We start from the raw sequence: 144179 nt of genomic DNA, 5'->3' as shown, positions 1-144179 counted from the left end.
TATTGGATTGAGATCTGGTGACTGTGGAGGCCATTGGAGTACAGTGAACTCATTGTCATGTTCATTGATTGGGCCTGCCAGATCTGCACGTTTCCAACTTAGAGGGTCAGTGTTGAATGCAGAATGTGCCTCTGCCCAAAAGGGAGGCCGTATCTTGGAGATACAGGGGATTGAACCCTGGACCTCATACATGCAAAGCATGCACTCTACCACTGAGCTACATCCCCAATGGGCAAGTGCAGGGATTTTTGGAACACAGAGCGACAGCATGGTAGAGGACGTTGTTGACCGTCATGGCTGTGCTGAGTCAGGACACTTGGAAGACTGTCTAGACAAGGACACCTCATCACAGATGCAGGGCAACAGTCTCTCCCTGGTGGTCTAGTGGTTAGGATTCGGCGCTCTCACCGCCGCGGCCCGGGTTCGATTCCCGGTCAGGGAACGAATTTTGTGGAGACACAACCCTCGTCCGCTGGAGTCCTTGAACGACACCTTGTTAAAACTCACAAAAAAGAAGGAAAAAAAAAGGCTCCTCCTTCGAGCCGGATTTGAACCAGCGACCTAAGGATTACTGCTATAGAACCTACAGTCCTCCGCTCTACCAACTGAGCTATCGAAGGGTGCCAACGGGACCGCCACATCTGCACGTTTCCAAGTTAGAAGGTCTTTTTGTGCTACATACTTAGCTAACAACTACGTTTCACTACCTTTGGACTGCTTTGCTTGAATTAGAGCTGCAAGAAATAAGTAGCTCTCTCCGTCGGGGAAATGAACCCCGGTTTCCCGCGTGACAGGCAGGGATACTGACCACTATACTAACGAGGAGGTGGTATGGGAGGCCTGGGTTCGATTACCAACATGGGCAGAGGAGGTGGTTTGGAAGGCCTGGGTTCGATTCCCAGCCTGTGCACAAACACTTTTTGCCTAAATCCTTTGCTCACCTGGTGTTTCAAGCCGAACTAGCTACGTTTTGTGAACTGGTTATTGACAGTTTTCATTTTACACAATTATCTCACTACAATAATGTTACGGCTACAGAGAGAAAGCGCCATGGTCCTGGAATGGTGAGAATAAACGTGTTTCCGCCCGGTTTCGAACCGGGGACCTTTCGCGTGTGAGGCGAACGTGATGACCACTACACTACGGAAACTACACACCCTTCGATGATCAACTTTTCTTTTGGTTGAAAGACATACAACCAAGTTTTAATTGATCAGTTGGGGAATTGAACCACGGTCTCGCGCTAAAGTTAAGTCTTAAACTCACTCAAAATTCCCCGTTCATTTTCTATCTTTGCTGACATCTACGCATTGGTGGTTCAGTGGTAGAATTCTCGCCTGCCACGCGGGAGGCCCGGGTTCGATTCCCGGCCAATGCATGAACACTTCTTTACGACCGTTGGAAACCACCGATATATGTAAATATCCGTTCTTCAAGGCCAAATTCGGCTGACGTGTAAGCATTGGTGGTTCAGTGATAGAATTCTCGCCTGCCATGCGGCAGATCTGGGTTCAATTCATGAAAAGGACAATTACATGAACACTTCATGAGGACCTTTGATAATTGTAAACCACAGTTATACACTCACTGGCCACTTTATTAGGTACACCTTGCTAGTACTGGGTTGGACCCCCTTTTGCCTTCAGAACTGCCTCAATTCTTTGTGCCATAGATTCATCAAGGTGCTGGAAACATCCCTCCGTTGACATGATAGCATCACGCAGTTGCTGCAGATTTGTCGGCTGCACATCCATGATGCGATTCTCCCGTTCCACCACATCCCAAAGGTGCTCTATTGGACTGAGATCTGGTGACTGTGGAGGCCATTGGAGTACAGTGAACTCATTGTCATGTTCATTGATTGGGCCTGCCAGATCTGCACGTTTCCAACTTAGAGGGTCAGTGTTGAATGCAGAATGTGCCTCTGCCCAAAAGGGAGGCCGTATCTTGGAGATGCAGGGGATTGAACCCTGGACCTCATACATGCAAAGCATGCGCTCTACCACTGAGCTACATCCCCAATGGGCAAGTGCAGGGATTTTTGGAACACAGAGCGACAGCATGGTAGAGGACGTTGTTGACCGTCATGGCTGTGCTGAGTCAGGACACTTGGAAGACTGTCTAGACAAGGACACCTCATCACAGATGCAGGGCAACAGTCTCTCCCTGGTGGTCTAGTGGTTAGGATTCGGCGCTCTCACCGCCGCGGCCCGGGTTCGATTCCCGGTCAGGGAATGAATTTTGTGGAGACACAACCCTCGTCCGCTGGAGTCCTTGAACGACACCTTGTTAAAACTCACAAAAAAGAAGGAAAAAAAAGGCTCCTCCTTCTAGCCGGATTTGAACCAGCGACCTAAGGATTACTGCTATAGAACCTACAGTCCTCCGCTCTACCAACTGAGCTATCGAAGGGTGCCAACAGGACCGCCACATCTGCACGTTTCCAAGTTAGAAGGTCTTTTTGTGCTACATACTTAGCTAACAACTACGTTTCACTACCTTTGGACTGCTTTGCTTGAATTAGAGCTGCAAGAAATAAGTAGCTCTCTCCGTCGGGGAAATGAACCCCGGTTTCCCGCGTGACAGGCAGGGATACTGACCACTATACTAACGAGGAGGTGGTATGGGAGGCCTGGGTTCGATTACCAACATGGGCAGAGGAGGTGGTTTGGAAGGCCTGGGTTCGGTTCCCAGCCTGTGCACAAACACTTTTTGCCTAAATCCTTTGCTCACCTGGTGTTTCAAGCCGAACTAGCTACGTTTTGTGAACTGGTTATTGACAGTTTTCATTTTACACAATTATCTCACTACAATAATGTTACGGCTACAGAGAGAAAGCGCCATGGTCCTGGAATGGTGAGAATAAACGTGTTTCCGCCCGGTTTCGAACCGGGGACCTTTCGCCTGTGAGGCGAACGTGATGACCACTACACTACGGAAACTACACACCCTTCGATGATCAACTGTTCTTTTGGTTGAAAGACATACAACCAAGTTTTAATTGATCAGTTGGGGAATTGAACCACGGTCTCGCGCTAAAGTTAAGTCTTAAACTCACTCAAAATTCCCCGTTCATTTTCTATCTTTGCTGACATCTACGCATTGGTGGTTCAGTGGTAGAATTCTCGCCTGCCACGCGGGAGGCCCGGGTTCGATTCCCGGCCAATGCATGAACACTTCTTTACGACCGTTGGAAACCACCGATATATGTAAATATCCGTTCTTCAAGGCCAAATTCGGCTGACGTGTAAGCATTGGTGGTTCAGTGATAGAATTCTCGGCTGCCATGCGGGAGGCCTGGGTTCAATTCATGAAAAGGACAATTACATGAACACTTCATGAGGACCTTTGATAATTGTAAACCACAGTTATACACTCACTGGCCACTTTATTAGGTACACCTTGCTAGTACTGGGTTGGACCCCCTTTTGCCTTCAGAACTGCCTCAATTCTTTGTGCCATAGATTCATCAAGGTGCTGGAAACATCCCTCCGTTGACATGATAGCATCACGCAGTTGCTGCAGATTTGTCGGCTGCACATCCATGATGCGATTCTCCCGTTCCACCACATCCCAAAGGTGCTCTATTGGACTGAGATCTGGTGACTGTGGAGGCCATTGGAGTACAGTGAACTCATTGTCATGTTCATTGATTGGGCCTGCCAGATCTGCACGTTTCCAACTTAGAGGGTCAGTGTTGAATGCAGAATGTGCCTCTGCCCAAAAGGGAGGCCGTATCTTGGAGATGCAGGGGATTGAACCCTGGACCTCATACATGCAAAGCATGCGCTCTACCACTGAGCTACATCCCCAATGGGCAAGTGCAGGGATTTTTGGAACACAGAGCGACAGCATGGTAGAGGACGTTGTTGACCGTCATGGCTGTGCTGAGTCAGGACACTTGGAAGACTGTCTAGACAAGGACACCTCATCACAGATGCAGGGCAACAGTCTCTCCCTGGTGGTCTAGTGGTTAGGATTCGGCGCTCTCACCGCCGCGGCCCGGGTTCGATTCCCGGTCAGGGAACGAATTTTGTGGAGACACAACCCTCGTCCGCTGGAGTCCTTGAACGACACCTTGTTAAAACTCACAAAAAAGAAGGAAAAAAAAAGGCTCCTCCTTCGAGCCGGATTTGAACCAGCGACCTAAGGATTACTGCTATAGAACCTACAGTCCTCCGCTCTACCAACTGAGCTATCGAAGGGTGCCAACTGGACCGCCACATCTGCACGTTTCCAAGTTAGAAGGTCTTTTTGTGCTACATACTTAGCTAACAACTACGTATCACTACCTTTGGACTGCTTTGCTTGAATTAGAGCTGCAAGAAATAAGTAGCTCTCTCCGTCGGGGAAATGAACCCCGGTTTCCCGCGTGACAGGCAGGGATACTGACCACTATACTAACGAGGAGGTGGTATGGGAGGCCTGGGTTCGATTACCAACATGGGCAGAGGAGGTGGTTTGGAAGGCCTGGGTTCGATTCCCAGCCTGTGCACAAACACTTTTTGCCTAAATCCTTTGCTCACCTGGTGTTTCAAGCCGAACTAGCTACGTTTTGTGAACTGGTTATTGACAGTTTTCATTTTACACAATTATCTCACTACAATAATGTTACGGCTACAGAGAGAAAGCGCCATGGTCCTGGAATGGTGAGAATAAACGTGTTTCCGCCCGGTTTCGAACCGGGGACCTTTCGCGTGTGAGGCGAACGTGATGACCACTACACTACGGAAACTACACACCCTTCGATGATCAACTTTTCTTTTGGTTGAAAGACATACAACCAAGTTTTAATTGATCAGTTGGGGAATTGAACCACGGTCTCGCGCTAAAGTTAAGTCTTAAACTCACTCAAAATTCCCCGTTCATTTTCTATCTTTGCTGACATCTACGCATTGGTGGTTCAGTGGTAGAATTCTCGCCTGCCACGCGGGAGGCCCGGGTTCGATTCCCGGCCAATGCATGAACACTCCTTTACGACCGTTGGAAACCACCGATATATGTAAATATCCGTTCTTCAAGGCCAAATTCGGCTGACGTGTAAGCATTGGTGGTTCAGTGATAGAATTCTCGCCTGCCATGCGGGAGGCCTGGGTTCAATTCATGAAAAGGACAATTACATGAACACTTCATGAGGACCTTTGATAATTGTAAACCACAGTTATACACTCACTGGCCACTTTATTAGGTACACCTTGCTAGTACTGGGTTGGACCCCCTTTTGCCTTCAGAACTGCCTCAATTCTTTGTGCCATAGATTCATCAAGGTGCTGGAAACATCCCTCCGTTGACATGATAGCATCACGCAGTTGCTGCAGATTTGTCGGCTGCACATCCATGATGCGATTCTCCCGTTCCACCACATCCCAAAGGTGCTCTATTGGACTGAGATCTGGTGACTGTGGAGGCCATTGGAGTACAGTGAACTCATTGTCATGTTCATTGATTGGGCCTGCCAGATCTGCACGTTTCCAACTTAGAGGGTCAGTGTTGAATGCAGAATGTGCCTCTGCCCAAAAGGGAGGCCGTATCTTGGAGATGCAGGGGATTGAACCCTGGACCTCATACATGCAAAGCATGCGCTCTACCACTGAGCTACATCCCCAATGGGCAAGTGCAGGGATTTTTGGAACACAGAGCGACAGCATGGTAGAGGACGTTGTTGACCGTCATGGCTGTGCTGAGTCAGGACACTTGGAAGACTGTCTAGACAAGGACACCTCATCACAGATGCAGGGCAACAGTCTCTCCCTGGTGGTCTAGTGGTTAGGATTCGGCGCTCTCACCGCCGCGGCCCGGGTTCGATTCCCGGTCAGGGAACGAATTTTGTGGAGACACAACCCTCGTCCGCTGGAGTCCTTGAACGACACCTTGTTAAAACTCACAAAAAAGAAGGAAAAAAAAAGGCTCCTCCTTCGAGCCGGATTTGAACCAGCGACCTAAGGATTACTGCTATAGAACCTACAGTCCTCCGCTCTACCAACTGAGCTATCGAAGGGTGCCAACGGGACCGCCACATCTGCACGTTTCCAAGTTAGAAGGTCTTTTTGTGCTACATACTTAGCTAACAACTACGTTTCACTACCTTTGGACTGCTTTGCTTGAATTAGAGCTGCAAGAAATAAGTAGCTCTCTCCGTCGGGGAAATGAACCCCGGTTTCCCGCGTGACAGGCAGGGATACTGACCACTATACTAACGAGGAGGTGGTATGGGAGGCCTGGGTTCGATTACCAACATGGGCAGAGGAGGTGGTTTGGAAGGCCTGGGTTCGATTCCCAGCCTGTGCACAAACACTTTTTGCCTAAATCCTTTGCTCACCTGGTGTTTCAAGCCGAACTAGCTACGTTTTGTGAACTGGTTATTGACAGTTTTCATTTTACACAATTATCTCACTACAATAATGTTACGGCTACAGAGAGAAAGCGCCATGGTCCTGGAATGGTGAGAATAAACGTGTTTCCGCCCGGTTTCGAACCGGGGACCTTTCGCGTGTGAGGCGAACGTGATGACCACTACACTACGGAAACTACACACCCTTCGATGATCAACTTTTCTTTTGGTTGAAAGACATACAACCAAGTTTTAATTGATCAGTTGGGGAATTGAACCACGGTCTCGCGCTAAAGTTAAGTCTTAAACTCACTCAAAATTCCCCGTTCATTTTCTATCTTTGCTGACATCTACGCATTGGTGGTTCAGTGGTAGAATTCTCGCCTGCCATGCGGGAGGCCCGGGTTCGATTCCCGGCCAATGCATGAACACTTCTTTACGACCGTTGGAAACCACCGATATATGTAAATATCCGTTCTTCAAGGCCAAATTCGGCTGACGTGTAAGCATTGGTGGTTCAGTGATAGAATTCTCGCCTGCCATGCGGGAGGCCTGGGTTCAATTCATGAAAAGGACAATTACATGAACACTTCATGAGGACCTTTGATAATTGTAAACCACAGTTATACACTCACTGGCCACTTTATTAGGTACACCTTGCTAGTACTGGGTTGGACCCCCTTTTGCCTTCAGAACTGCCTCAATTCTTTGTGCCATAGATTCATCAAGGTGCTGGAAACATCCCTCCGTTGACATGATAGCATCACGCAGTTGCTGCAGATTTGTCGGCTGCACATCCATGATGCGATTCTCCCGTTCCGCCACATCCCAAAGGTGCTCTATTGGACTGAGATCTGGTGACTGTGGAGGCCATTGGAGTACAGTGAACTCATTGTCATGTTCATTGATTGGGCCTGCCAGATCTGCACGTTTCCAACTTAGAGGGTCAGTGTTGAATGCAGAATGTGCCTCTGCCCAAAAGGGAGGCCGTATCTTGGAGATGCAGGGGATTGAACCCTGGACCTCATACATGCAAAGCATGCGCTCTACCACTGAGCTACATCCCCAATGGGCAAGTGCAGGGATTTTTGGAACACAGAGCGACAGCATGGTAGAGGACGTTGTTGACCGTCATGGCTGTGCTGAGTCAGGACACTTGGAAGACTGTCTAGACAAGGACACCTCATCACAGATGCAGGGCAACAGTCTCTCCCTGGTGGTCTAGTGGTTAGGATTCGGCGCTCTCACTGCCGCGGCCCGGGTTCGATTCCCGGTCAGGGAACGAATTTTGTGGAGACACAACCCTCGTCCGCTGGAGTCCTTGAACGACACCTTGTTAAAACTCACAAAAAAGAAGGAAAAAAAAAGGCTCCTCCTTTGAGCCGGATTTGAACCAGCGACCTAAGGATTACTGCTATAGAACCTACAGTCCTCCGCTCTACCAACTGAGCTATCGAAGGGTGCCAACGGGACCGCCACATCTGCACGTTTCCAAGTTAGAAGGTCTTTTTGTGCTACATACTTAGCTAACAACTACGTTTCACTACCTTTGGACTGCTTTGCTTGAATTAGAGCTGCAAGAAATAAGTAGCTCTCTCCGTCGGGGAAATGAACCCCGGTTTCCCGCGTGACAGGCAGGGATACTGACCACTATACTAACGAGGAGGTGGTATGGGAGGCCTGGGTTCGATTACCAACATGGGCAGAGGAGGTGGTTTGGAAGGCCTGGGTTCGATTCCCAGCCTGTGCACAAACACTTTTTGCCTAAATCCTTTGCTCACCTGGTGTTTCAAGCCGAACTAGCTACGTTTTGTGAACTGGTTATTGACAGTTTTCATTTTACACAATTATCTCACTACAATAATGTTACGGCTACAGAGAGAAAGCGCCATGGTCCTGGAATGGTGAGAATAAACGTGTTTCCGCCCGGTTTCGAACCGGGGACCTTTCGCGTGTGAGGCGAACGTGATGACCACTACACTACGGAAACTACACACCCTTCGATGATCAACTTTTCTTTTGGTTGAAAGACATACAACCAAGTTTTAATTGATCAGTTGGGGAATTGAACCACGGTCTCGCGCTAAAGTTAAGTCTTAAACTCACTCAAAATTCCCCGTTCATTTTCTATCTTTGCTGACATCTACGCATTGGTGGTTCAGTGGTAGAATTCTCGCCTGCCATGCGGGAGGCCCGGGTTCGATTCCCGGCCAATGCATGAACACTTCTTTACGACCGTTGGAAACCACCGATATATGTAAATATCCGTTCTTCAAGGCCAAATTCGGCTGACGTGTAAGCATTGGTGGTTCAGTGATAGAATTCTCGCCTGCCATGCGGGAGGCCTGGGTTCAATTCATGAAAAGGACAATTACATGAACACTTCATGAGGACCTTTGATAATTGTAAACCACAGTTATACACTCACTGGCCACTTTATTAGGTACACCTTGCTAGTACTGGGTTGGACCCCCTTTTGCCTTCAGAACTGCCTCAATTCTTTGTGCCATAGATTCATCAAGGTGCTGGAAACATCCCTCCGTTGACATGATAGCATCACGCAGTTGCTGCAGATTTGTCGGCTGCACATCCATGATGCGATTCTCCCGTTCCGCCACATCCCAAAGGTGCTCTATTGGATTGAGATCTGGTGACTGTGGAGGCCATTGGAGTACAGTGAACTCATTGTCATGTTCATTGATTGGGCCTGCCAGATCTGCACGTTTCCAACTTAGAGGGTCAGTGTTGAATGCAGAATGTGCCTCTGCCCAAAAGGGAGGCCGTATCTTGGAGATGCAGGGGATTGAACCCTGGACCTCATACATGCAAAGCATGCGCTCTACCACTGAGCTACATCCCCAATGGGCAAGTGCAGGGATTTTTGGAACACAGAGCGACAGCATGGTAGAGGACGTTGTTGACCGTCATGGCTGTGCTGAGTCAGGACACTTGGAAGACTGTCTAGACAAGGACACCTCATCACAGATGCAGGGCAACAGTCTCTCCCTGGTGGTCTAGTGGTTAGGATTCGGCGCTCTCACCGCCGCGGCCCGGGTTCGATTCCCGGTCAGGGAACGAATTTTGTGGAGACACAACCCTCGTCCGCTGGAGTCCTTGAACGACACCTTGTTAAAACTCACAAAAAAGAAGGAAAAAAAAGGCTCCTCCTTCGAGCCGGATTTGAACCAGCGACCTAAGGATTACTGCTATAGAACCTACAGTCCTCCGCTCGACCAACTGAGCTATCGAAGGGTGCCAACAGGACCGCCACATCTGCACGTTTCCAAGTTAGAAGGTCTTTTTGTGCTACATACTTAGCTAACAACTACGTTTCACTACCTTTGGACTGCTTTGCTTGAATTAGAGCTGCAAGAAATAAGTAGCTCTCTCCGTCGGGGAAATGAACCCCGGTTTCCCGCGTGACAGGCAGGGATACTGACCACTATACTAACGAGGAGGTGGTATGGGAGGCCTGGGTTCGATTAGCAACATGGGCAGAGGAGGTGGTTTGGAAGGCCTGGGTTCGATTCCCAGCCTGTGCACAAACACTTTTTGCCTAAATCCTTTGCTCACCTGGTGTTTCAAGCCGAACTAGCTACGTTTTGTGAACTGGTTATTGACAGTTTTCATTTTACACAATTATCTCACTACAATAATGTTACGGCTACAGAGAGAAAGCGCCATGGTCCTGGAATGGTGAGAATAAACGTGTTTCCGCCCGGTTTCGAACCGGGGACCTTTCGCGTGTGAGGCGAACGTGATGACCACTACACTACGGAAACTACACACCCTTCGATGATCAACTTTTCTTTTGGTTGAAAGACATACAACCAAGTTTTAATTGATCAGTTGGGGAATTGAACCACGGTCTCGCGCTAAAGTTAAGTCTTAAACTCACTCAAAATTCCCCGTTCATTTTCTATCTTTGCTGACATCTACGCATTGGTGGTTCAGTGGTAGAATTCTCGCCTGCCACGCGGGAGGCCCGGGTTCGATTCCCGGCCAATGCATGAACACTTCTTTACGACCGTTGGAAACCACCGATATATGTAAATATCCGTTCTTCAAGGCCAAATTCGGCTGACGTGTAAGCATTGGTGGTTCAGTGATAGAATTCTCGCCTGCCATGCGGGAGGCCTGGGTTCAATTCATGAAAAGGACAATTACATGAACACTTCATGAGGACCTTTGATAATTGTAAACCACAGTTATACACTCACTGGCCACTTTATTAGGTACACCTTGCTAGTACTGGGTTGGACCCCCTTTTGCCTTCAGAACTGCCTCAATTCTTTGTGCCATAGATTCATCAAGGTGCTGGAAACATCCCTCCGTTGACATGATAGCATCACGCAGTTGCTGCAGATTTGTCGGCTGCACATCCATGATGCGATTCTCCCGTTCCACCACATCCCAAAGGTGCTCTATTGGATTGAGATCTGGTGACTGTGGAGGCCATTGGAGTACAGTGAACTCATTGTCATGTTCATTGATTGGGCCTGCCAGATCTGCACGTTTCCAACTTAGAGGGTCAGTGTTGAATGCAGAATGTGCCTCTGCCCAAAAGGGAGGCCGTATCTTGGAGATGCAGGGGATTGAACCCTGGACCTCATACATGCAAAGCATGCGCTCTACCACTGAGCTACATCCCCAATGGGCAAGTGCAGGGATTTTTGGAACACAGAGCGACAGCATGGTAGAGGACGTTGTTGACCGTCATGGCTGTGCTGAGTCAGGACACTTGGAAGACTGTCTAGACAAGGACACCTCATCACAGATGCAGGGCAACAGTCTCTCCCTGGTGGTCTAGTGGTTAGGATTCGGCGCTCTCACCGCCGCGGCCCGGGTTCGATTCCCGGTCAGGGAACGAATTTTGTGGAGACACAACCCTCGTCCGCTGGAGTCCTTGAACGACACCTTGTTAAAACTCACAAAAAAGAAGGAAAAAAAAGGCTCCTCCTTCGAGCCGGATTTGAACCAGCGACCTAAGGATTACTGCTATAGAACCTACAGTCCTCCGCTCGACCAACTGAGCTATCGAAGGGTGCCAACAGGACCGCCACATCTGCACGTTTCCAAGTTAGAAGGTCTTTTTGTGCTACATACTTAGCTAACAACTACGTTTCACTACCTTTGGACTGCTTTGCTTGAATTAGAGCTGCAAGAAATAAGTAGCTCTCTCCGTCGGGGAAATGAACCCCGGTTTCCCGCGTGACAGGCAGGGATACTGACCACTATACTAACGAGGAGGTGGTATGGGAGGCCTGGGTTCGATTAGCAACATGGGCAGAGGAGGTGGTTTGGAAGGCCTGGGTTCGATTCCCAGCCTGTGCACAAACACTTTTTGCCTAAATCCTTTGCTCACCTGGTGTTTCAAGCCGAACTAGCTACGTTTTGTGAACTGGTTATTGACAGTTTTCATTTTACACAATTATCTCACTACAATAATGTTACGGCTACAGAGAGAAAGCGCCATGGTCCTGGAATGGTGAGAATAAACGTGTTTCCGCCCGGTTTCGAACCGGGGACCTTTCGCGTGTGAGGCGAACGTGATGACCACTACACTACGGAATCTACACACCCTTCGATGATCAACTTTTCTTTTGGTTGAAAGACATACAACCAAGTTTTAATTGATCAGTTGGGGAATTGAACCACGGTCTCGCGCTAAAGTTAAGTCTTAAACTCACTCAAAATTCCCCGTTCATTTTCTATCTTTGCTGACATCTATGCATTGGTGGTTCAGTGGTAGAATTCTCGCCTGCCACGCGGGAGGCCCGGGTTCGATTCCCGGCCAATGCATGAACACTTCTTTACGACCGTTGGAAACCACCGATATATGTAAATATCCGTTCTTCAAGGCCAAATTCGGCTGACGTGTAAGCATTGGTGATTCAGTGATAGAATTCTCGCCTGCCACGCGGGAGGCCCGGGTTCGATTCCCGGCCAATGCATGAACACTTCTTTACGACCGTTGGAAACCACCGATATATGTAAATATCCGTTCTTCAAGGCCAAATTCGGCTGACGTGTAAGCATTGGTGGTTCAGTGATAGAATTCTCGCCTGCCATGCGGGAGGCCTGGGTTCAATTCATGAAAAGGACAATTACATGAACACTTCATGAGGACCTTTGATAATTGTAAACCACAGTTATACACTCACTGGCCACTTTATTAGGTACACCTTGCTAGTACTGGGTTGGACCCCCTTTTGCCTTCAGAACTGCCTCAATTCTTTGTGCCATAGATTCATCAAGGTGCTGGAAACATCCCTCCGTTGACATGATAGCATCACGCAGTTGCTGCAGATTTGTCGGCTGCACATCCATGATGCGATTCTCCCGTTCCACCACATCCCAAAGGTGCTCTATTGGATTGAGATCTGGTGACTGTGGAGGTCATTGGAGTACAGTGAACTCATTGTCATGTTCATTGATTGGGCCTGCCAGATCTGCACGTTTCCAACTTAGAGGGTCAGTGTTGAATGCAGAATGTGCCTCTGCCCAAAAGGGAGGCCGTATCTTGGAGATGCAGGGGATTGAACCCTGGACCTCATACATGCAAAGCATGCGCTCTACCACTGAGCTACATCCCCAATGGGCAAGTGCAGGGATTTTTGGAACACAGAGCGACAGCATGGTAGAGGACGTTGTTGACCGTCATGGCTGTGCTGAGTCAGGACACTTGGAAGACTGTCTAGACAAGGACACCTCATCACAGATGCAGGGCAACAGTCTCTCCCTGGTGGTCTAGTGGTTAGGATTCGGCGCTCTCACCGCCGCGGCCCGGGTTCGATTCCCGGTCAGGGAACGAATTTTGTGGAGACACAACCCTCGTCCGCTGGAGTCCTTGAACGACACCTTGTTAAAACTCACAAAAAAGAAGGAAAAAAAAAGGCTCCTCCTTCGAGCCGGATTTGAACCAGCGACCTAAGGATTACTGCTATAGAACCTACAGTCCTCCGCTCTACCAACTGAGCTATCGAAGGGTGCCAACGGGACCGCCACATCTGCACGTTTCCAAGTTAGAAGGTCTTTTTGTGCTACATACTTAGCTAACAACTACGTTTCACTACTTTTGGACTGCTTTGCTTGAATTAGAGCTGCAAGAAATAAGTAGCTCTCTCCGTCGGGGAAATGAACCCCGGTTTCCCGCGTGACAGGCAGGGATACTGACCACTATACTAACGAGGAGGTGGTATGGGAGGCCTGGGTTCGATTACCAACATGGGCAGAGGAGGTGGTTTGGAAGGCCTGGGTTCGATTCCCAGCCTGTGCACAAACACTTTTTTCCTAAATCCTTTGCTCACCTGGTGTTTCAAGCCGAACTAGCTACGTTTTGTGAACTGGTTATTGACAGTTTTCATTTTACACAATTATCTCACTACAATAATGTTACGGCTACAGAGAGAAAGCGCCATGGTCCTGGAATGGTGAGAATAAACGTGTTTCCGCCCGGTTTCGAACCGGGGACCTTTCGCGTGTGAGGCGAACGTGATGACCACTACACTACGGAAACTACACACCCTTCGATGATCAACTTTTCTTTTGGTTGAAAGACATACAACCAAGTTTTAATTGATCAGTTGGGGAATTGAACCACGGTCTCGCGCTAAAGTTAAGTCTTAAACTCACTCAAAATTCCCCGTTCATTTTCTATCTTTGCTGACATCTACGCATTGGTGGTTCAGTGGTAGAATTCTCGCCTGCCATGCGGGAGGCCCGGGTTCGATTCCCGGCCAATGCATGAACACTTCTTTACGACCGTTGGAAACCACCGATATATGTAAATATCCGTTCTTCAAGGCCAAATTCGGCTGACGTGTAAGCATTGGTGGTTCAGTGATAGAATTCTCGCCTGCCATGCGGGAGGCCTGGGTTCAATTCATGAAAAGGACAATTACATGAACACTTCATGAGGACCTTTGATAATTGTAAACCACAGTTATACACTCACTGGCCACTTTATTAGGTACACCTTGCTAGTACTGGGTTGGACCCCCTTTTGCCTTCAGAACTGCCTCAATTCTTTGTGCCATAGATTCATCAAGGTGCTGGAAACATCCCTCCGTTGACATGATAGCATCACGCAGTTGCTGCAGATTTGTCGGCTGCACATCCATGATGCGATTCTCCCGTTCCACCACATCCCAAAGGTGCTCTATTGGATTGAGATCTGGTGACTGTGGAGGCCATTGGAGTACAGTGAACTCATTGTCATGTTCATTGATTGGGCCTGCCAGATCTGCACGTTTCCAACTTAGAGGGTCAGTGTTGAATGCAGAATGTGCCTCTGCCCAAAAGGGAGGCCGTATCTTGGAGATGCAGGGGATTGAACCCTGGACCTCATACATGCAAAGCATGCGCTCTACCACTGAGCTACATCCCCAATGGGCAAGTGCAGGGATTTTTGGAACACAGAGCGACAGCATGGTAGAGGACGTTGTTGACCGTCATGGCTGTGCTGAGTCAGGACACTTGGAAGACTGTCTAGACAAGGACACCTCATCACAGATGCAGGGCAACAGTCTCTCCCTGGTGGTCTAGTGGTTAGGATTCGGCGCTCTCACCGCCGCGGCCCGGGTTCGATTCCCGGTCAGGGAACGCATTTTGTGGAGACACAACCCTCGTCCGCTGGAGTCCTTGAACGACACCTTGTTAAAACTCACAAAAAAGAAGGAAAAAAAAGGCTCCTCCTTCGAGCCGGATTTGAACCAGCGACCTAAGGATTACTGCTATAGAACCTACAGTCCTCCGCTCTACCAACTGAGCTATCGAAGGGTGCCAACGGGACCGCCACATCTGCACGTTTCCAAGTTAGAAGGTCTTTTTGTGCTACATACTTAGCTAACAACTACGTTTCACTACCTTTGGACTGCTTTGCTTGAATTAGAGCTGCAAGAAATAAGTAGCTCTCTCCGTCGGGGAAATGAACCCCGGTTTCCCGCGTGACAGGCAGGGATACTGACCACTATACTAACGAGGAGGTGGTATGGGAGGCCTGGGTTCGATTACCAACATGGGCAGAGGAGGTGGTTTGGAAGGCCTGGGTTCGATTCCCAGCCTGTGCACAAACACTTTTTGCCTAAATCCTTTGCTCACCTGGTGTTTCAAGCCGAACAAGCTACGTTTTGTGAACTGGTTATTGACAGTTTTCATTTTACACAATTATCTCACTACAATAATGTTACGGCTACAGAGAGAAAGCGCCATGGTCCTGGAATGGTGAGAATAAACGTGTTTCCGCCCGGTTTCGAACCGGGGACCTTTCGCGTGTGAGGCGAACGTGATGACCACTACACTACGGAAACTACACACCCTTCGATGATCAACTTTTCTTTTGGTTGAAAGACATACAACCAAGTTTTAATTGATCAGTTGGGGAATTGAACCACGGTCTCGCGCTAAAGTTAAGTCTTAAACTCACTCAAAATTCCCCGTTCATTTTCTATCTTTGCTGACATCTACGCATTGGTGGTTCAGTGGTAGAATTCTCGCCTGCCACGCGGGAGGCCAGGGTTCGATTCCCGGCCAATGCATGAACACTTCTTTACGACCGTTGGAAACCACCGATATATGTAAATATCCGTTCTTCAAGGCCAAATTCGGCTGACGTGTAAGCATTGGTGATTCAGTGATAGAATTCTCGCCTGCCACGCGGGAGGCCCGGGTTCGATTCCCGGCCAATGCATGAACACTTCTTTACGACCGTTGGAAACCACCGATATATGTAAATATCCGTTCTTCAAGGCCAAATTCGGCTGACGTGTAAGCATTGGTGGTTCAGTGATAGAATTCTCGCCTGCCATGCGGGAGGCCTGGGTTCAATTCATGAAAAGGACAATTACATGAACACTTCATGAGGACCTTTGATAATTGTAAACCACAGTTATACACTCACTGGCCACTTTATTAGGTACACCTTGCTAGTACTGGGTTGGACCCCCTTTTGCCTTCAGAACTGCCTCAATTCTTTGTGCCATAGATTCATCAAGGTGCTGGAAACATCCCTCCGTTGACATGATAGCATCACGCAGTTGCTGCAGATTTGTCGGCTGCACATCCATGATGCGATTCTCCCGTTCCGCCACATCCCAAAGGTGCTCTATTGGATTGAGATCTGGTGACTGTGGAGGCCATTGGAGTACAGTGAACTCATTGTCATGTTCATTGATTGGGCCTGCCAGATCTGCACGTTTCCAACTTAGAGGGTCAGTGTTGAATGCAGAATGTGCCTCTGCCCAAAAGGGAGGCCGTATCTTGGAGATGCAGGGGATTGAACCCTGGACCTCATACATGCAAAGCATGCTCTCTACCACTGAGCTACATCCCCAATGGGCAAGTGCAGGGATTTTTGGAACACAGAGCGACAGCATGGTAGAGGACGTTGTTGACCGTCATGGCTGTGCTGAGTCAGGACACTTGGAAGACTGTCTAGACAAGGACACCTCATCACAGATGCAGGGCAACAGTCTCTCCCTGGTGGTCTAGTGGTTAGGATTCGGCGCTCTCACCGCCGCGGCCCGGGTTCGATTCCCGGTCAGGGAACGAATTTTGTGGAGACACAACCCTCGTCCGCTGGAGTCCTTGAACGACACCTTGTTAAAACTCACAAAAAAGAAGGAAAAAAAAGGCTCCTCCTTCGAGCCGGATTTGAACCAGCGACCTAAGGATTACTGCTATAGAACCTACAGTCCTCCGCTCGACCAACTGAGCTATCGAAGGGTGCCAACAGGACCGCCACATCTGCACGTTTCCAAGTTAGAAGGTCTTTTTGTGCTACATACTTAGCTAACAACTACGTTTCACTACCTTTGGACTGCTTTGCTTGAATTAGAGCTGCAAGAAATAAGTAGCTCTCTCCGTCGGGGAAATGAACCCCGGTTTCCCGCGTGACAGGCAGGGATACTGACCACTATACTAACGAGGAGGTGGTATGGGAGGCCTGGGTTCGATTAGCAACATGGGCAGAGGAGGTGGTTTGGAAGGCCTGGGTTCGATTCCCAGCCTGTGCACAAACACTTTTTGCCTAAATCCTTTGCTCACCTGCTGTTTCAAGCCGAACTAGCTACGTTTTGTGAACTGGTTATTGACAGTTTTCATTTTACACAATTATCTCACTACAATAATGTTACGGCTACAGAGAGAAAGCGCCATGGTCCTGGAATGGTGAGAATAAACGTGTTTCCGCCCGGTTTCGAACCGGGGACCTTTCGCGTGTGAGGCGAACGTGATGACCACTACACTACGGAATCTACACACCCTTCGATGATCAACTTTTCTTTTGGTTGAAAGACATACAACCAAGTTTTAATTGATCAGTTGGGGAATTGAACCACGGTCTCGCGCTAAAGTTAAGTCTTAAACTCACTCAAAATTCCCCGTTCATTTTCTATCTTTGCTGACATCTATGCATTGGTGGTTCAGTGGTAGAATTCTCGCCTGCCACGCGGGAGGCCCGGGTTCGATTCCCGGCCAATGCATGAACACTTCTTTACGACCGTTGGAAACCACCGATATATGTAAATATCCGTTCTTCAAGGCCAAATTCGGCTGACGTGTAAGCATTGGTGGTTCAGTGATAGAATTCTCGCCTGCCATGCGGGAGGCCTGGGTTCAATTCATGAAAAGGACAATTACATGAACACTTCATGAGGACCTTTGATAATTGTAAACCACAGTTATACACTCACTGGCCACTTTATTAGGTACACCTTGCTAGTACTGGGTTGGACCCCCTTTTGCCTTCAGAACTGCCTCAATTCTTTGTGCCATAGATTCATCAAGGTGCTGGAAACATCCCTCCGTTGACATGATAGCATCACGCAGTTGCTGCAGATTTGTCGGCTGCACATCCATGATGCGATTCTCCCGTTCCACCACATCCCAAAGGTGCTCTATTGGATTGAGATCTGGTGACTGTGGAGGCCATTGGAGTACAGTGAACTCATTGTCATGTTCATTGATTGGGCCTGCCAGATCTGCACGTTTCCAACTTAGAGGGTCAGTGTTGAATGCAGAATGTGCCTCTGCCCAAAAGGGAGGCCGTATCTTGGAGATGCAGGGGATTGAACCCTGGACCTCATACATGCAAAGCATGCGCTCTACCACTGAGCTACATCCCCAATGGGCAAGTGCAGGGATTTTTGGAACACAGAGCGACAGCATGGTAGAGGACGTTGTTGACCGTCATGGCTGTGCTGAGTCAGGACACTTGGAAGACTGTCTAGACAAGGACACCTCATCACAGATGCAGGGCAACAGTCTCTCCCTGGTGGTCTAGTGGTTAGGATTCGGCGCTCTCACCGCCGCGGCCCGGGTTCGATTCCCGGTCAGGGAACGAATTTTGTGGAGACACAACCCTCGTCCGCTGGAGTCCTTGAACGACACCTTGTTAAAACTCACAAAAAAGAAGGAAAAAAAAGGCTCCTCCTTCGAGCCGGATTTGAACCAGCGACCTAAGGATTACTGCTATAGAACCTACAGTCCTCCGCTCTACCAACTGAGCTATCGAAGGGTGCCAACGGGACCGCCACATCTGCACGTTTCCAAGTTAGAAGGTCTTTTTGTGCTACATACTTAGCTAACAACTACGTTTCACTACCTTTGGACTGCTTTGCTTGAATTAGAGCTGCAAGAAATAAGTAGCTCTCTCCGTCGGGGAAATGAACCCCGGTTTCCCGCGTGACAGGCAGGGATACTGACCACTATACTAACGAGGAGGTGGTATGGGAGGCCTGGGTTCGATTACCAACATGGGCAGAGGAGGTGGTTTGGAAGGCCTGGGTTCGATTCCCAGCCTGTGCACAAACACTTTTTGCCTAAATCCTTTGCTCACCTGGTGTTTCAAGCCGAACAAGCTACGTTTTGTGAACTGGTTATTGACAGTTTTCATTTTACACAATTATCTCACTACAATAATGTTACGGCTACAGAGAGAAAGCGCCATGGTCCTGGAATGGTGAGAATAAACGTGTTTCCGCCCGGTTTCGAACCGGGGACCTTTCGCGTGTGAGGCGAACGTGATGACCACTACACTACGGAAACTACACACCCTTCGATGATCAACTTTTCTTTTGGTTGAAAGACATACAACCAAGTTTTAATTGATCAGTTGGGGAATTGAACCACGGTCTCGCGCTAAAGTTAAGTCTTAAACTCACTCAAAATTCCCCGTTCATTTTCTATCTTTGCTGACATCTACGCATTGGTGGTTCAGTGGTAGAATTCTCGCCTGCCACGCGGGAGGCCCGGGTTCGATTCCCGGCCAATGCATGAACACTTCTTTACGACCGTTGGAAACCACCGATATATGTAAATATCCGTTCTTCAAGGCCAAATTCGGCTGACGTGTAAGCATTGGTGATTCAGTGATAGAATTCTCGCCTGCCACGCGGGAGGCCCGGGTTCGATTCCCGGCCAATGCATGAACACTTCTTTACGACCGTTGGAAACCACCGATATATGTAAATATCCGTTCTTCAAGGCCAAATTCGGCTGACGTGTAAGCATTGGTGGTTCAGTGATAGAATTCTCGCCTGCCATGCGGGAGGCCTGGGTTCAATTCATGAAAAGGACAATTACATGAACACTTCATGAGGACCTTTGATAATTGTAAACCACAGTTATACACTCACTGGCCACTTTATTAGGTACACCTTGCTAGTACTGGGTTGGACCCCCTTTTGCCTTCAGAACTGCCTCAATTCTTTGTGCCATAGATTCATCAAGGTGCTGGAAACATCCCTCCGTTGACATGATAGCATCACGCAGTTGCTGCAGATTTGTCGGCTGCACATCCATGATGCGATTCTCCCGTTCCACCACATCCCAAAGGTGCTCTATTGGATTGAGATCTGGTGACTGTGGAGGCCATTGGAGTACAGTGAACTCATTGTCATGTTCATTGATTGGGCCTGCCAGATCTGCACGTTTCCAACTTAGAGGGTCAGTGTTGAATGCAGAATGTGCCTCTGCCCAAAAGGGAGGCCGTATCTTGGAGATGCAGGGGATTGAACCCTGGACCTCATACATGCAAAGCATGCGCTCTACCACTGAGCTACATCCCCAATGGGCAAGTGCAGGGATTTTTGGAACACAGAGCGACAGCATGGTAGAGGACGTTGTTGACCGTCATGGCTGTGCTGAGTCAGGACACTTGGAAGACTGTCTAGACAAGGACACCTCATCACAGATGCAGGGCAACAGTCTCTCCCTGGTGGTCTAGTGGTTAGGATTCGGCGCTCTCACCGCCGCGGCCCGGGTTCGATTCCCGGTCAGGGAACGAATTTTGTGGAGACACAACCCTCGTCCGCTGGAGTCCTTGAACGACACCTTGTTAAAACTCACAAAAAAGAAGGAAAAAAAAGGCTCCTCCTTCGAGCCGGATTTGAACCAGCGACCTAAGGATTACTGCTATAGAACCTACAGTCCTCCGCTCTACCAACTGAGCTATCGAAGGGTGCCAACGGGACCGCCACATCTGCAAGTTTCCAAGTTAGAAGGTCTTTTTGTGCTACATACTTAGCTAACAACTACGTTTCACTACCTTTGGACTGCTTTGCTTGAATTAGAGCTGCAAGAAATAAGTAGCTCTCTCCATCGGGGAAATGAACCCCGGTTTCCCGCGTGACAGGCAGGGATACTGACCACTATACTAACGAGGAGGTGGTATGGGAGGCCTGGGTTCGATTACCAACATGGGCAGAGGAGGTGGTTTGGAAGGCCTGGGTTCGATTCCCAGCCTGTGCACAAACACTTTTTGCCTAAATCCTTTGCTCACCTGGTGTTTCAAGCCGAACTAGCTACGTTTTGTGAACTGGTTATTGACAGTTTTCATTTTACACAATTATCTCACTACAATAATGTTACGGCTACAGAGAGAAAGCGCCATGGTCCTGGAATGGTGAGAATAAACGTGTTTCCGCCCGGTTTCGAACCGGGGACCTTTCGCGTGTGAGGCGAACGTGATGACCACTACACTACGGAAACTACACACCCTTCGATGATCAACTTTTCTTTTGGTTGAAAGACATACAACCAAGTTTTAATTGATCAGTTGGGGAATTGAACCACGGTCTCGCGCTAAAGTTAAGTCTTAAACTCACTCAAAATTCCCCGTTCATTTTCTATCTTTGCTGACATCTACGCATTGGTGGTTCAGTGGTAGAATTCTCGCCTGCCACGCGGGAGGCCCGGGTTCGATTCCCGGCCAATGCATGAACACTTCTTTACGACCGTTGGAAACCACCGATATATGTAAATATCCGTTCTTCAAGGCCAAATTCGGCTGACGTGTAAGCATTGGTGGTTCAGTGATAGAATTCTCGCCTGCCATGCGGGAGGCCTGGGTTCAATTCATGAAAAGGACAATTACATGAACACTTCATGAGGACCTTTGATAATTGTAAACCACAGTTATACACTCACTGGCCACTTTATTAGGTACACCTTGCTAGTACTGGGTTGGACCCCCTTTTGCCTTCAGAACTGCCTCAATTCTTTGTGCCATAGATTCATCAAGGTGCTGGAAACATCCCTCCGTTGACATGATAGCATCACGCAGTTGCTGCAGATTTGTCGGCTGCACATCCATGATGCGATTCTCCCGTTCCACCACATCCCAAAGGTGCTCTATTGGATTGAGATCTGGTGACTGTGGAGGCCATTGGAGTACAGTGAACTCATTGTCATGTTCATTGATTGGGCCTGCCAGATCTGCACGTTTCCAACTTAGAGGGTCAGTGTTGAATGCAGAATGTGCCTCTGCCCAAAAGGGAGGCCGTATCTTGGAGATTCAGGGGATTGAACCCTGGACCTCATACATGCAAAGCATGCGCTCTACCACTGAGCTACATCCCCAATGGGCAAGTGCAGGGATTTTTGGAACACAGAGCGACAGCATGGTAGAGGACGTTGTTGACCGTCATGGCTGTGCTGAGTCAGGACACTTGGAAGACTGTCTAGACAAGGACACCTCATCACAGATGCAGGGCAACAGTCTCTCCCTGGTGGTCTAGTGGTTAGGATTCGGCGCTCTCACCGCCGCGGCCCGTTTTCGATTCCCGGTCAGGGAACGAATTTTGTGGAGACACAACCCTCGTCCGCTGGAGTCCTTGAACGACACCTTGTTAAAACTCACAAAAAAGAAGGAAAAAAAAGGCTCCTCCTTCGAGCCGGATTTGAACCAGCGACCTAAGGATTACTGCTATAGAACCTACAGTCCTCCGCTCTACCAACTGAGCTATCGAAGGGTGCCAACGGGACCGCCACATCTGCACGTTTCCAAGTTAGAAGGTCTTTTTGTGCTACATACTTAGCTAACAACTACGTTTCACTACCTTTGGACTGCTTTGCTTGAATTAGAGCTGCAAGAAATAAGTAGCTCTCTCCGTCGGGGGAAATGAACCCCGGTTTCCCGCGTGACAGGCAGGGATACTGACCACTATACTAACGAGGAGGTGGTATGGGAGGCCTGGGTTCGATTACCAACATGGGCAGAGGAGGTGGTTTGGAAGGCCTGGGTTCGATTCCCAGCCTGTGCACAAACACTTTTTGCCTAAATCCTTTGCTCACCTGGTGTTTCAAGCCGAACTAGCTACGTTTTGTGAACTGGTTATTGACAGTTTTCATTTTACACAATTATCTCACTACAATAATGTTACGGCTACAGAGAGAAAGCGCCATGGTCCTGGAATGGTGAGAATAAACGTGTTTCCGCCCGGTTTCGAACCGGGGACCTTTCGCGTGTGAGGCGAACGTGATGACCACTACACTACGGAAACTACACACCCTTCGATGATCAACTTTTCTTTTGGTTGAAAGACATACAACCAAGTTTTAATTGATCAGTTGGGGAATTGAACCACGGTCTCGCGCTAAAGTTAAGTCTTAAACTCACTCAAAATTCCCCGTTCATTTTCTATCTTTGCTGACATCTACGCATTGGTGGTTCAGTGGTAGAATTCTCGCCTGCCACGCGGGAGGCCCGGGTTCGATTCCCGGCCAATGCATGAACACTTCTTTACGACCGTTGGAAACCACCGATATATGTAAATATCCGTTCTTCAAGGCCAAATTCGGCTGACGTGTAAGCATTGGTGGTTCAGTGATAGAATTCTCGCCTGCCATGCGGGAGGCCTGGGTTCAATTCATGAAAAGGACAATTACATGAACACTTCATGAGGACCTTTGATAATTGTAAACCACAGTTATACACTCACTGGCCACTTTATTAGGTACACCTTGCTAGTACTGGGTTGGACCCCCTTTTGCCTTCAGAACTGCCTCAATTCTTTGTGCCATAGATTCATCAAGGTGCTGGAAACATCCCTCCGTTGACATGATAGCATCACGCAGTTGCTGCAGATTTGTCGGCTGCACATCCATGATGCGATTCTCCCGTTCCACCACATCCCAAAGGTGCTCTATTGGATTGAGATCTGGTGACTGTGGAGGCCATTGGAGTACAGTGAACTCATTGTCATGTTCATTGATTGGGCCTGCCAGATCTGCACGTTTCCAACTTAGAGGGTCAGTGTTGAATGCAGAATGTGCCTCTGCCCAAAAGGGAGGCCGTATCTTGGAGATGCAGGGGATTGAACCCTGGACCTCATACATGCAAAGCATGCGCTCTACCACTGAGCTACATCCCCAATGGGCAAGTGCAGGGATTTTTGGAACACAGAGCGACAGCATGGTAGAGGACGTTGTTGACCGTCATGGCTGTGCTGAGTCAGGACACTTGGAAGACTGTCTAGACAAGGACACCTCATCACAGATGCAGGGCAACAGTCTCTCCCTGGTGGTCTAGTGGTTAGGATTCGGCGCTCTCACCGCCGCGGCCCGGGTTCGATTCCCGGTCAGGGAACGCATTTTGTGGAGACACAACCCTCGTCCGCTGGAGTCCTTGAACGACACCTTGTTAAAACTCACAAAAAAGAAGGAAAAAAAAGGCTCCTCCTTCGAGCCGGATTTGAACCAGCGACCTAAGGATTACTGCTATAGAACCTACAGTCCTCCGCTCTACCAACTGAGCTATCGAAGGGTGCCAACGGGACCGCCACATCTGCACGTTTCCAAGTTAGAAGGTCTTTTTGTGCTACATACTTAGCTAACAACTACGTTTCACTACCTTTGGACTGCTTTGCTTGAATTAGAGCTGCAAGAAATAAGTAGCTCTCTCCGTCGGGGGAAATGAACCCCGGTTTCCCGCGTGACAGGCAGGGATACTGACCACTATACTAACAAGGAGGTGGTATGGGAGGCCTGGGTTCGATTACCAACATGGGCAGAGGAGGTGGTTTGGAAGGCCTGGGTTCGATTCCCAGCCTGTGCACAAACACTTTTTGCCTAAATCCTTTGCTCACCTGGTGTTTCAAGCCGAACTAGCTACGTTTTGTGAACTGGTTATTGACAGTTTTCATTTTACACAATTATCTCACTACAATAATGTTACGGCTACAGAGAGAAAGCACCATGGTCCTGGAATGGTGAGAATAAACGTGTTTCCGCCCGGTTTCGAACCGGGGACCTTTCGCGTGTGAGGCGAACGTGATGAACACTACACTACGGAAACTACACACCCTTCGATGATCAACTTTTCTTTTGGTTGAAAGACATACAACCAAGTTTTAATTGATCAGTTGGGGAATTGAACCACGGTCTCGCGCTAAAGTTAAGTCTTAAACTCACTCAAAATTCCCCGTTCATTTTCTATCTTTGCTGACATCTACGCATTGGTGGTTCAGTGGTAGAATTCTCGCCTGCCACGCGGGAGGCCCGGGTTCGATTCCCGGCCAATGCATGAACACTTCCTTACGACCGTTGGAAACCACCGAAATATGTAAATATCCGTTCTTCAAGGCCAAATTCGGCTGACGTGTAAGCATTGGTGGTTCAGTGATAGAATTCTCGCCTGCCATGCGGGAGGCCTGGGTTCAATTCATGAAAAGGACAATTACATGAACACTTCATGAGGACCTTTGATAATTGTAAACCACAGTTATACACTCACTGGCCACTTTATTAGGTACACCTTGCTAGTACTGGGTTGGACCCCCTTTTGCCTTCAGAACTGCCTCAATTCTTTGTGCCATAGATTCATCAAGGTGCTGGAAACATCCCTCCGTTGACATGATAGCATCACGCAGTTGCTGCAGATTTGTCGGCTGCACATCCATGATGCGATTCTCCCGTTCCACCACATCCCAAAGGTGCTCTATTGGATTGAGATCTGGTGACTGTGGAGGCCATTGGAGTACAGTGAACTCATTGTCATGTTCATTGATTGGGCCTGCCAGATCTGCACGTTTCCAACTTAGAGGGTCAGTGTTGAATGCAGAATGTGCCTCTGCCCAAAAGGGAGGCCGTATCTTGGAGATGCAGGGGATTGAACCCTGGACCTCATACATGCAAAGCATGCGCTCTACCACTGAGCTACATCCCCAATGGGCAAGTGCAGGGATTTTTGGAACACAGAGCGACAGCATGGTAGAGGACGTTGTTGACCGTCATGGCTGTGCTGAGTCAGGACACTTGGAAGACTGTCTAGACAAGGACACCTCATCACAGATGCAGGGCAACAGTCTCTCCCTGGTGGTCTAGTGGTTAGGATTCGGCGCTCTCACAGCTGCGGCCCGGGTTCGATTCCCGGTCAGGGAACGCATTTTGTGGAGACACAACCCTCGTCCGCTGGAGTCCTTGAACGACACCTTGTTAAAACTCACAAAAAAGAAGGAAAAAAAAGGCTCCTCCTTCGAGCCGGATTTGAACCAGCGACCTAAGGATTACTGCTATAGAACCTACAGTCCTCCGCTCTACCAACTGAGCTATCGAAGGGTGCCAACGGGACCGCCACATCTGCACGTTTCCAAGTTAGAAGGTCTTTTTGTGCTACATACTTAGCTAACAACTACGTTTCACTACCTTTGGACTGCTTTGCTTGAATTAGAGCTGCAAGAAATAAGTAGCTCTCTCCGTCGGGGGAAATGAACCCCGGTTTCCCGCGTGACAGGCAGGGATACTGACCACTATACTAACGAGGAGGTGGTATGGGAGGCCTGGGTTCGATTACCAACATGGGCAGAGGAGGTGGTTTGGAAGGCCTGGGTTCGATTCCCAGCCTGTGCACAAACACTTTTTGCCTAAATCCTTTGCTCACCTGGTGTTTCAAGCCGAACTAGCTACGTTTTGTGAACTGGTTATTGACAGTTTTCATTTTACACAATTATCTCACTACAATAATGTTACGGCTACAAGGAGAAAGCGCCATGGTCCTGGAATGGTGAGAAAAAACGTGTTTCCACCCGGTTTCGAACCGGGGACCTTTCGCGTGTGAGGCGAACGTGATGACCACTACACTACGGAAACTACACACCCTTCGATGATCAACTTTTCTTTTGGTTGAAAGACATACAACCAAGTTTTAATTGATCAGTTGGGGAATTGAACCACGGTCTCGCGCTAAAGTTAAGTCTTAAACTCACTCAAAATTCCCCGTTCATTTTCTATCTTTGCTGACATCTACGCATTGGTGGTTCAGTGGTAGAATTCTCGCCTGCCACGCGGGAGGCCCGGGTTCGATTCCCGGCCAATGCATGAACACTTCTTTACGACCGTTGGAAACCACCGATATATGTAAATATCCGTTCTTCAAGGCCAAATTCGGCTGACGTGTAAGCATTGGTGGTTCAGTGATAGAATTCTCGCCTGCCATGCGGGAGGCCTGGGTTCAATTCATGAAAAGGACAATTACATGAACACTTCATGAGGACCTTTGATAATTGTAAACCACAGTTATACACTCACTGGCCACTTTATTAGGTACACCTTGCTAGTACTGGGTTGGACCCCCTTTTGCCTTCAGAACTGCCTCAATTCTTTGTGCCATAGATTCATCAAGGTGCTGGAAACATCCCTCCGTTGACATGATAGCATCACGCAGTTGCTGCAGATTTGTCGGCTGCACATCCATGATGCGATTCTCCCGTTCCACCACATCCCAAAGGTGCTCTATTGGATTGAGATCTGGTGACTGTGGAGGCCATTGGAGTACAGTGAACTCATTGTCATGTTCATTGATTGGGCCTGCCAGATCTGCACGTTTCCAACTTAGAGGGTCAGTGTTGAATGCAGAATGTGCCTCTGCCCAAAAGGGAGGCCGTATCTTGGAGATGCAGGGGATTGAACCCTGGACCTCATACATGCAAAGCATGCGCTCTACCACTGAGCTACATCCCCAATGGGCAAGTGCAGGGATTTTTGGAACACAGAGCGACAGCATGGTAGAGGACGTTGTTGACCGTCATGGCTGTGCTGAGTCAGGACACTTGGAAGACTGTCTAGACAAGGACACCTCATCACAGATGCAGGGCAACAGTCTCTCCCTGGTGGTCTAGTGGTTAGGATTCGGCGCTCTCACCGCCGCGGCCCGGGTTCGATTCCCGGTCAGGGAACGAATTTTGTGGAGACACAACCCTCGTCCGCTGGAGTCCTTGAACGACACCTTGTTAAAACTCACAAAAAAGAAGGAAAAAAAAGGCTCCTCCTTCGAGCCGGATTTGAACCAGCGACCTAAGGATTACTGCTATAGAACCTACAGTCCTCCGCTCTACCAACTGAGCTATCGAAGGGTGCCAACGGGACCGCCACATCTGCACGTTTCCAAGTTAGAAGGTCTTTTTGTGCTACATACTTAGCTAACAACTACGTTTCACTACCTTTGGACTGCTTTGCTTGAATTAGAGCTGCAAGAAATAAGTAGCTCTCTCCGTCGGGGAAATGAACCCCGGTTTCCCGCGTGACAGGCAGGGATACTGACCACTATACTAACGAGGAGGTGGTATGGGAGGCCTGGGTTCGATTACCAACATGGGCAGAGGAGGTGGTTTGGAAGGCCTGGGTTCGATTCCCAGCCTGTGCACAAACACTTTTTGCCTAAATCCTTTGCTCACCTGGTGTTTCAAGCCGAACTAGCTACGTTTTGTGAACTGGTTATTGACAGTTTTCATTTTACACAATTATCTCACTACAATAATGTTACGGCTACAGAGAGAAAGCGCCATGGTCCTGGAATGGTGAGAATAAACGTGTTTCCGCCCGGTTTCGAACCGGGGACCTTTCGCGTGTGAGGCGAACGTGATGACCACTACACTACTGAAACTACACACCCTTCGATGATCAACTTTTCTTTTGGTTGAAAGACATACAACCAAGTTTTAATTGATCAGTTGGGGAATTGAACCACGGTCTCGCGCTAAAGTTAAGTCTTAAACTCACTCAAAATTCCCCGTTCATTTTCTATCTTTGCTGACATCTACGCATTGGTGGTTCAGTGGTAGAATTCTCGCCTGCCACGCGGGAGGCCCGGGTTCGATTCCCGGCCAATGCATGAACACTTCTTTACGACCGTTGGAAACCACCGATATATGTAAATATCCGTTCTTCAAGGCCAAATTCGGCTGACGTGTAAGCATTGGTGGTTCAGTGATAGAATTCTCGCCTGCCATGCGGGAGGCCTGGGTTCAATTCATGAAAAGGACAATTACATGAACACTTCATGAGGACCTTTGATAATTGTAAACCACAGTTATACACTCACTGGCCACTTTATTAGGTACACCTTGCTAGTACTGGGTTGGACCCCCTTTTGCCTTCAGAACTGCCTCAATTCTTTGTGCCATAGATTCATCAAGGTGCTGGAAACATCCCTCCGTTGACATGATAGCATCACGCAGTTGCTGCAGATTTGTCGGCTGCACATCCATGATGCGATTCTCCCGTTCCACCACATCCCAAAGGTGCTCTATTGGATTGAGATCTGGTGACTGTGGAGGCCATTGGAGTACAGTGAACTCATTGTCATGTTCATTGATTGGGCCTGCCAGATCTGCACGTTTCCAACTTAGAGGGTCAGTGTTGAATGCAGAATGTGCCTCTGCCCAAAAGGGAGGCCGTATCTTGGAGATGCAGGGGATTGAACCCTGGACCTCATACATGCAAAGCATGCGCTCTACCACTGAGCTACATCCCCAATGGGCAAGTGCAGGGATTTTTGGAACACAGAGCGACAGCATGGTAGAGGACGTTGTTGACCGTCATGGCTGTGCTGAGTCAGGACACTTGGAAGACTGTCTAGACAAGGACACCTCATCACAGATGCAGGGCAACAGTCTCTCCCTGGTGGTCTAGTGGTTAGGATTCGGCGCTCTCACCGCCGCGGCCCGGGTTCGATTCCCGGTCAGGGAACGAATTTTGTGGAGACACAACCCTCGTCCGCTGGAGTCCTTGAACGACACCTTGTTAAAACTCACAAAAAAGAAGGAAAAAAAAAGGCTCCTCCTTCGAGCCGGATTTGAACCAGCGACCTAAGGATTACTGCTATAGAACCTACAGTCCTCCGCTCTACCAACTGAGCTATCGAAGGGTGCCAACGGGACCGCCACATCTGCACGTTTCCAAGTTAGAAGGTCTTTTTGTGCTACATACTTAGCTAACAACTACGTTTCACTACCTTTGGACTGCTTTGCTTGAATTAGAGCTGCAAGAAATAAGTAGCTCTCTCCGTCGGGGAAATGAACCCCGGTTTCCCGCGTGACAGGCAGGGATACTGACCACTATACTAACGAGGAGGTGGTATGGGAGGCCTGGGTTCGATTACCAACATGGGCAGAGGAGGTGGTTTGGAAGGCCTGGGTTCGATTCCCAGCCTGTGCACAAACACTTTTTGCCTAAATCCTTTGCTCACCTGGTGTTTCAAGCCGAACTAGCTACGTTTTGTGAACTGGTTATTGACAGTTTTCATTTTACACAATTATCTCACTACAATAATGTTACGGCTACAGAGAGAAAGCGCCATGGTCCTGGAATGGTGAGAATAAACGTGTTTCCGCCCGGTTTCGAACCGGGGACCTTTCGCGTGTGAGGCGAACGTGATGACCACTACACTACTGAAACTACACACCCTTCGATGATCAACTTTTCTTTTGGTTGAAAGACATACAACCAAGTTTTAATTGATCAGTTGGGGAATTGAACCACGGTCTCGCGCTAAAGTTAAGTCTTAAACTCACTCAAAATTCCCCGTTCATTTTCTATCTTTGCTGACATCTACGCATTGGTGGTTCAGTGGTAGAATTCTCGCCTGCCACGAGGGAGGCCCGGGTTCGATTCCCGGCCAATGCATGAACACTTCTTTACGACCGTTGGAAACCACCGATATATGTAAATATCCGTTCTTCAAGGCCAAATTCGGCTGACGTGTAAGCATTGGTGGTTCAGTGATAGAATTCTCGGCTGCCATGCGGGAGGCCTGGGTTCAATTCATGAAAAGGACAATTACATGAACACTTCATGAGGACCTTTGATAATTGTAAACCACAGTTATACACTCACTGGCCACTTTATTAGGTACACCTTGCTAGTACTGGGTTGGACCCCCTTTTGCCTTCAGAACTGCCTCAATTCTTTGTGCCATAGATTCATCAAGGTGCTGGAAACATCCCTCCGTTGACATGATAGCATCACGCAGTTGCTGCAGATTTGTCGGCTGCACATCCATGATGCGATTCTCCCGTTCCACCACATCCCAAAGGTGCTCTATTGGATTGAGATCTGGTGACTGTGGAGGCCATTGGAGTACAGTGAACTCATTGTCATGTTCATTGATTGGGCCTGCCAGATCTGCACGTTTCCAACTTAGAGGGTCAGTGTTGAATGCAGAATGTGCCTCTGCCCAAAAGGGAGGCCGTATCTTGGAGATGCAGGGGATTGAACCCTGGACCTCATACATGCAAAGCATGCGCTCTACCACTGAGCTACATCCCCAATGGGCAAGTGCAGGGATTTTTGGAACACAGAGCGACAGCATGGTAGAGGCGCATGTGAGGCGAACGTGATGAGACACATGGATTTTTGTGGCCCAGTGATGGGAAAAACGTTCTTCATAGCCATTGACATGAACTACAGTACATAGTCCCCTGCCCCATCGGCCTGGTAAAACGCGCAGTGCACATCTTCAACAAGTAAATGGGGGATGGCAGTGTGGACACGGAGGCGGCACGTGTTCTTCTGAAATACAAAACGACCCTCAGACCACCACAGGAGCCACACCAGCTGAACTGCTCATGAACCGTCAGAACACAGTCGGACCTGGTGCTCCCCTCCCTGGTGGACAAGATCAGACAGAATCAGCCACAGCAGAAAGGAGCAACAACTCACACAGACAGCTCCGGTGTACGTGAGGTAGGCCCACAAGGCAGGCCCCAAATGGATTCCGGGAATCCTGACAGAAAGAAATGAACCAGTCTCATAGAAAAGTGAGAACACTGGATGGGAAAATCGCGAGACGCAATCAGGATCAGATTTGTGTACGGCATGATTCATCTACGCCCCACCACAGTGGATGGAGGTACTGGAGGACTGTTAACCACAACAGGACCCTGCAGAGCCGCAGTTGGAACCCCCCAAAAATGAGAGACAAACTGGGCACTCTTGAGCCTTTTTTGGACAGAGACATGCTACCTTATGAGAAACCGGCCCTGTATCACCACCTAAATGTGAAAATAGTGACGTACGTCATTGATTGCTGGCATTTTTCCTATTGGTCATATTATAAAATGTTATTCTCATCGCTATTGATACAAAAGAAAGAATGCTTTGGTAGGTTGAAGGATGGGGGTGGTGGAGGGTCCATAACTAACTAATTATAACTTGCAACCCGTTCTAATCTGCATTTGGACAATTTTGACAAAAGTGCTTTTCGTGGTTTTGTTTGCTAATGTTTGCTAATACCTTCCTCTGACAAATTACACTGACCCTAAGCACTTTGAAGCTATTCCTAACCCTAACCCTAACCCCTCACAGTTAAAGAGATTGAATGTGATCTTTGTGAGTATGTCTGTATTTTTTTAAACCTCATGTCCTCCTAACCCTCCTAACCCTAAACTAACCCTTACCTTAACCACTCAAAGTTAATGCCTAATACTCCCTAACCGCCTTGTAAATCGTTGCTCACAGTTTTTAGTTTTTTTTTGTCTATATGTCTTTCTTCTATTTTAATGAAATAGGACTTTGCCTAAATGTAGTATAGGACGTTTTGCAAGATTCAAGATTCAAGATGGTTTTATTGTCATATGCACAACAATTACAGAGTAGTCGCTGGCAATGAAATTCTTAAGTCTTGGGCACCTCCAACAGTGCAATAAGAAGTGTAAATAATAAAAATAAAAATAAACAACAACAATAACAATAGTTACCTAAATACAAAACTAAATAAATGTAAATGTAAATGTAAAATGTAAAAAGTGAAATGTAAACAGACGTTTTTATCCAGATGTCGACTGGTATAAAGTGGCATTTTATAAAGTGGCATGTTATAAAGTGGCATAGTTAAAAAGTGTCATTGTGGTGAGCTAAGTAGCTCAGGAGTTCAACAGTCTTATTGCCTGTGGGATGAAACTGTCCCTGAGTCTGGTGGTGTGAGACCGGATGCTGCGGTAGCGTCTGCCAGACGGGAGCAGCTGAAACAGTTTGTTGCTGGGGTGATGAGGGTCTTTAATAATCCGGTTAGTCTTCTTCCTGCAGCGCTGAGTGTAGAGGTCCTCCATGGATGGCAGCTCCGTCCTGGTAATGTGCTGGGCAGCTTTCACCACCCTCTGTAATGTCTTACGGTTGAGGGCGGAGCAACTGCCGTACCAGGCGGTGATGCAGCCAGTCAGGATACTCTCTATGGTGCACCTGTAGAAGTTGCAGAGTATCCTGGAGTCCATGTTGAACCTCCGCAGCCTGCGGAGGAAGAAGAGCCGCTGTCTTGCCGTCTTTGTGATGGCGTCGGTGTGGTGAGTCCAGGTCAGGTCCTCGCAGATGTGGACCCCGAGGAACTTGAAGCTGCTGACTCTCTCTACTGCCGTCCCGTTGATGGTGATAGGGGCGTGCCCGGCTCCCTGCCGCTTCCTGTAGTCCACAATCAGCTCCTTAGTTTTGCTGAGGTTGAGCTGGAGGTTGTTGTCCTGGCACCAAGATGTCAGGGCTCTCACCTCCTCTCTGTACGCCATCTCGTCGCCGTCGGTGATCAGGCCGATGACGGTCGTGTCGTCAGCAAACTTGATGATGGTGTTGGAGCTGTGTGTGGCCACGCAGTCATGTGTGAACAGGGAGTAGAGGAGAGGGCTGAGCACGCAGCCCTGGGGTGCGCCGGTGTTGAGAGTCAGGGTGGATGATGTGGCGCCTCCTATCCGCACTGCCTGGGGTCTGCCCGTCAGGAAGCTCAGGATCCAGTCACAAAGTGTGGTGTTGAGCCCGAGGTCCCTGAGCTTCACAGCGAGCTTGGAGGGCACAATGGTATTGAATGCTGAACTGTAGTCAATGAACAGCATTCTCACATATGTGTTCTTCTGGTCCAGGTGGGAGAGGGCAGTGTGGAGGGCGAGGGTGATGGCGTCGTCTGTGGACCTGTTTGCCCTGTATGCAAACTGCATGGGGTCCAGTGAGTCAGGGAGGGAGGAGGTGATGAATGATTTGACTAACCGCTCAAAGCACTTCATGACGATGGAAGTGAGTGCTACTGGTCGGTAGTCGTTGAGGCAGGATGTTTTTGACTTCTTTGGGATGGGGATGATGGTGGACTTTTTGAGACATGTGGGGACCACCGACTGGAGCAGTGACAGGTTGAAAATGTCTGTAAACACACCTGCCAGCTGATCTGCACACACCCTGAGAGCCCGGCCAGGTATGCCATCCGGTCCAGGGGCCTTGTGTGGATTAATCCTTTTGAAGGATTTGCACACATCTGCCCTTGTTATTGCTAGTGTGCAGGGGTCCTGGTCCATCTGTACTTCCTCAGCCGGAGAGTAGCTCTCAAAACGTGCGAAGTAGATGTTAAGGTCATCTGGAAGAGATGGAGACACTTCCTCAGTCACACTCGTAGTCCCTTTAAAGTCTGTAATTGTTCTGAGTCCGGTCCACATGTGCCTTGAGTTGGAGCCCTCAAAGTTGGACTCCATTCTGTCCTTGTATTGTCTCTTAGCAATGTTAATAGCTTTCCTGAGTGCATACCTGGAATTGCTGTACTCCTCCAAATCACCTGAGTTGTAGGCGGCAGTCCGTGCCTTAAGTTTGGCTCGGACTTCTCCATTAACCCAGGGCTTCTGATTGGGAAATGTCTGTACAGTAATCCGCGGCACGACGTCATCAATGCATTTGCCAATGTAGCAAATCACCGAGTCCGTGTGTGTGTTTAAATTGTCGTCTTTAAACACATCCCACTCCGTAGTGCTGAAACAGTCCCGTAATGCAGAGTCTGATTGGTCAGACCAACGTTGAATGGTCCGCGTCACCGGCCTGTCACGTTTGAGTATCTGCCTGTAGGAAGGCAGAAGCAGTACTGAGCTGTGGTCTGATTTGCCGAATGGGGGTCGTAGGAGGGCCTTATATCCGTCGCGGAAGGGAGAGTAAACATGGTCGAGCGTGTTTGCGCCTCGCGTAGGAAAGCTGATGTGCTGGCGGTATCTCGGCAGGACTTTCCTCAAGTTGGCTTTATTAAAATCCCCAGCCACAATGAAAGCAGCCTTGGAGCCATTTTGGAGAGACAGGATGTCACCTGCCCATCTACAAGACTATGTTCAGCCAGGGGTCAGTAAGGGATCAATTCACTCTTCAAAGACTATTTCCCAGTCTGGATATTTTCCCTTAATGTTTATGGGGTTATGGTTTGTGGATAGTAGTAGTGTGGTACATCTGGAAATAATGGATCCAACAGCTAATATTATATCCAGTGCATTGTGGTATACAAGGAGACAAGGTTCTCAATAAAGGCCACAGTAAGTCAATGAGAAATGCACAGCAAATGGTCTTCCAAGGGACTTTTGTAAAGAAACAGCTCGACAACAACCTAATTTTCTTAATGATGTCATACAATACATTTGTTTTCTAACTAACGTGACATATATCAAGTTGTTTCAACCTTCCGTCAAGGAGAAACGTGAGGTTGAATGAGTGGATTGCAGTAGACAGTAAACAGACAGTAAGAAATTGCCAGGAAATGTAACAAGAGGGTTGCTAGTCAAAAGCAGATTCTGCTAGTGGCTGGCATTACACAATGCTCTATGGAAAATGGTATCAGTGCCCTCTCTATCCTACTTAATCTCTTTGGTTTGCTTGCTGTAGCTAATCTGTCATCATAAATGAACAGATATCGCTTGGAACTGGAATTAATCAAACACTTCACAGTGCCAGTTTGAATCCGGGTCTCCTGCGCCACCACAACACCACCTTAGCCCACCAACCTAAAGCCAGGCCATTTGCTCAGGGAACTAAAGCACTAAAGTGTTCAGGTCTTTGGCAAGGTTACTAATCACACAAGCCACCTACATTAAACTTGCTATTGGCCTCTTTCCAATGCCTCTAAGTTTGAATAAATAATAATGTTTTAAATATTTGATTTGGGTTATCCTGTCATATAAAACTACATTAATTGGTGTGACAGCAAGCTGTCTAACATAAACATTTTGTTTAACCGTAAAGCATAAAAAAAATGTATGGGGTCCTGCAGGGTGCTGTACAGCACCTCACAGGACCGGGATCTGAATCTGCAGATGGATGCCCCTCACCAGGGCCTTGGAACATAGATGACTCAGAAATTACTCTGACAAGGCCCTGTACATGGATTCTTATTGGAAGTTGACCCAACCATAATTGCTTTTTCCATAATGTGGTCGATGAGTCGGCTGCTTCATTCCTACCCTAGAAAAAGCATGACAGTTATTTTCCATTGCAAACTAGGCTACTGTTCGCTTTTTATACACCACTATATGCCTTAGTTTTCAGAGGAGTAGTTATGACTGTGAGCTGTAAATTGGTCCACAGTAGGCCAAATAACTCCTTATTTCCACAGAAATATACAGGTACAATTGCACAAAAATAACAGAACTTGTTTCAGAACTTGGGTGAATGTTGGTATACACGGTCATGCGGACACATTACATTGGGAGACTTACTTTGGGACATTGAGAGTCACTGTGAAAAGGGGGTGTTTGTTGGGGCACATTTAAAGGAAACTAAAGCTCAATGGGTATTTCATGAACAACAGTGCCTCCAGCAGGCAGAGAGAGGGGATGGATAGAGAGAGAGAGAGAGAGAGAGAGAGAGAGAGAGAGAGAGAGAGAGAGAGAGAGAGAGAGAGAGAGAGAGAGAAAGAGAGAGAGAGAGAGAGAGGGGGATTTCCACAGTTTTTTCACTGTTTGTCCTGTTGCAGTGGGATACACACACACACACACACACACACACATACACACACACACACACACACACACACACACACACAATTTGCCTACTCCAAAGATTTGAAATCAAACGATTACTTTGAGGTTAAAGTATAGATTGTCAGCTGTTATTTGACGGTATTGTACATGTCGGTTTCACCATTCAGAAATTACTGAAACACTTTGTATACATAGTCCCCCTATTTCAAGAACCAAAAGTAATGGGACAGATTCATATAATGTCCAAATTAAGCACTCATGTTTAGTATTTGGTTGACAGTCCTTTGTATGCAATAACTGCCTGAAGTCTGCGACCTATTGACCCCACCAGACGCTGGGTATCTTCTCTCTATACTGCAGCCATCTGCAGTTGTTTGTTTTGAGGTTTTTTTGCCTAACATCTTATCATCAGGAAATGAAATGCACATTCAATTGGATATAAATCTGAAGATTGACCTGGCCAGTCAACAACTTTACACTTTTTGGCCCTAAAAAACTCCCTAGTTGCTATGGCAGTATGTTTTGGGTCATTGTCTTACTTTATGATGAAACAACCATCCAATGAATTTGGAGGCATTTGCTTGTACTTCAGCAGACTGTACAGCAGACTGTACTATACATGCCCAAACCATAACAGCCCTTCCACCATGTTTCGCAGATGAAGTGTTAGGCTATAAATCATGTGTTGACCAATAGTAGACTTGAAAGGCAAGCACAAAGCCTAGAATCAAAACTAGACGTTGACAGCTCTCTTATGCCTGCACAAATTATGTGACGGAACACACCTGACTCACCAGAAACTTCTGTCAAGCCAATTGTCCCATTACTTTTGATGCCCTGAAATAGGGGAACTATGTATAAAAAGTGTTGTCATTTCTAAATGGTGAAACCAATACGTACAATAATTCCATCAAATAAGAGCTGAGAAGCTCAGAATTATCCTCATCGTAATTGTTTGATTTCAAATCCAAACTTTTGGAGTATAGAGCCAAAAGAAAAGACAATGTGCCATTACTTAAGCAGGGCAATGTATCTGTGTTGGTTTGAATCCCAACATTACTCAATAGGCTCTGGAACTTGATGATATTAATGTGTTCTGTATTTTCACTAAATCTGACAGACTGTCTTTTAGTCATATCAGACAATGGTGAAGTGTGCAGAGTCAGTTAGCCTCTTTCAGGGCTAATCTCATTAAAATGGGACTCCACTGGCTGATTTGGGCCTTGTTTAAAACAAAATACAACTGAGAAGGAGATTTGTTTCTTGGAGGTGTGGTTTGATGTACCATCCAAAGCCCAAGCTTCACATTTTTTAGGGAAAGGATCTATATATCGTCTCTATATATGTTGAATATGAATATAAGAATGGGACAGCATCAAATACATAAGGCCATACAAATGTAACGGTTTAATGGATGCCCCGATTCACTTTCTTCAACAAAAAATAAAATAAAATAATAATAATACAGAGAAAAAAAAAAAAGATGACAACATTATTATTAACACGGTTAATGGATAGTTTTCTGATTGGGCCAGCTCAAAGCATGGGTGAAGTAGGCAATCGCATACATTAAGGAATTCATAATCATATTATGATATATTTTGAAGGTAGGCTTTGGGATATTACATCATGCCAGGAAGTCACAGCAACTTTATTTCATTTTTGAAATATGTCTTATATTTTTCACCCTACGGCCTATGTTGTGAACAAATGTAAAACCACAGTCTTGAGATATGTCAAATTCTATTGTGGCAGAGGAGTAAAGCCATCACTCCTCCAATAGAAAAATGTGGACGGTTCACATTTTTGTATTCCCTTGTGTCTGTAGACCCACATAAGACTTGATGTGTAACCAAATCCTTAGTCTAATGCATGTTGAGGAAGTGACAGCAATTCTATTTTTAAGGACTATGGTAAAAGGAATAAATATGTGTATGAATTATGTTTTGTCATCTTTCTGTCAAATATGTGGCTGAATTATTCTGCAATTCTGTCAAATATGTGTCTGAGTTAAAAAAATAAATAAAGCTTTAAAAAAAAAAAAAAAAAGTCAAATCAGGATTATAAATATGTTTAGTCTATCCTGTGCCATTTCGGGACATTCAAAAATATTTTCAGATGCTTTGTTCTTTGAAGGCATTTTCATGGAGGGCAGCCTATTGCTTTGGAGTGAGGGAACTAGGCAAACTGGAAGGATGTCGGCCAAGTTTTAGCTGCCACGTATGAAGGGAGGAGCAAGTGAGAGTAGAAAAAAGTCCACCAACATCCTCTATTATTTGAATGGATCTTTAAACCGCTGGTCATGAACTAGGCATAGAAGTTTAACGTTGTCATAAAATTTGGCAATGAAAATATATCTAAACAAAATTTTATTTTGGAATTCCTATATGTTTTAAAGCTCTATGGTGGTGTTATCTTATAGGACTGACTGGGGCTTATATTAGAAACAGGGCTCTCAGTAGACCTGAACCTACACACACTAAACCAACTGTAGGCTACAAAAAGAAATAACAATTTATCAAGATATGAAGCACAAGTAGGGCCCGACTCCCAAACGTCCTCCCAACTATGCTATCCAAAGAGAGCATTAGGACTTGGATGTTTTTTGTTTGTTATGTAACATGCTTACAATTTCATTGCATAATTCCAAACGGGACATGTAAAGCCAACAGTGTTGCAGCCGTGGAAATTGGTTGTACAGAGAGAGAGAGAGAGAGAGAGAGAGAGACGCCCCCCTCTCGGCATACCTCCACCACACAGCCCCAGGACGGACACGACGCGCCCTCTGATACGCTGCTGGGTGTCCCACACTGGAAACATCTCTACATCTCCAGACCAGCGACCCTCCTCACTGTTTCAGACCTCACTGCTAGAAGTCCAGATCAGATATGACTGCTAAACACAGAAACAAGCAGAGTTCGAGCGAAAAGAATGTTTCATCTAACCAAGATGACGTGGCGAAGAAAACTCCTAAAGTTAGTAATGGGGTTGTCAGCCCGTCCACCCCAGGGTCAGGGTCGGGGAGCTGTGTCAAACTAGTAGCCGTTTTATGTTATATTGCTTTAGTTGCTGCCGCGGGCTTCGCCGCTTTTTATCTACAGCAAGTTCTTGAAGAAGTCCATCAGATCAGCAGCAGAAATGAAGAGAGTGTACGGAACACCGCCGACCTGGCGCGTCAACTAGAGACTGTTCTTCAACAGGTAGGTCGATCAATAGGACAAACAAGCCATGTCGCTTAATACGCTTTTAATGGCAAGGACGAGATAAGACAAGCAGATTAGGAGCTGAACAGGGTAGATAAGGATGGGGTGACATTGAGAACCACTTAAATGTGTCATTCTGAATGTTTTAATGAGAAAATGCTTAGGAGAGAGACCCCCCTCCCCTCCCCTCCCCTCCCCAGCTTGATGAGTTGGCACAAGGAACCTGCAACGTTGTTTTTTTCTGTTTTCTTTGTTTCTATAAAGTTCAGGGTTATATTGGTGTTGCTAGGTAAATGTCTTTCTGTTGCCTAACATTTGCTGTCTTGTTAAGATCATGCTATGTTTCAGCATTCATTCATTCATCATTCGTTCATTTGTTCATTTATTCATTCATACATTCGCCTTTTTTCAACCCATCATGTAGGCCTACCAACAGTTTCTGCACAGATGAATATCTTCCAGGCCAGTTTGAACTGGATGCTGCCGCACACCATTTTTTTTTTTACCATGTACACCACAGAGAAATGATAGCAACATTATGTAATGGAACAACACCTACTTTTCAAAACGTATTCTTAACTTCTCTGCATAGACAAACCCTTTAGGCAAAAGTTTGAAATCCCACATTCAAATGTAGTTCAATAATGTCTATATAAGCCATGAGCACACAGTCACAAGTGGAACACAGAACATGCATTGAATGTCTCATGTAAACTTGTTTATGTTGTTAAGCTGTATGAATAACCTGTAGCTTTCCATTTTAAAACTATAATCCTTATCAAAACAGACACACACACACACACACACTTTCTTTTTTGTCATGCAAATGTCTAGTCAGGGATTGGCTCTTTCATCCAGAACCCAATGTACAGTTTTGGAATGTACCTGTACTCAACAAGTACACCTTGCACACACGTTTTAAAACCATTTAAGTTGATACATACATATTTTTGAACCTGTGTGGTAAGCTACTATGTGCTTATTATTATCAATGATGGTAATACATTATATTATTATTATCATCATTAACATCATTCATTAATAATTGATTATTAACTTGTTATAATGCTATACAATATATACAGGCCCTGGACCCTCGTAGTACCTTGACCAGAGATCCAGTAGAGTTGCGGCCCTGACATGTATTGATGCCTCATGGTTTTCCCTCCCTGTCCAGGTGGATTCTGTGCGGGGATCAGTGGACGGGCTGGAGTCGGCCCTGGGCACCACGCGGGCCGAGCTGGAGGTGGCGAGCCGGGCGGTGCGGAGGGGCGAGGGGGAGACGAGGCGGGTGGAGGAGGCCCTCCAGAGGCTGCAGAATGAGCTGCTCCGCGACCTCTCAGAGGGCATCAGGGAGGTGAAGGAGGCTCGCGAGCGGGACTTCTCCTCCCTGGAGAGCACCGTGGAGGAGCGCTTGGCCGAGCTGAGTGGCTCCATCGCGGCCAGCGTGGCTGAGTTCACTGAGGCCCAGGGCGAGGCTCAGGGCCAGCTGACTGAAATCAAGGCCCGTCTGGACGACCAGGAGGACCCGGCGCTGCTCAAACGGGAGCTGTCCGCCATTGTCAACAACGTGGCGGAACTCAGCGCCGCCAAGAACGCCGCAGAGTCCTCCGCCGACTCTCTGAGAGACCAGATCAGCGCGGTGGGAGCCGAGCTCCAGACTCGCAACCAGGAAGTGGCCTCGCTGTCGCAGGAAGTGGAGACCATAAGGTCGCTTGTGCAGGAGACAGCCGGGAACCTGAGGCAGTCGTTGACTGGGGCGGAGGCCGGCGTCCAGGCCCTGATTGTGGAGACCCAGAGTCTGCAAGGGGGGTTGGATCAGGCCACCGATGCCATCCAGAGCCTGGAGAAAGAGCAGCAGGCGGAAGCCACCCGGGCCGAGAAGAGGGGCGACAACCTAGAGGTCCGAGTAAAGGCAGCGGAGGACAGCGGAGAGTCCCTGGTGGTGTCGCTGTCAGACCTCACCTCCAGAGTTGAGTCTCTGCTTGCTAAGTATGACTCTCATGAGAGCACACTCGCCGCCCAGGGGCAGGCTGCAGACAAGGCCAGGACTGGCCTGCAGGGGGAGCTAGAATTGCTGAGGAGCAGCCTGGGGGAGCTGCAGTCCAACGTGGCTGCTCTGGGCAGCTCTCAGTCCAAGTTGGCCTCCAAGGACTCCAGCCTGGGCCAGCAGGTAGAGGAGGTGGAGGAGAAGCTAGCTGCCCAGGAGAAAAGCATCAAGTCAGACAGCCAGGAATCCAGAAAGGATCTGGAGACACTCAAGAACACAGTGGATGGCTTGATGGACAAAGCCGCCAAACTTGAGAGCCACGATAAGGCTATCTCAACCATGCAGAGTGCACTGGAGAAGACCATGACCTTCCTGGAGGCCTTGTCCAAAGCACCAAAGGCCCCCGCTGTGGTTGAAAAGGTGGGAAAAAATGAGAATAAAAAGGTGTAGTTTTCAGGAGGGTGGTAAGGTAGATTTGGAGAAATGGACTGTGAATTAAATCAACACTCAACCTGCACTGTTTTTTTTTGTAATATTATTATTATTGTTTTATTTTTCATTTTGAATTTCTGTTACACCAGGGTTGTTTCACAAACCTATCTGCAATATAAGCTCTTTTGTCGAGCGTGTCATGGTTTACTGATTGTGTTTTGTTACAAAAAATAAAAACTGTATGACCACATCGCCGTTATGGCTCCTTATTATTCAATGCAATCATGTGAATTTCTACCAATCTGTCATCCCCACCTGGGTGATACATGGCTACGATGTTGCACCAGAACACTCACCACACATGCGTAATCACAAGAAGAAGATGATCATAGAATAGTATAAATGCCATTCAGCTTTTATCCAAAACAACTCACAGTACAGTGAGTGGAAACAAGTTTATGGTCCCAGCAGGGATCAAACCTACACCCAGGTGAGGCATCCTGATCCAAGAGGTTAAGCACCCACATCCACTCAAAGGCAGTGAGACAGCCCATTTCCTGTTTGAAGACGATTGGATAAAGACCATGGTAAGAGACTGCAAGGTGAAAACACTCTCTAGTTTATTTAAACACCCTCTCTGGCACTTCAGAGCATATAAGTGGACTTAAAGTGAGTGTGGTGCTTCATTAAAAACAAATTGGAATATTTCATTAGCAGACACTGCAGGAACAGCCAGTGAGGTGATTTATTGCCTTACTCTGAAAGTAATTACTTTCATCTGAAGTGAGAATAGAACTCATTGGCGTTGAAATTCCTTGAGGATGATTCAATCATTTCCTGAAAGGCTCCTCAAAACCAATTAGTTTTCCATTAATGGGTGTGCCACAGCTCAACAAGGCATGTAGATGCAAACATGCAGCTTAAATACTGTACACAAACTTAACACTGACAGCAGATCCCACATGTGGAGAACACTTTGTTTTTGTATCTCTCTGTGGCATCACTCTTATAATAGGATTGTGACAGTTCAAAGCATGACTGCAGTGAGTAGTGTAACCTGTACCACATGTGCCTACAGCAAAAACTTGGTGGTATGGTGTTAAACTGCTCTTTTGGCAAAGAATGTTAACTGTGCCATCTGTTTCCTATTGTCACGTTGTCATTGAAGAATGCCAGCTATGTGTAGGTTCACTACTTCCATTTAAATAAATGTTTGTCATTGTGAAAGATTTATTATTTATCAGGTTGAAATAGGTAGTGTTAGCCTTTGGTGATTGGACATGGGGTATTCAGAGGTGCATGTTCCTGTTTCAGTAGAGCACCTGGGGCTTCTTCAAGAGGGTGCAAGAGCAAAGCAACCAATGGGCACGTTCCAGGTAGACTAGCAAAGCGTGCAGCAACCAATGGTTGCATGCCACGTCATCGACTGCGCAGCCTGATATCAGATTGCTACATCATATAATGCAGCTAGCCAATATATTAAACAATTATCCAGGTGCTGTGAGATTTGACAAGCGACTACAATGTAGTCCACTTGAAACACACCCCGATAAAGCATTTTAAATATGTATTTCAAATATATTACGATTTATTATGTGACCAGACATCTACAGTGCCCTGCGTAAGTAATAGGACAGTGAAGCATTTTCTCTTATTTTGGCTCTATACTCCAAAAGTTAGAATTTGAATCAATTACTATGAGGTTAAAGTAGCGATTCTCAGCTTTTATTTGATGGTATTTGTGTACATATTGGTTTCATTATTCAGAAATTACAACACTTTTTATGCGTAGTCCCCCTATTTTAGGTTACCCAAAGGCAATGGGACAATTTGACAGGTGTTTCTGGTTAGTCAGGTATGTTCTGTCACATCATTTCTGCAGGCATCAGAGAGCAGTCAATGTACTCGGCTTAGCATTTGCCTTTGGAGTTTTCTATTGGTGTCTGTCAACATGAGGACCAAAAACACATCAATGAAAGTCAAGGAAGCCATTACTAGGCTGAAAAATCTGAAAAAAAACAAAGACAAAACCTTAGGCTTGCCAAAATCAACAGTTTTGTAACATAATTAAAATGAAAAAAGCTCTGATGAGCTCAACTATCGCAAACAGGCTGGTAGGCCAAGGCAGACTTCTACAGTGGATGACCGAAGAATGCTCACCATAAAACCCCAAAACAACTGTCCCACAGATCAGGAACACTCTCCAGGAGGTAGGCGTGAATGTGTCAGAGACTACTATCCATAGAATACTTCACCAGTAAAACTACAGACACTTCACTGCAAGGTGCAAACCACTAGTTAGTCAGGTTACAATTTGCTAAAAGGTACCTAAAGAACCTGCAGAGGTCTGGAAAAAGGTATTGTAGACTGATAATATGAATATTATCATGTACCAAATTTATTGCAAGAGGAAAGTTTGGAGAAAAAAGGATCTGCCCAAGATTTACAGCATACCACCTCTTCTGTGAAACATGGTGCAGAGGGTGTTAGTTTTGGGCATGTATCGCTGCCACTAGAACTGGCTCACATGTCTTTATTGATGATTGTAACTGCTGACAGCAGCACCAGAGTTAATTCTGAAGTGTATAGAAACAAATTGTCTGTGAGTACAAGCAAATACCTCCAAAGTCATTGGATGGTGCTTCATCATACAGTAAGACAATGACCCCAAACATCCTGCCATAGCAACTAGGGAGTTTTTCAGGGCCAAAAAGTGGAAAGTTATGAACTGGCCAAGTCAATCTTCAGATTAAAATCCACTTGAACATGTATTTCATTTCCCAATGATACGATTTTAGGCAAAAAGACATCAACAAACAAACAACAACTGAAGATGGCTGCAGTACAGGCCTGGCAGAGCATCACTAGAGAATATACCCAGTGTCTGGTGGGGTCAATGGGTCGCAGACTTCAAGCAGTTATTGCATGCAAAGGATTGTTGATCAAATACTAAATGAGTGTTTAATTTGACATTTCATAAATCTATCCCATTACTTTTGGGTACCCTGAAATAGGGGGATTATGCATAAAAAGTGTTTTCATTTCTGAATGGTGAAACCAATAGGCAATATCTCACATGGAATTCAGGAAGATAATGATCCAGTTGCCAACAGCCCCACCCATAGGGAATCTCAGGAACCACCTTTGATGGAGACATTCAATCTCTGCATTCTAACATTGCAACCCCCTGAAAGAGTGTAGCAGACAGGTAAGTAAGTAAGCACAGAAATTACTTTATTTGTCTTTATTAAATACATCTCTATAGAACACATTTATCTGCAACACTTTCACTCTCCTGGTCCCTTTTAACTCCTGGTGACACACAGGTTAACTGCTGTTACGACCTTAAGATTGGTCTGACTGACTGAGGGAGAAACTCAGCTCAAATTTTTTGTTCGCATTCCAAAACTATGAACCAAGATGTATTCTCAAGGTACCTCCCGGGATGGGAACATTTTAAGGCAATAATTTAAGAAGCAATACACACAACTACACACAGCACTGGAAGCAAGCCAGGCCCAGTTTCACTAACTAATCCTTGGTGCACTTTTTGCCACCCCACTAGCCACTTACTCAGAATCAGAATCAGAATTCTTTTATTTGGCCAAGTGTATTTGCACATACAGGAAATTGACTTGGTGAGGTTTGTGCACGGGACATAAAAACAACAATATATATATAAGCAACATATCAACAAAATAGCAAAAGAAAATTACAAAATAGAACAATAAAACAATAAATTATGTAGGGTCATTATCAAGCTTTCGGGAGAAATACTCCTCTAAAGCCCACAACAGCGTATTTGTGCCTTTTGAATGATGGAAGAGTGGCAAACAGGAAGTAATCGCTTACTGAGTTTCTAACAATTGAGAAGGGGCCTCAGTCCATATCTCTGTTAAATTGCATAACCTCACCTTGTGGTTGGCTAGGTAGTGTTGCATAACCTCGCCTTGTGGTTGGCTAGGTTTTGTTGCCACCACTTTGGTCCTGATGGTAGTTGGCCACAGATGTACAGTCGGCACACTAACCTATACACAGTGCTAGAGATTTCAAATTGGAACAGGGGCCATTTTGGCACCAACAGTTCCATTAAGATTCAAATTCCAATTAATAAAGACAATTGTATTATACTTACACATTGCTTTTCATGTATTTATAAAGGAACTTTTGGTGTCAACATCAACCATAGTTATCCAATCTGTATACCTACTGCTCATAAAAAGGACTCCTTCACTCTCCAGGCTGCTGACTTTGAGGTAGTGCCTTGCTCACATCTGCTTGTAAAAGCATCGCTCCAACATCTGACATCTCAGATATATGGCTATACTGTTTGGTCACAGAACTCAATTCCCCCTCAACAGCAGTCAAGTTATCAAATGTCCGTCTGAGCTCAGCGATATCCTCCTCCCTCTTCATCAGATCCTCGGCCAGTCTCCCTATCCGGAGGGTCAGGTCCGCCAGCTGAGGCTCCATCGCCCTAAAGTCCTGTTTGATGGCCGCCACCTTGGGCTTGAGGTCGCCTGCGAAGGTGACCGTGCGGATCACACGGGCGCGGTTGGCCTCCAGCTCTCTCAGGCGCTCAGAGAGCAGGTGGTCAGCGGTAGCCAGGTCTGGGAGGCGTCGGCGGAGCTGCTCCAATGTCTGACCGTTCCTGTCTGAGGCGGCGCGGAGGCCCTGGATGCGGTCGATGCTGCTGGCCAAAAGGTCACCGATGCGTTTGACCATGCTGCGCTCAGCCTGGGCTGTCTGGTCCTCCAGCTCACCCACGTGCTCCAGCAGAGAGTCCACCTCTGACTGCAGGCCGTCCATCCGCCGCACATCTGTTCTCACAGATGCCACCTAGAAGATAAGCACAGAAGAGAAAAGGGAGAGGAGGAGGAGAGGGAGATGAGCACAAATAGGACTTTCTGAGTCATTCTAAAACCCAGATATACTAATAAGTTCATGAGCTACTGTAGCTGTAGCAGGAAAACCCAAAATGAAACCACCACACAACGTAATGCATGAAGTAATCCACATCTAACATATATTTAATTAATGCTGTATAACCAATGACCAACAAAAAAAAAATCCATTTTTTTTAATAGTCAAACCTTGCTGGTGACGTCTTTGGTGATGGCAGAGGTGCGCTTCTCGATTTGTCCCATGGCATCAGTCAGTGCTGCCAGGCTGCCCTGAAGCTGCCCACGCTGCTCCGTCAGGCCAGACGCCCACTCCTTCAGCTGGGTCACATCCCTCTCCAGACCTTCAAAGTGGGGCAGGAGAGCCCCTGGCTGCCCTCCAAGGTGCTCCAACAAGGCATGGACACTCTCACACTGCAGCAAAACACACACAAAGAGGCAGAGCAGCCATTTTATACATGAGAGCAGTCATATAATGCAAGAAGTAGACAGGTTAATAACATTAACTTGGTATTGGTAGCATGTGTCCATGTGTAAGTTACAATCCTGATGGTAAGAGCAAAAGCCAAGAAAACGGCACACACATGTATTTAGGGCTTCTTGCCGGGAGGGGAAGCTATATTTGCATCACAATTCTAAACAGAACAGTCAAACATTTAAATGAGAGAAATAAGAGAGAAATTACAGGCTTGTGTGTGAATTTTATTAGAAAATAATATGTGGCACAATAATAGCCTTCTCACCATGTGAGATACACAACATTCATGTTTCATGAATATTCATGAACCATAATTAATGAATGAACATTCATGTGTGTGAGATTCACACACAACATGTGTGGCCAAAATGAAAAACCAAGTAATTTAAATATAACAAAACATGATGCAATACTTGAGTAACTGTAACACTTTTATTCAAACACTGAGGCAATAATAATATGACAAGGGAAGACTAAATAAGTAGTATAAGTGTGTACTATGTCTGGCAGGAGCGTGAATGACAGTACTCAATTCTTATTGGATTGCTTGAGTGGAGTGTGATCAAAAGAAGAATATTTGTAAAAACAAATGACAATGCTTTAACAACTTAAAGTGATATGCACATTGACAATATAACAAGTATAACACCCTTCCCCTTGTGGTTAGGGACCATGACATCACACACTGACTTCATCGTCCGTCCGGTTGGGATGGGTCATCCATCTTAAGGTCCTCTCCCCCCTCCCCCTCCCCCGTTCCAGTCCCCCCCTGGCTGGCCGATCTCTCCCTCCTCCCCTCCCCCTCCCCCTCCACAGTCCCAGTCTCCCCCCTCCCTGCCCTGCCCAACTGTTGGAGCCCCTCCTTGGTGACGGCCAGCTCCTCCTCCATCCTCAAGATGCTGTGGTGGGCCTGGAGGTTGTTCAGTGCCTGCCTGAGGTCCAGGATCTCCGTCAGGGCTTTGAGCATGCTGTCCTCTGTCCCAAACACCTGGAGGGTGACTTCCTCCAGCCTCCTCTGCGCCCCGCTCAGGTCCCCCCCTAGCCTCAGGATAGAGCGGATCGCATCCTCCACTGCTGGGAGCTGGGCCTGGCACTGCTGAGCTCGGGGGATGTGCTCCTGGAGTTGGGAGTCCAGCTCGCCGTCCACCCGGATCAGGTTCTTGACTTGATCCTGGAGGTTCAGGACCTGCTTGGTGTTCCAGTCTAGCTGGTCCTGGGCCCGCTGCGTGTCCTGCTCCTCGGTGCGCTCCAGGGCACGGGTGTTCCTCCGACTGCTGTCTTCCAGCTCCTCCAGCCTCTCGCCCAGCGACCGTGCCCTCTGCTCTGCCTCGTTCACCCGCTGCGTGGCCGTCCAGTGAGCCTCCCGCGTCTCCGTCTTCAGAGCGGTGAGGTCAGAGGTCACGGTGGTCAGCTGCACCTGCCAGGTGTCCGTGACATTGAGGAAGCGGGTGTTGATGGCCTGAAGGTCACGGGAGGCAGAGCCTTCGTCGACCTGCATCGCCATGACGGCTGCGTGGAGGGAGGAGACGTCTTGTTCAAGTCGGGTCGCCAGGGAAACGGTGGAGAGCGCCCCCTGTAGGTGGTCCTCAGAGGCGGTAAGCTGCACCCACAACACAAAACAGGGAGGGCCGTTTCTGTTCTGGGGGCCTCAACATTCACATTGATACACACACACACACACACACACACACACACAAACGCATACATGTGCACATGCACAAACGCATACATGTGCACATGCAAACACATACTCGACCGAACAAACGGGTGTTCATGATTTCTCAAGGAAAGGAATACCTTTAAATATGTAGTGCATACTAGAAAAAAGCGTGAGAAATACAAATGACACACACTGTTTATAAATCAAAAAGACACAGACTGTCTCTGCATTTGGTACTAGTCCCATCTCTGTGAACAATGGGAACAAGATGGAACAAGATGTATTGTTAGTTCCAATACAAATCAAACATACCTTTTTAGACACCTTGATGACTTCCTCCTCCATTTCAAGGAGACTTGCAGTCTTTCTATACAGTAGTTTGTACTTTTCCTCCATATCTGAAAACCTTGCATTCTGCTCCAATACAACCCTATGAGAGAGAGAGACAGATACACACATAAACACATTTAAGTAGCCAAATTTGCTGTCTTGCCTACTCTGATTCTAATAACAATTCTTACAGGTGATAAAGCTAGGCTGAAGGCATGCAGACTCACCACATCAGCCCTAAACAGACGACCAGGGACAGCAGACAAGTTAGCGTTGTCAGATCCAGGAAAGGAGAAGAAGCAATTTTACTTTTATCCGAACATGTTCCTTCTGTGGCTTTCACTTTCTTCACTTCATCTTCACAATTGTTCTTTGACGTTTCAGGCGTTTCGTCATTTTGTTTCTGTGCCGGGGTCTTCTTTCTTTGCTTTACCTCATTATTAGGCATTTTTGGACAATTAAACACTGTTTCAACTTGCAGCTTCTTCGCTAAGAAAGTCAGAAAAGTAGCAGCTGTGAGCGAGAATGGCCCGGCACTCTACAAGTTCCACAGCAAACTAAAGCAAAAACTTCCATTCGTAATCTCTAATTTATCAGTCGGTGAAATTAACAAGTAATGTGTGTGTATATGTGTTACAAAATACTTAAAGAAATGCACCGTATGAGGTAGCCTACTCATATATTAATACGGGCCAACATTGTCCGTGCAAAATCCACTTCTTTGCTGCTTGGAATTTGGGAAAACGAAATGCTTCTGCAGCCACGTAAGCGACCGACGTGTATCTGTGTTCTTTGGGCAGCAATAGTGAAACTCCGCCAACCTACTTCCGATGTATGCAAATCAGAATTTCTTCAAAATAAAAGCGCCCACGTTAAACTTGTTAAAGCATTTAGAAATACTAAAGGAACAACACATTATTTGTATATATGGGAAAAACATTTAGTCTTCACAATGTCCTCTTAACGGTTTGTAATTCTTCTAATATCCAAATTACCCTGATGAAAGACTGCTACACTGCATAGGAGCAGAGTGTTGTTGAGTACAATGGTAATACAAATAATGTTTAGCCTTGGAAAATATGTTGTGTACAGTCCATTATGTCTGTCCTACACAGTGCAGACAGGGCCCTTTGAGGTGTATGGTCAGAGTAAATAGCCAACAACATTTGCTAAGACATCTCTTTAGACTAAACTCATCTGATCCATATTCTAGAAGTGTTGCCGAGTAGAGTGGTACCAGAGATTAATTGAAATATTTGAAAAAATATTTCTGTACAGACCAGTTTATATAAATGTAATATGCATGTGTAAAATTACATGTAATTGCACCAATATGTAAATATTAAAGATCAAAATTACTTTATCAAAATTGTATATAGTTTCTGTTGAGTCATTTGTGTTAATTTCAGCAAAAACAAGAGAAAATAGTGATCCCATCACTTTTCATTCATGTTTTAACTTGCGCTTTTCTGCAACAGCGAAAAGCGAAACCAGAAGTCTTAATGGAGCTAAATGAAGCTTATTGGAGATCAGAGAACAAAGATGAAAATTCAAATGGGCAAACTTAGCTTCTTATTATTTCAATGTCCCAGTACACACTTCTGTTGGAAATTGACCTACGAAAATCTATTTACTAATTTTTTGCCTACTTGACAACACCAGTGTGCGTTGTTTCGGCCATGCTTGGTCAGAGAACATTGCCCAGAAAAAGCATTTTATTGGAACTACAGGAGCAACTGGCTTTACTGAATGTTTCACCTGGCTGTGAACAAAGTACACTTGAACAGGTTTAAGTAACAGTTTATTTGGCATGAGAGTAAATACGAATTCCCCAATGTACATATAGTATTAATGTACCCAAAATTGATGAAGAATTGTTTATTAATAACTTTCCAACATTGTCCTAATAGTGCAACAAATGCATAGAGTTTGTTTAGGTTGATATGCTTGTGTGGTTCAGTGTGTCTGCTTCTTTGAAGCATTGACAAATGATGATTGTCTAGTCCTGGACCCATACATCTGAATATTACCTTTACTAATTGTTTGGATCATTGCATGCTGTTTCATTTTGTGTCCGTCTGCGTGTGTGTGTGTGTCCAACAAATTTCCACAAAAGCTTTAGGCCATGCAAATTTTATATTACTACAAATACACACACATCTACATGATCCTAATTTAACGGATCTCATATCCATGACAGGTAAACAAATGGTTTCCATGGCAAAGCTACAGCAGCAATACAGTACATTCAGGCAAAAGAAAAAAGCTGCCACTTGCACATTCTAACAGATATACAAAAAGTAACTAGATCACGCCACTCTATTTGCGTTTAGGGCCTGTATGTAGGCCACATTTCTTTGGGCATACAGCAGAAAGTGATTAAACAAAAGCATGTTTGGTCACAAATAACATATTGCAAATCCAGATTCAAACAGGCAACATTAAAAACTGTGTGCAGGCTATTGTAATGTCTCAATTAGATATATTTAGTGTTAAATCTCAACTCTGAAATCAGTATGGATCCAAATAGCACAGACTTCTGAGAGAAATAAAGTGCGTAAATTGGGTAGGCCTAATGACTTTAGCAAATTCAAAAGCCATCCCAATAAATAGAACAAAACCATCCCACACTTGTACTCTATAAAATAAGACCCAAAAGCAATTATCAAAGCAGTTCTCTCTTGTACCTAGATACAGTCATCTAAAGTGTCACCAAATCACCAAATCACCAAATAACACAGCGACTCCCGTTAGCATGAAGCAAGACAAGGGTTAGTCACTTCAGCAGCCTTTTGGTCACATGACTGTCGTATGTTGACCTGCCGTGCTCGTGCGCTGACGGAATCACTAGCAAGTGAAACGCCTTGCTTGCGTGAATCAAATGAAACATCTCTAAAGTCATCCAACTTTCCGTGGTGACGCATATCAAAGAGTCTACCTTTCAAGCATTTTATAAAAAAAGAAAAAAAGAAAGTGCAACCGTCTTGACTCCAGTCAGGCCCTTTTATAGGGCAGACACTGGAATCATAGATCCCTTGAGGTGTCCATGACTCCTTTCCAAATCTAACAAGTTAATTTTGCCTGTCAAGTCTTTTCTTAGCAGGGTTCATGGAGGAAGCTATTCAAGAATATTGAGATATAGCAAGGTGTGTCTCAATATTCTAAAGTGATTTATTTTCCTGGCCTCCTTTTCCTTCATAAGAATGTTCAACTGAACTGATGATTGAGAGTAATATGGTGGAAACCTAAGGCTGGGCTTGTCTAGTCCAGTTCTTTTAGTTCGGTGCTGATATTTGACTACCAAGATGCAGACTGTTATCCATCTTTGGTCCCCTTAAAAGATCCTCTATAAAAGCAAAATTAAGGCAGGCCACATTGTGACATTTTGGTCTATTGGTCCTTTGGACTCTGTGTGAACAGACATAAGTGCACTTCAAGGACAATAAGGGCACTTTCAAACCAATGGTAAGAGGCATCAAAAACACTGCAAACTCATTGTTTATTCACTGAGACAAATGCATTGGTAGCAGACAAGTGAATGCAATGGATTGCATTACATTTACACTATGCTGTTTGAATGAAAAGTTGAGGAAAAGTAGAAATTTTGAAAACTCCTGGCAAGGGGTTTGTCAACCAGCTTTAAATGAGCAACAACATTTCACCTGCCTCAACTCCCTTCACACTAACCCTAACCCCATCCTCAAACTCACTCTGTGGAAAACCATCGGCACACACGTTCCATGCCTTCTGGTTTGAAAGCGCCCTAAAAACTAAGTGTCCTGGATGTCAGCATGTTTTAACATTAGACAGCAACACCACTGCTGGTTAATGTAGAAATAGATGGGCATCCAGGCCATTAGAGGGTCTTTTAATTGTAAATAGCTACTCAAAAAACAAGATGGCCGCTGTAGATTAAGACGTCACCAAATAACAAGATGAGCACAGCGAAAAAGAACCAAACCCCAAGCCACGCTTGATTATATAGCATATATAACACATACCATTATAATATATAATATAGGATATAGCAAAAGTTTGAATATCACCTGTATAAACATATTTCAAAATCTTAACTCAAAGCCTAGAAACAGATTAAATAAAAAGCTGCAGAAATGTGTATTCTTCATAACTCGGGCCCAGAGAAACAAAAAACTAAACATTTGAAATAGACTGTATATGCCAATTAATTCAAAAGAAGTTTGAAATTTTACAAATATACCGCTAGAGTTTTGCACTGTTCACTTTATATTCTCATACTAATCAGTACAGTGTGAAACTCATGTGTAAACACCAGTTTTGAGAAGGGGCTCTCTCGCCATATTGGTGCTGGGAGATGGAACTACAAGTCAAGAATTTCTTCGGGCCTTATTCATAACTGAATAAGAGCCTCCTTCAGATATCCATCTACCTCAGAGTATTTCATGACACACATCCATTGCAGATATACCTCATAATTAATTCAAATAGCTGCTGTACATAATATACATTTAGATAAAGCCTAATCATAGAAAACTCCTATGCTGATTTAACCTTCACAATGCTGCCCACACCTCTCTCTTCTCTCTCTTGCATGACAGGTGAGTCCAGCCCTCATCTGGATGTTCCCAAATGATCTCCCAGACCCACAGTCCACCACAGGACTCATGAGCCGTAGTGGTCCTGAAACACAGAACACCCACCAGGTAAACAAGCTACTTCACATGTTTTATTCAATCATACATTTTAGACACATCATTTGCTAAAATCTTGTGATCAAATGTTACTTGAGCAGCTTCATGTTAAAGTGTGTCCCGTGTGTGTGGCAGTGTAGGCTCCTCAGATTTTTTTTTATTGGTGAAACATTTTAAAAAGTTATCCTTTTTAGATAAAAACATTTCAGCCCGAACTCGACCTGACGGGTCAGGCCTGATTTTCGAACAATTGATTTGGGCCAGGCTCAGATTTGCAGCGACAGAGCCGTGTTTAATTTATTTGAGATATAATCTTGCATGACTGTGATAACTGGTGATACTGCTCTCTCTGTGATACTGCTCTCTCTCCACTTTAGCCATAGTATGCAGCGCAGCAGTACCTGTTGAATTAACTGTTTTTGTTGTTGTTATTTTCGTTTAGGCTACATACAGTGGGGGAAATAATTATTTGATCCCCTGCTGATTTTGTTAGTTTGCCCGATTACAAAGAAATGAGCGGTCTATAATTTTTTATGGTACTTTTATTTTAACAAATAGAGACAGAATATCAAGAAAGAAGTCCAGAAAAAACACATTATATAAAGTTATAAATTCATTTGCATTTGATCGAAGGAAATAAGTATTTGATCCCCTACAAACCAGCAAGAATTCTGGCTCATACAGACCGGTTATATGCCCATGAGGCACACAGATTAGTCCTGTCACTTTAGGAAAAGTACTCCTAATCTCTGCTTGTTATGGGTATAAAAGACACCTGTCAATAGAATCAATCTCTTCCATTCCAACCTCTCCACCACCATGGGCAAGACCAAAGAACATTCAAAGGACATCAGGGTAAGAGTTGTAGACCTGCACAAGGCTGGAATGGGCTACAAGACCATCAGCAAGAAGCTTGGTGAGAAGGAGACAACTGTTGGTGCAATTATTAGAAAAAGGAAATACAAAATAACCATCAATCGCCCTCGGCCTGGAGCTCCATGCAAGATCTCGCCTCGTGGGGTAAGGATGATCATGAGAAGGGTGAGGGATCAGCCCAGAACTACACGGCAGGAGCTTGGTAATGATCTCAAGGCAGCTGGGACCACAGTCACCAAGAAAACCATTGGTAACACACTACACCGTAACGGATTGAAATCCTGCAGTGCCCGCAAGGTCCCCCTGCTCAAGAAGGCACATGTACAGGCCCATCTGAAGTTTGCCAATGAACACGTAAATGATTTAGAGAAGGCTTGGGAGAAGGTGATGTGGTCAGATGAGACCAAAATTGAACTCTTTGGCATAAATTCGAGTCGTCGTGTTTGGAGGGAGAGAAATGCTGAATGCTACAATCCCAAGAACACCATCCCCACCGTCAAACACGGAGGTGGAAACATTATGCTTTGGGGTTGTTTCTCTGCTAAGGGTACAGGACGACTTCACTGCATTGAGGGGCCAATGGACGGGGCCATGTATCGTAAGATCTTGGACGAGAACCTCCTTCCCTCAGCCAGAGCACTGAGGATGGGTCGTGGATGGGTCTTCCAGCATGACAATGACCCAAAACATACGGCCAAGGCAACAAAGGAGTGGCTCAAGAAGAAGCACACTAAGGTCATGGAGTGGCCTAGCTAGTCTCCAGACCTTAATCCTATAGAAAATTTGTGGAGGGAGCTGAAGCTTCGAGTTGCCAAGCAAAAGCCTTGAAACCTTCAGGATTTGGAGAGGATCTGTAAAGAGGAGTGGACCAAAATCCCTCCTGAGATGTGTGCAAACCTGGTGACCAACTACAAGAAACGTCTGATTTCTGTGCTTGCCAACAAGGGTTTCTCCACCAAGTACTAAGTCATGTTTTGCTTGGGGATCAAATACTTATTTCCTTCGATCAAATGCAAATGAATTTATAACTTTATATAATGTGTTTTTTCTGGACTTCTTTGTTGATATTCTGTCTCTATTTGTTAAAATAAAAGTACCATAAAAATTATAGACCGCTCATTTATTTGTAATCGGGCAAACTAACAAAATCAGCAGGGGATCAAATAATTATTTCCCCCACTGTACATACAAATATATTATCTGCAGAAATAATGGAAATAATTTAGTTTGGTTTTTGAGCACTTTCTTATGTTCTCTTGCTGTTTCTGTCAGTACAAATTATTGATTGGTGTTTAAAGGCTGTGAAAAAAACTAAAAAAACTTTCCCAATTCGCTAATGTGCCTCTGCTCCATCATTCTGATCTACAAATCACAAATCACACATATTGTGTGATCAACATCAGCAAAGGCTTGTTTTTGCACTGGTTACTGCCCTTTATGAGCCCTCTCCAGGGGTGTGACTTCTGCTAAGGATGTTATGCAGAAAATTGCTATATGTTTGTGCACATGGAAGTCAGTGATTTATGTTTACTATGGGTTAATGAGGCAATACAAATATGATGTGACTAAAATGAAATTACATTAAGTCGACTAAAACGGCCCATAGGTTTCATCATTTACTTACAACTAGTCTAAAGCATTATTCCAATGACAAAATGATGACTTAAACATCAGGCCATCTTAGACTAGAATAAATCTAAATAAGGGTGCCAAAATATAACACTGGTTTAAGGTGGGCAAATTTGAGTATACCGGGCTGGGTATATAGTAAATAGCCTAAGCCTATCGATGTTATATTAGCTGGGTGAATGGAATATGAATGACAGTCAATCAGTATGCTGTAATAGTAATAAGGCCATACTCATAAAAACAAAAACTGCACCAGTTATTGAACTGCACCAGTCGCCACTGGTGTGTAGCCCATTGTGATTCAACCCACCTGGATAGATGAGACCACTCCACTGGCCATGACGGACAGCCTCCCTGCCACAGAGCGGACGCCCAGCTTCAGGCCGGACATGTCTGGGGCGCTGGGCAGCGCACTGGTAAGACGCTGGTAGGACCCCGCTGTAGACAGGAAGAGGAGGGCATTAACACTACGGTGGGACAGAACAGAGGTCAGATGAGATGAGCAGTACAAAGTTTACACTGAAGAGATCTAAATTAAAGTGTGAACTCAGGTGTGTGATATATGAATACTATACAGTGCTGCTTAAGTAATGGGACAGTGAAGCTTTTTTGTTTTTACTTCTTTTGGCTCTATACAGCTATTCAAATTAAACAATTACTAGGAGGTTGAAGTATAGATTCTCGGCTTTTATTTGATGGTACAGTATTTGTCTACATATTGGTTTCACCATTTAGAAATGATAACACTTTTTATACATAGTCCCCCCTATTATAAGTGATTTATAATAAAATAATCCTTTAAAAATAATACTTTAACCTCATAGTAATTGTTTGATTTCAAATCCAAACTTTTGGAGAATAGAGCCAAAAGAAGAATTAATGCTTGATTGTCCCATTACTTGCACAGGGCTTACACTTAAGTAAATGTAGTTCACTTGTTGGTTCCATACCAGTCTGTTTCTTCTGATCATCAAACAGGTCCGCTGAGCTGATACAGGCACTGCCAGAAAACCTCTCCAGTCGTGTCCTAGCGTCATACTGGAAGGAGCAAGAGCACAAAAATATTATATTTAAAAAAAAAGACTAGTAGTAAAGAGTAGTGTGACAAAGTGACACCATGTGCCCACCTCAGAGTCATCCTGCTTGCCAAAGTACATGTCAGAGGAGATGGCCTTCACGTCCCCAAACTTCCTCCGAGCTTCTCCTGAGTCGGAGCCGGGGACTGGGTCTGCTTTCCGGCGGGCTGTGGTCCTGGGGGGGTTACAGTGAGCAGTTGTTGAGATGAGGCCCAAGCCCGACATCAGACATTTTATGAGCCAGAGATTGAAAAAACCCTGAATTCTAGAAAACTCCTATATCCATTGCACACAACAGAAAAATTGCAGCACTGTAGAGTAAGAGTGGAGAGAGACTGGTGGAAAACCCACCTTAGTTACTACCAACAACTGTATTTACTGCACCTGCCTTCATAGAATACCTTATATATTCCCACAAATGAGCCAGATCTTGTTCTTGCATGTTGTGTGTTTGTAAGCATTGATGCCTATAGCGCTCCATAAGAGAAGGCTTCACGCAGAGGAGTTTGTTTTGCTTTCAATTGATCTGATACTCTTGGTCAGGTGCAGGCATAGCATGACAGTGCAGAGGCACATTGAGAATGTTGTGAATGATTTCAGTAATTTGGACTGACAGAAACAGCAAGAGAACATAAAAAAGTGCTCAAAAACCAAACTAAATTATTTGCATTATTTCTACAGATAATATTCTTTTAGATATACTGTATATAGACTAAATGAAAAAACAAAAACAAAAACAAAAAACATTTAATTGAACAGGTGCTGCTGCTGTGCATCTCTCACTGACTAGAGCAGAGGGAGAGAAAGAGAGCAGGAGACACACCTCCGTCGCGGCAAACCCGAGCCTGGCCCGAATCAATGATCTCTACCTCATACCTGTCATCCAATGAGGAGGTCATGGCGCTCAGGAAGAAGTCTGGCTCTGGCTGCTGCTTCCTGGTCTCCTTCCTCCTGTCTCCCTCATCGCCCCACAGGGACTCTAGCTGGTCGTCATACCGACAGGACATCCTGAGTAGGGAGACACAGGAGAGAGAGCTCAGTCACATCCTTCTCTCTACGACAGTCCTTTACCAGTCAAGTCAGGACAGTGAAAAGCCGTGACCGAGTAGTGCGGCTGCTGGCACCGCCGCCTCTACGTGGATGCAGCAGCCGTGCTACTCGGTCACGGCTTTTCACTGTCCTGGCAGCCCGCTGGTGGAATGAGCTTCCCACTGCTGTCATGACTGCAGAGTCACTACCTATCTTCCGCCGTAGATTGAAGACCCATCTCTTCAGGCTACATCTTAACTGTCCCTCCTAAAGACCTCTTCATCCCCACTACCCCCCTGTGCAAGTTTCTCTCCTGTAAGTAAATATATATATATATATATATATATATATATATATATATATATATATAGAGAGAGAGAGAGAGAGAGAGAGAGAGATATATAGATAAAGATATAAATATCTATATAAAAATCCTTCCTTTCTTCCAGCATTGTGACTGCCAATAGCCCCTGGTCCTAGCATAGATTACTTTTTCTTATGACTGATGGATAGATGATTCACTTACTTAGACAAATGTATTTGTTGTAAGTCGCTTTGGATAAAGGTGTCTGCTAAATGCCGTAAATGTAAGTCATGCAAGATCACATCAACACTGCAACCTCTCGCCAACCCTGCTACCACTCCTCCCAAACCCACTGTGCTACCCTCGGTCTCTGGTTTATCAGCTCTTTCCCCCTTCTACCCTGATGATATACTAAAACTTGTCACATCCAAGCGGGCAACCACCTGCCTCCTCGATCCTATCCCCTCACCCTTTTTCCAATCCATCTCCAAAGACCTCCTTCCATTCCTTACCACCATAATCAATTCCTCTCTGTCCACAGGATCTGTCCCAGCTGTCTTTAAGACAGCCAGAGTCAAGCATCTTCTCTGGAAGCCAACTCTTGACCCGTCTGCTGTCCATAACTACAGACCGGTATCCCTTCTCTCCTTCTTATCTAAAACCCTTGAACGTGCTGTCTCTAATCAACTGTCTCACTATATCCTTCAGAACATCCTCCTTGACCCTCACAAATCTGGCTTTAAGGCTGAGCACTACTGAGACTGCTCTCCTTGCTGTCACAGAGAGCCTCCACTCTGCTCGAGCTTCCTCCCTCTCCTCTGTTCTCATTCTTCTGGACCTGTCGGCTGCAGTAACCCACCAGATCCTTCTCTCCACCCTCTCAGAGCTGGGCATCTCTGGCTCTGCATCCTACCTGGCCGATCGCTCTTACCAGGTGACGTGGAGAGGGTCGCTGTCGTCTTCATGCACCCTCACCACTGGGGATCAGTCCTAGGGCCCTTAACTGTTCTCCCTTTATACCAAATCTCTTGGCTCTGTAATTTCCTCACATGGTTTCTCCTACCACTGCTATGCTGATGACTCTCAACTCTTTCTCTCTCCCCTCCCCCCCCCCGACATACAGGTAGCGACACGTGTCTCTGCATGTCTTGCAGACATCTCTGCTTGGATGTCAGCTCACCACCTCAAGCTCAACCTTAACAAGACTTTCCTCCCTGGGAAAGCCTGCCCTCTCCAAGACTTCTGCATCACAGTCGAGAACTCCACTGTGACCTCCTCCCAGACAGCCAAGAATCTTGGGGTGATCCTTGACAACCACTTGTCCTGCACGGCGAATATCACAGCGACAGCGCGCTCCTTTAGATTCTTCCTCTACCGAATGATACGTCCATTCCTCACAAGAGAAGCAGCACAACTTGCTGTTCAGTCACAGCTTTTCACTATCTTGGCACCCCAATGGTAGAACGAGCTTCCCACTGCTGTCAGGACTGCAGAGTCACTACCTATCTTCCGCTGTAGACTGAAGACCCATCTCGTCAGGCTATATAGACTGTCCCTCCTAAAGACCTCTTCACCCCCCACTACCCCTCTGTACAGTTCCTCTACTGTTAATAATACATTTAAAAAAAACCTGGTGGTGAAGGAGCCTTCCTCGCTGTCCTGTTCCTCTGTGAACCTCCGGCCCTTGGTGCTCTTCGCCCCCATAGGGCTCTCCTGCTGAATGGTGTGCATGTCCGACAGCACTGAGTGAGACACACCACTAGAGGGAGGTAGAGAGGGACAATTATGATGTTCATATCACTACAATCATAATTCCAACAATATCCACAGTAACATTTATTGCCTCCATCTTTTTTAACCTACAGTTAAAATATGGAAGAAGTACTAATCCACCTTGACAGCAAAGGATGCAAACAGTATCATACAGTATTTGATAATAATTGAGATGAAGAACATCCTCCTCAGGGCATCTAATGTTTTTGTTTAGTTTAGACAACTGTTGCTAATAATAACAACACTTTTTGGACATCAATGCCAAAATATGCCGTACTCCTCATGACAGGCACCCATCTCACTTCAGGTTTTTGTTTTAACGCCATCTTCGTTGGCAGCTTGATGCAGTTGTTTAACTGCTGGCTGTGAATCCATGCCAAAATCACGTTGCGTATTGCAAGATAATATTCTTATCAGATGACAAATACGTAGACTGACATGAAAACGTACAGTGATATGGCATATCTATTCTTCCTTGTCCCTGTCCTCTGGTGGAATCTCACAATATCTCAATAATTAGCAACCAACTACATTCAACTACTCATAATTAGGCTGTAAATATGCCCTCTTCAAAAAAGCAGATCAAAGCGCAAAGCAAAATCTATATGACCATTCTGTACACATTTGTACACATTTAGTATGTTTCAAACTCCTGGCTTCCTACAGCTGACTGATATCAGTACAGTACTCAAACTGCAATTTCTTCATGACGATCACCTTTACTGCTATATAGCCTACACATTCATTTTCTTTTAGCACACTTGGAAGAAGAAATATTGGTATAAATAATTGGTCTCATTATAAGTAAATAGTTTTGACACCTGACATGTTCATATTGTGTCAGGTGCAGGGCATACAACAGCAAGTGTCCCTCTGGCTATCAGAACAACCTGATGGGCTGATTGTCACTGTGGGTAAAACGATAGCATGGAAAATTGATTATTTGAGACATTGTGTGGGTGATATAGTAGAGAAAAACACTGATCACAATACATAATACACAATACACATTAAAACACTATGTTGTAGTGAGTGAAATACTGGGGTGAGAGGATATATTTTCCCTTCATCTTGCCGACGTGGGAACGTCGGGTCCCTGACCGCAATTTGAGAAATATTGTTTATCTGTATAGATTATGCTCGACAGACACATTTAATTGCTCGTCATCATCATCAACACCACCATACCTCCTGCTGCCCATGCCCATGCCCAGTCTCTCTGCCTGCTCCTTCCTCTTCCCCTCCATTCCCTTCATCTTCTCATCCTCCCTTTTACGCTGGTCCTCCAGGTCCTTGTAGGCCAGTCGCATGGAGGAAGCTCTGGGGGAGAGAGAGGGAGAAACAGTCCAAGAGGAAAGAGCAGAGACAGTAAGGGAGAATTTAAAACAATACATGCCACCAACATAACAACAACAAAAAAAAACATCCCTGTAAGGAAAGGAAGCAAACATGTCAGCAGTACCAGCAGAGAGAGAGAGAGCCTTTCTTACATAGGTTCGTCTGGTTTGGGGGTCTTCTTGGCAGCAGTGTCATCTCTCTCATTGAGCTTGTCTACAGCTTGCGCCCTCTTCTCCAGCTCAGAGAAACTCTTACTGCTCACCTTCTGAGCCCCCAGGCCGCCTTTCTTAGAGCCCAGCTGTGACACACACACACACACACACACACACACACACACACACACACACACACACACACACACACACAATGACTGACCCATAATAGCAGAGCGCAAGAGGCACACTCCAGCTACATAAACATACAGTTAGGTCAATATATATTTGGACTCTGACACAATTTGTGTTATTTTAGCTGTTTACCAAAACATATTCAAGTTACAGTTATATAATGAATATGGGCTTAAAGTGCAGACTCAGCTTTAATTTGAGGGTATTCACATCCAAATTGGAGGAAGGGTTTAGGAATTACAGCTTTTTAATATGTAACCCCCTCTTTTTCAAGGGACCAAAAGTAATTGAACAATTGACTCAAAAGCTGTTTCAAGGACAGGTGTGGGCTATTCCTTCGTTATTTCTTTATCAATTAAGCAGGTAAAAGGTTGATTCCAAGTGTGTTGAATCCTAGGTGTGGCATTTCCATTTGGAAGCTGTTGCCGTGAACGCACAATGCAAGTGAAACAGGCCATCCTTAGACTGCAAAAACAAAAAAATCCATCAGAGAAATAGCGGCAACATTAGGAGTGGCCAAATCAAAAGTTTGGTACATTCTGAGAAAAAAATAATGCACCGGTGAGCTCGGCAACACAAAAAGGCCTGAATGTCCACGGAAGACAACAGTGGTGGATGATCGCAGGATCCTTCACATAGTAAAGAAAATCCCCTTCACAACATCTAGCCAAGTGAAGAACACTCTCCAGGACGTAGGCATATCATTATCCAAGTCTACCATAAAGAGAAAACTTCACGAGAGCAAATACAGAGGGTTCACCACAAGGTGCAAACCATTCATCAGCCTCAAGAATAGAAAGGCCAGATTAGACCAAAAAACAAAGAAAAAAAAAAAAAAGAAAAAAAAGCCAGCCCAGTTCTGGAACAGCATTCTTTGGACAGATGAAACTAAGATCAACCTGTGCCACAATGATGGGAAGAAAAAAGTATGGAGAAGGCTTGGAACGGCTCATGATCCGAAGCATACCACATCATCTGTAAAACACGGTGGAGGCAGTTTGATGGCATGGGCATGTATGGCTTCCAATGGCACTGGGTCACTAGTGTTTATTGATGATGTGACAGAAGACAGAAGCAGCTGGATGAATTCTGAAGTGTTTAGGGATATACTGTCTGCTCAGATTCAGCCAAATTCAGCAAAGCTGATTGGACAACGCTTCACAGTACAGATGGACAATGACCCAAAACATACTGCGAAAGCAGCCCAGGAGTTTTTTAAGGCAAAGAAGTGGAATATTCTGCAATGGCCGAGTCAATCACCTGATCTCAACCCGATCGAGCATGCATTTCACTTGCTGAAGACAAAACTAAAGGCAGAAGGACCCACGAACAAACAAGAACCGAAGACAGCTGCAGTAAAGGCCTGGCAAAGCATCACAAATGAGGAAACCCAGCATTTAGTGATGTCCATGGGTTTCAGGCCGTCATTGCCTGCAAAGGGTTCTCAACAAAATATTAAAAATGAACATTTTATGTTTACAAATTAACATATTTGTCCAATTACATTTGAGCCCCTGAAAATAGGGGACTGTGTATAAAAATGGTTGCAATTCCGAAACAATAATACAATATTTTTGTTCAACCCCTTGAATTAAAGCTGAAAGTCTGCACTTCAATTGCATCTCGATTGTTTCATTTCAAATCCATTGTGGTGGGGTACAGACCCATAATTCTGAAAATTGTGTCACTGTCCAAATATTTCCGGACCTAACTGTATATGACTACAGACACACAACAGAGGATTGAGACACACACAATAGTCTGATATCAACAGAGGCAGACAAGTTCACTATTCTTCACATTCAAAGGCACACATTTGTGTTCACACACAAACATTCAGGGGTACAGAAGTGCCCCTTTCCATACACACACACACACTTCCATGTACTATTGAATACATACAGTTTTCTTTGCAGCCACTGGCTTCTTCTTAAAAAGAGAGGAGGGGTCTGGAGGATAAGGGACACCGGCATTAGGTGTAGAATGCCACACAAACACACAGACCTTAGTTTATACCAGAGACTATAGGAATTATTCAATCAAACCCACGGACCAGGTCACAAACGTTATGGTTAATCCCCCGCAAAAAAATTAACCCATTCATTCAACCAAACATTTTTCAGTCACAGCCATTTGTTCTCAAAATGTATCCTGTGAGTCACTGGCATATTCCATACTGAGCTCTTGGTCAGCTTACCCAAATGAGCTTTAGGAGACACACTGAGCACGTCTACACTGGGGCCCTCGTCTGTGTTACCTGAAAGAGACATGTAAGAGTGCATGGGTGATCAGAAGAAAAGATGCAAGAGTTAGTGCGTGTGTGTGTCCGCTGTATAACCATAGAGTGTGTTGGTATACCATTGTTGTCCCTCTCTGCCTCTTGTTTCACTGGCTCCTCTGTTAGGATGGAGCTAAGGCTCATCTGGGCTGAGCTGAGATCCTCTGGGACAGCCTGGGAAATAGCAACGTTACACAACATGTGTCAACATGAGATAATGTAAACACAGACAAGTGTGCATGGACAAACACACACACACACACACACACACACCTGTGTGTGCAGGCTGAAGAAGTCCTCCTGCTTGTTAACTGGCGAAGTTGGAGAAAGAGGGGCCTGGCTGTCCAGCCACAGCTACATAGGAACAGGGACAGAAAAGTTAACTAAACGGTCTGAACATGTCTGGATATCTATGATACTTTATTGACATCATTGTTATCTATACAGGTAGCCAAATCGAACATATCAAAGTGCCACTCTATATGGTACCATGGGAACCTCTGTATTAGAGGGACCAATAGTGACCCCTCTACTCCTCCACTACTATGGTACCATCATGTCTGGATATCTATGGTCCCACCATGTTTGGATATCTATGGTCCCACAATGTCTGGATATCTATGGTACCTCAGTGCCGTGGCGTTTGGTGGCTTGTGTGGCAGAGAACTTGATCTTCTGGCGGTAGAGCTGGGCAGCTCGGCTGTTGTACTTAGTGTTGGCAGCGTTGGAGGTGCAGCCTTGCTGTTCAAAGAATGCCATCTGTGAGACACAAGATCAGAACGTTCACAATATGGTCATCAAAATAATAAGTTAACAATGTCAGATCAGATATTTATTACGTTTTCAAGTTTCAACACACTACACTGTACATCATATAAAAACAAAACATATTACATAAATAAAAGCATATACATGGGGTTCACAATAACAGACAATGGGAATGGCAGTGGGGAGGGGAAGTTGCTACAGGCAACTGTATGCAGATCTAAACGGGTGGAAACCTGTTTACATCAATACTAAATGAGAGTGAAAAAAAAAAAACTTCCTTCTTCTAGCATTGTGACAGCCAATGGCCCCTGGTCCTAGCATAGATTTGTTTTTCTTATGATGACTGATGTATAGATGATTCACTTACTTTAGACAAATGTACTTGTAAGTCACTTTGGATAAAGGCATCTGCTAAATGTCTAAAATGTAAATGTAGAGCATGTTGGCTGGTGCCAGCCCGGCCCGAAGAGACTCACCGCGGCAGCGTTACCTCCCACCTGCATACATCGTAGCTGGTACCAGGACCAGTTGGAGTCCAGCTCAGTGGACCTGCAACACAAAACCAATGAACAACATCACAGGGTGGGATCAATGTCACAGATTAGGCCAAATCCCAGACTAAACAACAGCTTTCTGTGGAGAATCTCCATTGAGGACCCTTCTAGTCTAGGAGTCAAGTCAGCTAAATCTATGCCTCATATTCCTGCTCTGACTGCATATTGAGATGAATAAAATCAAGGAAAAAATAAAGTCAAGTAATACTAGGGAATAATTTACTGATCGTAGGGGGTATCACTACTATCAATTTCATGCTGAAAATACTGAAAAATGACAGAGCAACTTCTTTTCATGTCATTCGGCATCAGTTTTAACAGTTTGACTGACAGCTGTGAACATAACTACATGTTCCGAGATGCATTGCTCCCTACCTGATGAAGGTCAGGTGCACCCCCAGAGAGCGGTGAGTCCCAGAGCAGTCTATACACAGGAACACTCCATAGGTGATGCTGGCCCAACTGGGGTTCTTAGCCTTGCAGTCAAAACACACCTGAGGGACAAAGGAGGAATATTGTGGACACCCATTTACAAACAGGGGAAATTGTTCTAAAAGAGACAGTGCACTTCTTAGTATTTCATTCAATGACATTTATATAATTCTGCAAGCAAGTGTATGTGGCATCATAAAAATGTGATAAGCAATGAATAAGAAATGTTTGTCAGAGACTGACTGCAACCTTCAAACAATGACGCAATTCAGTCCATGCGTAGAGGTCTGAAGTGCAAAACACCGTCATCATCAAAACAGACGGATGTGGTCAATTTCATACTCTTTCTTAGTCCTGTTTTTTTTCTTTTATTGCATTCAATATTTCACCGATTAGACTGACCATTATGCTCTCCAGAATACATGGCTATCAAATCAAAACTAAACTGAACAGCTGTTGACATTCCGTCGCGGTTGCAACGTTGCGATCGGTGTTTGACAGCTGGAGACAGGTCGGACCTGCCAGATGTCTGTTTATGTCCTGTTTTAGCTTTTCTACTTATAGAATTACCGTGTTTTAGCTTTCTATCGATATCATTTTCGTGAAGATCTACTGTACGTGATGATAAACTGACATCACCAATAATTAGCCAGTTTCGCATTGATTAGGCTAGGCTAGCTGTAGACATAGCTAACCTATCTGAAGTGCGTAGGCTGTGTAACAAAGGCAGCGAATTCAAACCTCGTAGCTGTCAGTAGACAGTAGTCAGTAGACGAGGTGATCATCTGTTACCTATGCGGTAGCGATCACGTTGGCACAACGCGCATCTTTCACTACCCAGCAAAACAGTGCGACGTGTCCCATTTTTCTCCGATGTCTACTTCCGTTTCAAATAAGAATGGAGAAAAAATCTCACCGCATCATAACTGATTACCTTGTTCGTAGAGAGTGAGCGTAGCCGCTTAAAAATGGCAGAAATGTCTTGCTTGCTGGGGTCCGACATTTTCACCTGTTGACTTCACCTGAGAGATCAGACAGACATCCAGACGGTGTTGCCCTGAGTCAAGAGACTTCCGTGCTCCTCATCGCCAAAAGCGCCACATCAGAGGGACAACAACTTGGTTGGGCTCTGATAGGTCAGCAGTCACCAGTGGAGTTTGTTATTGCAGTATGGATTTGTGGGTAATGAAGTTCAATCTAGGATGACCAGTATTCTCTTACACCTGATATGACTTGAAAAGAAAAAAGAAACCACAAAAAAAAAAAAAAAAAGATCCTCTTTTGGTTTAATCAATTTATTATTTATGTTGTGATGTCAACATGTACAAGCTGAACTGTGCAAGTATAGCTGCTGCTGCTGCTGTGTTTTCTTGAAACATGCCTTGAAACGCATGGCACAACATCTCTCACTGACAGAAAATGTATATCGACTTTCCCTCACTCTTTCTCTCTGCAGGCATCAAATATTCATCATAGTTCCAGTGAGTGTCATTAGTAAGCCTGACGTTGTGAGCATACGCATATGAAAGAAGCCCCAACACCAACTTCTCATAGGGCAAGCCTATGTAATGGTTAATGCTAATAAAAATAGCTGGTACAGTTATGAAACGGTGTGTCTATTCATTAATTCATTCCATACCCAAGAGAATAACATGTGCAGATTTTCCTGCTATTTGTCAATTACTAGTTGATAAGCATGGCCCTCTAGAGGAGAAAAATAATCATATTTACAAATGTAACAAAACAGCAAATTGTGTGTGACATTCGTCATAAAACATTCAATTATTCTACAAACTGATTTTTCGAATCACAGCATTTGTCCAACAGGAGAGGAACAAAAGTACTTAAGGCATATTATAAATAAACAGTCTTGGATTTCAAACTAGAGAACTCATCACAACTTCCTCATCTTTATGCTTCATTTGTTCACAGGTTCCTCGCTATTTACATGCAAAAATACTTGTATCATTAAAATCGTCTATGTGGTTTTATTGCAACATGTACTCACGGAGGCACTAGAATATTCTCCCAAAGCTTGGCATATGACATTTAGTGCAAGCTAAGTTAAAAGCTCAGAGCTTCAAGTGAGATACCTTTTTTTCCAAAACATTCAGAGAGCATTGAAAAAAAAAAACATAGACTAACTAGAATCTACAGAGGGTGAAATCAACTGTGTGGTCTGCTAAAAACAAGATGAGGCACAGTTGTTCAGTGTGAGAGAATTGAATGTCACCAATACCAAAAGAATCAGCAGACAAGTGTACAATCAATAGGTGAGCCGATACAATCAAACAGTTACAATCAATTAGGGTGAAGGGTACAGGCCACAGAATAACTTGATAAAAAGCAGTGAGGGTGAGTGTGTTACTTATACAATGTGAACTAAGGATCCAGTTGAAGCACTGAATAGAATTGGTGTGTCGTTCATAATATCAAACTAAAAGTTTCAAATCTAATTTAAATCCAAGAAGGCTGAGCAAAAACTGACCAGGCCGTTTCACAAAATATCAAATTAGAAACAGGTTACAGGTTGTAATGTGTGAGAGGTTTGATAATGCCTTTTCAGACAAATAGCTTTCTTATTCTCAATAAAGGATTGAATACAAAGGAAAAAGGGGGACAAGATGATCAAAACAGCTACAATGGCCTCAAGACTAAAATGTAACATTCTGAGAAAGTATATGCATCTCCAAATTCTCCTTTTCCAGGATAGATCTTTGCTGGTCAATTCTACACTACAAACTCTAGTAGAGGAGAATCAATTGTCCATGTAATTGTTGGTAACTTAGTACAATCTGAAGTCAAGACTAGCACAGTAGAGGGATTGGTGGTGGAAACCTAAAAGTTGAGAAAATAAATAATATACATAATCAAAAATGTACAAGAGTGAATGGACACAGGTATGGCTGTCTTCTTCAGTCCTTCCGCATCTTCCTTGACAAAGTAATTGTTGGTCTATCAATGTTATTTATGTAATCATTATATGAATATAACAAGACAAAAATTGTACTCACTTCTTTAAGGTAATGAAATAGCTTTTTCTTTCTCAAATGGGTCTCTAAGATATGCAATGGTTATGAGTAACATTAGGTCTAGCTTTTGTAATAAGCTATTCAACTTTTGACTTTGGGATTGAGTCCTCACTGCTGTGTATTTGGGTGCTCATCAAGGTTGCAACTTTGAAACCAGGCCGTGGTGGAAGACTTCTGCTTGTACACATGGGCTCCAGGAAGTCAGAAATAGCAACAACAACATTTGAGGTCACCCTCCTTGAATCTGCAAGCCCTCCCTTCTGCCCTCCCCTCCCGCCCCAATACTATGCAGTTGCAAGTCCAGTCTCTACCACAGGGGGGAGTTCTTGAGAGGGGCGAATAAGAGGTGTGCCCTTCCCTGCCCTTCCCTGCCCTGCCCACCCTTCAACCACATTTCCTCCTCTCCCTTCCCCACTTTCTTTTCTGTCTCCTCTGTTCCTCCATCTTCTCTCTATCCTTCTCATCATTCACTTCTTGCATTACTGGATGTCTTCGACATAGTTGGCTGGGTAAAGGCCATCTGTCCCATCCTTCAGCCGGCCTCTGCACCAGCCCTGGTCATCTTCGTTTCCTATCTTAGTGAACTGCTCATCTACAGAGGAAGAGAAGATTGAAGAATGGATTGATATGTAAGAAAAGAGGAAGATATTCATCATGTCAATGTCTGAGTCTACATTTCCATTACATTCACTACTTACCCGTGTACTGTGTTCATAGTCTTACTAAAGGCTTGATTTGGATGGACTTGTGAAGTATAATGGCATTCCTAATCAGTCGTTTCACCAAATAGGGAGGCAAATTAAGAGAATTGGGACTTAGTTTTATCTCTTTCTCTGTACCTGCTTTGAAGCTCAGCTCATCCTGCTCCTGCCCCTCGTAGTCGTAGAGGGCTCGGACGGCCACCGATATCACAGGGGACGCCGCTTCCTCCTCAAATGGATTCCCATCACTGTTGGCATCCGCTGAGAAAGGGTTTGCCCCCGTGTCCTCGTCCGACCAATCCTGCGATTTCTCCACACTGCTAGCACTGGGTGGACACAGAAAGGAGCAAATCACGATACAGAAGAAAGGAAAACATCTCGTCAATCATGCCCTGCTCAGACACCGATTGGACAATCCAGCATGCCAGGCGAGAGAAGCAGGAACAAAAGTGAAGAGTTAGAGAGGAAATAAAAAAACAACACCACCAGGTAAAGTACAGTTAAAACACGCAGAAAAGGCCCAAATGCATCTCCAACTCTGTTTGGAAAGACACAAGCTTTCCCCTGTCCAATCAGCAAATTAAAAGAAAAAAAAAAAAGAATCTGGAAAAAACACGCCTGTTTAGAACACCAATGCTGAGTTTTTTTTGGTGAGGCAAGCTGTTGTTTCATGGCAGCCATTTGACACAATGGATTTGTGAGTTGCTTTGACACCACTTGAAGTGAAAACACACACAGAGTTCTGGGATAAGGCAAGGCAACACAACACAACACAACGACGTCACAAGCAAATGGACACACAGAAAGAAAATACAGGAACACAAACCGGAACAAGGCCAGTCTGTTCGACAAAGACATGGTTGGAGTTCAGTCTATCCACCACACGAGGGAGGCAGATACACACCAATGATATAACACCCTTCCCCAGTCAGAACAAATGAAAGAAAAACACTGACACACACAGGTACACTACACATATACTCTCAGAGACGTTGTTACAGTCAGACCTGTCCTGCCTTGAGTCAATATTTGCCTTGATTATAACAGGACCAAATATAACGTCCAACAAGCTCTGGGCAGACAATAGATAAAAGCCTAGATTAGGTTCAATGGTGCAATGTTACAAGATTACTACATGAAATTGTAGTTTTTGGGAGACCAAGTGTGTTTGGTTGGATTGGATTGCTGTACTGTTGTTGAAGCAAGCATGTTCCCAAGCTCAGGCTAGCAGCAGATCTGACTGTAGGTTGCACACCAATAGGACTGACAATACACTCACTGAACACAAACACATGCGCACACACACACACACACACACACACACACACACAGGATGCTCTGCAGGACTTGGCACTGTGAGGCATGATGGACAAACAAACACACACACTGGGCTTTGTGTGCTCGCTCTCTGACCATGCAGAGCAACACACAGCCTGCCGCTTGACAGAGGGAGGGAGAAAGGAGAAAGAGGTAGATGAAGGATGAGCGATAAAACCAGGAGGGGAGAAGCAGGGGGGAGGAAAAGTGGGGAAAGAAAGAAAGAGTGCAGTGCTGTTGAACATGGGAGAGGAGGGTGAGATGGGTGGGGTCTCTTGTTCACCAACGTTTTCACTTCCTCTTTTTTGACACTGAGCGGACTGCTATGGTTGGCCGTCTGCTCCTCCACAGCCGCCTCCTCCTCCTCCTCCTCCTCCTCCTCATCATCATCCTCGAAGGGGTTCGAACCCACTGGCTGTGCACTAGTAGGCACAGTCAGGCTGACAACATGGAGACATCGAGAAAGCATTTGTGACACATTCATACACACACACCTACCTTACACACAGACACACACTTGTGACAGTCCCATAGTAACCTATAAAAGCAACATTATGAAAAATCCAAAAAAACTCACCCAATGAAAACTGCCATTATGACATGGCAAAAGCTCAACCAATGGGGACACAGTGAACAGTATAATAATAATAATAATAATAATAATATATTTATTTTGGACAGCGCTTTTCTCAGTACTCAGACACTACATTCCACAGAGAGAACAAGAATAGATAAAGTAAAAACAACAAAAAAAGATTCAAAGCAAGTTTAAAACGCTGGGTTTTGAGGGATGGTTTGAAGGAGGAGAGCGTGCTGGCTTCTTTGATGAGGTTTGGGAGAGTGTTCCAAAGAGTGGGGGCTTCAGCGAGTATGACAAAGTAAAAGTTCAACCAATGTGGATGCTGTGGAAATATTGACACTCAGAACCTACTGCATACAGACGATGTGCCCCTTGTGACATCACAACCTTGAGTGACAGTCAGAATACGCTGGTGACCAATAGGAGTCGTCGGGCCATTTGACTCAGTCACCGGTAGCGTAACCAATCAATAAACAATATGAGCACATTGTGGCATTGAGAAAACAGAGAGCAACTCATGACTTCAGCAAGAATGAATAGTCTGCTATGGCTATCTGCTGTTTGTTTATAGCTCTGGATAAAAGTTGTGATGCAGCAAAATTCTAGGATCAGCCTTCTTTCCAACCAATCCTAACCATTAGGGGGGTGGTGTTCACAAACCTGACCTAAGATCAGTGTCTATGGGAAACTTCATCCTACTCTATGTTTACAGAACAGTCGGACCCTGGCATAGAGTTGGTGCCTGTCCAACCATGTGACGGTACTGTCGATAAATGTGAGCGCCTTTATTTACAAAGTCATGCTCCGCTCTCTGAGCTAACTGATTCTCTACTCAGACAACACATAACACTAAACGGCCGGAACGATGTAACTTTTTTTAGACAGAAGTCAGCAAACAAACACTCTTTAGAGAGACAATCTGACATATCTAAAAATAAACATTTTTTATTCTTATACTTTCACAAATCGGTGAGATTTATTGTCTAAATGTCAAGGGAAAAAACTCTCAGGTTAAGACAATGGTCTGAGCAATGGTCCGATGCTACCCACCCCTGACATGGCCTTCCCCCTTAAATCCAGAGGTATATATTCAAAGTGTCACTGATTGCAATGTGTTTTTAAGGTGTGTGTACAGAAATGCAGTGGCTGACTGTAACTGTCCACTGTCATGCTGCCTTCTAGGAGGAATGGGGGCAGACTCTTCTAGGAGGAATGGGGGCAGACTCATCTAGGAGGAATGAGGGCAGGAATGCATGAACATGACGAGGAGTGAGGTTAGACTACGGTCAGGACACGTTCACTCCCTTCTCCCAACATGGCTGTTATTTGTCTTTTGTTTATAGTGGTATGAGTTGGGAAAATGTCTCATTAGAATCACTCCCTAAACACACACACACACCACTCTTCACCTTCTGGATATACTGTATACTGGATGTGACAGACTTTATTAATAATAACAACAACAACAACTGATTGCATGCACTATGTGCTTCACATGCTGGTACCCAGATCTAGTAAGGGCAAAAGGTCAAATGGTTTCCGTGCCTCACATTCCCCAAGTTAACTCCCTCAAACTTCTCCAGTACTCACTCACACACTCACACAGTGATGTTTTGGATGTTAAACTGTAGTCAGTGCACATCCCATCACTTGAAATACCACGCATTGTATTTATTACAAAACTACTTCTAAAAATGCAAGTTTGTAAAACCTTAAACAACCATTGTGCAACTACACAGTGAACCACTCTATAAAGATTTCAATCATTGTATTGACTGCTTGGGAGCCATGTTTCCAAATGTGGGCAGCTTGTTTTCACAAGGCTCTTAACGTATGTTTACTGTTACCATTGCAACAGCTCCGGCGCAAGACGTCATTCCAAAAGCGTTCCCCCGGAATGGTTAACAAGCATTCCTGACTGGAGGAGAGCCTTATTGTGCAGCAACAGTATCTAGGATGTTTGGATTAGAAAGGTGTGTGTGTGTGTGTTTAATAGATAGGGAGTTGCATTCTTTCAATGGCACTAAAACTAGCATGTGCATCTATCTTAAGGAAACATGTGCTTCCAGCCTCCAACGGTGTATGTGTCTGTTTCTAATGAAGGTGACTCTGCCGTGTTAAACCCATGTGGATGTTGCTGCTCTGTTGTAGGGGTGTGTGGTGATGGGACAGTATGTGTGTGTGGTTACCTGCTGCTGCTCTTCGCTGCCTGATCTCCTGTCTGGCTGATGCCCGTCAGAGTCACTACATCCGATGGCTTTTTCGTCACTCGCCGGCTCAAGGTACGATTCAGGTCTATGGACCAGTCCTGGAACACACAGACACACACACACACTTATCGAAACAAACTGACACAAGCGAGCGTTACTGTTGACTTATTCTCACATGCTTCATTCAGTTAATTTCAGTTCAAATAGGAGTTACTAATTGCTCACTTCAGTGGAAAGAAGGACAAGCATTGAACTAACGCTGGTTGATTGTTAGTGTAACCACAGGCACGTACACATTTGCACCCTCATTGGAAGTTTGATGCCGTAGCTTGGTTTGATATAACCCCACTCGCAGGAAAACGTTCGGGAAACATTTTTCTCAGGCTGGGAATGAGCACTGAACGCAAGGGCAGCGGAGTGCTGTGCGCACGCTGAAATAGTGTGCGTGTATGTATGTATGAGACAAACACATATCCGTCACCACAGAGATACAGAACTGAGACGTCACACCCAGAAGCTAGGGTTGGAAAACAAGCATTAGCCGAACGGCATCAGAACACTTAGTGTGCACCTTTAAAAAGGTAGACTCAGCGATAAGACTGTCCGAAATAAGTACAGGAGCTGAATTGAAGACAAGTCACTCGCCAGTCTTTTTGCCACAAGGTTTTTAATGTTACATAGCTGTGCTCGGACGCTCAGAGAATCACTACGTGTGGCGCGTGGGTAAAGTTGAAACAGCCGAAGTCACTCAAATTCCCATTTAACGTCATATGGCTGAGTCCACCTTTAGGGTTCCGTCATCCCAATGCAAGCTAACACTGCCATCAGCGGATATGACCTTTTGCAACATCTTTTATGTCAGAGTTCTGGCTGTGTCATGTAGGCCTTGTGTAGGACGGTTCTAGTCAACAGTTTCCACTGATTCTCCATGAGTGGGAGCCTCTGCCCACAAACAAACCCTCCTCTACTAGGCTAGCCTCCTCCGCTAGGCAGTCAATATGGTTATGGCTGCCCAAATCTAGACTTTCCCAACAGTTCAGCACATAGCTAGATGCAACGTCAGATTTAGACATTTTCCTCACTCCCCCTGACCAAACAAATCTATTAGGCCTTTCCCAAAGTTCAAAAGGTCAAAAGTCAGCTGGTCAGACTGGTGATCTCAAAGGCACAATAAGGTCATGCTGGCATTACGTGATGCATGGCAGGGGCGAGCACGTCAGAGGTCACCACGGGATGAAGGGTCATAGAGGAAAGAGACATGCTGAACAACATATATTCGCGAGTCCCAGAAATATACAGCGGAAACTTCTATAAACATCCACCACTGAGTTATGGGGGAAATGGAAGGGAGGAGGCCTCCCACACACACACACACACACACACACACACACACACACACACACACACACACACACACACACACACACACACACACACACACACACACACACACACACACACACACACACACACACACACACACACACAGTTAACAGAGAGATGGATGTGTGAGAGTGTGTGTGTGCTTGCTTCAAAGTATTACTTGTGCTCCTCCTAAAGAATTAGTCCAGCCAGTGTGAGTGGGTCATCAAAACCTCCAACAGACAGAGACAAACAGACAGACAGACAGACAGACAGGAGGACAGAGAGACAGACACACAGTGCGCTGTAAGTGAAACCGCCCCCGCATAACCACAGTGATAGAACAGTCCTTCCATCCAGAACTCACTACAATGGACCTTCTCTTATGGTAGCGACTGGAGCAGTCCACATTCTGTCAAACAGGGGGGAGGAAAGGATGGGGGGGAGGGGTTAGTGAGGATAAGACAGTAAAATTATTTCAAAGAAAAGAACAGAAAATGTATTAAATGTTAAAAGGCCCACTAAAGTGACTTTGATTTCCATATCATATAATTTCTGCATAAGTGCTAGGTTACACACTTTAATTGTTCAATTAAAATGCCAAAAAATAACCTTTTTTTTTTAGTCACAGTTCACATTTTGAATGATTGACAGTTCGTCCTTGTTCAATGTTCTTCCTTGGTTCAATGTTTTTAGCAGCCTACAGTGTCTCTTATGTGGATTTAGGCAGCATTTCTGTTAGCAGTTGGACGCAATTGCATGGTTTGTCACTTTAAAGTTAGCTTTGTAAAATTGTTAGCAACTCTACTAAGAACAGGTTGTTTTTCGAGCTTGAGAAACACTACACTGTGCTAGCTCAAACAAAAAAATACTTTAGCTACATCATTTTCTTACCTTATTCTGAATAGTCTTGCTGCATGCCAATGTGTGCACTTGCTAGTGCTGGCTAAAATGTCTAATTTATTTGATTGAGCTTTACTACCCAGAGCACGCATCCAATGGAGTATAACATGAGCAGGTTGTGGTGCCAGACACTTAACCTCTTGAATCACAGGGCTAGATGTTTACGTAAAGAGTACTGGAAAAATGACAAATCAAATATTTCATATTTGGGTGATATTAATTTGATCTGGTGAAGCCCAAAACACTGGTAACTACGATTTTCATTTTAATGGGCCTTTAAAAGGAACACAGTTGAGCTTGGTAATAGTCTGTGATTGTGAATTGGTGTTGAATTGCAGCACTGCTATGTTTTCAAGAGTTGTCCCAACAGCTATGCTATGATGCTATGATGTGCCATATGTTGACAAACAAAGAAGAAGAAAACATTTGTGAAAGTTTCTATACAAAAATAACCATCACCATATTTTTGGATTGACAGATCTACTCTAGCATCTACAACAACATCCCGTAAACAGAATATGCCATGCTTCTTTGTTTTTACATTTGTATCGGAATAGACTGGTTATGCAGGTTGTGTGTGTGTGTGTGTGACACACCTACCACGGTGTAGACACAGCCTGGGGACATAACACACTGCAACAATGGTCTTTTGTGTGGAACTACATTTCCTTACCATACATGAGGTAAAACTCAACATAAACTAAGATTAGCAAAAGGTAAACAAGAACCTAGCAGTTCCAATGAAAAATGCCCCTAATGTCTTAGTTTCCCCTGAACACACACACTCACCTCTCCCAATCCAGAGTTTGCTCTGCTGAATTACAAATTGATCCTTGCTAGCCTGACCCCTGCTAGCTTGGCTAATAAGCCTGTAATGTAGCCATTGCAAGCGAGCTACATGGCCAATTAGTCTGGGGACCATCTTCAGCACAACATGAAAATAAGGGGCTATGCTTCACCTGGAATGACATGTTTAGTTTTTGTTGACACTAAGCGCTAATGAACTGCAGGGAGAGGTGCCCTCTCGTCACCAATCAGTGTGCTGGCTCAGTACCCCTCCTCTCAGACCACAGGGTCCTACAGTACTGAACTCAGTATCCCTCTTCTTAAACCACAGGATCATACAGTATGCCTCCTCTCCAGATCACAGGGTACTAGCTTGCTTAAAGAGGAATTTGACCCAAAATCCATTGTCAGAATTTCTAGTCAATCCACGATGCATACCGTTTCGAACTTTCATCATTTCGTGTGCAGCTGCATCATAGTTACCGAAACGTGAGGTCTTGCGTTTACTGCGTGGAAAAGTCTCATAACTGCATCAAAATACGTGGTAAGACCTCTTGCACTTTGACCCTGCTCTATTATGCCAGTGATTCCTAGAGAGCAGCACACGTTAGCTCTTGCTCTGTTCCACATAAGGACCTGGCGTGGGAGGGAGAGGGGAATCTTGGGAGTTGTAGGAATTTACTCAAATAGGCGATTTGAACATCAGGAGGCATTCAAAGTGACATCTTGACTCAGATCTTTTTGAAAGGCATTTTTTGTGAATGTCTACGATTGAATAATGCAAACCACAGGATTACAGGGTCAACTTTTTTTTGTCAAGGACCAGTGATCTGGCACGTCAGGTAAAGTCTATGGGCATGGTGCATACAGTGGTTGGATCTCTACCACTCACTCACTCTCTCTACCTCCTTATTCCTCCCTCCCTCCATCCGATCCCTCCCCTCTCCTCTCCCACTCTCCCTGTACCTCAAACTGGGGCCAGTTCATGGGCATGCTGGGGCCGTGGTTGGATCTGAACCACTTGAGGTCCTCCTCAGCGTCTACAGCAGAGAGGGTGTCCTCCAGAGAGTGGTAGACTGTCTGGAACCTGGAGAGAAGAGGTGTCAATGGATTCAGTCCATTTGATTTCATAATGTTGTGGCTCTCTTCTCTTCATAACTCTTTGAGTTACCAAACTGTATGCTGAACTATCCCTTTTCCAACTGTGGTTGAAACCAGACAAATAGTTTACATTTGAAGAATTTCATTTAAAAAAAGCTCTATCCACCATCTTACTTGTGATTGGTGGAGAGGTCGAGGTGTTGTTTGACCTCTAGCAGCAACTCTTTGAAGAAGCAAATGCGTTTGTCCTCAAACTGCTGCCACTGCTCAAACACCTGCTCCATGTTCTCCATGTACGGATGAGTGGTCTTGTCCAGCTCCTCCAATGACTTCTCATAGCGCTCCTTAGTCTAGAGAGGGAGAGGGTCACACACACACACACACACACCTGCTAGAGATTTTCTGTGTACTGATGGGTCACAGCAGCACACATTCCAGCTGTAACACACACACACACACACACACACACACACACACACACACTCCTTACCTTCTCCATCTCCTGCTGGCACTTCTCCACCTTGTCCTGGAGTTTCTTCTGGGCCTCAGGGTTGTTGTTACTCTCCAGCTTGCTGTTGTTCTCCCGGCTGGTGGCCAGCTTCTCCTCCTTACAGGCCGAGTGGTAGGCCTTCTTCATGGTCTCCACCTGTAGACACACACACACACCAGTCTTCATTACCACCATCACTGGAATGGTACATTCAGCAGCGTTAATGTCACATCACCATGTTATCCTCACACCCATCATAGTTAATCACTGCCATCGATCTCATCGTCATTACGGCAACATTGCAAATCATCAACGTTGACATCATCTTCAATTTCCATATCATCATCATCGTATCCTAACCATTTACTCTCCCAACAGTTTGGATTTGAAATCAAACAAATTAAATTACTATGGAGGTTAAAGTAGAGATTATCAGGTTTAATTCAATGTTTTCTTTTTTCAGATTGGTTTCACTATTTAGAAATTACAACCCTTTTTATACATATTCCCTCTATTTCAGGGCACCAAAAGTATTAGTCATGTGCGTTCCGTCACATCATTTGTGCAGGCATAGGAGAGCTGTCAATGTCTAGTATTGATTCTTGCATTTGCCTTTGGAGTCTGTCAACATGAAGACCTGAGAGACATCAATGAAAGTCAAGGAAGGGGAGCTGAAATTGTCAAAACCTTTGACTTACTAAAATCACAAACAGGCTGATAGGCCAAGGAAGACTTCTACAGTGGATGACTGAAGAATGCTCACTCATAATTAAGAAAAAAACAACAACAACTGTCCCACAGATCAGGAACAGTCTCCAAGAGGTATGCATGAATGTGTCAGAGACTACCATCCACAGAATACGTCACCAGCCACTAGTTATCCTCAATAAGGATGGTCAGGTTACAGCTTGCTAAAACGTAGCTAAAAAGCCTGCAGGTCTGTAAAAAGGTCTTGTGGACAGATAAGATGAATATTATCATGTACCAAAGTGATTGCAAGAGGAAAGTTTAGAGAAAGAAGGATCTGCCCAAGATTTACAGCATAACACCTCTTCTGTGAAACATGGTGTATAGCTGCCACAAGAACTGTCTAACTTGTCTTAATTTATGATGTAACTGCTGATGGCAGCAGCAGAATGTTTTCTGAAGTATACAGAAACATCTTCTGTAAAGTACAAGCAAATGGCTCAAAATTCATTGGATGGTGCTTCATCATACAGTAAGATAATGACTCCAAAGACAATAATCCCAAACATACTGCCATAGCAACTAGGGAGTTTTTCAGGGCCAAAAAGTGGAAGGTTCTTGACTGGCCAAGTCAATCTTCAGATTTAAATCCAACTGAACATGCATTTCATTTTGTGATAAGATTTTAGGCAAAAATACCTAAAAACAAACAACTGAAGATGGCTGCAGTAGAGGCCTGGCAGAGCATCACCAGAGAAGATACCCAGCATTGAGTCACAGATTTCAGGCAGTTATTGCATGCAAAGGATTGTTGACCAAATACTAAACAAAGTAAACTAAGTACTTTATTTGGACATTATATGATTTTTCTGAATACTTTTGGAGCCCTGAAATAGCGGGAGTAGGTTTAAAAAAATGTGTACTGGTGTAATGGTGAACCCAATCTGAAAAAAAAGCCAATTGAATTAAAGCTAAGAATCTAGACTTTGAATTGTTTTGATTCAAATCCAAACTGTTGGGAATGTAGTCATAAAAGATGACAAAATGCTTCCTCTGTACTGTGTATGTCTATTGAGTTTCTAGTATTTTCTTTGTTTTTTCAAATAACAATTTCTTTGCACTGTCATCCAACCAGATGATGTCCATATGGGACAATAAACCTCTTCACTTCATCAGAATCAGACCAGTCAACAAAGAGAAAGGGTCCAACAGTCCAACATGAGGTAAACACTGATACAGAGAAACAAATAGGCCGTCAGAGAGCATGACATGAGAGAGCATTTAACAATACATATGGGCTGGGTGTGTGTGTATGTGTGGGGGGGTCTTTTTAATGGTGTCTGGAAGCGTACAAGCCGTAGCTAATTATGATTAGTGGCCTGTTTGTGGTCAGCCTAGCTGCTAGTCTAGGCTAGAAATAGGGGCTGTAAGTCAGTCATATGTATTCAAGTGTACTGAGGGACGATACAGTAAGAATTGCGACGGCTAAGGCAGAAATCCATCGACTGCAAAACACAGCCTCTCTCTGCTTTCATCGTCAATAACCACCACAACGGAAAACAACACACCATCAGGCTGGTAATAATTGCGTCATAACAAGTGTTTGTGTGTTCCCCCTCAATTCAGAGCATAGGCCGTGTCTTTCAATTCCCTACCCCTGGGTTGTGTGTGTACCTCGAGTGTCTTGGCCCAGGATGAGTGTGTGTGTTTACTCATAAACAGCTCCCCGTTACCTCTTTGAGTTTCTTGGCCCAGGGTTTCTGGGCCTTGCGGAAGCCGTCTTCGGCCTCCTTGGTCTCCTTGAAGCCTCCGATCATCTGCTTGTGGTAGGCGTCCCTCTGCCAGGTCTTCAGCTTCTCAAAGTCCTCACCCATCAGGGCAGCCTTCACCTCCATGTGGAGCTCGCTCACCTTCTCTGCCTCGGTGCAGAGGGCGCCCCACGCTCGCTCCAGCGTACCGTACTGAGGGCCTGGGACACAACACACACTTAGAAATACACACACCTTCTCTGGGTTACCTTACTGAGGGAATGAGAAAAAGAACACACGCACGCACGCACACGCACGTACGCATGCATGCACACGCACACACAAAGAGAAAGAAGAACCATGTAGTCCCTTTTTCAGACCCAGACCTCAAAGCTCATCACTGTTCTCTTCTTACACCATCTTCAATCAGACAGCTGTGTGTGTGTGTGTGTGTGTGTGTGTGTATATGTGTGTGTATACCTTTGTCTATGAGCGTTCTCCAGCGCTTGGACCACTCTGTGAGCTGCTGTCCGTAGGACTTCTCGATGCGGGCCCGCTCATGGAGACAGGTCATCAGGTCGTTACACAGACGGTTACCATCGTCCACACGCTTCACTGTCCTCTTGTAGTTCCCCACCTGAAAGAGAGAGTGAGAGTGTGTGTGTGTGAGAGAGAGAATTAATATTGAGGAAAAGCATCCCAGAGTGTGATAACGAGGAAGAAGTTTGGTGGTGGGTGTCTCACCTCCCAGTGTGAGATAGTGAAGAGGAAATGCGTGTGAGTGTGTGTGGTAGGTGTCTCACCTCCCAGAAGCTGTCACTGGAGACATCGATCATGGAGTCATCATAGGAGCCTGACATGGCTGCTGCCCTGCGTTACCCTCAGTCTTTAGGGGCTGCAACACACACACACACACCTTCAGTATAATGCTAAACTACCGAGTCAGTCAGTGAAGGACTAACCTCGTCCCCAGGCTATTGCTCACAGCCAATATAAGCCTGGATTAACAACGCCTCAAACCTGGCCTTAGTGGGAGCGAATTTACTGAGCAAAGGAATCAAGTCAAGTCAACCTTTACTGATCATATGCACAGGATACAGGATGTAAAGTCTACAACGAAATGCTTACTTTACAAGTTTCCTCTCAACCGTGCAAATAACAGGACGTAACAATCAAAATAGTCCTATAACATGAAGTGTAATCAAGCGACAGCGAGGCGTGGCTCTGAACCAGACGTGTGTGGTGGAAGCACTGGGTGTCTGGAGTTCCCCCCCCCCCCCCCGGTCTTCGTATTGGGTAAACCAAGGCCAAGTTTGATGCCTTTCGAGCATATTGGGCGGAAATGAACGAGATTACTGAAAAACACAGAGAGCTAGATTGGGATTTGGCGTGAAGTAACTATGACTCAGCATTCAGTGCATCTCTTTCTCGCTCTGGCGAGGAACACGCACACGGCTGGTTGTCACATCTCACAGTGGAGTGTGACGCAGCGGGAGAGAGAGAGACGACCAATGCGACACAACAAGGATTGACCGATCTGAGGGGGATGGACGGGAGGTTTATTGAGTCCCAATCTGATCTGTTTTGGCTACCTCTGTCTGTCCGTCCGTCCGTCCGTCCCCCTTGCATTCTGAGAATGTCTCACCACGCACCACAATACCACTACTCACGTTCTATGGGTTCAGGCCCAACCACACACACACACACACATCACACACCCTGACGTCCATAACGAAGCCTACACAACGCAAAATCAGGAAGTGACACTGACCGAGCAATCGCCCAGAATTAGCATACACACAAACGCAAATCCTACGAAATAACCAGCTCAGTCATTAGCCTAACCAATGAGGGGAAGGGACGACTTGGAAAGAAGCCAGGAGAAAAACAATCCATGTCAGAGAGGGAGGGCATGAAAGAGTTAGGCATGGAAAGGCACAAGTGTGAGAGAAAGAGGAAGAGCGAGAGAGATTTCACAGCCTGATTTTCATCAGTCCGTCACACCCGTCACACACTGTGGGGTGGGGTGGAGAGAGAGAGAGAGAGAGAGAGAGCTGGCAGGGCTGTGGACCCGCTTTAGTTTCACAACAGTCACATGATAGAGGCAGCTGGAAACAGGGACATTTCTCACACACAGCCATGCATGTACACACAGACACACACTGTACCAATGACACACACACACATTATTTTATGATCTCCGAGCCAAAAGTAGCCCAACATAGTAACGTTATCTTCATTCTCTCCCTATCACATTCCAGAGAAATGCAGGACTGAGACTGCTGCCACACATCTGATCTGAGTGAGTGAGGTGTGTGTGTGTGTGTGTGTGTGTGTGTGTCATTGGTACGGTGTGCGTATAGCCCTCGGCCTACATGTTTGAGTGTGTGTGCGCAAGTACATGCATGACTGTGTGTGTGTGTGTGAGTGAGTGAAGGGGAGAGACAGAGAAGAAGAAGAAGAAGAAGAAGAAGAAGAAGAAGAAGAAGGACACAAGGAGAGTGTCTGTAGAGAGACGAAGAGGGGGAAGCGGGAATAAAGGTGAGCAGGAGAGAGAGAGATGTGGGAGGTGAAGAAAGGGGGAGACAGAGACGGATCCTGAGAGAGAGAGAGAGAGAGAGAGAAAGACATCAAGACGGACATGAGAGAGTGTGTGTGTGTGATCTGGTTTTGTAATCTGATCAGCAGGTGGGTTCTTTAACCTCACCACCCACAATACAACACACACAGAAATCACTGTGCAGGGCGGAAAAGTGGCATACTGTGTGTGTGTTACAGTTTGTGATGGGTGTGTGTGTGTGTGTGTATTAGTTTGTGAGTGGCTGTGGGGAGCTTCCGTTTGTGTTGGCAGGGCAATGCAGCGGAACAGCCCTGACAGAGAGAGCTGTGTTACCCTTCCTCCCCGCTCCATCTCTCCTCTCTTCTTTCCCCCCTCACTTCACTTCTCTCTCTAGGACAGACGTGCTTGTTCCTGTCAGCTGTGGATGAGTCCAGCTATGTTGCCCTGCGGCAGTGTTAAGAGCAGATAAACAGGGTTGAGAATAGGCGTCTGTTGTTCCTACCCTGTCCGACCTGTCTCTCTCCCTTGATGTTCCTACCCGTCTCTCTCCCTTGATATTCCTACCCTGTCCGACCTGTCTCTCCCTAGTTGTTCATACCCTGTCCTACCTGTCTCTCTCCCTAGTTGTTCCTACCCTGTCCGACCTGTCTCTCCCTCGTTGTTCCTACCCTGTCCGACCTGTCTCTCTCCCTCAGTGTTCCTTCTCTTTTACTGCTAGATGTGCTTTGCCTCGCAAAAAGCGGGATTCTGCACATAGAGACGAGAAACTATTTCCTGTAAGAGAACAATACCACGATGTGCTCCAAATATCGCCGTATTCCAGAATACCCAACCCAACCCTAACACACACCAACACACGTCCATCAGATGTTGTGCTGCTTCAGTGGTGCTCAGTCAGGGGTGATCCTCTCAGGAGAGGAGAGACCAGTCATCAGACTTTAGAGGGAGCTAGATGGATGGTGTGTGTGTGTGTGTGTGTGTGTGCTGCCTGTGTAACTCTCAGCACTTTCCTCAGCAGTGTCATGAGTCAGCACTGCGCACAGCAACACTCCTCGACTCACTCACTCACACACACACACAGCAGTTTGGCAATGCAGGCACCCGCGCGCGCACACACACACACACACACACACACACACACACACACACACACACACACACACACACACACACACACACACACACACACACACACACACACACACACACACACACACACACACACACACACACACACACACACACAGCAGTTCGGCGATGCATGCGTGCGTATGCGCGCGCACACACACACACACACACACACACACACACACACACAGCAGTTCGGCAATGCAGGCGTACGCATACACACACAGTGGTTCGGCAATGCAGGCATAGGCACACACACTCTCTCTCTCACACACACACACACACACACACACACACACACACACACACACACACACACACACACACGGTCCAGTTCTCTCTCAGCTGTCCCTATCCATCAATACTCACTGCCATGGTAACAATGGAACACAGAGGGCACAGAATGGGCCACAAAGTTCTAGACAGCCAGTCAACCAGTGTGAAACCCTGCACTTCGAACAGACTACAGCAAAAGGTAGTCACTTTTTTGGGGTTCCCCATCACTCCCATTGTTGGTTAGTTTTTTGCCAAACCTAGATACCTGGACTGAGTGGTTACAAAGCAAAGACATCTGAGACCAGGCATGAGAGAGTTCTAAAGCAACTCTGCTTTAGGTTGGTTTCAACCACGGGGCTTTTTTATCTTCAGTGTTGAACAGTTTAGCTCAATATGTCACTTGACCCAAAGGAACTTTAAACAATGTGGTTGGTCTGGCAGGCTGGACAAAGTCTGAAGTCCACTCTCATTCTATGGCATAACTTGAGCTAACGCTACCAAATCCATGTACACACACTGGCAGAAAACAGAGGGGGGGAAAGGGGGGGGGCAGAAAAGAGACAAAAAGCTGTTGAGGATGTGTGTGTATTGGTGTAGACTTCAACACTTTGTCAACCTTTGAGAGAGTAATTTCACACACATTAATAAGATCACCTCAGGCTGGGCAACATGTTGACTGAGCAAATGTTATCCGAGTTAATTATGATTACACGTTCTGTTTTACGTACCAAGCATGTTGGAATCCAATACGTAGCGAGATAAGCTCAACAAATGTGGAAAACGGCATACACTGGCTTCACAAGCATTTTATACAGACCTAAACTACTGGGCTGGCATTCACCAAGTAACCTAGTATGTGGTGTCAGTATGTGTATTGTGGCAAGAATAGCTACAGTAGCAGCTCTCTGGGTTATATTCACCATCAGGGGCCCCTGGGAGGAAACAGCTGAGACGGGTCATTGAGTGTATCAGAGAGAGATAAATAAGAAAGAGAGAATACAAACGGCTGAGAGATAAGAGTTTGGGGGAGAGAGAGAGACTGAAGTCCTGAGTCATGCTACAGCCCTTTACCCAGAATAAGACATGAGACTACGCTGACCTTCACCACAGAGAGAGAGAGAGATAGAGGGGGTAAGAAAAAGGAGGGAACAAGGAGGGAGTCGCTACATATGGGGAAAGAAAAAGAGGGAGATTGAATGACAAAAGAAGAGGGATGAAAATAGAGGGAGCGAGATGATTCTGGTATGTCTGGGGCTCTTCCAAGTCTAAATAAAGGATTCTCCTGCGACCGATGGCTAAATGACACGGCAGGACCTACTTTCCACAGCGGACTATTCCCACAGTGCTTCGCGGATTCTAGAGAGAGCGCTGAAATTGTGTGAAGCAATCCTGGGGGCGACGTACTACAGGTTACAAGTCTGAACTCACTCTCTCTCACACACACACACACACACACATTTTACTTAGAAATAACATGCATCGGCAGGTGACTGAGAGCTATGTAAATAAACATGTAAAAGGACGTCTGACCACAACGCAGACACAGAAGACAGACCTATGACGCATTTTTCAACACCAGGTGTAAACGCAAGGTGACCAGGTCCGATCGCTTTGCATCAGATCAGGAGTAATCCGATCACAGGTCACATGTCAATGCCAGGTGTCAATGGGGTCACACACACGAATGAACATTATTCTGAAAAGACCCTCTCCATTTATTGTTAATGTCATGTCTGTTCTTTTTAGAGCCCAGCGAGAGCAAGAGAGAGAGAGAGAGAGAAACAGGTAGGAACAACAGGACATACATATTCTCAACTCTGTTTATCTACTCTTAATACTGCCGCAGGGCAACAGAACTGGGCTCATCCACAGCTGACAGGAACAAGCACGTCTGTCCTACAACGGTGTGTGTGTGTGTGTGTGTGAGTGTGAGAGAGAGAGAGAGAGAGAGAGAGAGAGAGAGAGAGAGAGAGAGAGAGAGAATAAGAGAGCCACACAAACAATAAACCAGACAGATGTCATAAGCCACTTTTAATAAGTGCCTGTGTATTGTGAAGTGTGTGTATTGAGAGACTGGAGTGTGTGTGTGTGTGTGTGTGTGTGTGTGTATCTTCCAACTCTGGAGCGCTCCGCTCGAGCACCACTTTTTTTAAACTGAGCTACGACATGTGCACACATTCACGCACACACACACAGTGTGAGCTATGGAGATACAGAGACCGCAAAAATCGGGGCTTCAGACTAGAATGTGATACAATCACAAGCTACTGTCTCCTTTTTGCCATGACCCACGAGCCTAGGCTAGATGAACATGAACTCTTCCAGTACTGCCCTACAAACTCAACAATTACATGTCAATTGAAGATAAATCAAATCAAATGACCAGTCCCAACACACTATGACAAAGGCCCAAAACGTATGCCACATCTCACTCAGCATGGTCAGCAATAGCAACAGGTTCCAAAGAACTCACTCACACACTCACGCCACTCATGTTACACACTCAGTTTGGTCTAACTAGGAAAATAACACTTCCTCCCTTTAGGTGAAGGGAAAAACAAGCACTGGGTTACCAGGAAGAGAGAGGAACATGGACGTCACAATGAGGTCAAACAACAAGGCTTATGGCTGCATGAAAGCAGAAGATCAGGCCAGTAGACACTAAATCAGTCAATACGTCAGAGAGTAGCCTTGCATCCATGGAGTAGCCTTATTTGGCATCATTTTGACTCTAGTTACTTCCAGCTTGATTTAGGCTTATGCTATGATCAATTCTGAGGACTTGTATTCCTCAATATGGCCACAATGCTGGACAAACTTCCATCTATGGCACTGGTGTAGTAACAAGCACAGTGTTTCAAAGAGTAGGGTACTGGGTACGACAACATAATGAGCTTGCTGGGGGGAAAAAAAAGGTTTGGCTATTTCAATTCTTATCATAAAGCTGCTGGTGAAAAAAAGTCTGTAGCTCTGAGGTCATTTTTTCATAAATGTTCTGTTTCCATTTCCTTCTTTTGTTTCATAAATACGCCTGTGAGTGCGGCCTTCCCTACAGTGTTGTTGAGTTACTTCACAGTGAGACATATTTCTAAATCCCTATGGAGGTGGTCCGAATCAGGGCTCCAGGGAAGTGACTTGCACATAACCTACTGTGGAGGGGGGTGACATGTTTCCATGGCAACCGGAGGGTCATGAACAATGACTTGGAGGTCTGGCATTTTTGGTCATCCAACAGCTGCACCTAACTGCTGATCTCACAACGTCTGGATAGGCTTATTAGTACACCAAACTCATCTAGGTCTCAACAGATCAGTGAATCTAGAAGGGTGCCAAGACTCAAAACTGCTCCATGAGTCCACCAACTGGTCAGCTGTGCCCTCAACGAACCAGCATCAACAACACCTTGTGTCGTCGGCCCAGCCCAAACAACCTTGGACCACGGCAGGCTAAAACAATAGCATGCTCTACTCTTTCAGGCATTTTCCATTTGAAGGGCCAACAGAGGGGAGAGACATAATGGGGGGAAATACTGTACAAGGTGACAGGGAAGGGGAGACCCTGACGTCACTCGTCTGTTTCCTGCAGAACCCTCCCCCTGCTCACATGCTCAGGGCCTGAGGGCGTAGAAATAGAATGAGAATAGAATGGACATTGCTCCAACTTTGGTTTTACTTTGACAGCACGACGGAGTCACACTTTCACTCAGCGTTGGGAGTTATTCGCCTTAGCACAACCCATGAAATCCGGGAATGACCATCGTCATGAGGTCTGCAGTCAGCAACATTCCGAAAGAAAAGCAGGAACTGGGATCTTTTTACATTGGCAGGTAAAGAAGTAGTGATGTCAATGCTGCGCTCTCCACCACACACCCTAACAAACACAATCCCATCATAGTTCAATGACACAATTACTCTATGACTAGTAAGTTTTCTCTCTCTCTGTCTCCCTCTTCTCTCAGCAGACACTAAGTGAAATCAAAGAAAAGTAACGCTAGTTTATGTCCAAAAAACGAGACACCAAAGTAGTCTCTCACACTTAGTTCATATGCGAATGTAATGCATACCTGCTATATGACAGCGACGTTAGCTGCCCCGCCTTGCAGGCTTCAGTCAGGCAGACAGCAACTTGTTCCGCATTAAAGGGCTGCAGCAGAACCAGCCTTATGGTCCAGATTAAACACTGTTCTAACCGAACCATCACACTGGCTACTTACTTCAGCCACGAACGAAGCACTTCGCTTATCTTGCTCGCAAAAAAACAACAATTCATTCAACCAACCAAAAGCTGGCTAACGTTCTAACTTCGTAACTTTCTGACTGGCCCATCAAGCGAGATGTTAGCTTAGTGAAACATGTCTACACCAACTTAAAAAAAAAAAAGAATCCAAAAGAAACATTCGACAGACGCTATTTGATTTAGCCATATTAGGACTTCATTCAACTGTACAACTGAATGTCAAAACTAGCATCAAACTGGCAACCCGGTGTTGGAGCCTAGCAGCAGGCTAGCTAACTAGCTACATGACGTCGAATCAGTTTACTTTTAGTAAGCTAGCAGCAAGGAGAACTAGCTTGAATATAGTTGTTATAGCCGAGCTAATGAACGAACCTATAGTGGGAAAACACGTAAGACACGTGGACTTACTTTACCTTGAAGAGTTTCGCTGCTCAAGAGAGGTGGTATTGAATGAATAAAGCAAAAGCCTTGAGGAAATGTTGGTAACCTCTCTCCGTTTTTTTTTTATATCCTGATAAGCACCACGGACCGACCGACTGACTGACTGACTGGGCGGGAGGCCGTTCTGATGTCATATCCCTAACCCCGGACTATCTGGAAAAAAAGTGACTCTATAATATTGTCTTATGTAATGGTCACGACATGTAGCCTAGTTGGTTGACATTAAGCATTCGTATTATACGTCGTACCTTCCAATTGAATACAACATAATTTGGCAAGCAAGCAGGTTGCAGTGAATATATGGGCAATGTTCATGATCAATGATGATGATGACAGAATGATTGGCTGTAGAGTGAACAGTGCCTCGCATATAACGTCGTATGACAGCAAACATGATCAACATGACATGATCAAAACCGAATTTGATCAGTCCACGATTTTTCAATTATGATCAGAGATAGACTCCATATAGATACAGAGGCACTGATGGTTTGTTGTTTCTTGTTTCTTTATTCCTCTATTGTTCTTTGTCGAAGGTGTCACAGAAAGACAAACATGTGACAACGAAGTAAGGAGTTTTTTTTAAATACATCTGCAGCTATACATGCGAGTGATCAGTAGTGCGTGTGGGTGTTCTTAAAATTAGAACTAGGGACATTCAAAATTGGCTCGTATTTCACTCCATACTTAGACATTCTGTCCTCACCAATATAGAAAACGCATGAGCTACAGTGCCCTGCGTAAGTAATGGGACAGTGAATCATTTTGTCTTCTTTTGGCTCTACACTGCACACAAGTTTGGATTTAAAATTACTATGAGGTTAAATTTCATTTGAGGGTATTTGTGTACATATTGGTTTCACCATTTAGAAATGACAACACTTTTTATACATAGTTCCTCTATTTCAGGCCACCAAAAGTAATGGGACAGATTAATATAATGTCCAAATTAAGCACTCATATGTTTAGTATTTGAGAGACAATGCTTTGCATGCAATAACTGCCTGAAGTCTGTGACCTATTGGCCCCACCATACGCTGGGTATCTTCTCTGGTGATGTTCTGCCAGGCCTGCAGCCATCTTCAGTTGTTGTTTGTTTAGAGGTATTTTGCGTAAAATCTTATCAGGAAATGAAATTCATGTTAAATTGGATTTATATCTGAAGATTGAATTGGCCAGTCAAGACCTTTCCACTTTTTGTCCCTGAAAAACTCCCTAGTTGATATGGAAGTATGTTTTGGGTTATTGTATTACTTTGTGATGAAGAGCCATCCAATGAATTTGGAGGCATTTGCTTGTACTCGAGCAGACAATATGTTTCTGTACACTTCAGAATTAATTATGCTGCTCCATCAGCAGTTACATCATCAATTAAAACAAATTAGCAAGTTCTAATGGCAGCTGTACATGCCAAAACCATAACACCCCTTCCACCATGTTTCACAGATGAAGTGTTATGCTATGTATGGGCAGATCCTTTCCAAAGTTTCTAATTGCAATCACTCTGGTACATAATAATAGTAATCTTTTCTGTCTGCAGGCTTTGTAGGTACCGTTAGCAAACTACAAACTACTACCTGACCATCCTTTTTGAGGATAACTAGTGGTTTGCACCTTGCAGTGAAGCCTCTGTAATTTGGCTGGTGACATATTCTGCAGATGATAGTTTCTGACACATTCATGCCTACCTCCTGGAGAGTGTTCCTGATCTTTGGGACAGTTGTTTCAGGGTTTTTCTTAATTATGGTGAGCATTCTTCAGTCATCCACTGTAGAAGTCTTCCTTGGCCTACAAGCCTGTTTGCAATTGCTGAGCTCACTAGTGTTTCTTTTTCTTTTTAATGATGTTCCAAACTGTTGTTTTTGGTAAGTCTAAGGTGTTGGCTACGTTTCTGATAGTGTTTTTCAGATGTATGTCTTCCTTGACTTTCAATGACACCTCTTTGGTCCTCATGTTGACAGACACCAACAGCAGACTCCAAAGGCAAATGCAAAGACTACAATCAATGTGAGACATTGACAGCTCCCTTATGCCTGCACAAATGATGTGACTGAACACACCTGAACTAACCAGAGACACCTGTCAAGCCAAGTGTCCCATTACATTCAATTCCCTGATGTCGACCATGTATAAAACATGTCCTTTCTAAATGGTGAAACCAACACAAATAATGTACACAAATAAAAGCTGATAATCTCTACTTTAACCTCATAGTAATTGTTTGATTTCACATCCAAACTTCTGGAGTGTAGAGCCAAAAGAAGAAAAACTGTTTCACTGTCCCATTACTTATGCAGGGCACTGTATAGTTATATGTGAAGTCTGGGAATCTAAATAATGCACACATACAGTGACCTTAAATTTAATTTATTATATGTAGAACAATATAAGAGGCACCAGGCAATTCCAATTGCTTAGGAATTAGAAATAAAATATTATTTGTTGTAATTCACATATATTATGTAATGATATATTATATAATGTACTTTTCAATTTTGTTAGCAACATTAAAAGAAGATCTATGTTTACAACATATGAGGGTAAAAGTTCAGCAAAATCAGTTCACCAAAATAAGTTATTTTGAGATGGTTTTCCAGTGGGTACTAAGGTTTGACAAAGGCAGCACCATTGTACACAAGTAAAATACTTTTTTCTGCAAAGTAAAAAAAACGTGAAGTAGAATAAAACATGGTAAGGTCTTGCACACAAACTGAAAAAAGGCCAGATCACAAGGCAACACAGTTGTAGAGGAAAGAATAGCCTGCAGAATACAGAAAATGTAACCACAATATGGGAGATTTGGGTAGGTAAGAAAGCACTTGTACTATATGAGGTTTACCAGATATTCACTCTTAGCTCACATCAATCTAGTCAGTTCTCAAGTGCTGGTGTTCATCTAAGGGGCCCTTCAATGAAAGACGAACATAGTGTGCCAGTTCCTAGTACTGTACAAACAAGGTTGAGAAACAACTCTGATTACACTCTGTGTGACTAGAATGTGGTTATCTTGAACACACAAGCTAACCAGACTGCTGCTGAGAGGTCAAACCAAGGTCACATCAAAGGAACATGGAATGGAGCTATGTGGCTACGGTGCTTTGTTGGCATGGCAATGATGACAACACAAGAGTAGAGAACATTTACCTTTTGAAGAATTGACCTCTGATTAATCTAAAATCCAGACAGATTATGTTTCATTGTAAACACATTAGTTTACTTTATATACCTTTATGGTATGAGGAACAATTTGAGATTCGAGTTGTGTGACTGAACATTAATCGAGTCGATGTTTATAGAAATCAAAAAGTCCATTGACAGTAAATATATAGACCAATCCAGTAGTTTAGGAAATATTTGAATATTAGAACTGTTCATATTCCACTTTTACAAGTCACTTTTTATGCTTTAAGCATTGTCCATTACACTTTCTACAATGTTATATAGTAAGTTCTGAAATAAAAAATAAAAAATTAAATACTACTTGTTATTCAGGGCATAAACATTAACATTTATTTTGGACAAACTTTTGGTTTTTGGACATTAAAAGTTTTTGGATATTAACGTTTTAGATATTCATATGTCTGCATCTAGTTTAGGAAACATTCTGCTTAATGACAAACCAAACATTAAAACTTCAAAAACATCTATATCAAAACAATACATACAGTATAAACAATACTAAAACCAGTGCATCCAAATCTTTCATTGCATTACCTTATGGTATGATATACATTTCTGACAAACAGGCGACTATACAATGTATTATCTACATGTATTATCTACACTATACTTAGATTGTTCCAGAACAATGTCTTTGTACAATGTAGTGGAAACACATTGTGAATAAGTTCTAAATACAATCAAACATACTGAAAATAACCCTTGGCATTGCTTTATATGTATATATTGTGTCCAGTAATTTCTGTAGTGATTTCAGCACTGTGTCCATACACTGCTCAGTCTATACAGAGCTTACAACACCTTTTCTCTCACATGCTTCTCTCTCTCTCTCAAAAGAAAAAAAACACACACACACCAGTCCCACCCTTCCTTCATGCAGGTTGGAGTGCCCTCTGTGGGGTCTCCGGCCACTGGTGTGTCTGTCACAAGGAACGGGGGTGGGTGGGGGTCTTCCATTGTAGTCTGGGTGGGAGGTCTCTCCCGCTCACTCTGCCCCCCCGACAGGAAGTCCACGGAGGGTCAGTGGTGGTGCTGGGCGTGACCTCACTTCCAGGTGGCGGCTGCGGGTCGAAGGCCTGTGCCCCCCCTGGTGCCCTTTGACCCCAGAGACTGGCCCGAGCGACTCCGAAGGTCACGCTCCGCATTCTCGCTCTGCGCCTGCTCCTCATCGTACCTGAAAGGTTGAGAGAGGGGGAGGGAGGGCGGAGAGGTGGGTAAGGAGAGGGATAGAGTGAGAAGGAGAAAAAAGATGTAAAGAGCAAGAAAGGGAGAGAGAGGGTGAAAAGAGATTTCTCTTTCAATCATGAGACTGTAAGGACATTTGATCAGTGATAATCCAAATCAAACAGGTCTGTCTAGTCACCATATGCTAACAATGACGAAGGGGTCTCAGCGACACCTCTGAAACTGCTATCTGCCTCTGAATGGTGGACAGGAAGGCTATTAGTAACCACTCCCACTTTCAGGTCACCACACCTTTTGGGTCTCTTGAATAGAATGTATGTCTCTCAAACATGTAGTTGTATTTGAGCTGCCTTTCATTACCTGGTATACTCGCTGTACCGTACAATACTATTTTGCTTGGACAATAAACGTGTTACTTGACATTTGGAACTACAAGACATCTTATTTCACAAGGGTGAAATTCCTACAAGACCAAGAGGGAAGCCTGTCCTAGCCTGAGGGACACTGAGTGACCACATCCATTACCAATGTAACACCCTTGTTATGACTATTCTACTGTATGTAATCGCCGTACGCCTATTCACTATTAATTCAATAGTAAACTGCTATTATTGATTGACCTAGCGATCCAATATGGATCTTTTGAAATACATTTATTCTAATTCATAAAAACACTTTTTACCCACACTTTCCATTTTTATCTCTTTACATTCATGCCAGTAAAGCCCATTGCTTTGAGTTGAGAAAGAGAGAGATTAAGAGAGAGAGAGAGAGAGAGAGAGAGAGAGAGAGAGAGAGAGAGAGAGAGAAACATTCTGGCAGTCCGTGCAGCTCTATCCTATTATTTTCATGTGGATTTGTCTATAACCCCAGCAACTCCACTCACAATCCCATTTAGTTTCTCCACATAGTTCAGAAAAGGGGAACACGTTATCATGAGCACGAAATAACTCTCTGTACGCATTAACGACTGACTGAGACATCCATTAACCTTCGATAGCTCAGTTGGTGGAGTGGATGACTGTAGTGAGAATGTCAGACATCCTTAGATCATTGATTCAAATCCAGTTCGAAGGAACTCCTTTAGGCGGCGTGGTGGTACACATAGGAGGGACAACAGCAGGTGATAGAGGTGGGTGAATAACCGGCCACAAGTACACTATACTGAGAGATCACTGGGAACAATGGGAAATGGCACTCTATGTCCTGTTTTGACTGTTGTGTGTATTATAAAATATGCTGAAAAGGATTAACAATTTCAGCAATGACTAATTAGGTTGGGAGTTCTATTTGAAAGGGTATTATGTGAATGTGCCAAATAATTTCAATTTCAAAGGATTTTTAAGTTCATTGAGTTAAAACTGACCAAAACTCTGGTGATGCGTACCTTAAACATCAAGCTCTGTGATAAGAGGCAGCTATCACCTACAGAACTGAATTATAATTAACTCAATTAGCTTTGGCCTCTTCATGAGCCAGCGTTGCCATCTGGGGCTCTCTGAGCCATCATAGGAGCAGGCAGGCGTCACTCACAGGACTTGGTAATTGCCCAGGGCCTCTGGGGGTGGGCTGCGGTTCCAGCGGCAGTCAGGGATGTCCCCGCTGGGAGTGACGATGTTCAGAGTGTCGTTGATGAGGTTGTACTTCAGGATACGGTCGTTAGCCGTGCTGGAGGTGAGCGAAGGCGAGGCGTTGACCTGGAGAGCCCGGGTGGGGTGGGACACACACACTCATTATACCAGAAGCATACTTACACAGCATATGCAAGGCACACACACGTCAGGATAAGCACATTAGTCATTACACAGGCCAGTAAGTATAGATAGTATAACTGGAGCAGAGCACACTATACTGTAGAGTGGAAGCAGAATTGAGCTCACTATTTCATTTGATCTCATTAAGCCGAATATGTGCCACACAGCCAATGTGTTAGAAGCAGCGGGTGTGCACTGTAAATATACTGCATCTCACACACATGCACGACAAAATAGACACCGATACAGGCAAATGCATACACAAATAGATCACCAACACATACATTGTCATCATCCCCATACACACACACACACACACACACACACACACACACACATCATAACAGTATGTACACAGGCCAGTAAGTATAGACAGAATATCTGTAAATATACTGCATCTCACATACACGCACGACAAAATAGACACCGATACAGGCAGACAAAGGCATACACAAATAGACCACCAACACACACATTGTCGTCATCTCCACACACACACACACACACACACACACACACACACAATTTTGTTTGAAAGCTCTTCTAGTTTTGCTCTCCCATTTCCTTAGTGGAGATGCCAGCCGCTGCAGACTGAGAGACTGCAGGTTCCCAGCTGCTCTTCTCAGTTACACATTAATGAGAGTTTGGCATTGGCATGCAGGCTGCTCTTCCCCCTGGTGTACCAGAGGATCTGACTATGGCATGACATACACCCCTCTCCTATCCTGAGCCATCCATATACAAAGAAAACTTCAGGAAGTATAAAGGGAAACTTTGAAGAAGTTTCACAGGACACTTCAAGTCTAGGTATATTCTAGGTAGAAACTAGGTATATTTCTGACCCCATGTTCCTTTTTAGCACACATTCATTCAGATCCACTTTGACAGCAGGTGAGAGAACATTACTGCCCTTAAACCAGAGTGTCTGTCCTAAAATAGATCAGTTTCCCTAAATCAAAATAAATTTGGCTTAACATGGGAATAAAGAAAGAACATGCTCACTCCAAACACAGAATTAGTAAGGTGCTGAATCCTTGTGAAAAATGCATAGAAAATGAAGAATGGACATATAGTATAGTATAGGAATGGACTCTCCAATGTATACATTTTGAAATCCTAATGTTTTTCATTGGATATTTTGTTATAGCACCAATGTTTAAAGTATCTATCTGCTTCAGCAAAAGCAAGTGTTTTTAATAATATGCAATTACAGAGTGTATGCATGTGTCTATGTGAGTGAGTGTGTGTGTGTGTGTATCACTCAGGGGTCTCACCTCAATTAGCCAAGGCTTCAGCTTGTCATCGATGATGATGTCATACCCATAACACTCAAAGCAGTGCTTGTCATTGTTCATAACAGGCTATACAGAGAGAGACAGTGAGAGTCATGGAGATAAACAAATAATAGAGTAACACAAATGAAAATTTGACAAAAGGGGTAACCTTAGGCTTCAAGGCATAAGAGGGAATTGACACCTTTAAAAAAAGAAAGAAAAAGGGAAGTGTGTGTGTGAGAGTGAAGTGGTCAAAGTAGCTATGACACAGCAGATAAAGGGTAAAATGGGGAATATGTATATGTTTCAGAGTGTGTGTGTGTGTGTGTGTGTGTGTGTGTGTGTGTGTGTGTAGGTGCAAAAAGAGAAGGGGGATGTCTATACTATATGTACAGTGCCCTTCATAAGTATTTGAAAGAGGAAGCATTTTGTCTTATTTTAGCTCTGTAATCCACAGTTTAGATTTGAAATTAAACAATTACTGAGGTTAAAGTAAAGATTCTCAATTAAATAAATAAATTTTTTAAGATAGAATTAGATTTGGAAATTACAACTCTTTTTTACATAGTTCGCCTATTTCAGGGCACCAAAAGTACTGGAAAATTGGCTTGACAGGTGTTTCTGGCAACCCGATCTCATGCCCATACGCATGTTCTGATTGTTCATGCCTCAGAAAACATATGTTTGCATATGCTTGACCACGTGAATTACGATTTGTGTGGCGGTTAGGCAGTATTATATTAACTTTGAGTGGTTAAGGTTAGGGTAAGTTGTCTGGGGAAGGCATTAGCAAATATTAGCATAAGCTACAAGAACTAGCACAAAAAAAAAAGATACAAAAAAGTAGTGTTCCAAGCGCGATTCGAACCAGTGACGTTCCGGTTGCAAGTACCCAATGCACTTTCTCAACTCCGTATAATGCGTTGGTGGTTCCCCTCACAGGCGATGGAGGCATACGTAAAGCATACTTACACAATACATTGTGAATGCACAGAAAACGACCAATCGGATCATGCGTCTGTATCTCAGAGTGAGCAGGTTTCTGGTTAGTCAGGTGTGTTCCATCATTATTGGGCAGAAAGAAACTATCATAAACATATCTAAAAACTAAAATCTAAAACCTTAAGCTTGCCAACAACAACTGTTTGGAACATCATCCAAAAGAAGAAAAACACTGGTGAGCTATACAGTGGATGATAAAGAATGCTCACCATAATTAAGAAAAACCCCAAAACGTCTGTCCCACAGATCAGGAACACTCTCCAGGAGGTAGGCATGAATGTGTCAGAGACTACCACCCGCAGAACACATCACCAGCCGAACTATAGAGACTATACACCACTAGTTATCCTCAAAAAGGATGGTCTGGTTACAGTTAGATAAAAAGTACCTAAAAAAAACAGCAGAAGCAGAGGCATTTGCTTGCTCCAGTACAAGCAAATGCCTCCAAATTCATTGGATAGCTCTTCATCATACAGTAAGACAATGACCCCAAACATACTGCCATAGCAACTAGGGAGTTTTTCAAAAAGCAGAAAGTTTGCCAAAAAGCAGAAAGTTATTGACTGGCCAAGTCAATCTTCAGATTTAAATCTAACTGAACGTGCATTTAATTTCCTGATAAGATTTTAGGTAAAAAAAACAACTGAAGAACAGGCTTGGTTCCACTTTCCAATATTTACGTAGGGCACTGTATGTGTGTGTGTGTGCATGCGTGCGTGCGTGCGCTTCCGTATGTGCGAATGAACACTCACAGCCACGGCCTTGAGAGACTGCACCATGATCCAGTGGATCTGATCAAACAGTCGGCTGGTGACCTCCTTCCCTCTGGTGCTCTCCAGGTACAGACGCAGGTTACTCACAGTCCACTTCCCACCATGGACATGGTTATAGTCATCCTGAAATATATACACGCCTAGTATACTCCTCTGTAGAGGTTTGCTGAATACTCAGCTAAAACAAGTAGAACAGATACAAGAATGGATACAAGATGGGCACACCCCTACTTCTCTGGCATGTACACAGTAACCACCATGGACATGGTTGAAAAGCCATCCTACACATACAGTACATTCATAACATAATATAGTTATCTGACATATACACTCACCAAACACTTTATTAGGAACACATGTACACCTTCTCATGGTGGAGGTGGTGTAATGGTGTGGGGAATGTTTTCTTGGCACACTTTGGGCCCGTTAATACCAATCAATTATCGCTTGAATGCCACAGCCTATTTGAGTGTTGCTGATCATGTGCATCCCTTCATGGCCACAATTTACCCATCTTCTGATGGCTACTTCCAGCATGATAATGCACCATGTCACAAAGCAAAAGTCGTCTCAAACTGGTTTCATGAACATGACAATGAGTTCAGTGTTCTTCAGTGGCCTTCCCAGTCACAAGATCTGAATCCAATAGAACACCTTTGGGATGTGGTAGAACGGGAGATTCACAGCTTGAAAGTGCACCTGAAAAATCTGCAGGAATTGCGTGATGCAATCATGTCATCATGGACCAGTATCTCAAAGGAATGTTTCCAACATCTTGTGGAATCAATGCCACGAAGAATTGAGGTTGTTTTTGAGAGCAAAGGGAGGCCCTACCCAGTATTAGTATAGTGTTCCTAATAAAGTACTCAGTGAGTGTACATTTCCCACCATGGACGTCATATATAGTAATATACAATGCCTTGCAAAAGTATTTAGACTCTTTTAAACTTCATGTTGCAAAAATGTGTTTAACAAGTTACCCAATAAATTTAATTTAGTCCAGGACAGTAAAACATATAATTTCAGAATTAATGCCTTTGCTTCCCTGATTCCAGTTGTCTGGGGCAACAAAACGTGAAAACTTTCAAATGTTCTGAATACTTTTGCAAGACACTGTATATATGTATGAAAACAGATCTAACATGTATAGTACATAAACATATATTTGACATTTACACAAATACTCATTTATATTTAAGGCATTTAGCAGACGCCTTTATCCAAAGCGACAACAAATACATTTGACTAAGTAAGTGAATCATCTATCCATCAGTCATTATAAGAAAACTTAATCTATGCTACAACTGGGACTATTTGCAGAAGAAAGGATTATTATAATTTTTTAAATTTATTTACAGGAGAGAAACCTGCACAGGGGGGTAGTTGGGATGAAGAGGTCTTTAGGAGGGACAGTTAAGATGTAGCCTGAAGAGATGGGTCTTCAATCTACGGCGGAAGATAGATAGTGACTCTGCAGTCATGACAGCAGTGGGAAGCTCGTTCCACCAGCGGGGCGCCAGGACAGTGAAAAGCTATGACCGAGTAGTGCGGCTGCTGTATCCATGTAGAGGTGGTGGTGCCAGGCGGCCAGCCGAGGTGGAAGAGCAGAGTGATCAGGCAGGGGTTTGGGGGCTGACCATTGCTTGCATGGACGGAGGGGCTGTTCCCTTTGCCGCCCGGTAGGCAAGCACCAGGGTCTTGAATCTGATGCGAGCTGCTACCGGGAGCCAGTGAAGGGCGAAGGAGGGGGGTGACATGGGGAGAATTTGGGGAGATTGAACACCAGACGGGCGGCAGCATTCTGGATGAGCTGCAGAGGTGCTCGCCACATAGGATTAGTGGTTGTCAAGGATCACCCCAAGGTTCTTGGCTGTCTGGGAGAACTCTACTGTGATGGAGAAGTCTTGGAAAGGGCAGGCTTTCCCCGGAAGGAGGAGCAGCTCAGTCTTGTTAAGGTTGAGCTTGAGATGGTGGGCTGACATCCAAGTGGAAATGTCTGCAAGACACACAGAGACACGTGTTGCCACCTGTGAGTCAGAAAGAGAGAAAGAGTTGAGTGTCATCTGTGTAGCAGTGGTAGGAGAAACCATGTGAGGAAATTACAGAGCCAAGAGATTTGGTATAGAGGGAGAACAGTAAGGGCCCTAAGACGGAGCGGAGAGGATATCGATGGGTGGTTTACTGTGTCAAATGCAGCAGACAGGTCCAGAAGAATGAGAACAGAGGAGAGGGAGGAAGCTTGAGCAGAGTGGAGGGCCTCTGTGACAGCAAGGAGAGGAGTCTCAGTAGTGCCCAGCCTTAAAGCCGGATTGGTGAGGGTCAAGGAGGTTGTTCTGAAGGAGGTAGTGAGACAGTTGGTTATAGACAGCACGTTAAAGGGTTTAAGATAAGAAGGAGAGAAGGGATACTGGTCTGTAGTTATGGACAGCAGACTGGTCAAGAGTTGGTTTCTTGAGAAGAGGCTTGACTCTGGTTGTCTTAAAGCCAGCTGGGACAGATTCTGTGGATAGAGAGGAATTGATTACGGTGGTAAGGAACAGAAGGAGGTCTTTGGAGATGGATTGGAGAAAGGGGGAGGGGATAGGATCGAGGGGGCAGGTGGTTGCCCGCTTGGATGTGACCAGTTTTAGAATATCATCAGGGGAGAGGGGGGAAAAGGCTGATAAACCAGAGACTGAGTGTAGCACAGTGGGTTTGGTTTGGGAGTGGTAGCAGTGTTGGCGAGAGGTTGAGAGAAATAGCTCCTAATGTCATCAACCATCTTCAAAGTAGGTGACAAAGTCATCCACAGACAGGGAGGAGGGAGGAGGGGGAGGAGGTGGGTTGAGGAGTGAGGAAAATGTGGAGAACAGTTTCCTTGGGTCAGAGGCAGAGGATTGAATTTTGGAATGGTAGTAAGAAGCTTTAGCAGCTGATGCAGATGAAGTGTAGTTAAGGAGGAGAGAGAGGTAAGGTTTTAGTTCATCAGGGAGGCAGGTTTTTCTGCATTTCCTCTCAGCTGCCCGTAGCCCTATTCGACAAGCTTGCAGGGTTTCAGACAGCCAAGGAGCGTGTGGAGAGGATCGTGCCGGCCTTGAGGTCTGTGGACAGAGAGAGTTGAAAGGATGAGAAAAGAGTGGAGAGGAAGTTGGAGGAGGCTGCATCAGTGGATAGAAGGGAGAAGGATTCAACAGACAGTAGGGAGGATAAGACAGAGGAAGAGAGTGGTGAGGGAGAGGGTACGCAGGTTGCGACGAGAGGATACAGTGTGGGTAGAGTCTGACTGGGAGGGGGTGGATTTGAGGGGAAGGGAGAAGGATACAAAATGATGATCAGAAACTGGAAGAGGGGTAACAGTAAGGTTGGAGGTATGGGAGGATCTGGTGAAGACAAGGTCAAGCTGATTGCCCGCCTTATGAGTCGGAGGAGAGTGGGACAGGGTAAGGCCAAAGGAGGAGAGAAGGTCAAGTACTGCAGACGATGATGAAGCTTCTCTGACTGGATTTTGAAGTCACCCAGTAGTGAGAGCGGTGTATCGTCCTCAGGGAAGAAGCTGAGAAGGACATCCATTTCATCTAAGAAGTGGCCAAGCTGACCTGGTGGACGATAGATAACGACAATGTGAAGTTTGACAGGGGAGGTGACAGAAACAGCATGGAATTCGAAAGTGGATATGGACAGGTGTGACAGGGGAAGGACATTATGTGACCACTTAGGGGAGATGAGGAGTCCTGTGCTTTCCCCTCGACCAGAGAGTCTAGGGGAATGAGAAAAGGAGTAGGCATCAGAGAGGGCTGCCGGAGTAGCTGTGTTTTCCGGTGTAATCCATGTCTCTGTGAGGGCAAGGAAGTGAAGGGACATGAAGCAGGCATAAGCTGAGATGGCCTCTGCTTTACTGACTGGCAGTTCCAAAGTCCTCACGCGACGGTGAGGTTGTGGTTAGTTGAGCATGGTGGGTAGATTAGATTCGAATGGTTACAAGGGGAGGTGTAGCATCGATGTATCTTCCTGATGGATGAAATAACAGGAATAACATTCATGTGGACATACAGTAGAAACACACACACACACACACATACCCCATGTCTCTGAATGGCCACATTGGTCAGGTGCACAAACATGTTGTCCAGTTCACTGGTGCTGGGCGTGTACTTAACTGTACAGAACCTGCAGAACCCCAGTTTATACCTGCAACACACACAGCCCAGTGTCAACTAAATGATCAAATCCTTAAAGAGGCAATCTGGGATTGGCACATTCATTTTTTTACTTTTAAATGAATGGTATATAGCCATTGATTCTTGAAGAATATAAATTATAAATGCCTCATAAACTTAGTTCAAGTGTCTTATCCCATCAGAACCCAACAAATACAATGTACAGTGGCTTCGGAAAGTAATCAGACCCCTTCACTTTTTTCACATTTTGTTGTGTTGTAGATTGAATTTAAAATTGATTAAAAAAAATGTTCTGCCCTGACAAAGCAAAAATATTTTTTTGGAAATTTGTGCAAATTTATAAAAATTGAAATACAAAATTACCTCATTTACATAAGTAATCAGACCCTTTGCTATTACACTCTTAAAATTATTACTATTATTATATTATTATACAAATGCAAAAATGTCATAAACAAGTCACTCAATAAGTTGAATTGAGTCCATCTTAATGCAAGGATAATAGTTCATGTGATTTTGGAATTAATATATTTGTTTTTATAGTCTTCTATAGTCCAGTCTTTGATTTGCACAGGAATCAATTACACAGTGTGGATCAGGTTGTCATTACAAACTGAGCAAATGGAGAGGAACAAAACTTCTCAAGAATGCTATCCTGAGGCCTGGGGAAACTTACAAAAATATACAAAGTGAATGGCAGAGAGGAAAAAGCACAGTCGATGGCACAACATCATCTCAGTCACTTTACAAAATTGGTCTATAACCAAGTGGCCAAAAATAATCCCTTAATGGAAAATAATCTCTCACACATCCATAAATTGTGTTTGCAACAATGAAGAAGTGATACAGCAAAGAAAGTGGCTGGAAATGTGTTTATTTGGTGTGTAGATGTGTATAATTCTACAAAGCATTAAGTTTAGTGCAAATCCAGCACATGCAATGCAGTTACTGCACCATCCCGCATGTGAAGAATAGAGGTAGCCCCATCATGTTATGGGTATGTTTGTCATCGGCAGGGACTGGGGAGTTTGTCAGGATCAAGAGAAAATTATGATTATGAATTAATGATTAGACTGTCACTACCAACTCAGCAAATGTCATAATTTTCTCTTGATCCTGACAAACTCCCCAGTCCCTGCCGATGACAAACATACCCATAACATGATGGGGCTACCTCTATTCTGTATGGATTAGACTCTAATCCATACAGTGTGTAATTGATTCCTATGCAAAAACAAAAGATATTCATTCCGAAATCACATGAACTATTATACTTGTACTCAGATAGACTCAATTCAACTTGAGCGACTTGTTGAAGACATTTTTGCATTTCTGCAAATGTTAAGAGTGTCATAGCAAAGGGTCTGAATACTTATGTAAATGAGGTATTTCTGTATTTAAATGTTTATAAATTCGCAAAAAAATTCCAAAAACGTGTTTTCGTTTTGTCATTATGGGGTATTGTGTGTGGATTGATGGCAAAACATTTAAATTGAGTCTATATTTTATTTTGACAAAAAAAGTTAAGGGGTCTGAATACTTTATGAAGACACTGTAATTGTAAACAAAAACTATATAGCTTCAAAACATGGTTAAAACAAGTGTACAGTAAACATGTCCTCCACAAATGATGTAGTGACCCTCTATAAAAAGAGAGTGATGGAATGAAGCCTGTGAATGAAGCAAGAAGTTTAGTCATAAACCTTTTACTCAGACACTTAGGTTGTCTCTGTTTACAGTGCTGTGTCCCGTTGTGCACAGGGACAGCTTTTCTTTTGGTGCGATCACCTTCTGTGACCAAAGAGAAAAAATATTTGGATGCCATTGAACTACTATCGTACTAACTCTACTGATATAAGATGCCTTTACTTTCAAACACAAATTTCACCAATAGGCTCAGACAAAATATTTGCACTGCCAAATTATTTGGTTACAAATGCGACTGGCTATAAACCTAGTTTACATAACTCTGGTTTCCATATTGATATAGGCCAAGTGTCGGTATGAAATTATGCTGCTGTAACCGTGTTGATTGCATTAGGCTACACACTCCTAGCTCTCCACTTTGCATAGTTATTATTATGACGTTTTTAATGATGAATCAGCATAGCCTCAAAACTCCTAAACAACCTCTATGGCAAGACACATCTTTCACCATAGTTGAATCAAAATTGGGCCAATCAGTGTAATTTCGTAAATGTTGCATCTGAATGGCAAGACCCATCATTCACCCGTTTCATCAGAATTGTCCCAGTGGTGTCAGAGAAAAAGCGTGTGACATACGAACGGACAGAGTGGAGGACAAAACCAAGATGGAACAGGACCTAGACTGTTCTCAAAGAGTGTCTATACTAACTCACATGTAGCACTTGAGAGGGCGGTAGGTGGTCACCAGCACATAGAGACGGAGGTCAAACTTCTTGCCTCCGATCAGCAGAGGGTTGTCAATGTACAGGGAGATGACATACGCCTCTTTGCCAGTCGAGGCTGCCACAAACCTAGAACAAAACATCAGAGACCATGCATAAACCACTGTTGTCCATTCCCAAACTGACCCTAGTCATAAATGTGTGTAGATCTCAGGAGGTAATCTATGACAGATGGAGTGTATGCTGTATTGCTTAAACCAAAATTCTAATTCTATCAGAACTACACAAGTGTCTTGATTGGGCAAAGGTTTAAAAATGACTATGATCTTTGAAAAGGCCATTAACAAGGCTAGTTTTTAGGACTTTTCTAATCATTTAGTTTGAGTAGTCATGTTATACCACGTTAGCAGGGTAGAGCAGTACTTAGGAAAGTATTGCTTTACTCTGTCTCTCTGTAAATGAAAACAGGTTGTAATAGTATCACCAACACCGAGTGTGTGTGTGTGTGTGTGTGTGTGTGTGTGTGTGTGTGTGTGTGTGTGTGTGTGTGTGTGTGTGTGTCAATGCTCACGTGGAGGTGCGGCTGTCCCGAGACCACTTCTTGATCTGGGACAGTTTGTTGATGAGGAAGATGCCTTTGCCCTGGGCCTTCCCACAAGGCTTCATGATCCAGGTGCTGGATGGACTCTTCCGGAACTCCTCGACAAACAGATTGTAATCCGCTGGCAACATGAAAGTCACTGGTACAAAGTCTGAGGGACAAGCAGTAGTGGAGAAAGAGTGTGTAAAAAGATATGGGACCATATTGATGATTACAACCATGGAATACACAGCGAGTAAGTTAAAGGGATCGTTCACAATCTACTTGCCTCGTTTTCTAGCACTATAACACTGAGTTTCGCTAGATAACAAAGATGCATAAATGATCTAGATCGAACGACAACATGGGAGATATCTAAAACCAAATGTGTCAAAATAGTTAACTAAGACCCCCTGACCCCCCTCATACCTAAATAAAGATATTTCCCATTCTCGTCTTTCTCGGCCAACGGGCTGCTCTCTTTCTCCAGCTCCTTCCGGTAGCGTTTGATGTTCTTGATCATCAGATCCTTCCTGGTCAGCTCATAGTGGTTGGGGAAGTGGTTGACCATCTGGTCGTCAGAGAGACGGTAGCCGGTGTCCACGCTGAACACGTTCCTGATGGTCTGGATGCTCATCCTACCAAGGCAGAGACCAAATAGGGGTTGAGTTTGGCCCGCATTATGGCTTACAGGTTAGGGGTACATCGCAGTCATGTTAAAAAATGTTTTACTATGAAGTTCACACTAACTAAGTACTGTAGCCTTAGAAGACTTTATTGACCTGTTCAATGAGCAGCTACAGCTGACTCTCTGTAATGGGGGAAAGTGCACAAACATTTTGGCAAACAAATCGGGGGGGACAGAAGATAAAACTGAAATGACAGCCTACCAGTAGAAGTTCCAATCCTCGCTCTCTGTGACCTGAGTCCATCCTCTCTTCTCAAAGTTGTTGATGAGCACAGATTTCTCAATGTCAGTCACCCATTTCACCTTACCAGCCATGGTACCTTACACACGAGAGAGGGGGAGGGGGGGGGGGGGCGGGGGTAGGGGTAGGGTTAGTCAAATAAAGGATATTCTCTTGTCTATTCAATAAAAGATATTCTCGTCAACGTCACCCACAACCTACGCTTGCAAATCCTCCCAATACATACAGACGTAGAACAAGCAGCTATATAGCAATGTCATGTACTGTCTACGAATCTCGCTGCAACAAACAAGTACTGCAGCTAGCTAGCTAGTAACCTACCTGCAAATCGAGAAGAAACAACTGGTCATCAACACCACCAGGCAGGCAGCTACGAGCCTGGATCCGCCCTCACCTGCACGGACTATCTGATATGTGGAGCCTGTACCGACTATCTGATATGTGGATCCAATCGTGAAAAGTGATGCTTGGAAGTATTGCTTTCATCGCGGCTCATTTCAAAAGTCTCCCTTTTTAACATCCATATCTTCGGCTCAAGGGTGGCACCAAAGTAGCTGTTATTGATCCAACTGGTCTGCTGCGGGACCACACTGTGTTCTTCCGGGTGAATAACCTAGCAACGAAGAACGCATCCTAGATTTTGTTTTTTTAATGGACCTTTCCAGGCTGGCTGCAGCATCCGCTAGGAGGTACCGGAATACCACTGAGAGGACCCCGTCTATTTTTTTCTTTACCATGTGAAAGAAAGGACTTTGCCACAGCCGACTTTTAAGATAACTTAAATAACTTATACTCTCACCAAATATAAATTATAAATGGAGCTGAATTCATGTACTATCACAAAACCTTTGTCTGCTATTGAGTCATAGTAGTATGCATCAAACACCCACACTGACATGTAGTAGTAAAAAAAAAAAATAATAATAATAATAATAATAATATAAGTTGACAATGTAGGACTTCCAAAGGTAGCAGTGTTTGTGGGACCAATAGAATAGTGTAACATAACAGGCTACATAACGTTGATGTTGGTAAATGTTTGCTTGTAGCACAGATGGAAAAACACACAGTAGAATAGTTACTGTGGCTTGATAGTTAGCTTGCGTTTTTCTGCACCCCCTTCTATGTGAGATTTGACACCTGCACCCATCATGGAATGCGCCGCGAGTCAAGTCGGGAGGCTACTTTGTCACAACTGGCGTGCAGTGAGCCCAATTAGGATCGGCTTGATTTAGGTGTGTTATTTGGCAAGTTGTCATGCTATTGTGTTGGCACCAGGATGGCACCAACCTTTATGCCCCCACAACGCTACATTAGCAGAACAGGTACGTTGGCACCAACTTTGCCACAGCCTAACTTGAAGACTGCGGTTACGTACTGTGTTTGCTAGGTAAAAGCATTTCTTCTATAAAGTTCTGGCGTCCTATGGAAGCACCTATGCCAGCACAGGCACACGCAGAGAATTTGTGAGCAGCGTGGACAACTGATAGAAACAGCTGCAACTTGGAGGCTACAGTACATTATATGGTTCTAACTTGCTACTGAAAGATCAAGATCGCAAGATGGTAATGTAGCAATGGAAAGGTAATACAGTAGGTAATAGAAATTCTGCAATGATGAAGGAATGATTGGAATGTCATGTTCTAAAATTACAACTTTGTGATGATGATCCAATGTCCAATTTATAATACAATAATAGAACATTAAATATATTAAAGACATGCACAGCTTCGGAACAGAAAGTGATAGGTTATTATCAGATTCATAACTAGGCTTAGAACTGAGAGACGTTTTTATGAGTGTACATCAACTGATCTAATACTATTGTCAATCGATGGCTGATGGAAGCAGGCCTTGATCTTGAGGCCATTGGCAAAATCAAGGATATTTGGACTATTAACCCAAGCGGAAAAAATATATACTTAAAGTATACTTTACTAATATATTTCTAGTATAGGCCTACTTGAGTTTAAATATACTAAAGTATATTAATTGATATTAAAATAACTCCGCTTAAACTGTACTAAAGTTGTATTTATTAGACTGACTAAATCATTTGTCCCCAGAGCCATACAACTCTACAATAGGTCAATCAAGGGCAAAGAGATGGACTTCTCTGCATAACCTCCACCCTCTGTATCATATCACTATCATGTATCATGTCACTGTTTCACCTCATTATCTACAATGTTTACTAGCTATGCTAGGTCTCATACACAGCCCCTACCTCCCTCCACCAGCCTGGACTAAATGCACTTTAAAATAGTCCATATTTATGTAGCCCGTATTTAGTTTTTAGTATTTAATGCTATAATTGCACTGTCTGCCTTACCTTTTTGCACCTCACCTAACTGCAAAGACATTTACAACTGCACCTCGTCTGTATAAAATGCTGCTAATGTTGTATGTTGTATGTGTATGTTATGTGTGATACCCCTATGTCTGTATGCTACTTGGAACCTGAATTTCCCCCTGGGATAAATAAAGTTTCTATCTACCTATCTATCTATCTATTTACAATTTTTACTCAAATTGTAAATTATGTAGGTTTTAAGCATATTAAGTACACTTGAAATATGTTAAATATGTTTACCCCTCTTAATTCATATTGAAGTATACTCATAATAAGGTTATCTGAAATGTCAAATAGTATGAAGTATATTACAATTGAATCATAATATTATAATAAATAATTAATAATGTGTGACTAGCATATTTCTGTGTATACTAAAAGCACACTTAAATTAGATACAAAACACATTGGTATTTACACTATGTACTTTTAATATTCAACCTTTATTAAGGCATGAAGTCCCATTAATGTTAAAGCGGACATGACATGTAACCAGTCAAAACAGTAACAGTCAAATTCATTTGGACTGAGTGGTGAAGTCTGTCTCCAGACTGAGTAAGTTAATTTAATCTTGCCATTCAGTGTGTTACTGGTAGTATTGCTGTGGCTATCCTGCCTGGGACCTAGTTTCTGTTGAAAACAATCTGCTTGAAACCAATTGCTGTTAATCTCTAGTGGGAGGGGATGAAACTTCTCTGCAAGGTATTTAAGTCCCTACTCAGCTTTGACTAGACCTAAATACATTTGGACTGAGTGGTGAAGTCTGTCAGGTCATTAATTGATCGTTAGATGGGAGGGGCTGCAACCCTGCTAAGTCATCAGCAATTACAGAATGTGCCCTTCTATTCTGACGGTCAAAGAATGACAGCCTCTGCGACAGCCTCCTGACACGAAGACGAAGAAGTCAATCTGCGGAGTCCATCGAGGAAGGCCTGAGAGGAAGGCCAAACTACTCAGTATTTTTATTCTATTTGATTATTTTTTCACTACTCTGAGTGTATTGAGCGCTACCTATATCTTATATTGCCCACAAACCCTCTATCTCTCTACCGGCAAATATCACAATGTGCTTTCTCCCCATTCCTGTTATTTCATCCTTCAGGAGGACACATAGACGCTACACCCCCCCTCGCAACCCATCTAATCTAGTCTACCCACCATGCTCAACTGACCATGACCTCACAGTTGCGGGAGGACTTTGGAACTGCCAGTCAGCGGTCCGGAAAGCAGAGGCTATCTCAGCTTATGCCTGCTTCATATCCTTCCACTTCCTTGCTCTCACAGAGACATGGATTACACCGGAAAACACAGCTACTACGGCAGCCCTCTCTGATGTCTACTCCTTTTCTTATTCCCCTAGACTCTCTGGTCGAGGGGGAGGCACAGGACTCCCCATCTCACCAAATTGGTCACATAATGTCCTTCCCCTGTCACACCTGTCCATATCCACCTTCGAATTCCATGCTGTTTCTTTCACCTCCCCTGTCAAACTTCACATTGTTGTTATCTACTATCCCCCAGGTCAGCTTGGCGACTTCTCAGAAGAGATTGGTGGCCTTCTCAGCTTCTTTCCTGAGGATGGCACACCGCTCTCACTACTGGGTGACTTCAAATCCACCCCCTCCCAGTCAGACTCTACCCACACTGTATACACCCTGCGTACCCTCTCCCTCACCACTCTCTCTTCCTCTGTCTAATCCTCCCTACCCTCTGTTGAATTCTTCTCCCTTTTATTCACTGATGCAGCTTCCTCCACCCTCCTGTCCACTCTTTCCTCATCCTTCGACTCTCTCTGTGCATTGACCTCAAGGCCAGCACGATCCTCTCCATTCACTCCTTGGCTGTCTGAAACCCTGTATGCTTGTAGAATAGGGCTCCGGGCAACTGAGAGGAAATGGAGTAAAACCTCCTCAACTACACCTCCTCTGCATCTAAAGCTTCTTACTACCATTCAAAAATTCAAGCCTCTGACCCAAGGAAACTGGTATCCATATTTTCCTCACTCCTCAACCCACCTCCTCCCTTTTACTTTTAACATGCTCTCGCGGTGTATATACTTTGGATCTAACAGTGGTAATTAATTTCCATTACAAACTCATTACAATTTGAGTCAACTTCAAATTCAGTGTACACCAGTGTATCTCACATTACGTAACTCCTATACTTTTAAGATTAGGCTATATCAGATGTAGTAGGCTAGATAGACAATAAAGTTGAAATTTGCACAGAATCTGAATAAATGACACTACGAAGTGCAGGAAGGAGGCAGGACTCAAAGTTGCAATAAAACATAGACTTTATTTAGATTCGCAAGGTAGCACAGGTACATACTGTAGCTTTGCAAAGTATTCAGACCCCTTAACTTTTTCCACATTTTGTTGTGTTATAGACTCAATTTGAAATGGATAAAAAATGCCATCAATCCACACACAATACCTCATAATGACAAAGCGAAAACACGTTTTTAGAAATGTAAACAAATGTATTAAAATTGAAATACAGAAATGCCTGAGCTCAAATGCAAAAATGTCGTCAACAAGTCACTCAATAAGTTGAATTGAGTCCACCTTAATGAGGTCAAGTTTATCAGTATCTATCGTAGTCTACCTACCACAAATGACATGAAAAGAAACGTGAGCTGCCCGAGCGGATGGCTCGCTCAACTAGCTAGTAGAGATTGGCTTGTTGTGAAGTATGCATGGATTTACTCTATAGGCTATAGCCTATGTGGAACTAGCGATCAACTACAGAAGCCACTATAAGCATTTCTTTTGCTTAACGTGCGGCTAAATTGTCACAACGTCGCTGTAGCATGTCCAAAAAATTTATTGAACGATCGAATGTGTCATAATTAGGGGCATGCCATTTTTTCATGTTGAATGCCCTGTGAGTTTTATATATAAGGCTGTAGCCTACAGAATAATATAAATAAAAGCATTTACATGTCATGTAACTCATTCTAGCCCCACCTGCCTGCTACCATTATCCCTTGACCCGATTCTCAGATTTATTCTCGTCATTGCACATGCCATGTAAACGTTTTTGATTGATTCATGAAAGCTCTCATTTCAATCATGTGAAATACGTTCAACATGAACTTGCGGTACCAGAGCGGAAAATTAACGACACGAACTGCGCTCTTTGCTTTGTGAGCTTTTATTCCCCAGTACAACTTCAGACGGTTATGGACATTGTAATATATTTAGAGTTATATATATTTACGGTTTCAATAACGGAGACAGAACATTACGTGGATGCTCGTTTACCGATCAAGAGTACAGCGCATGTGCACAACAGCTAAGGACTCTTATACAGCCAATAGGGAAAGCCCTTATTAATACATTGGAAACACAAAGTTGTAATAATGCCAATACATTACAGACATGATACAGCGGACTCTACACAAGTGGTCACATGACCAACTAACACAAGTTAACATTACGTTATATCTGACTCCAAAATATATTTTATGGTTAATTGATAATGATTTGCTCATTCCTGTGTGATCATATCAGATCCTAGATTCCATTAAGAATACCCAAAATGCTATTACCATGCTTTCAAGTTACAATGAATCACGTTCATTGTTTAGAGTTTACACTTATTCCAATACCTGAAGCTGATGACTCGACTCCACGTGTCGTTAACGATGCATGTGAACATTAGACATTAATGGGAGAACCTGGTCACGATTATGTTGTGCTGTTTTAACAGAACCTTTATCTAGCGCACAACATCACATTAATGCACATAGGAAGAATGAGTATAAACAAATTAACCAATTGCAAAGCAACATATGACTATAATAAACTAATGGAAGTTTAACCATATGTATACGTGTGTCAAGGACAATACAGGAGACCAGTCATTCCTGTCCTTGTCTTTAAATACCATCATTAAAAACCACAAATGGCTTAAAATGGTTAATATAAACCGCAAAGTGTACCAATTTCACTTAAGGTCAAAAGGTTTGACAACCATGGCATATACAATTCAAGATAGTCGGGAACAGATTCTTGATATCCCAATAGCATGGCATCAGGTTTATGATTTAATATACAAAACAACAATTGACACAGCAATCCGTTTTTTTATTATTTTATTTAAACTGTTACATAAAAATCTTGCTATAAAAATAATGCTCAATATGGGGCATTGAACAGTCAGCCTTGTGCAGATTTTGCCATGAGTAAACAGAATCAATAGATCATCTATTTTAGCAATGTCCATCGGTGGCTCACTTTTGGATTCAGGTCCAGGAATGGCTGTTAAGGCATAATATAAGTATGCAAATAGATCTGCTATCTATATTATTGGGGGATCTGTGTTACGGTTCCCCCTCCTAACCTACCCTCTGGCACCACCTCGAGGCCGCGGCGGTCATCACTGGAGCGGCTTCCCAGTCGACAGCGCACCTGAACCCGATCCCCAATCAACGCCCTACTTAAACCCTGACTGAGCTTCAGTCCAGTGCCAGAACATACTGTGACCATACGGTAACCCCTAGACTAGAGTATTCTCATCGCTATGCTTTAGCCCTCAGTGTTTTTTTGTCTCCTCGTCGTTGCCTCACTCCTTGTCTCCTGTGTTTTCCTCCTGCACTCCAGACCCTCTTGGATCCCGCCTCGACCCTTCCACGGACCTAGCCCCTTTTCCTGTTACTGGACCTCCCCGCCTGCTCGACTCCTGCCCGTCTGACTACCCGTCTGCCTGCCCGACCCCTGCCTGTCTGACTACCCATCTGCCTGCCCGACCCCTGCCTGTCTGACTACCCGCTCTCCTGCTGACCCCTGGACCGACCCTCGAATACTCTCTCCAGATTCTCCACTCTTTCCCCTTCCCTATTATTATTATTATTATTGAAGACGCCTTCGGGCAATATTGCTTTTCTCCCCTCCCTGTGCCGTTATTGGTTCCACCTGAACGTCCCCGCGTAACAATCTCAGGGATAATAAATACATATTTCTTTTTAGAGAAATTGTGACAACTTTACAAATGGAGAGGTTCAAAGCCTTTGTGAAATACAACAGAAGAATAGAGGGATATATTGCCAGGGGAAATAGTAAAATTATATTATACAGGGAAAGGCTGATTGACTTGTAGACATCGGAAGGTTAGAATTAGATATGGAATGGATAGTTGATTTGGCGATTCACTTGTATCACGACTGGAGTGACTCAGACAAGGACTCAAACGCACGACTCAGTCAAAAATCTTGAATCAAAAACTTAGTCTTTACTTTCACAAGGGTAAGGTTCACAGGTAGTCAGTCAGATGAAAGGCATATAATCCAAAAGAGTAAGCAGGCAATGCAGGAGCCAACAGCCAGCAGCCGCTTAACCGGTGTCCATTGATGAACCGGGGGGGCCTGGAGGTGGGAACCAGGGGACTCTCCTTCACCGGCTTGACCCTGGCCACATGGAAGGTGGGGTGAACCCTCAGGGATCTGGGAAGCCGCAGTCACACCGCCACAGGATTAATCAACTTGGACACAGGGAAAGGCCGGTGGTCTGCCCCCGGTTGTACCGGCCCGACGTCCTGAGGAGCACCGGCTGGGCCCGGCTCCAAGTGCGGCGACACCGGCAAATGAGCGCCTGGGCAGGCGGGACGCTGACCTCTGCCTCCAGGTCAGGGAATAGTGGCGGCTGATACCCATAGACAGACTGGAATGGGGAAGGACCGGAAGCAGAGCTCTGCAGAGTGTTGTGAGCGTACTCCACCCAGATGAGATGCCTGCTCCAGGTGGCTGGGTTCTGGGACACAAGACCCGTAGGCAGGTCTCCAGCTCCTGGTTGAGCCATTCGCTCTGGCCGTTGGACTGGGGGTGGTACTGTGGAGGGAACAGAAAGCCTTCCAAAACCGGGAGATGAACTGTGGCCCCCGGTCTGACACCACATCCTTAGGGAATCCATGAATACGGAACACATGAAATAACATTGCCTCCGCCGTCTCCTTGGTGTACGGCAATTTAGGTAGAGGGATGAAATGCACCATTTTTGAAAACCTGTCCACCATCATCAGAATGGTGGTATTACCATATTATGTTGGTGGGAGCCCTTGGGGCAGAGTCAGGGTCAAACAGGCGAGACAGGACATCAGGCTTAACGCTCTTTGAACCGGACCGGTATGACAAAGAAAAATCAAATCTATTAAAAAACAGAGCCCATCTGGCCTGCCTGGAATTGAGACGTTTGGCGGTCCTGATGTATTCCAAGTTTTTGTGATCGGTCCACACCAGGGAAGGATGCTCCGCTCCCTCCAACCAGTGGTGCCACTCCTCCAAAGCCACCTTGACAGCCAACAGCTCCCTGTTTCCCACATCATAGTTCCTCTCGGTAGGGGAGAGTTTCCGGGAAAGTAAGGCGCAAGGATGGAGATTAATATCCACTTGAGACCACTGGGAGAGGACCGCCCTGATACCCACGTCCGAGGCATCCACCTCCACAACAAACTGCTGACAGGATCCGGAAGAGTGAGGACAGGTGCCGAGGTGAAGCACTCCCTTAGTCTCCGGAAAGCCTGATCCGCCTGGGGAGACTACTGAAACTTGACAGAAGGGGAGGTGAGGGCATGCAGCGGGGCGGCAACCATGCTAAATTTCCGGATATAGCATCTATAGAAGTTAGCAAACCCCAGAACGGTGGAGGCATGGAACTCACATTTCTCTACTTTGACGAAGAGCTGGTGATTGAGGAGATGCTGAAGAACCTGGTGGACATGCTGAACATGCGTCTTCTTGTCAGGGGAGAAGATGAGGATATCATCCAGGTAAACGAAGACAAACCGATTGAGCATGTCTCAGAGAACGTCATTCACCAGAGCCTGGAACACAGCTGGAGCATTAGTGAGACTAAAGGGCATTATGAGATACCCGTAGTGACCACTGGGAGTGTTGAAGGCCGTTTTGCACTCATCCCCCTCCGTTATCCTTACCAAATGATAAGCATTTCTCAAATCAAGTTCTGTATAAGTCTTTGCACCTTGCAAGAGTTCAAATGCTGTCGAGATAAGAGGAAGGGGGTACCTGTTCTTTATGGTTATGTTGTTCAGGTCATGGTCGTCGATGCAGGGATGAAGCATCTTATCCTTCTTGCCGACGAAAAATAAGCCAGCCCCAGCAGGAGAAGAGGATAGGCGAATGATACCGGCAGCAAGGGAAGAGTCAATGTAATTCTTCATGGCATCCCTCCCAGGAGCCGACAAGGAATAGAGACGCCCTCTGGGAGGTGAAGTTCCTGGGTGCAAGTCTATAGAGCAGTCATAGGACCGATGAGGAGGCAGAGAGGTATCTTGAATATGGGTCTTATTGAATACCTCTTTGAGGTCGAAGTAACAGGAGGGAACACTAGTAAGTCCGGAAAGTCAGATTCCGTTGAAACCAAGGGGCACGAGGGAAGAGGAGGCCTAGTAGACGCTGGAGACTCTGTAGGCGCAAGGGGTACAGGGACCAGAAATCGAGGAGACAGTGAAGCAGGAACAGACGGAAAGCAGGAGGGTGAGCATCCCTCGCCCCAACCCGTAACCTTCCCAGTGGACCAATTAATGTGAGAGTTATGCTTGGAGAGCCAGGGATAGACCAGGATGACAGGCTGTAAAGGAGAGTTGAACAGGTAGAAGCTCAGGAATTCAGTGTTGTTGTTGGCGATGATTAGTTGAAGAGGTTGAGTGCGGTGAGTGACTCTGCATAATAGGCGACCATCCAAAGCGTTGGCATCAAATGACCTGGGCAGAGGAACCATGTCAAGTCCAAGTCTCTTGGCTAGCCTCCAATTGATAAAACTCCCATCTGATCTGGAGTTCACAAACACAGGAAGATTGAGTGTCTGAGTAGGAGTGATTAGTCATGCATGTGACAATACGAGAGGGATTAGCAGAGAAAGCGGTTCGGCTCACCAGCGCCTTCTCCTTCACTGATGAGCCTTGCCTTTTACTGGACACACTGATGTGAAATGCCCCAGTTTAGCACAGTAGATACATCTGCCCTCCCGAATAAGACGCTGGCACTCCTCGGGAGTGATCCTGGCTCTCTCCAACTGCATGGGCTCCTCTGAAGCAGTAGGGAGCGTTGGTGAGTCGGCTATCGGCAGGATCCATTGGGTAGGATGCCATAACGAAGAGCGGGGAAGGAAGTACAATTGTCAATTCTTATGGCCAAAGCGAAAAGAGAATCCAGGTCAGGGGGAAGCTCAAGAGGAGCCAACTGGTCCTTGATGGAGTCGGAAAGCCCATGGAGAAAAGTGTCAAACTGCGCGGATGGATTCCAGCCACTATCAGCTGTCAGAGTGAGGAACTCTATAGTGTTGTCTGAAACCTGCCTCTTGCCCTGACGCAGGACCATTAGCGCTCTTGCTGCCTCTCAACCAGGGATTGTGTGGTTGAACATTTTGTGTTAGTGAAAACTTCCAGGGAATTGCAGACAGGAGAATCCCTAGCCCACTTGGTTGTAGCCCAGGCCTCCACTCTGCCGGTGAGGTGGGTGATGATGTAAGCCACCTTGGCTCATTCCAACTGGAATGACGATGTCTGTAGCTCGAAGTGGAGCCCACACTGGACCAGAAAAGCCAGACAGTCCCCAGAGAACCGCTCGAGTCTGGAGAGGTGAGGGACTGATGCTGGCGGTGTGGCTATGAGAGCACGAGCTGAAGCTGAGACAGGAATGGGATCATGAGTCGGGACTGGCATTGGGACAGAAGAGAGTTTTGAGACTCACCACCAACTGTTGGATCTGATCAGTCAGGTAGCCAACCTGGCAGCTGATGGAGGTCTGGAAGCCCCCTTGGCGCTCCGACAGCTCATTCCTCATGGCGATTAATCCATCTCCCCTGGGCTGGAAGCGCAGCGACCACAGAGTCTGAGCTAGCTGAGTCCACAGTATGGCCAGTTCGTTTTATCATGACTGGAGTAATTCAGACAAGGACTCAAATGCACAACTCACAGTCAAAAATCTTGACTCAAAAACGTAGTCTTTACTTTCACAAAGGTACGGTTCACAGGTAGTCAGTCAGATGAAAGGCATATAATCCAATAAGGGGTAGGTAATGCAGGGTTCGGTACACAGGTATTCAGTTCAAAGAGAAAACAGATATCCGATAAGGAGTGGGCAAAAAGGCAAAGTCAAAATAACATGCAGAGATAAAAAAAAAACTGGAATATTTAACACTAGTAGAACACTGGGACGTAAAGACACAAAGGTACAATGATGAACTGGCACAGAGACAGGGGAACACACAGACTAAATACACAGGGAAGGATAATGAGGAACAGGTGAAGCTAATTAGGGCGAGGTTGACAATCACACAGGCGGGAAACACACAAGGGCATGTGGTGAAGTGTCTGAAACGAGACACAAGGTGAGGAACACAAAACAAACAGGAAACAAAAAATTAATAACATGAAACAAAACCCTAACCCTAACCCTAACGGGGAAACATACGACCCACCTCAAGACAGTCAGTGAATCCTTGTGTTTGAGAGGTTTTGAGCAAGGCAGCTGCAGTAAAGAAATAATCACCAATTGTGTGATCAATATTAGAAAAGGCTGATCCTCTCAAATGCAGAGCTTGTTTTTGCATTGATTACTGCCCTTTAAGAGCCCTGTCCAGGGGTGTGACTTTTAATATGTTCTAATTTCACTGTTGGTATAGAAAAATATGTTAGTAGGACAAGCTATATGTTTGTGCACATGGAAGTCAGTTATTTATGTTTACTATGGGTTAATGAGGCAATACAAATGTGATTTGACTAAATTGAAATTACATTAAGTCGACTAAAACGACCCATAGGTTTCGGTTTCATTTTGACAATAACTAGACTATTCAAATTATAAAAATATGATTAAAACTTCAGGCAATTTTTGTCAAAATGACTAAGACCAGACTAAATAAAAACATTTTGCCAAAATGAACACTCAGCGATTTTCGTCTGTCTGTCTCTGGTGGCTGTCTCTTCAAATCGTGAGCGCATGCAGAAACACAACAGATAATGTCTGACACTGCAAGTCCTTTTCGGGGGATTATATTATTATTAGGTAGGATGTTGCTGTCATGAGAACAACATCACAACCTAATAACCTATAGATTATTTCTGCATGTGAGTAGAGACATTTGTTAGCAGTAGTTCTTTATTACGGCAATTAATTTCTCTTATCATAGGTCTATAGGGAGCAGAAGTCGAGGTCACTCTGGCTTAAAAGAGCTAAAAACATTTAGTGATTGTAAACAAAGTATGCCATGTGGAGTTCAGTCAGTTTAACTATTTATTGCATGGAAATGGCAATACATTTAAGATGGGCGTAATTGGATGGCTACGCTCTGTTTAGCTCACTGTCTGGAGTAAAACGACCACAACATACAAGTATATAATATGGCAGGGAGGTAGGCTGCATACAGAGTGACAGAGCTGGTGGGGGCTGTGGTGGAAAATAGCAGCTACACAGAACATGCTTGTCATTCAGTTGAACAGCCCCATCTACTTCTCTAAAACATCACTATTTGTAGGCTCAGTTTACTTCACTAATCCCTCTACCCTCCCATTTATTGACATCACACATTAGTCAAACATTCAGATCCATTGTACAATGCGTCACAACAACACGACTTTTTGCACAACACATCAGTTGAAAGACAATAGAAAATATAGAAAGATAGAAAATTACATAAATTGTGAGAGATTATTACAACATATATTTTTCGTTGGTTCACAGTCTCTGGCAACAGTATATCACACAATCATATGATCTAAAACTTGTCTTATTTGGGTTGGTTGGTGTTTCGTCCATTGGCCGTTGACTGCTTCCTGTTAACTCAGATTGCACAACAACCACACACCCAAACAGGCTTTCCCTATTTTCCTTAAAATTACACACAGTTACAACAGTCTTTTACTTTTACTAATTAACACAGAGTTATCATATTTTTACTAACCCTAACCCTTCTTAGCGATAGGTTTTTAAACATTCATCATCAAAATATTCAATTACTTGAGCATTAAATCATTTCATCATTCAATCACTTGCCTTTTTGCTTAAATCTGAATCTTCATTATACAAAGCAAACAATGTAATAGTATTCTCTTCCTGATGATGCATTATATGCTGGGGGAGATCATTCTTTTGACACCACACAATCTCAGAGCCAGGGCAAAAAAAAGTCACAACAGTTGGATACTATGGAGGAAATGCAACCTGGCAGCTTTAAGCTTCTGTCCCTTGAACATGTGATGTTTTTGCATAGGTATAAAGTAGACAATAAAAAATAGGTTAATGCATAATTTATAGTCAAACTAGCAAGGAGTACATAATAAACCAAACAAAGTAATCAACCAATTTAAATGAAATAAAATGTGGCTATCAATCAATTAAAATCAAGTTAATAAAACAAGTTTTTAGAGGTTTGTAATAGTAGACTATGAATTTGCCAGCCTAATGTCTTTTGGCAGAGATGATGTACTGAAAAGAATTACAAGTCAAAAGAGGAAAACAAATTTTACAGTAATGGGAGATATTTTGGAAATACATTGAGTCAATTGTTCTGATCTCTATAGTAATAGCTAAACTCTGTAGTCTGAGTTAACAAGTGAGATTTAGAAGGTACTTGATCACGTAGAATAAGATGGCATTACATTAAGAGTGGCTGAGTCTGTCATTCAGCATCACTGTATTTAATCCCTCAGCTGCACATTAGAGTCTAAAGTGTCCACTGCATGGTTAGGCCAGAGGTGACCCAAAGATGTCCCAGGTCATAGGTCACATGCTTTATGGCCATGCATGTTGCCAACCAGTAGACTGACAGTGATCCCAACTCTGTGTTGAAAAAGGGGGTAAGATTTAAACCTTTGAAGGAGATCCTACATTTGGCATCGTATCTCAAATCCAAATGAATCAGGTCCTTCCTTAAGTCCTTATTTATACATCACTGACTGGTTCTATCAACTGGAGCTCAGGATAAGACATATGGGTTTATTACCGTCTACAATGCCATAATTTTTATCTATGAATTATTTGATCTCTTTGTCCCGCAGCATATTTTCAAACCATTTGAATGGACAAAGGTGTGAGCACCCTGACCATTATGTTATTTTATTGTATTGATGCATGTTAAGAGGGAATGTCCTTAAAGAGCCAATATACCCTATATTATACAATGCTTACAGTAGATCTGGTCACGCAATTCTATCAGTTATAAGGTGCATTCCAGCCACACAAAAATTACATTTTCACTTCTCTGGCTTATCTATACAGCTAATGTGAGTATTGGCAACTCGACAAGAAGCACTCAATGTGATAGTTTTACGAAAAACATTTCTAGGTGGAGGGCATAAACCAATATAATCTTATCTCAAACAAAAACACAAATATATGCTTGATCGATGTCGGTGTAAAACTGTTGTATAAAAGCAATAACACACTTGAGGATGTGCCATATCGTCGTTTTTAGCATGGTATGCTGGTCAACGACCGCAGCTAAGCTAATACCACAACATAGCACACCCTCTTGTGTGTTAATGCTTTATCAAAGTATAATTAGAATATATTATTTACCTGTTCACATGGCCAGCTAAGTTCATTGCAAAGACACTTCCATTAGTGCCTACCTCAATCATGGAAAGACTTTCTGAAATATGTTTCCACCCATTGTTAAAGCAGGTAGATGGGTTCACATGCTGGAAACAAATTCAGACACACATTCAGTATTTGGAAACAAACTCATTGATGTATAAGTCAATTGCTATTCTACTCTTGTAAGATTAAACTATTGATGAACTATTGATATCATACATGTTCATGTTGACTCCCCAGCACCCGAATTCAGACTTCCTGGCATTCATGTGCATTGGATGGAAGAGCTTGGACCTTTGACATCATTTCCCAAGCAGTACATGTGGTCATTCCTGTTTGGCCCCTCAATGAAAGAGTTACCCCCAAGAATCCACCTGCTTGGGAGTTCTTGAGAGCATGAGGAATGCAAAGAATGCAAACATAATTGAATAGATATGTTAATCTAACAAAACACCCAGACAAGTTCCTGATTTGTGTTATCTCAGGGCTAGGGAGAATACAAAATGGATCAATTCCAAGATTAAAGTTGCTTCAGATGATGGTGACTTACCATGACTGCCTCCCAGTAGGACAGCTGCAGTGGCTCTCATGATGTCTTTGTAAATTGACAATCCCCGCACAGCAAACTTTGTCCCCTTGAAAGACTGTTTATTCACTAGCAATCAATTCTCATCAACTGTTGGAATGTAATTTTTTGGGTCTGGGTCTGGAGCTTAAAAGGACCAGGCCATGTTCAGGCAGGGGAGAGAGCTTGACTGTGATGGGGAATATTATTCAGGTATATTAAAATGTTTTTTAGAACTCCAATGAACGGAATATTTGACAGACTATAATTGAAGTATAGGTGTTTTGAAATTAAAGGCCCACTAAAGTGACTTCGAATTCAAGATCAAATCATTTCTGGGTAAATGTTAGGTTACATACATCATTTGTTTAGAATTAAAATGCTCAAACAGAAGCATGAAGAAGCTTTTTTGCTCATCACAATTTCTACAGTCAGCAGACTACAGGATTGACTGGGCGTGATGCTCAAATTTTTTATTGACAGTTCACATTTTAAATTGACAGCCTTTCGTTCCTAGATTTTTTAGCTGGCTGTAATGTTGACCAATTCGTTAGCAGCCTACAGTGTCTTTTATGTGCATTTATGCATTTGGATGCTATTACATTTTTGATTAGTTACTTTGAAGCTATCTTTGTAAAATTGTCAGCAACTCTACAAAGATAAGTTAACGAACAGGTCTTTTTTCTAGCTGGCAAAATACAACACTGTACTAGCTCAAACAACAAGATCAAACTTTAGCGACATACTTTTCTTACCTTGTATTCTGAACAGTCTTGTCTGCATTTTACTAAAACATTCTACATGGTCAGTTTCATCTAGTCTAGGCTGCTGTTATCTGTACCTGCCAGGAGCTGACAATGGGTGCATTGCTAGTGCTGGCTAAAATGGGAGGGATGTAAAATGTAAACACATTATATCATTGGTTTATTTGATTCAGTTTTACCACCCAGAACACCTACTGTATACTGGAGCATAACATGAGCAGGTTGTGGTGATGGACACAACACCTCTTAAATCACACCCATCGACAACTGAGTATTTGAGGGAGAAACCTAATTTTTCATATTTGGGTGAGGCTAATTTGATCTGGTGAAGCAAAAACAAACCAAAACACTGAAAATGATGTTTTTCACTTTAGTGGGCCTTTAAAATAAAATCTAAAACAAATATATACAAATGAGCATTTTCAATGCATGGTATTGTGCAGCCTTGTGGCCAGATGGCATGACAGGGTGTGGCCTTTTACCATTGTGCCAATTTGCAAGCGTGTCTGCCTTAGCATATAAAAGTGATTTGTATTACATTGCAAAAACGATGGATGATAGAATAATAATAATAATAATTGGCAACACGAACAATAACAAAAGGGTTCTGTGCAGTTTCTCTATTTGGACCCCTAACATTGGATAGCTAAATGTAATATAGTTCCTCCATGTACTATTTTTTGTGTGAAATAAATATATAATACCAGTATATTTTTTGTTTTTAGTTAAAAAGTGAAGTGAAAATGTACATTCATAAACTACCTTTTTGGTTAGGGTACCCAAAGAGTATGTGGTCACTGCAAGATGGGGGTAGAGACAGATGTACCTAATTTCAGATCACTGGTGGAAGATGAAAAAAGTAAAGATACTCCTGGGAGAAGTAGCCAATGCCCCCTTGCAGCTGAATATGTTGTATATGCTTGCCACTGACACTTGACTGACAATTCTCCTGTAACATTTCACATGAAACCTTTATCATGAAGCCTAGTGTAGGCCAATGGTCCTGCTGTTTCCTTACACCATTATTAACTACTGTAGCATTCTGTTAGTCCCAGTTCCCCATCCTTTTCCCTGAAGTAAACACTTGTCCACTCCCCTAATCATAGGATAGGTGTACGCATGGGCTGTTATACCAATCCTACGATTTAAATCTGTGTAGGGGAATGCGCCCCTTGAGCTGAATATGTACAGTATATGCCTGCGACTGACACTTGACTGACCATAACTCCTGTAACTTTTTCTTAGAATTGTTTTAAAATTCTTACCACTCATTACCTAATGACCTTTTAATTTAACTACTCTCAAATTGAATGTTCATAATCTCTTCAGAGTATAAAGAATGAATGCATTTTCTCAGTACTGCAAACTGTAGCCACAGTGCTGTGCATTTGCTCCATTTCTGTATGAGCAGATTGCAGATTGCCCTCTAGTGGATATTTGGAGAGACACACTCCCTGAGGCTCTTCCTGGGTGTAACTGCCATAGGCGTGGCTGCTGAATGACAATTGTGGCAGTTACCTGAAAACAACAAGATTAAAGGACGCTGCTGTAAGTACTGTGAAGTATTTGAAATGTATTTTAGGCTCTTATGACTTTGAGCTAATATGATGTCTGAATGTGTGTTACAGGGCGGCGTCTGCTTTAATCTACAGATAAGGTATGTTTTTCACTTCACATGCTGCTCCTGTTCCTTTGTTGTCAGACATGGATCTACTGAAAACATCTGATGAATTGAAAGTATTGCTACTCCATATGTGAAACACATTTCTCAATATTGTGGTGATTGGAAATGTTTAAAATACTTCAGGGCAAAAAAATAGTATTCCTTGCTTATGTTTTAATATAAGAAACAACCTTTTGTTAACTAGGATTGAAGTGATGACATCACCTCTCTTTTGTTTTGACAAAGACACAGTAAACATTACTGGACAAATATTTATGATGTTTATTTTAACATGGTAATTAGGTATATGTGAATTAGTATACTGTTTATCATGATTTTAATTGATAAGTTGAATAGTTCCCTTGTAAAGTCATACTTTATTCTCCTCAAAAGCATATATAATGTTAGTGCTATTTCTATAAGCAGACAAAACAAAAAAGTAAGTACGTTTTCTGACATTCATCACTCCCTTTGCTTAATTTGTAATAACAAAGTATAGCCATTTTGAAGACAGCATCTTGGCAACGTGTTAGTTTGATGGGAGCTGTTTGGTTGATTTGAGTTATGGAAATCCTTAATTTGCATTCAGACTGACTCAAACACGTGAGCAGGCTAGGCCCGGGACAGGTTAGGAACAGAGAGGGGCTAGGTAGGATGAAACGAGGTGACAGACAGACAAGTGAAATTGTACAGGGCAGAAGGACCTGCAGTAAGTGTAGGGTTAAGGACAAACACATACACACACAGTATGACCTTAGTGAGACCTTGATGTCAGTGTTGACGTACCAGTTTCAACCCCTGCTGTGAATTCTAAGGATGACATAATCTTTTTAAATGGAGGAGAGTTGGCATTGATATGAAGAATCTCCCTGGTAACACACCGACTCCCTCCTTAGGTCACATGACACAATGTTTACAGAGGTAGATTATGCAAGTTGGAAGTCAAGGCAGGACAAAAGTCACACATGGCGAGGAGTTGCCACACTGATAACAATGCTAACTGTTGCTATAGCATTGATTCAACATTATACATGCCTGCTGCACTGCCCAAAAAAACAATATCAGTGCCTCATACTTTATTTTCTCTAGAAAACAAAATGGTGGAACAAACAAGAGAGCTGCGCCGTGCCATTTCCCTCCAGGCTGGACCTAGTGAGGTGGAGAACATCTCCCTGGCTGATGTTAACTTCAGGTAAAGACTAAATTGAGATGGAGGTACAGTAGTAGGCCAATGGTCACTTGAGATGGAGATACAGTAGTTACACCATTACTGACTACTGTCAGTTTCAGCCTTTTGCAACTGCCCATGGATCAGTTTTACCTGACACCAGGAAATGGAAATTAGATTACATTTCACTTTTGTCATAAAGCCTGCATAACAATGCAAACATTATAGATGTTTGAATGAGGTATCTAAGTGCATTCTTCCTTTCTCACTCATCTCCTTGAAGAAGTAACAGATTTTACATGATATATGGTGAAAGCAATGTAGTGAAAACCTTACTTTTCCTAATCGTGCTAGGTCAGTAACTGTGAGGTGTAGTGTAGGACCCAGGAGCAGAGAGGAGACCAGGCGAGGGAATGATGATGAAAGGCAAATAGGCCACTTTAATCGGTCATCTCCACAGGATAGAACAGGGAAGCACTTTAGGAAAATAACAAAGTCTCTGTCTAAACCTAGGAACACTGGAGACTGTGAGAGAGAGTCATCAAAGACATAAACTATAGGTATTAGGTATGCTCGAGAGACTGGAGCATATAACAAATACCAAGCTACGATACAGAACAATGGAAAAAAACACCGCTTTTTTGTAAGGAAAAGTCCTAAATTAGGAATTAGATACACCTGAGTGCATTCTAACAGTTAGTCCCAGTTCCCCATTCTTTCCCCTGAAGTAAACACTTGTACACTCCCCTAAAGAGATTTAAAATCATAGGATAGGTGTAAGCATCGGCTACACCAATCCTATGATTTTAAATCTGTGTAGGGGAGTGTACAAGTGTTTTCTTCAGGGAAAAGGATGGAGAATGTGAACGCAAGGTAAGGCCATCTGTTTAGTGCCTCTGTCTTCCCTCCCTTAGGTTCAACACCAGGGCTGCCAGGACTATTGGTCGGCAACTGGCAGAGATTGGGGACCAACTTGAGCGAGAGTGGACAGAGAGACTGCCAAACCAGTGGCCACCCACAGTCCACATTGCAAGGCCAGCCTATATTTTCACCAGAGACCTTTACAGGTGAGAGGCCTTTGAAACATAATGACAGTGTATACTGTAATGACATTTAATAATCAATCATTACCACATAAAATCATGGGAATCTTTGCACTCTATATGACAGCCTGGCTTCAACTGGAGATGCAGCATTTATATCTGGATTACACCTGTTTTTAGACCAATATCAAAATATCATTTTAATGATCCTTTATCTACCCATGTCTCACATTGAAATATTTATCTCTTTTTTCAAGGAAGCCATTTATGTGAATTCAGCACACAAATAATTGTAAAAAAAAAAAAACATAAAAAATAAGACAATTCTAACTGTATGCAACTTGCTATCAGGGGGATACAAAGACAGCTTTGGGACGTGAGGAGTTGCTCTGCTGTGATGAAAGCATGGTTTGCGGCCACCGTTCACAGTCAGGGAACACTGAGAGCTGAGGCATGGGCAGCTTGGGTAAGATAGCTGTTCTCCTCTCTCCACTCTTAAACCACTCTCCAATCCTGAATCTACCCCAAGTAGTGATGCTTGTGTTGACTCATAACCCGCAGTCCCCACAGTTGTATCCATGGGGCAGGTCATGAAAGGGTCATGAAATATTGTGTGGATGAAAGGTGGGTTGAATAAAGAGAAAACCAAGCATTGAAAAATCCATAAATTTATTTTAAGGTCATGAAATATTGTGTGGATGAAAGGTGGGTTGAATAAAGAGAACACCAAGCATTGAAAAATCCATACAATTTATTTTTCTTGTGCAATTGATATCTTGAGGCTACATTGTGTTTTTTTGTTCATTATTTATATCTGGCATTAGTGCACAAGCCTAAGCTTTAGGGCCTAACTGTATGCACGCCAAATGCTTTTAGGAACTTGGGCAGAAAAGGTTAATGACGATCCACTGAGGCAAAAAGGACAATACCGGAGTTTAATTCAATAAGAGAAATACAGTGCCCTGCATAAGTAATGGGAGAGTGAAGTATTTGTTCTTCTTTTGGTTCTATACTCCAAAGGTTTGGATTAGAAATCAAATCATTATGATTATGAGGTTAAAGTAGAGATTCTCAGCTTTTATTTGATGGTATTTCTGTACATATTGGTTTCACCATTTTGATATGATAACACTTTTTATACATAGTCCCCCTATTTCAGGACACCAAAAGTAAAGGCTTGACAGGTGTTTCTGGTAAATCAGGTGTGTTCTGTCATATAATTTGTGCAGGCATAAGAGAGCTGTCAATGTCTAATATTGATTCTAGGCTTTGCGTTTGCCTTTGGAACCTGTTATTCGTATCAACATGAGGACCAAAGAGGTGTCAATGAGACATTATTAGGCTGAAAAATCTATCAGAAACATAGCCATCACCTTATAATCAACAGTTTGGAACATCATACAATTTATTTTTTAAAAGCACTGGTAAGCTCAGCAATCGCAAACGGGCTGGTAGGCCAAGGAAGACTTGTACAGTGGATGACAGAAGAATGCACACCATAATTAAGAAAACCCCCAAAACAACTATCCCACATATCAGAAGCAATATCCAGGAGGTAGAATGTGTCAAAGATTACCATCTGCAGAATATGTTACCAGCTGAAATACAGAGGCTTCACGCCAAGGTGGTAATTTATGGTAGTAAATCCATTTATGTCTTTGGGGATATGAATACCAAGTATGTCTACTGCTCCATCAGCCCATTTTATTGATAAAATGCATGGTAATGGAAACGTCTTTCAGCGATCCTATACATAGTATAGTAAAAAAAAAAAATCTAATTATGTTTTAATCAAGAGAAACTAGAGAAATTGTCAAAGTCCTTGATAAGACCTAGCAGTGATCTGGATTGAGGACTCAAGAAAAATCTTGAATCATCCGCATACTCAAAAACTCCCTAGTTGCTATGGCAGTATGTTTGAGGTCATTGTCTTACTGTATGATGAAGTGCCATTGAATGAATTTGCAGGCATTTTGCTTGTACTCGAGCAAACAAGATGTTACTGTACACTTAAAAATTCAATCTGCTGTTGTTGTCAGCAGTAACATCATCAATTAAGTTAAGTTAGCCAGTTCTTGTGGCAGCTATACATGCCCAAACCATAGCACCCCCTCCACCATGTTTCACAGATGAGGTGGTATGCTCTGAATCTTGGACAGATCTATATATATATTTTATTTTTTTCACTTTCCTTCCTTGCAATCGTCATATCTGTCCATAATACCATTTTCCAAACCTAATTTTTAGGTACTTTTTAGAAAACTGTAAACTGACGAACTGTTTGCGATTGCTGAGCTCACCAGTGCTTTCTTTCTTTTTAAATGATGTGACACAAACTGTTGATTTCGGTAAGTCTAAGGTTTTGGCTATGTTTCTGATAGATTTTTCTGATATTTCAGCCTAATGACTTCTTTGACATATCTTTGGTCCTCATGTTGACAGACACCAATAGCAGACTCCAAAGGTAAATGCAAAGCCAAGAATCAATACTAGATATTAGCAGCTCTTTTATGCCTGCCCAAATGACGTGACGGAACACACCTGACTAACCAGAAACACCTGTCAAGCCAATATTCGAATACTTTTAGTGCCTTGAAACAGGGGGACTATGTATAAAAGGGTTGTAATTTCTAAATGGTGAAACCAATCTGAAAAAAGAAAACATTGAATTAAAGCTGAAAATCTCAACTTTGAGCTTATATTAATTGTTTGATTTCATATCCAAACTGTTAGAGTATAGAGTTAAAAGACAGAATGCTTGCTCTTTCCAATAATCAGGTGCAGATCTCAGATTTTCACTTCATCACAGTCGGGGACGGGTTACTAGCAATTGTGGGTGAACAAACAGCTGACCCGTGCATCACTAACCCCTAGCTTCCATCTATGGACCAGAGTTTCACCTGGTACAGTCACATGCTCAGGATACATCCTGGGCTTTCTTTATCATGCATAACTGTCCATAGTATGTAACATACATTCTTCTTTTCCCTAACTCAGGTATCCAGTATTCAACCTTCAAACTACACAGGCTGGACCACAGGAATAATGGCTACTGTGGCACTGGTGGGCACAGCAACCATTGGCACTGTATTCTGGGAGGAGTGGAAAGGCTGATCTTTGCACTGAGAGGTCATGAGCTGGTTTTTTGGCCACTATTTTTTAAAATTGTATTTTAAATATTCCCATAGATTATAAGTGATTGTTTTTAACATAATTCTTGCCATTTACCTTCAGTTCTCTTTTTTTAATTATGTGTTTTTTTAATAGGATCTGACATGCTGGCTCACAATTGCAATAGTCTTGCTAAATAATGTATGAACAATGCATGTTTAAAAAGACTGTTGCTGGTCTGCAGTCTTCCACATGAAGTGTGTTAACGGATTACAAGGACAAATTGGAATTGCAGCTGTATGGAAGCTGGACTTTCTGCTCAAACTTTAACATTGATTGTATTATGACATGATACAAATAAAACATGGAGAAAAACCTGTTTGTCGCTTCTTAAAAAAAAAAGACCAGATATTTATTCAATGCCACAAGATCAACATGAGCAAGATCATATGGGTATCCAAGAGGAGTGCATTTTTGTTTCACCATGTCACACTGAGTGCAGGAAACACTCACTGAACACTTTATTAGGAACACCTGTACATACTTCTCATGGTGGAGGTGGTGTGGGGAATGTTTTCTTGGCACACTTTGGGCCCGTTAATACCAATCAATCATTGCTTCAATGCCACAACCCATTTGAGTATTGTTGCGGACGATGTGCATCCCTTCATGGCCACAATTTACCCATCTTCTAATACTACATCTTCTAATGCTACTTCCAGCATGATAATGCACCATGTCACAAAGAAAAGTAGTCTCAAACTGGTTTCATGAACATGACAATGAGTTCAGTGGCCTTCCCAGTCACTGTTCAGATCAGTCACTGATCTGAATCCAACAAAACACCTTTGGGATGTGGTAGAACAGGAGATTCACAGCTTGAAAGTGCACCTGAAAAATCTGCAAGAATTGCGTGATGCAGTCATGTCATCATGGACCAGAATCTCAAATGAATGTTTCCAACATCTTGTGGAATCAATGCCATGAAGAATTGAGGCTGTTTTGAGAGCAAAGGGAGACCCTACCCAGTATTAGTATAGTGTTCCTCATAAAATGCTCAGTGAGTGTATACTATAGTCTGTGTATGCATGTCCTCAATACTCTTATGTCCAGTCTTTGTGGGTGGGCACATCGCATGTGAGTGTGTGTGTGCTAAGGCACGTACAAGCCTTCACAACTCCTCAGTCTGGGCTCACTCCTCGTGAGTGGTCACATCTATGTGCGTGTAGTTCTTGTGGGCCTTCATGTTGCACTTCTGTAGCATGGCCCCCAACTGTTTCCCAGGTCCCACCTCGTAGGTATGAGGGAACCCCTGACCCTGGGTCCTCTCATAGACCTCATGTAACGTCTGCTCCCACTTTACTGGCGAGATCAGTTGCTTGACCAGCTGTTTTCTCACATGGCCCTCGTGCATGTAGCGCTTGCCGTCCACGTTGGAGTAAAGGTTGATCTCTGGCCGCCGCACCTAAATGTGCAGAGGAAGAGTTAATATGCTGATGCATAGTAGAGTGTGTGCAATGGTTTGGGACTACCCTGAAAGTGTGCACTAAAGACCAGAATAAGTCAAATCTGTTCACTTATCAGGAGTTCACTGACTTTTGATTAAATTAATTTCATCTCCTTATGTACTATACATGTCTTATATAGTAGTCATAATAGTGTGTCTCCTAAAGTGCATTTCGGTGTTGTATATGTTGTACAGTAAACCCCTGATATAATGGAATTCTGCTACATGCACGCAGTTTATGCACAATTACAATTTTACAGGTGTTTTATGCTCTAAACAACTGCATTAGTTACTTGTACACTTTCATGTCAGCTCTAAGCCACAGCAATTAATAGGATTTGACTGTATGTGTAATGGCTTGGGGAGTTTGCACTACAATGGGGCATTTGAATGAGGACTAGTGTATTGCCCTGTGCCTTGACAAAATGTTGAAGATTGATGCTATTGAATGGTTGATTGATGAACTGACCTCCACCTGTCGCAGGACGTCCCTCAGGGGCTCAGTGGCTGGCAGCATCAGCTCGGTGTGGAAAGCCCCGCTCACCGGGAGCAGACGCGCCCTCTGGAAGTGAAGTCGCCGTGAGTTCTGCTGCAGGAATTCTAGCGCCTGAGTGGGAGCGTTATATGGGTGAAAGTTGACAGGTTGAGGGGGAATTAATGGAGTTTAAAAATTGCGAAAAACACCCATGTTAATTTACCAATCAGATGCATACTTATCAGAGAAACATTGTAAAACATAGTTTTGGTTTAAGATCTTTAGCTCTGTTCTATCTGCCATGTCGCCACCAAACATTCTACCAAGATAACATTCTAATTTGCATACTAGCTGAAATACAAGACATTGTCTTGGAACATATATACGACTCTGTTCTCCACCCTCAGTGGCTTTTTACCTCGTGGTGCCCGGCAATGACTCTGCCATCAGGGTACAAGTAGTTGGCCACACTACAGACAGGGTCTTTGATGCCCAGGCTGAGGCAGTGTTCTCTGGCCTGCAGGCAGGCGTATTTGTACTTGGCCTGTGGACGACCTATTACAGACAGCATCCCACTGGGAGTCACCTCTGAAGCCTTCTGCATGGCCTCTGCTCGCACCTTCACTGCATACAGGGCTAATGGACGAAAGAGACAAAGATACTGAGGCCACTTACCATGCAATCAAATGTGTTTGGCCAGAGGAACAAAAACTAAACATACTGCTCATCATCTGTGTATTTTTGTACTGTCTTTAACTCACTAATTATTGATGGTCTATTTGTCGTTTTTAATGTGCAAGCTCTCTTATCTCAAATTCCAATGGAGCAATGTAATAATAGTCGGATTTTCAACCATGAGTTCCCTTATCTGTTTTGGCATTACTTATGCCAGTTTTGAAAATATCCATGTACTCTCCATCACCATTTTCATCGGCCCCATAACATTATCAATCACCCACTGGTTTACCTGCACCCTATGTGGAAATGCAGAGTGCCATGTTGTTCTCGACCATGGCTTCGAGTTTTCCACCATGGCTTCAAGTGATTATTGGTACAAAGTTAATTTGTTAGGACATTAGGCAGCCTTTTAGATATTTTGTGGGGCTGGAGAAAATCTCTGATGATGGAGAGTATGTGGATACTTTCAAAACAGGGATAAATGATGCAGAAACAGGTGAGAGCTTCATGGCTGAATTAAGTCACAAGCCCTGGCAAATCAATATCACGACACTCCATCTCATGACCTGATATAGAGTGTTGTGTCATAGCTATCTGCTCAGTTTACTACATTGACAAAGACGCCTAAAGAAATTGATGGTAAACTGCACAAAAAAAATATTTAATTTGTTTCCACAAAGTGTAATGCTTTGGTATTTTGGGGGATTATGTTTTATGTTTTTACATGTTTAACCTCATACATGCCTATCCGTTCAAATAGGCAATTAAACAACTTGAAAATAAATTGCACTGGACAAGTCATTACCATCTTACCTTCTGCAAAGTCCATAGCACCGGAGAACACAAGGGCAGCAAACTCTCCCACGCTGAATCCTGCTGCAGCAACACAGCTATCAATGGCCTGCGGATGAGTGTGCATAGAATGATAACACAAGTCACCTGTCTTATTTTCTCATAAAGCAACATTGTATCCAGACCATATCATAGTCCAAATACTTAAAGGAGCTATCAGTAATTTACAAAAATGAAATATATTCCTTCATTATAACACTCCAAAATAGCTTTATGAGAGTAGGAGATTAAGTGGTTAGAGGTATAACTCTTCATAACCAAACAAATAAAGACTTATTGTGGTATTGTTTGTGCTTTGTTGACATGGGAGATTTTGTAAACAATTGAAAAGTAATGCTGTTCTCGGGGAATATAATTCTGTGAACTCAATGTATAGGTCATATCATGTTAAAATGCATTTTCCCCATAGTTTAAACAACATTTCTAACATTGCTTTAAAAAGCAAATCATACCACCCAATGTATTTCAACAAAGACTGCGACATAACCTTCCTTACCACGGGGTATTCGTGGTTTAACCTCTCCAATGCTGCCAGTGATGTGACAAATACTGCGGGCTGACAATGTACTGTCTTCATCAATTCCTCTTCGGGCCCGTGTAGGCAAAGAGAAAGCAAATCATAGCCGAGTATCTTCTGCGCGACGGAGAACATCTCCTTGACGTTTCCATACCTCTGGAGTCCGCGACCCATACCCACGAACTGACTCCCCTGTCCGGGGAACAGCAGCACGGAACACTCGCTCGGTTTTCTTTTATTTCTCCGTTCCTCCTCCGTGGGTTCGTTCTCCGGAAGAGAAACCATGATCTCGGGTGGTTGTGGGCCATTCTTCGTTGCAGGATTTGAAAGTCTTCTGCACAACGAAGGGAATGACCTGAGCTCCGCTCTTGAGGCTATCCTCATCATGCTGCGGACGTGACAAGCGACCATCATGTCGACGGATAACGTCTTAGGACTGAGTGCTTTCGTATTGCTTCATGAGATTTCCCAAGGACGCAGCCATGCTGTTTAGTATCTGTGTTCTCTGAGCTACAATAGTGGAACTCCCATCTACTTTCGGTCCCGCCCATCTACTTCCGGTCAATGTAAATCTATGTAAATGAGGATTTCTTTCAAATAAGAGCTCCCAAATTAAAAGATTCAAGATTCAAGATTCTTTATTTGTCACGTGCATACAAGTATACAGTGAAATGCAAAAGTGACAGTGCCACAGAGTAGTGCAACAATAAGTTTTAAAATAAAATAAAATAGAAATGATAAAAAAATATAAACAGTATGAACAGTATAAACAAAATAAGCAGTATTAACAGCGGTGAAGCAATGTACACAATGGAATGGCTATATACAATGGCAATGACAGGTAAAATGTATGTTGTATGTAAACATGGTATTTAGGGGTCAAGGAACCACAAAAATATGAGAATCATCTTAACAAGTATATATCAATCATAACCATATAATATTTGGTATAGTATTGCCCCAGAAGTGTTTGTAATGTAGGACACATATAATGGACTATACAGAGCTATTTTTCCAAATATTTCAATACTTCCCTGGTACCACTCTACTCCTCAACTTCTAGAATGTATATCAGGTGAGTTTGAATCGAGAGTGATGTCATTGTAAATTTGAAATCTATTGACATTTTTGAAAAATAGCTATGTATAGTCCATTATATGTGTCCTACACAGTTCAGATTGGTTACTTTGAGGTGTATGGCCGGAGTAAATAGCCAGCAACATGTGCTTACCTGATATGCATTCTAGAAGTGTTGAGGAATAGAGTGGTACCAGAGAAGTATTGAAATCTTTGAAAAATACTTTTGTCCATTATATGTGTCCTACACAGTTCATATAATTGGCATGTGTAAAATGACAAGTAATTCCACCAACATGTACATTTTAAAGCTCAAAATTACTTTTTCACAATTGTATATACTTCTTGTTGCGTAAATTGTGCTATTTCAGCAAAAATAAGAGAAAATATTGATACCATCACTTTCCATTCATGTTTTAACTCGCGCTTTTATTTTGAAGCCGCGAAAACGGCGATAAGACAAACCGGAAGTCTTAATAGAGCTATGTGGAGCTCAGAGAACACAGTACTGTTCCACTGTATCCTACCCACCTACTTCCGGTGAATGTAATTAGTGGGCTTGCATTAGCTTTGATATTCCTTATACAGTATACTTATTATTCCTGATATACCTTATATGCTTACACTTGCTTCAGCAAGCAACTATTGTTCTTTGACATACTTATTACTATTATGTGGGCCTGCTTCAGCAAGTCCAACTATTGTTCTTCGACATACTTATTATTATTATTATTATTATTATTATTATTATTATTCCAATTCTTCCACCTGCTACTTCTCCTACAACTTTTAAGCAATTCACACCAATCCAACTTTAAAACGTGTAGAGAGGTCTAACTTGCGTTGTTATGACTTTTGGTTTTGATACCTATTAAACTTTTTAAATCTTACAAACTTGAAAGTGTACTTTTTAACCTGGAGGTCTATGGAAACCAAAAGATGTTTCTATTTTTTGTTCTATTAACACGATTTCAATTGTAAAACGTGCCCAAAACCAAAAATTATCAACTCTGATAAAAAACTTTATGATACCTATTTAACTTAAACTATTTGTAAGGGTTAGGGTTGTCATATAGGGCTCTCATCCAGTTAACATGATGGAATGTTGATTTAGGCCAACATTGTGTGAGCTCCTTTGTTACTGCAACTTCCATGGACTTTCAGGACTCTTAAATAAAAACAACAGGAGACATGCATAACACATTCTTCGAATAATAACACAATGCACAACAATGCTCTTTTCTACCAGTTCTACCCCACTGAAACCACTCTCAACCACTTAACCAGTCAACTATACCACTCTCAACCACTCAACCCTCTACCCACTCCACTGAACTACACCAGGCTCATTCTATCTATCTATCTATCTATCTATCTATCTATCTATCTATCTATCTATCTATCTATCTATCTATCTATCTATCTATCTATCTATCTATCTATCTATCTATCTATTACAACCATACTGTGCCCTGTGTAAGTAATGGGGCAGTCAAGCATTTTGTTCTTTTGGCTCTACACTCCAAAAGTTTAGTTTTGAAATCAAATAATTACTATGAAGTTGAAGTAGAGATTTTATTGTATGGTATTTATGTACATATTGGTTTCACCATTCATAAAAAACATTTTTATGCATAATCCCCCTATTTCAAGGTACCCAAAAGTGATGGGACAATTGGCTTGGTATGTTCACATCATTTGGAAACCTGCAGTAATTGAGTTTCTACAAATGTAACGTGCCACATCACACACAAAAAGCAAAGAGTACACAGATCAAAAGAGAGGAGCTAAAGTGCCAAAGTACCAAGTGAATGAATGTGCGTGTCTGCAAACATGTGCGTACAGCCTCATCCAAGTACACAGAACCACCACTGGTCAAAAAGAGAATCAGACCGAGTACTCAGTGATGGTCGCAAACAGAATGCAGAAGAAGTTTTCAGAGTGATTAGAGAAGCTTTAAAATATATTTTATGTAAGGACGGGCCACTTGGTAAGTGCCATCCTGATACAAATAGAGGAGAAATAGAGGATACCACTCTTGGACAGATGGAGTCCGACCTAACATGCACAGCTGACAAATGTCCGGCTGATGCCTGCATACACTAATAAGGAGTCAATGGAAAATACCTAAGAGGAAGCCGTCAATCCCCCAAAGGCCCCGGAGGCACAAAGGCTGGATTCTAGGGCCCCAGAGGTCACTAAGCCAGGGGCCTCTAACCTAAGGCGTAAGCTCAAAAGACCAAAGAAGACTGAAGACGAGTCTTGATGACGTGGTGCTGACAACCCATAATCCCAACGATCAAGACGGCCAAAAATCCCAGGAACCAGGAGAATTCACAAAGGGAAAAAGATCTACAGCGGGAGGTAGACAGATTGATGGCTGAGTTGGATGAACTGAAAGGGCGCCCAGCGGTCTTATCTCCCCTGCAAAACAGGGACTGGCTGGTAACAAAGTGAACGTCATGTTGTGGCAAATGTTGTGTCATATACTAAAACTTGTGATTTGCCTTAGATCTATATTTTGTAACAGACCTTGTGACAAAATCTTGTGATGTGTGCTATACCATCTGAATGATGTAAGAAATGTTGTGATAAAGGGTCAAGAGCACCAATGAGAAGGTTTTTCATTGTACAAACAAGTGTTGTAAGGATCTGAATGGTTAATACTTATGTGATGGATGTAACAGGGAGCAGAGAGGGTTAGAGACCAAAGCAACAGGAGCGAAAATATACTCGCAACTCAATATATTTCTGGCAACCACATCAACAGACATCTCGCTTAGAGAAGAGCCGCCATTAACTGGTGTGGCATTAGACCGTATCCCACTACTAGTTTAGTACCCAGGGTGGAAGCGGGGAAGGCACCGGCAGGAAAGTGGTTAGAAGCCAGACGAATTTCTGTAAGTTCTGTAAATAATTAATCTGTTAGACTAGAATATAGTGCATTTCTGAGTTCATAAATGGTGATGAAACATTTTTGTTTTTGTGAACCACCTATATAGCCTACCAATGAACATAATCGTGTTTGATGTTACTAGTCCTGACCATGTTCTATGCACGCTTCGATACCCTCAACACCAACCAACAGAGAGGGATTTCGACCACGGAGCACACACAGGACTCATCACTCACTGTGACATCAGCAGAGGTGTGTACGGCTCTGAGGAGAATAAACCCACGGAAGGCAGCTGGCCCAGACAACATCTCCGGGCGTGCCCTCAGGGTCTGCTCATCAGAGCTGGCTGAGGTGCTGGCTGATATTTATAACATGTCACTAGCACAAGCTTTGGTGCCCACCTGCTTCAAGACAACCACCATCGTGCCCCTACCAAAGAAAAACACCGTGACCTGCCTGAATGACTATCGACCCGTCGCACTCACCCCAATAGTGATGAAGTGCTTTGAGAGGATAGTCATGACGCACATCAAGAGGACCATCCCAAACACCTTGGACCCTCTACAGTTTGCGTACCGTCAGAACCGGTCCACCGACGATGCAGTCAACGCCGTCATCCACACCACCCTCACACACTTAGAGGGAAAGGACACATATGTAAGACTACTCTTTATTGACTACAGTTCAGCATTTAACACGGTTATCCCACACAAACTCTGTGCAAAACTCCTCACTCTTGGACTGACACCTGCTCTCTGTAACTGGGTGCTGGACTTCCTATCAGACAGACCCCAGTCAGTCAGAGTAGGCAACCGCACATCAAGGCACAAGAACCACAAGCACAGGGACCCCCCAGGGCTGCGTGCTGAGCCCCCTGCTGTACACCCTCTTCACATATGACTGCGTGGCCTCCCAGGATAACACCAGCATCATCAAGTTTGCGGATGATACGACAGTCATTGGACTGATCACCGGGGGGGCTGAGGCGGCATACAGAAGAGAGGTGGCGGATCTGGTGGCCTGGTGTCAGGACAATAATCTCTCCCTGAACGCAGACAAGACCAAGGAGATGATTATTGATCCACGAAAGAAGAGTGTGCAGCACACACCACTGCATATAGATGAGACAGAGGTGGATAGGGTGAAAACCTTCAAATTCCTCGGAACCTACATCAGCGAGGATCTTACCTGGTCTCACAATGCACAACAGAACATTAAGAAATCCCAGCAGCGACTGTACTTCTTAAGAAGGCTGAAGAAATTTGGCATGCCATCCAAAGTTCTCAGCAACTTCTATAGATGTACAGTTGAGAGCACCCTTACCAGTTCCATCACAGTCTGGTATGGAAACTGTACAGCCCAGGACAGGAAGGCACTCCAGCGTGTGATAAAAACTGCACAGTATATCTCAGGAGCAGCCTTCCCCTCACTTCAGGACATTTACAACACCAGGGTCACCAGGAGAACACACAACATCATCAGGGACTGTACACACCCCCAGCACAGACTCTTCACTCTCCTACCATCAGGCAGGCGCTACAGGAGTCTGAAATCTAGGACCACCAGACTGAAAAACAGTTTCTATCCACAGGCCATCAGGCTTGTGAACAAGCTACCTCACAAAGCCCTCCCCCTTCCACCCCCCCACATCACTTGCATTACTTGACTTGACTGATCAACTGTGAACTCGACAGACATTCTGACTGCTGCTGTGACTTCACTACTGTTTGCACTACTACTGTTTGCACTAAATACCTCATGCAATTTGCAACAATGCATAAGCGCACTTTATAACTTTATAACTGTAATCCACCAGGTGCAATATAGAATTTGTATATGTATATATGGAACTAGTTTTTTTTTTTTTTTCTTTAGTTTAGTCTGTTGTGTTAGGGGGGACTAGCAAAGTAAGATTTTCATTGTGTGGTGTAACTGTCTGTTTACTGTGCATATGACTAATAAATATCTTGAATCTTGAATCTTGAATCTTGAATCATGGAGGATCTGGCAGTGACCCAGGCTTGAGTCCTGATCCAACCTGTGGGAAACCCAGACCAAGGTCAACCAGACCAAGACCCATCCACTGTCCTCATTTATGAGGTAAGATCTCCCACTAGCAGAAATTATGACACTCTCTGTGCCACACCATTGGCAGTTCCCCCATGGGAAACATAAAGTTCTATCTATCTCCCTTACCTAACCCTTAACCTAACCCATTTAAGATCAGTCAACTTCAAAGGGGTGACGTCAGAGTTGGGCCGTCCCAAGGATCCCAGTGAGCATACAAACAACCGTTCTAACAATTCACACCACCTGTCGCCATTAGAGAGCCAAGAAAACCATAATTAATAAACAAATACAAGACAGCAGACTACAATTGAATATGATTGGGTGTTCAGGAGTTCAGGAGTTATGGTTAGGGTAAGGGTTACAGGTCACCCCAAAGAACCCACTTAGCCTCTAGAGCTTGATTAAGTTTAGCTTGTGCTAACTTTCACCATCAGTCCCTAGTTGGACTTTGAAAAGGGAATGTCCAAATGGTGAAAAATCCAATTGATTTCACAGCAGACCTGGGTTCACATTATAAATACTTAGCTATGCTTAATTTCGGTGGAAAAAATAAATAATATTTTACTATGTTTCAGTCAGAAAAAACATAGGGGTTGTAGACTGACATCTGTGATATTTAATGTTTCCCTATGTTAACTGAAGTGATAATCATCCTGGAACATTTCTTGATGTCTCCTCTCCTCTCGTTCTCAGACGGACACATGCACGGACAGTGCTGATGAGCTCTGAGAGGATTTTCCAGTTCCAGACTTCATGGTGTCATGTCACTGGGTCCAAGGTACCATAGAACAACCTTCAACAACCAATCTAATAACTCTGGGCCCTTGTAGTACCATCTTAGAGCATGGTTGTTCTACTGTATACAGTATGACCGTTCAATTTGCTCTGTGTTGGTAATATTCTCATGTCAGGTCTCCATGTAGCTCTATCACTGACCTCCTCTAGGATCATACTTACTACACATGTTCTTGTTTCCATTCTCACTCCCCAGAAGGTGGAGACTAAGATGCACCGTGTGTGTGGTGCGAGGGGCTGATAGCCAACTGTGGTGGGCGATGTTTGTGGAGAGGTCAAGGCTAACGCCAGAGGTAGGAAGAAAGATGATTTACTCTAGTTGGGATAACCAATAAGTGTAATCAGAAAGTTCTGGTAGAAGTGGCAAACTGTCCTGTAACCCACGTCTCTCAATGAATCCACTCTTCTGTTTGTTTCTGAAGGGTTACCCATACACTAGCACAACAGTGGTATCTGTTACTGGCATTCAGGTGAGATTTCAACCTCTTGAGATGAGAAGGAATCTGAGGTTTAGCTCTTGCAGCAGATTCAGTATGGAAGTATGAGTCTGTGTGACATTCTGTTTCTGTCTTGGCTGTTTTAGCTCCTGGGCAGTCAGGTGAAGCAGGTTCAGTCTCACCTGTGTCATAAGACATCGGTCAGCATACCATTTCCGCATTACTGGGTAATTATTGCATGTACTGTACAGTATGTTTCACTGTATGTACCCAAGTGTGTTTCAATGTTACTGGTATATTTTACTATTCTATATTCTGTAAGGTGCTTTATGTTGCTCATTGTAAGTCAAAGACCTTGTTATGGTCTTCAACATTGTGACGTGTATGGTGAAGCTTACGTAGCCAGGCTATTTATGAGACACACATCTCTCCAAGTCCTTTGTGTTTCAGGCATGTGACTGTGACGTATTAACCCGTTACGCATACAGCTTTTCAAAGCTTAGACAGTAATGACATAATTCATTTTTACATTTCTTTAACTTTTGATGTATTGTCGTTATTCGTGACGCATCAATAGCCAATTGATTACATGGCAATGCAATGAACAAAGCGTGTCCAAACAGCCGTTAATGATAGATTTGAGAAACACATTACTTCAATGGTGGCCGCATGGCATTTCTGTACAGGTGACAATGGTCATTTTTCAAAACGACAAGGATACTTAAACACCTGATTATTTGTTTGGTGTGCTCTATGGCCTCTGCTACAGACCTCATCGAAATGACACTTAGATCTTAGACTACAGATATCATGTTTTCCGAAATGGTCTAGTGGGCAGGAATCAGCCATTTTACCCAGGCGTCCCCGGTTCGATTCCCGTTATGGCAAATTATTCTTCTAGAAAAATAAAATGAGTCCGTTCAACGTGTGCAACAGAACAGTTCGAAATCTCTTTAGATTTGCATCGCCATGAACATTAGTTATATCAGGCTGGCTCTTTTTATTTCTCTGTTCATTTTAATGTGTAGAAAACATATTTCGTTTGTGACCATTTCTTTTTGCAGTTTTGACAACATTCTCATGACTATAAAGAACACAAGGCTGTCTGCTGAAGGACGCTTGACTGTAGATTTTCGCTTCGTGTCAAAAGGACTCCCTGATTTATACTACATAATAATTAATATCCTCTCTCTGAATTACATTAATTTACCTCTTAATTTCAACTTTTAACATGTTTGTTTCATTGTAATCTCCTTTCTAATTTATTCAATAAAGATATTTTAATTCCATATCAATTCAAGTGTCAATTCTCTTTCCACTGAATACTAGTATTCACTCAATCGAATATTCATTTAATCCCAATGCTTTAGTTTAGCTTAGTTTAAACCGGAGATACTGTATCATTAGCTCGTCTTAGCTAATTTAACTTCACATTAGCAAGACATATGTTGGTGGCGCTAACCATTGAATGCTACTGCTATCGTCCCGTTAGTTTGTGACTAGCGCTGCTAATATAATGAAAACATTGACTCACCAAGGGAAATATTTTCAAGGTTACAGCAGCTTGGAACAGGCTGTGGAAGGGTGATTCGGAGATTGTGGGTTCATGGAAGGCTTGTATGTCTTTGAAAACTGAACAACTCCATATCTTCTCCTCCTCCCCATCGCTGAATTATAGTGTACACACACACACGTACACACACACACACACACACACACACACACACACGTACACGTACACGTACACGTACACGTACACATACACACACACACACACACACACACACACACACACAGTTCGTCCAATGTCGTAACATTTCAATACAATCACATTTAATCCATTAAATCTGGTGGTGGAATCTTTTACCCATGCTAGTACATCATCTCCTATCTGGCGGATTACTAACGTCTCGTTCATCTTGCGAATGACAGTCATCTGTTCTGTTATTGACACTGTAATGTGCAGAGAGGAAGAGAACATTAGTTCAGTTACCTAAAATGGTGGTTGTTGCTGTTAACTAGTACAGTGGTAACCTGGCATGGGCCAAAAGATCAAAAATGAAATACTCGAGGTGCACTTTGATTTAGCTTTCCTGGCAAGCTAAACCAAGCATAGCAACAGAATTACACCCAAAAACTTAAAGCCTATTTTGGTGTGGTGGTGACTAGTGTGTACTGTGTAGCTAGATGATCTCTTCCAGGTTGGTGAAGATGTGTTTGATGTCCCCTGGAGGC

At 44.0% G+C, this 144179-nt stretch overlaps 7 protein-coding genes across 10 annotated transcripts; 2 read left to right on the top strand and 5 right to left on the bottom strand.

Annotated features, from left to right (window-relative positions):
• Positions 1-39304: 39304 nt before the first annotated feature.
• Positions 39305-42457, top strand: ckap4 (cytoskeleton associated protein 4). Its single transcript, XM_083692489.1, has 2 exons — positions 39305-39788; positions 40969-42457. Exons 1-2 carry the CDS (start codon positions 39477-39479, stop codon positions 42229-42231), a joined length of 1575 nt encoding a protein of 524 aa, XP_083548615.1. The 5' UTR covers positions 39305-39476; the 3' UTR covers positions 42232-42457.
• A 3335-nt stretch (positions 42458-45792) lies between these two features.
• ikbip (IKBKB interacting protein) lies at positions 45793-50331 on the bottom strand. The gene is made up of 4 exons (XM_083692022.1): positions 49810-50331; positions 49565-49682; positions 47307-47528; positions 45793-47052 (listed from the first exon to the last, which is right to left on the bottom strand). The coding sequence occupies exons 1-4, from the start codon at positions 50028-50030 to the stop codon at positions 46444-46446; spliced, it is 1170 nt and encodes a 389-aa protein (XP_083548148.1). The 5' UTR covers positions 50031-50331; the 3' UTR covers positions 45793-46443.
• A 1041-nt stretch (positions 50332-51372) lies between these two features.
• Positions 51373-67725, bottom strand: arfgap3 (ADP-ribosylation factor GTPase activating protein 3). Its single transcript, XM_083692201.1, has 16 exons — positions 67591-67725; positions 66600-66718; positions 66147-66219; positions 65530-65661; positions 65176-65256; positions 64983-65076; positions 64822-64881; positions 64527-64573; positions 62430-62575; positions 62128-62259; positions 60797-60925; positions 58710-58841; positions 57885-58008; positions 57708-57795; positions 57068-57195; positions 51373-54241 (listed from the first exon to the last, which is right to left on the bottom strand). Exons 1-16 carry the CDS (start codon positions 67657-67659, stop codon positions 54224-54226), a joined length of 1572 nt encoding a protein of 523 aa, XP_083548327.1. The 5' UTR covers positions 67660-67725; the 3' UTR covers positions 51373-54223.
• A 216-nt stretch (positions 67726-67941) lies between these two features.
• pacsin2 (protein kinase C and casein kinase substrate in neurons 2) lies at positions 67942-90302 on the bottom strand. Of its 3 annotated transcripts, none has more exons than XM_083692223.1 (12): positions 90187-90302; positions 82377-82468; positions 82054-82210; positions 81559-81794; positions 79139-79294; positions 78823-78998; positions 78514-78634; positions 76226-76270; positions 74476-74594; positions 71994-72146; positions 70528-70715; positions 67942-70280 (listed from the first exon to the last, which is right to left on the bottom strand). In XM_083692223.1, the coding sequence occupies exons 2-12, from the start codon at positions 82431-82433 to the stop codon at positions 70168-70170; spliced, it is 1521 nt and encodes a 506-aa protein (XP_083548349.1). In that variant the 5' UTR covers positions 82434-82468; positions 90187-90302; the 3' UTR covers positions 67942-70167. The 3 variants fall into 3 exon arrangements, with proteins under 3 accessions (XP_083548349.1, XP_083548350.1, XP_083548351.1); XM_083692224.1 differs by having other exon boundaries at positions 90182-90279; XM_083692225.1 differs by lacking the exon at positions 76226-76270.
• A 2273-nt stretch (positions 90303-92575) lies between these two features.
• Positions 92576-108006, bottom strand: ttll1 (tubulin tyrosine ligase-like family, member 1). Its single transcript, XM_083692514.1, has 10 exons — positions 107739-108006; positions 107379-107496; positions 106918-107126; positions 106480-106660; positions 105900-106037; positions 103441-103549; positions 99362-99505; positions 97608-97694; positions 96113-96276; positions 92576-94568 (listed from the first exon to the last, which is right to left on the bottom strand). Exons 2-10 carry the CDS (start codon positions 107489-107491, stop codon positions 94439-94441), a joined length of 1275 nt encoding a protein of 424 aa, XP_083548640.1. The 5' UTR covers positions 107492-107496; positions 107739-108006; the 3' UTR covers positions 92576-94438.
• A 17120-nt stretch (positions 108007-125126) lies between these two features.
• On the top strand, positions 125127-131795 carry bik (BCL2 interacting killer). Of its 2 annotated transcripts, XM_083692168.1 has the most exons (7): positions 125127-125203; positions 125284-125312; positions 126408-126510; positions 127401-127553; positions 127881-127995; positions 130527-130658; positions 130797-131795. In XM_083692168.1, exons 3-6 carry the CDS (start codon positions 126416-126418, stop codon positions 130641-130643), a joined length of 480 nt encoding a protein of 159 aa, XP_083548294.1. In that variant the 5' UTR covers positions 125127-125203; positions 125284-125312; positions 126408-126415; the 3' UTR covers positions 130644-130658; positions 130797-131795. The 2 variants fall into 2 exon arrangements, with proteins under 2 accessions (XP_083548294.1, XP_083548293.1); XM_083692167.1 differs by having other exon boundaries at positions 130527-131792.
• On the bottom strand, positions 130781-135164 carry mcat (malonyl CoA:ACP acyltransferase (mitochondrial)). Its single transcript, XM_083692166.1, has 5 exons — positions 134649-135164; positions 134114-134201; positions 133041-133258; positions 132617-132754; positions 130781-132105 (listed from the first exon to the last, which is right to left on the bottom strand). Exons 1-5 carry the CDS (start codon positions 135081-135083, stop codon positions 131833-131835), a joined length of 1152 nt encoding a protein of 383 aa, XP_083548292.1. The 5' UTR covers positions 135084-135164; the 3' UTR covers positions 130781-131832.
• Positions 135165-144179: the final 9015 nt, after the last annotated feature.

This window comes from Argentina silus (assembly GCF_951799395.1).
Source record: "Argentina silus genome assembly, chromosome: 20".
NCBI classification, from domain to species: Eukaryota; Metazoa; Chordata; class Actinopteri; order Argentiniformes; family Argentinidae; genus Argentina; species Argentina silus.
The sequence above is the reverse complement of the archived record's forward strand: the minus strand, read 5'-3'. Positions and strand labels throughout refer to the sequence as shown.

What these genes read in the sequence shown, in the direction of transcription:
- ckap4 (XM_083692489.1), top strand. Translation starts at nt 39,477, where the DNA reads ATGACTGCTAAACACAGAAACAAGCAGAGTTCGAGCGAAAAGAATGTT. An exon ending in TAGAGACTGTTCTTCAACAG is followed by an intron (nt 39,789 to 40,968) that starts GTAGGTCGATCA and finishes CTCCCTGTCCAG; the next exon opens with GTGGATTCTGTGCGGGGATC.
- ikbip (XM_083692022.1), bottom strand. Translation starts at nt 50,030, where the DNA reads ATGCCTAATAATGAGGTAAAGCAAAGAAAGAAGACCCCGGCACAGAAA. An exon ending in GTCTGTTTAGGGCTGATGTG is followed by an intron (nt 49,683 to 49,809) that starts GTGAGTCTGCAT and finishes TCTCTCTCATAG; the next exon opens with GGTTGTATTGGAGCAGAATG. An exon ending in TCATCAAGGTGTCTAAAAAG is followed by an intron (nt 47,529 to 49,564) that starts GTATGTTTGATT and finishes GTTTTGCTGCAG; the next exon opens with TGTGAGAGTGTCCATGCCTT.
- arfgap3 (XM_083692201.1), bottom strand. Translation starts at nt 67,659, where the DNA reads ATGTCGGACCCCAGCAAGCAAGACATTTCTGCCATTTTTAAGCGGCTA. An exon ending in TGGGAGGTAACGCTGCCGCG is followed by an intron (nt 65,662 to 66,146) that starts GTGAGTCTCTTC and finishes TGTGTCTCACAG; the next exon opens with ATGGCATTCTTTGAACAGCA. An exon ending in TCTTCAGCCTGCACACACAG is followed by an intron (nt 65,077 to 65,175) that starts GTGTGTGTGTGT and finishes GCTATTTCCCAG; the next exon opens with GCTGTCCCAGAGGATCTCAG.
- pacsin2 (XM_083692223.1), bottom strand. Translation starts at nt 82,433, where the DNA reads ATGTCAGGCTCCTATGATGACTCCATGATCGATGTCTCCAGTGACAGC. An exon ending in GGGCCAAGAAACTCAAAGAG is followed by an intron (nt 79,295 to 81,558) that starts GTAACGGGGAGC and finishes GTGTGTCTACAG; the next exon opens with GTGGAGACCATGAAGAAGGC. An exon ending in TGAGCTGAGCTTCAAAGCAG is followed by an intron (nt 70,281 to 70,527) that starts GTACAGAGAAAG and finishes CTTCCTCTGTAG; the next exon opens with ATGAGCAGTTCACTAAGATA.
- ttll1 (XM_083692514.1), bottom strand. Translation starts at nt 107,491, where the DNA reads ATGGCTGGTAAGGTGAAATGGGTGACTGACATTGAGAAATCTGTGCTC. An exon ending in CGCCCTCTCAAGTGCTACAT is followed by an intron (nt 103,550 to 105,899) that starts GTGAGTTAGTAT and finishes TGTGTGTTGCAG; the next exon opens with GTATAAACTGGGGTTCTGCA. An exon ending in CTGGGCAATTACCAAGTCCT is followed by an intron (nt 94,569 to 96,112) that starts GTGAGTGACGCC and finishes TCAACCTTTCAG; the next exon opens with GTACGATGAGGAGCAGGCGC.
- bik (XM_083692168.1), top strand. Translation starts at nt 126,416, where the DNA reads ATGGTGGAACAAACAAGAGAGCTGCGCCGTGCCATTTCCCTCCAGGCT. An exon ending in CTGGCTGATGTTAACTTCAG is followed by an intron (nt 126,511 to 127,400) that starts GTAAAGACTAAA and finishes TCCCTCCCTTAG; the next exon opens with GTTCAACACCAGGGCTGCCA. An exon ending in TTCACCAGAGACCTTTACAG is followed by an intron (nt 127,554 to 127,880) that starts GTGAGAGGCCTT and finishes ACTTGCTATCAG; the next exon opens with GGGGATACAAAGACAGCTTT.
- mcat (XM_083692166.1), bottom strand. Translation starts at nt 135,083, where the DNA reads ATGATGGTCGCTTGTCACGTCCGCAGCATGATGAGGATAGCCTCAAGA. An exon ending in TAAACCACGAATACCCCGTG is followed by an intron (nt 134,202 to 134,648) that starts GTAAGGAAGGTT and finishes ACTCATCCGCAG; the next exon opens with GCCATTGATAGCTGTGTTGC. An exon ending in ACGTCCTGCGACAGGTGGAG is followed by an intron (nt 132,106 to 132,616) that starts GTCAGTTCATCA and finishes CTGCACATTTAG; the next exon opens with GTGCGGCGGCCAGAGATCAA.